At 40.5% G+C, this 101164-nt stretch overlaps 1 protein-coding gene across 2 annotated transcripts; it reads right to left on the bottom strand.

The window, feature by feature from the left end:
- Window positions 1-20078: 20078 nt before the first annotated feature.
- CLMN (calmin) lies at window positions 20079-95207 on the bottom strand. 2 transcript variants are annotated; one of them, XM_031049499.2, is made up of 13 exons: window positions 95038-95207; window positions 44324-44385; window positions 41322-41417; window positions 40002-40085; window positions 37288-37380; window positions 35829-36019; window positions 33821-34014; window positions 32742-32824; window positions 29987-31297; window positions 28774-28952; window positions 27190-27250; window positions 26125-26186; window positions 20079-24563 (listed from the first exon to the last, which is right to left on the bottom strand). In XM_031049499.2, exons 1-13 carry the CDS (start codon window positions 95117-95119, stop codon window positions 24410-24412), a joined length of 2652 nt encoding a protein of 883 aa, XP_030905359.1. In that variant the 5' UTR covers window positions 95120-95207; the 3' UTR covers window positions 20079-24409. The 2 variants fall into 2 exon arrangements, with proteins under 2 accessions (XP_030905359.1, XP_030905360.1); XM_031049500.2 differs by lacking the exon at window positions 95038-95207 and adding an exon at window positions 45314-45352.
- Window positions 95208-101164: the final 5957 nt, after the last annotated feature.

The following is a 101164-nucleotide window of genomic DNA, read 5'->3' as shown; positions in this document are numbered from 1 at the left end:
ATAAACAGATGTACTGAGATGCCTAAAGAGGCAGTAATTGATCAGTATGATGTTCAGACTGATTTGAGCAGAGTCCATGCCTACCAAACTTTCAGTAGAGATCTGAATTATTTCCTATTTCTTCCTTAGCACTTCTTTCTCAGCTCTGTAAAGGAATTTCTCATTTCTCTTTAGTTAACAGATGAACAACAATACCTTTCTTGCACAATAAAAATCAAAAGTAGTATTTCTAAGAAAACTGCATAGCTAGCTTTCACCTTTTTAAAGGCTGAATAGACATACTTACTGAAGAACAGATGTAATTCCAGCACTCAAAAAAACCTTTCCTTTTCTCCATAACTAGATGCAATTCTTTCAAAATTGACCATTTTCATAACTGACAACTCAAGGTACTTTAGCATCTTTCAAACACATACTAAAACTAAATGGTGGGAAGAAAAAAAACCCAACAAATTAAACCAAAAGAAATCCCAGGCTATTAAGCCTAGGCTTTTAAAACTTGCAATATAAAAATAGTTTTGAAATAAAATTTTAAAGGAATATTGAAGTAATTAAAGTTTGACTTGGCTGCACAGAGAAACTGAGACTAATCAACTAAGGCAATGAAGTTCATTCAAAAAGTAAAAGTGCATTAAACCCTTATGGGCAAGCTGTCACTGAAAAATTGACCTTACATCCTCTCCAATAGAAGCAGATTAAACAGAGAGCATATGCAGAGTTTTACCATGCCATAATTTCACCAAATTGGCATTTTAGCACTCTCAAGTATGCTCATCAAACTGAGTGTCTGGTTGTACAAACTTTTCCAAAATAATCACAGAAGAATATGATCTCTGGTATAGACAAAATACAGAAAAGTCACTTTGTATTTTACCACTTTCACTTTCACTCAGCAGTGAGACAAAATGCTGCATGATAAAGACTCCCAGATCACAGCTTAACATGCATGTAATATGGCATTGCTATACACACAAGAGCATCACTCTTATTCACCCTTCAACCTGCATGCTGCCTCAAGCCCTGTCTTATGCTGACACAACTGTTTCCAGGCAATTTGTGACATCTAGAGACAGACCATAACAGAGTAAGGAAATCACACAGAATAAAACTGTTTCTTAGATTATTTAGTCTCCTTAATCCATTTTACCACATATTTTCAGAAATGCTTGCACCAATAAAGCTTAACAACAAATACCACTACCTGGGGATACACAGGTCTTCTCTTTCTAGGCAGAAATGCCATCTAAAATGCATGTCAAACTACCAGCAAGATACAACTTGTGCACCTCAAACGCCTAAAAGGAAGAAGGACTTACTATTTGGAGTAGTATCTCCATGATTGTATCTGTCCTAAATCAAATACAAATATTTTACATTAAACTTTTCTGCATTTCTAATTAATCCTCAAGACAATATCTTAGTACCAAGTGCAAATACTCCTGAATTAAATACTGGCTATTATTTCATATGAAAATTACACATTTGGCAACTAATATTCCTAGAAATGTTCCTGTAAATTGACACTCGTAAATAGTGTTTATCCCATAAATCCAATGGAATACAAAAGCTTAGCCTGCACTTTTAAGTGCTGAACTCATTACACTGAAAGACACATTGTTTACCTTTTGGATATTCTTGATCAAAGATTTCGTGTATCTTAACTGTACTACCACCTTTCAATTACATGCTTTACAAAAAATCAAAGTCAATTATCACCATAAAACCAAGTTTCACCTACTGGAAAAAAACACAGTACGGAAAATTCGCATAACCTTAACCTCATCCTCAGTTCTGTTCTGAATGCACATTTATTGTGTGGGAAGAAACAGTATCTGAATAAATACTGAAGTTGGGGAAAAAAAAAATCATGAAGTTTTCATAGTCTTGCCTCTCAACTAGTCCAACTTCTTACTTCTGAACTTCCCACATAATTATCTAAAGACATCTGTTGTGGAAGTGTGGGGTCTTTAAGCTTTGAACCTTTGATTTGAAATCAAGGATTACAGATCTCTACCATACTGGTGGTAAATAAACTACAGAGCTGTTTTTATTTTAGATTTTGTTTGGGGCATGTGGTGTGTTGGTTTGGGGTTTTTTGGTTGCTTGTTTTGGTTTTATGGTTTCTTTTTTGTTTGTTTGTTTTTTTCAATCAGGACAGTGATTTGCCCTTCCCCACCTGAAGCTTAAGCACTGCTTTCAGTAGCTTTTAAAGCTAATAAAGGTATGCCTGAGACCTTGAACACGATTACAAAATAAAAACCAAAAAACAAACCAACAAAACTTCCATCACTTTCAAAAGAATAGGAAGCTGGATACAGGAAAACTTTTATTTTAGGCAGTTTCTTGCACAGCTCCCTAATTATGGAGTCAAAACTACGAATTACTGCTAGATAAAAATTAGGTTTTAAACTAGGCATAACTCCAGAACTGGATTTCCCAAGCTAAGAGATAGAGTCTAAGTGTTCTATCTCAATTATTGCACTCTGATGGTTGTTACCTTTGTTAAAAGCTCAGAATAGTAAAGAAACATAGTTATATCCAATTGCATTTTTATTCCATTTTCATAACAAACCATAAGCTTCTCCTCCTCCCCCTCCCTTGCTTTGGTTCATATCCTGGATTTACCACAGCTGATTTTCATATACAAAACCAAAGGATTACTGTAACAGTACACCTTTTTATAACAGCAGGTATTAACCATAAGTAAAAAAGTAGAAGGTTAAGAAAAATATGAAACAACTGCTTAAATTTATAGGTGAGAAGAGAAACCAACATTCATAAAGGAAGACAATCAAGTGGAAAGTAGGATTTTGGGATCAGATTTTATGAGACTGCAGATCCAATCCCATGGCACCCTAGTGCTAGATGAAGTAACCCCACTCTCACTGCTCCTCCCCTTCTCTAAACAGCTTTTGACAGTTGTCTGAGTCTTTGGGAGAAAAATAGCTCAACACACTAGCAAGTGTTTTGGATTTTTTTTCTTGATCTAGACAAGTTTTCTGCAAGCTGAACTGAACAGTTGATGGCGATCAGATGAGCATTAGAGCTGGCATAAAAAGATATCAGTCATCCATTTTGACAGCCACTAGACTGCCTACATTACAGAAAACAAGCAAACTGGATTCAAAGGGGTTTTGACTGTCACTCAAAACCAGAGACCAGTTTTTCTTCTCTATTGTCAACTGTTGAACTCTGTTACACTAACAACAATAAACCTGAAATTACCAAATCTTCTTGTTGTCTAGTCCAAAACTATTCGGAACCTGCAAAAGTAAACACCTAGTGGCAGCAGACAGCAGTAACACAATGGATGGATAAAAGATTTTAACAACTGTTAATAGTTGGCAGTCAGCGTATACATTAGTAGCATTATTGGCATGCTACTCAAAATGCTTGCCAGAAATCAGCACCTGCTTCATCATTATGCCAGTCACTACATGCCTTAAAATCATCCAGTAGTTCCTTGTAGATCCTCATCCACCGAGGTAATAACCAGACAGTAGACAGCTTTAAGAAGTCACAAATTTTGTCACTGAAAACTCACCTTCTACTCAGTTCAAGCAACATAACCTTTACTTCACTTTCCAGACACTTTAGTATTAATCAAGGCAGATTTCACCCCTCAACTTCTACACAGCAGAGCATTAGGTATGCGAGGATTACCATAGCGAAAAATACTCCTCTCCTAGATGTTGATCATGTGTTTCTAAAACTGAAGGAGCTAATAAAAGTATTTGGCATTTGTCCAGTCTTTTTCAATGAACTACTTCAAGATAAAAATGCAGGCCTACATTGCCCATTACCTTCATCAAACCTACACCTTCTCCAGAGCTTTGTCACCTGTCACACCTCAAGCTCTTCCCTCTCAAATCCTTCAGTAGACTGTATAGCCACAATTCTTCAGAGGAAGATTTCATTAAGTCATGGTCTTTCTGATTACACAGTAAAGAAATCAACCAACCTATTCAGCATATAAACCCACAGACTTGAATACCTAGGTATATTTTTTTTATTTATAACCTTTAAAGTATACAAACAGGCAGCTGCTTCTTGTCCTATCAGTTACAGCTTGCTATGCTGCTTTAGTGTCAAAAAAAGTCAAATTAGGAAGCTACTGCTGACAGAGTTCAATATCCTTTGGAAACAATGAAGAATGGAACACTCCCCTACCCCTTTTACAAGTAGTAAAAAAACCGCAAGGCAGTCCATAGGAATTTGTTTAATTTTCATAAGCTAACAGAAAACGCAGACCTTGCCTACAGGAACTATAAAAATAATGTGAAAGAGAAGGATAATCCCATGGCTCTTCATAATATACTTCTGTCAATTTCCTCTTGCAGTCTCTGCCATTCATGCTGACTATTCATTGAACTGGTAGAAAACACTAATTTCCTAGGGCCATTTTTTCCTCTTATTTTACCTCATAGAAACAGGAAAGTGTAAGTAGCAAGAAGAATAACTGAAGATTACACACACATCTTCCTGAGGACTCATAGAGCATACAGGAGAGGTTCAAACCTATGTCAGACAATAATGGAAAATGATCTTCAGTAACTGGAAAGGGGGAAGATCATGTCTTCCCTCCCCCCCCCAAGTGTTTCTACAGACCTCATATCACTTCTTAATAACTTTACATAGAAAAAAATACAATATATGCATTTAGCTTTAGCAGAAACATAGCAAAAGCTTGTGGGTCACTGAAAAAATTAGAGGCCAAAGCTTTTAGTCGTATTTCTAAGCACTTTTTCATTTTATGTCCTCTTTCAAAAACAAAAGCTTACTAGCCATTAACATGAAGTTAGCTAGGCAGACAGGACTGTCTGCTCAGAAATACAAAGCTTAAGTGAGAAACTAGAAGTCTTTACTTGAAATGGATCACAGGCACTAATATCCTGATCAAATACAATCAATGAACATTATGGATTCATAAAGCCATAATTGATAAGCCAGTATAAATACAACTCAATGTCTTAATGTACAGAGACAGAACACAAACATCTAAAAAGAGTCTTTGATTTAAGCATTTGAGAATTAAAGGAGGTGGTGAAAATAGACATCCCTGAATTAACTTGCCAAAAATCAGTGAGAGAAGTCAGGTCCTCTGACTCCTAGACAATGTCCTAACCACTAGATCGCCTCTTTTCAACTTCCTCTTTAGATATGTAAGCTTTGTTCATTTCTTCTTGATCAAGAAAATACAGAGCCAAAGTCATCATAAAAAGCCAGTAACAGTTGCAAGAAAGCTGTAAGAAACTTGACCTACATCAGAAACAAAGCAGACTTTGCAAACAAAAGAACAAAACATGAATTGCAAAGTTAGCAAGCCCAGACATGTTTGCATAGCCAAATCATCTCAATGGAGTCAAACAAATTAACTTTAAAAAGCAAGCTGCATTTCCCTCACTTCCTAAGGGGAGGAAATTTATGCTACCCGTAGTGGGCAGGTCTAAAATTCCAAACCATAAACAGAATATTAAGAAAATTAATTAAAAGAAACCCTAGACCCTTAAGTTTAAGGGGACCGATTTTTTTTTTAACCATTACCTACTTATTAGCATCTCTGCTGTGAGAAAGGCCGCTACATGGCTTGACAACTTACAAGGAATCAGATTCCAAAACAGGAGACTGGCACTGGAAACTGGGTTTTAATAACAGTAAGCGGTTTTGTTTCCTTTACAAATGAAAAACCAAGATGATACTGATGAGCAATTTAAAATAAAATAAAAAGAAAAAAAAATCCCAATGACTGTTAAAATAGTCCCAACCTGATCATCACTTTTTTCAGCAACCAATCCTAAAGCCAGCAGCCACTCTGCTGCACCTCAGATAAAAATGCACACTTAGTGAACCTAAAGGAACTGATCCTTTATGAAGAGTAACATAACATGCAAAACATGAGTAGAAACTGATCATGCCAACTTAAATGCCATAAGCACTGAGCAAAAGAGCAGAGGAAACCAAGATTTTCTACAATACTACGATGCACTAGCAAGGATCAAGAGAGACACTTTTGGTTCTTTCTCCAGGACTGAAAAGTAACATCTGTGCCAACAGAAACAAAATTCATTAATGGGCTGCATTTCAGTAAAAGCAGTGTCTAACAGTACAGAAGCCTCTTAGATTCAGATGTATTTATGCAAGAAGTTGGAGAATATTGCTCTTCCTTCTTTTCACACCTGAGGACATTTCAACACCTCCAGCTGTTCAACAATGCAAGTGAATTCCTAGACAGTAGTTCCAGTTCTCTGCTTCACGACTCCAAAAGTTGCAGGAATTTGAAGGTGATAAATGTCAGGGAAAATCTACTTAATTAATGCAATCTGCAATATAGAGCAAAAATAACACAGGAATTTGAGATTCACATGCAAGAACTACTAAACCCAAGAGTTCACCCAATACAATATGGCATACATTACAGTGGGCACTGCCTTGTCCTGCGCATTAGGCCTTTTAGTGTGATTATTTTCATTATACCTCTATATTCACTGCATCCCCACAAATCACCAACACAATCTGAACATCAAGACTTGAAATCCCTACCAAAGATTGCAGCAACTTCAGTTAAAAAATAAACTTTTAGTTTTTACTATGTATTTAGTTTTACTATGTATTTTACTCTTCTGGTTTATTGCAATACATATGGAAGGCATGAAAGGCTAGAAGACACCTGGGTGGTGTAAAGAAAAATCATGCCTTCTCTAATCATTCATAGCCTTCAGGGCAGAGTGTTCTAAAAGCATACTGCACACAATTATAGAGAAGCTCCTATTCCATACAATACTATAATTGCTTTAAAGGGAGCCACTTCCTGGGGGGGGGAAAATACCGAAATTTCTGTGCTATCAGTCAGAAGAAATTGCTGTTGAACATATGATGGTGATGGGATACAGATGATCAGTGGTTACACTGGCAGGCATTAGGATATAAGAACTACCTCACTGTTCTGCCAACAACCTATCAAGCTCAGTATACTCCCTAGTTTGTACCACTTACATCAGAGGGGAAAAAAACCCATACCAAACCAACCAAAACAAAACACACACACACAAAATAACCCAAACAAACAAAAAAGCACCTTAGGTTTTCTCATCACAGACTGTTTGACCTTCTATCTGCTGCCTGACAAACCAGATTATACCCTGAAGTAAAATTCCTGTCTGTAGTCTTCGCACTTCCTATAATGCTTGTCATCCCTAAAGCATACAATTGTTTTCAAAAAATCTTCCTGAAATCTTGCTCTCACTTATATTCTACAGCTTATGCGAAGAGAAATCGAGTGTTTCAACTGAAAGTTCTCCACATTAATTTTATTAAATAGGTCCTTGATCTTTGAAGAGGGATACACATTTTTGTATTTGGTTTTGCTAGTAATTTGCACTCAGTTACAGATCAGTGTACATTTAACCTGTTCATATTGAAAGTGAACATGAAGTGGAGATACTGAGACTACCATCTGTGCTAAAGCAACTTTGTGCAATCCATTAACCTTTCTGAAAAACAGGAAAAAGTACTTTACAAATTCCTGAAGTGTGAAATTAGAAACATCTATTTGGCTTCCCTCTGACAGTAACCAATGGATGGCATATATGAAAGAGTATTAATAGCCAAGCAAGCAGGAATACCTTCCACTGACCAGTCACTCACCATGGTGTTTGTGGAGTCTGAGAAGATCCTCCTGTGACTGATGATTTTTCCTACAAATTAATTGTTTCAACTTCCTTGTAAACTTCCAGCATTCCCAACATGCTGCAACACCAGGTGTTTTAGTTACACATGATGTAAAGAAGCATCTCCTTTGTTTTGAATATCTGTTATCCCTCCACTGGTACCTCTTTCCCTGGGTAAAAAGCACTAGTCAATTTTTGATCTCTTTTTCTTTTAGGCTAGTACAACTTTTTTTTGAGGTAGAAAAGCGGTAGAGGGAAAATATCCAAACTGTACCTAGTATTAATCATATGACCCCAGAAAGGATTTATACAGTGACATATTGATGCCACTTTCTTCTCATGTAATTATTAACTGTAGCATTAATTTTTCACTGCTGAGTACTGAGCTGCTGCTTTCACAGAACTGTATCACCAAGGTGCTTTCATGAACTGCAGTAGCTAATTCCAAATTCAGCACTTCTGAATAAACATGTACTTTGTTAATCCCGGGGATTAATTAACAAAATAACAACCCAATGATTATACATGTAGAAGTACTTTCCAGACTAGTAACATCTTCAAAGCTTATCTTGTAAAGACAGACAATGGGAAAGACCCTCGTAAGGAAAGAATTTAGGAAAGTAATTATGGCATAATAGAAGTCAGTTTCCATTTGTATCAACCTGTTAAAACAGGTACTACCTAACCTACTGAACATACACATGCAATTTGCACTTCAACAGAGCATCCAAAATGCCTTATTAAAAGTGCACAACAGTGTAAACTGAGTGTCTGCAAAACTGACATTTTGTTTTGCATTCTGTTTTGTTTCTCTAAATGTGGTTATCTTCACCCAGCCTACGCACTTTCACCCCTTGAGCCCACCATGTAAACTCGAAGCTCTTCACCAAAAATACTAAAAACTGCTCACGTGAAGTGACAATCATCTTCCAGACTTTTGACAAAGTTAACTGAAATACTAAAAGTTTAACTTTTTTAAAACAATATCTGGTTAATGACAATACACAAAAAGTAACTTTCTTTTTCCCAGATGTATCACAATCGATTTTGTATTAATTTATGGTTTTTTTTAGATTACCTAATACAGCAACAAACTCCAGTGCAAAATACTTCATCTTTGTAACCTTTTGTTTTTCAAGGTAAAGCCACACAGCGAAAGATCTGCCTTAATCACGCCGCCACTATGTTTTTTTTCACTACAAGTACTGCCTTCATTTAAACTAGAAGAGGATGTAAAGGAAGCAAAGAGCTACGAGTTTCCTACACCGCCTTTAACGTGAGCACAGCAGAGTGGAAACTCTTTTACTACCCTACACGGCTTTCCCGAGCCTACCACGACACGGCAGAAGGGCTCCAGAGCCCCCCGGAAGGCGAGGTGCCAGCCCCCTGAGCGCCGGCCTCAGCGTGGCTGTGGCGCGGTTGCCCGAGGGCGCAGAGCCGGAGGAGACAAAGCCGAGAGGGGCCAGAGCGTAGCCCCCGCCACCACCCCACACGCGAGGCCCGGGCCCTGCCTGCGCCGGGGCCCACGGGAAGTTGCAAGGCCGAGCCCAGAGGCCGGTGCTGGCAGCACCGGGACCAGCTGGGACAGGGACGGAGGCAGGGCAGACCTAACCAGGCTCTGACGGAGGGAGGGCGAGGAAGGAGCTACTGCTGCCATCCCAGCCCGCTCGGCAGCGGCGCCGGGGCTACGGGGGCGCCGACACCCGCGCTTGGCAGCCATGCAGCTCCCAGGGCGAAGGGCAGGCGAGGCCGGGCCGCCATCTCCTACCTGATCGGACGGGACCCAGCCCGGCGCTTCCCCGCACTACAGGCCGCGTCTCATTGTTCTGCTGCTCCAGCCGCCGCCGCCATTTCCCCTCCGCCGCCGCCTCACTTCCCCCAAATGTCAGGTTCCTCCATTCACCTGGGCCCGGGACAGCCTCCTCCCCCTCCCTTCCCCCTGCGCTGCCGGCTCTACGCAAACGGAGCACCTCCCCCACCTTTCCCTCTCATACCAACAGAGGCCGCCCAGCGCCCGCAACGCAAGCCCGTTCCGAGAATTCCACCCTGCGCCGCTCACACGCTCCACATCCCCACTCTATGAAAGGAACCAGACAATTGGTGGCGAAAGCCGGGTAAAAGGTGAAAGGTTCACAAAGCAGCCAATGGGATAGCGGGATACAGCACGACAGGGGAGCAGCCGGGTGGTCCAGAGGCTCACGTGTGTGCGCACTCCCTTCCCCCCACCGGAGGACTGCCAGCCTCTCGGTCCCAGCCTCTCGGTCCCCGCCGCTATCCCCGCGCACGCGCTGGGGCTGGTCTCGCGAGCGTGGGAGCGGCTGGCGGCAGCTCTGAGGCGGTGGCGGCTGTACCCGCCATCTTGGGGGGAGGGGTGTGGAGTTGCCGGGGCCGCCTCCCAAGGCAAAGCTCTTCCCACGGAGGCAAAAGTGAGTAGAGTTGGCCTACCGTGGGGCTTTAGGCAAGCCTTAGGAGAAAGGCGATCCTTTCGGCAGCGTCTGGGCAGAACCGGGCTGGGTCATGGCTGTGTAACAAGATCCAACCTTTTCATACTTGTAGGCGGTCATTTCCATCAGGAATGGTCTTTCTGCCAAAGGCAAAGTGCTGCTTTTCCACCAGGGAGCTTTTGCACTGAGCTCTTGCTGGTGCTAAGCCCAGAAGGTGGAAGAGAAGGCTACATGGAGACCTCATAGCACCCTTCCAGTAGCTGAAGGGGGCCTATAAGGATGCTGGGGAGGGACTATTAGGGACTGTAGTGATAGGACAAGGGGTAATGGGTTAAAACTTAAGCAGGGAAGTTTAGATTTGATATAAGGAAGGAGTTCTTTACTGTTAGGGTGGTGAGGCACTGGAATAGGTTGCCCAAGGAAGTTGTGAATGCTCCATCCCTGGCAGTGTTCAAGGCCAGGTTGGACAGAGCCTTGGGTGACATGGTTTAGTGTGAGGTGTCCCTGCCCATGGCAGGGGGGTTGGAACTAGATGATCTTAAGGTCCTTTCCAGCCCTAACTATTCTATGATTCTATGAAGAAAGGACCACTGGAGGTGGTTGAGTTTGTGTCCTCCCCAAGCAGCATCTGCTTTTGTCATTGTTCAGGGCAGGTTTTTGACTAGCTGGACCTCACTCCAGTGAGGAGTCTTACTCCAGTTTCTTGTCAACACTCACTTGAGTGACAATTCTGGCTGCTACTGTTTTTTTAAAAAATGCCCTTTAAACAGCTAAACACTTAAAACACTTTTTTTATGTGCCCAGGTTAAACAGCTAATGTAGGATAACTCTTTTCTGCCGTCAAACCCGTCAGCCACAGATGGAAGACATGGTGCCAAAACAGGGCAACATAATTCTCTTATGCCTCTAATGCTGCCATTTTCCAGCTTTTATTTTCATTACAGCTGACGTAAAAGTCAGGAAGCTGCGTCTTTAGGAAACTGGAGAAATGTAAGACAATGAGAAAAGGCTCTTAAAAGACTGCTGTGCAACACCTGATGTTCAGGTGTAAGTGTGAATAACTGGTCACCAAGGTAGGACATAAGGCTGGAGTGAATCAGTTTACAAGAACTAGCACATGTGGAGGTACCTTATAGGATTTTTAAATTCCAATCTCAGTTAATTCTAATTCCATCATTCCCACCTCCCATGGCATCACCTACCAACATCATTCTCTTTGTGACTGGTGAGAAGACCGAACCCTCCTCACAGAGATGTAGCAAATAACCAAACCTGCAGACTTGCTTACTGCATGACTTGGATCCATAACCACAGGCTGGACTAGATAGATGCTGTGGGCAAGCAATGAAATGGGTAATTCTCGAAAATGTGGAGTTTGAAATCACATAAAAAAGGTAAGACATTACCTGGACATGTGCAAGACAATGTCCCACACAACATCCTTGTCTCTAAACTGGAGAGGCATGGAATTAATGAATAGACCACTCGATGGATAAGGAAGTGCCTTGATAGTCACATCTAGAGAATTGTGGACAATGACTCGATGCCCAGGTGATGCCAGTGACAAGCAGCGTCAAGGTCTGTACTGGCCCTTTGTTGGCAAGATGGGCAGTGTGATTGATTGTGTCTTAGCAAGTTTGCTAATGACACCAAACTGTGTGGTGTGGTCAACATGCTGGAGAAAAGGAATGCCATTCAGAGGGAACTTGACAGGCCTGAGAGTTGGGCCAGTGCCAGCCTCATGGAGTTCAACAAGGCCAAGTGCAAGGTCCTAAACCTGGGTTGGGACAATTGCAGGCACAGCTACAGGTTGGGCAGGGAAGAGATTCAGAGCAGCCCTGTGGAAAAGGACTTGGGGGTGTTGGTCAATGAGAAAATGAACATGAGCCAGCTTCAGTGTGCGCTGGCAGCCCAGAACGCCAACCATATCCTGAGCTGCATCAAAAGGAGCATGACCAGCAGGTTGAAGGAGGTGATCCTGCCCCTCTACTCTGCTCTTGTGAGACCCCACCTTCAATGCTGCAACCAACTCTGGGCCCCCCAACATAAGAAGGATGTGGATGTGTTGGTGCAAGTCCAGCGGAGTCCACAAATCAGAGAGCTGGACCACCTCTCTTATGAAGACAGTCTGAGAGATGAGCTTGTTCAGTCTGGAGAAGAGAAGGCTCTGGGGAGACCTTAGAACAGGCTTCCAGTACCTAAAGGGGGCCTATAAAAATCTGGGGAGGGACTTTTTACAAGGGCATGTAGTGGTAGGACAAGGGGAATGACTTTAAGCTGACAGAGGGAAGATTTAGATATTAGGAAGAAAATCTTTACTGTGAGGGTGGTGAGGCACTGAACAGGTTGCCTGGAGAAGTGGATGTTCCCTCTTTGGAGGTGATCAAGACCAGGTTGGACAGGGCTTTTAGCAGCCTGACCTGGTGGGAGGTGTCTCTGCCCATGGCAGGAGTGTTGGAACTACATAGTCTTTAACATCCCTTCCAGCTCAAACCATTCTATGATTCTATTACTCTATGAAAGTTCCTTGGCCTAGTGTAAGTCTTGAGCAATCATCAGAGAGATGAAGGCAGTAATCACATCCCCAAATAAATGGCAGTTTATGGAACTAGAAGGGAGTCATTCACCTGAATATCTACCTGTCGGTTACAATAGTAATGGAGCACAAAATTGCTGCTTCATCCTGAAGAGCTGTATTTGGAAGTGACCATGAAAAAACTGCATCTGATTGAAATTGCAGTGTTCTTCAATGTATTGCACTCATCTTTTGCAATGTCAGTGAATGTTTATCAGTGTCAGTGTTTGGATCTTCAGATTATCTTCTATGTATGGAGAGGTCACATAAACTTGCACAGGGACTGGAGATCATCCTTGTTGCCCACTAAAGAGAAGACTACAATAGTAAATGCAATACAAGGCCATTTCTGGCCAGCCACTCTCCATTCAAACTGTGCGGAAGGCAGTGCATATGCAACAGAAGATCTGCCACTGTAGGTCTTGCCTCCCTCATTCTTCTACAGTCTGTCAGGGGCTTAGTGTCTTCCTTCATATAACTGTGCCTACAAAATTAGTATGAGATAAAGCTAAGTGGAGCACTCTGAGGTTCATTTAAACCAACCTTAGTAAAATTATTCAAAGTGATATAGAGGTCCATGTTATTATCAAATTAAGTGTTTCCTTGGCTCAAACTTCTATTGCTATTTAGAGCATGTCTTCTGTAATGCCCATGTTGTTAAATATTACAGCATTAGGTATTTTTATAGCTTTGAAGGGGCATCCTTCTGTTTTTTATGGGTGGAAGAATAATTATATACTGTGACAAAAGCTTAGGAAGAGGAGCAGCTGTTCAGTCTTATCCAGTGGGAGCTGTCAGAACATATGAGTCTATTTTTCCAATTTTTGCTGAAGTACTGAAGGAAATTGGCATTCTTGATTTTTCTAACATGAAATAGAGCAGAGAGAAACCTTCCCTAATCCTCTGCAGGCCATGATTAAATAACGTATTTTATCCAGTTCAAGTAGGTTCAAAGAGAAGGCAAGCAGAATACTTAAAACACAGAAAACAAAACACATGAATGCCAGGAGAATTTTGGAAGTTATTTTGATATATAAAAAAGGGTATCTTTCTCCACAGTTACTTCCTCCCTGAGCCTGCTTGCTGACAGGAGTTTTGATTTAAAAGCACACTAGGATGAAATTTGTGCTCTTCCTTATTCTATCACCACTATCCTCTCTCCATTATATGAAAGAGATATGTCCTATGCTTGTCTAGTGACAGCTGACTTTCAGAGTTTAAGCCCAAAGAAAAAAAAATTGCATTTATGTTGATTTCACAAATTTCTGACAAAGATTTTTAAAGTAAGATGAAGTCATCAATATGTTATACCAAAAAATGCACATATTTCATACTGCTTGGCATTCAGTGTTTGGTAAAAACCACAAACAGGCCATTGGATGAAAAGAATAGAATAGCCCAACTAATTAAAATCCAGACAGAATACGTAATAATGTAACAAATTACAGCTTTCCCCATATCTTTAGTACTGGAAATACTGATTTTTACTCTAAGGGATAACTGTGGTAAAGAAACAAGAAAACGGACATTTATCTCCCCTTAAAAAAAAAAAAAAAGATGTGTGTGTGTATTCTGTTTTTTGTTTTTTTGTTGTTTGGTTTTTGTCTTTTTTTGGGGGGGAAGAGTGAAAAAAAATCCCTTTGGGTTAGAAAAGAGGAAAATTACAACTCAAAATAAATCACTGTGTTACGAATAGTTGTCTTTGTTCATGTATAAAACTGTGTAATCATGCCAGGAGAGACCAGGCTGTGAGCTTTTTGGCTCTACACATCTCACCAGATTCTAAAATGGACTCTGCAGAGATTTCTTCCCATGAAATGATGGTGACCTTTGTTTTTCCATCCTGTTGGTACCAGCCACGATGCTACTTTGTTACTGCATCACACACTATTTCAATAATATGCTTGGAAATGAGCTGGCAATTACCAAAAAGATACCAGCCGGAGTGTTGCATTCAAGTTTCTGGCCAAGACAGGATGTGTCTGTCCTGCACTCCACTTGACAAAGTTTAACTTGAGACTTCTCTCAGACAGCCCCTCGTCTGGTTACCAGATTTCCAGTTCATAGCTGTGAACCACTAGAGAAAAGAGCAGTTGCAAATATTTGAAACCACAGTGCTACTAATAACACCTGCAATGTATTATGAGAAAAAGCTGCCACTATGATTTTAGAGGAGGAAGTTGGAAGAAGGAGAGAAAAAGCCTATTTTGTAAAGATTCCATTCCTAAAACTGGAGCTTAGATTTTAAACAGGTGTTAGGTTGCACAAACATGTTTTTATCCCCACCTATTTTAAAGGGGTTTTGGGTGTGCTTTCACAGTTCAGTGGTCCAGGCTTTATAACTGAGCAAGGGTGTTTTCCCTAGTGCAAGAGAAACTTCAGTATTTTTAACTGCTTTAGTGTTGGGGGGAAGGGTGGAGGATGGGGTAGATGGAGGGTGGTGTTGTCCTGTTTGAACTGCGGGTTTACCTTTTAAAATCAGTATAAAAAATGGGATATCAACTCATTCACTCTTCCTATGCAGAGACATGGCATTGCTGACAAATCCCTAAAAAAAGTGTTGCTGTGCCTGAAGATAGAAAGCCATTGCTCTGCAGAAGCATAACTGTGAGTGTCTTTCCATCCACCACTGACTTAAGCAAGTTATGTAACTTCTGCATTTTACAAGCAGCTGCAATGACACAGTGCAAAAGATCTATCATACAATAACAAAAGTTCCTAATATCCTTGAAATATTTTTACGCTCCTTTTTGCCTGAGAACTAAGAAATACCACTTTGCTATGTCTAGATATACTTAGCTGTTGTATTTATCCGTATTCTTGCTAACATGCAGAAAATACTATAAGCAAAGTGATATATCAGTTCCCCAGAGTACAGATCATCCATAAAAAAGTAACACAAAAATAATCAATTCAAAGTATTTACAGCAGATGGAGCTATACATTTTGCTTTGATCATACGTTACATGATACTCCAAGGTAAGGCATATGGTTTGGCAAGGGCAGAGAGCTGCCTGGGGTGCCATCTAACCAAGAAGTGGAGTTAGGCACTAGAAGGCATTTCATAAATGTATTGCAATTAACTTCTGGAAATAATCATTGTAACATCAATAGAAACAGCAGCTTAAGAAAAGATTATTGCTGTGTATTGGTACCTTAATAGAAGTCACTGCTCAAGTCTAAGGCTTCATTATATCTGCCCAGTGATTTGAAGGAACTCCTGTTCCTGCTGGCTTTTGTTTATCGATAATGTGAAATAAGCCCTGAAGAGAGAACAAAGGTTTCAGTACATGCTACCAACCAGAATATATGTGCAATGTTCATGGGTCATACTTAGAAGGTCTGGAGTCCTACAGAACCAAAGAGTGCATACTGGGTACACACACTGGCATATAGTTCTTTATCCAAAATAAACACCATGCTTATTTTTACTGCTGCCATGATCCAGATAGGTATGTTTCCTATGCTGCATCTGCATCTTGTCTAAGCTACAAAACTTGTGTTTGCCCAGCAAGAGTAAGGGAGATTATTTTTGGAGTTTCTATCAGAATTACTTTTATCCCAGTGCTGTTTAATCATGTCCAACAATTCCTACCTTACTGTGTTTGAATTTGAAGTTTGGATCTCATATGCTTGTAAAAGCTTACTCTACTCCCATGTTTTGAACTGAACCATTTTACATATTTGAACATCACTCCCTGCAGTCCACGTGAAAATTCCTAACTACGGTGTCAGCTGCAAAAAATTAACTGCAATTAAAAAAACCCCAACCAATCAAACAACCAAAACCCCCAAAAAAACCCCATAATCACAACCTTTTTATTCTCCACTTCAGTATGGGCTTAAGTATCACCAGGAAAAGTAACTGGTCTGAAATGGTATCTAGGAACTTCAAATATACAGTAATGAAGAAATGGTAGATGTCCCGACCTTGGAAACATTCAAGGTCAGTTTGGACAGGGCTCTGTGCAAACTGATCTAAGAAGGTATCCCTGGCTTACTTCTGGGAGGGGTTGGGGGGGGGGGGGAGGGGAGGGAGCGGGGAGTGGATGGATGGACAAAATGGTCTTCGATGGTCCCTTTCAACCCAAACTGTTCCACGATTCTATGACTCAGTAAGTCAGCACTGCTAACAGGACTGGACCCATATATCCCAAATTCTCAACAGCATTATGAATATTCTCTTACCACCTCCAAGGATTAGGTGTGGGAGAGGAGGCACCAGCTACTCCAGCTGTTGTGAGAAATACATTCAAACATGTAAGGTGGTTGATTTTGTAGAAGGAACAGAAGAATATTTTAAATTCCTAAAGCGTGATGACCACCGATCTTTTAAAGAAGCAGCACTCCTTCCCCATATACTATATATACACTCTATCCAGTTTAGATATATTTTTCATCATCATGGGGCTCATTCTGAACTGTATTGCATCTCTGTTGTACTTTATTTTCATTTTCTTACACACTGCAAAGCGAATTAAGGTGTAGGGGGAAGGACATAGTAAATATGAATCAGTACTGCACCTAGTAATCTGCTAATCTGTATATCTAAGCATCTATATAGAAACACACCAGATAAACTGCATTGTAAGAATAGTCAGTAATTAAGCATAATTGGTTTTGTAAGCTTTCCCATGGCTTGCCTTTATAATGCCAATTTCTAGGCATTGGTAAATGAATAAATCTTCACCTTTATAAAAATTTAAAATTAATTCTGTTTGTTGTCTGAAATAAAAGTTTAGATTCTTCCCAAAATGAAAACTCTCTTTTTGGGTAAGTGGGAAAACAATGCACATTATGAATTTGCTGTATTTACTTACTAAGTTCTTCTCAGCTAAAAAGTGAGAAATATTTCTGGGTATGAAAATGAATAAAACCCAATATAATATATAAAGTATGTACTATACATAATACAAAACCAATTTATTATTATTGTATTATTAATAGTAATGTTTATTTTTTAAATAAGAACTAAATGGCGATCTCTCCTGAGCTGTTTGAAGATACTTTCTCATGAGGAAAAGAATGAAAACACAGATAACAGATTGTATATAGGACGCCTGTCCATTTATTTCAAAATTGGAGATTTTATAAAATAAATTGGAACTATTCACTAGTAAATACTATTCTTATTATGGCATAACAGTTTCTAAAAACATTTTCTTTTCTAGTGTACCACTCACGAAAATTTTCTCACGAAAATTAGCTTTAAGCAACGAAGTGCAAACACTCAATACATACCACTGACTGAAAGCATTCAGAAGAAATGTATTTGAAAGTGCATTAAAATGCATCTCCTTCAGTATATCTTTTGGTACCACTCAAATCCTCCCAGCATTTGTTCTCATTTAAATAACTATCATTCTTCACCACTTGCCAAAGAGAAACATTTATTTAAATACTACATTCCTTTCTTATAAATTATTTCTCCAGGATAAGAAGTCCCTCATTAACTCTTTAGCAAACTAGCACTCCAGAGTACACTTTAAAGTGGAGAACTTTAACAAGAAAGGTTAAAGAGTTTATTCAGCTTTTTATACAGCAGAATACAATAGCACAGTGATATGCCTACTAAAATATGTTTTGTTTAAAACAAAAGAAGTCAAATTCTTATTACAATAAAAATATAGTTATTTGACCTGTGTAAGTTATTTGACATAAAAAAGTGAACACATTATTTCTCTCAAAAAAAAAAAAGCAGCATAGAATTTGAAAGTGACTTGATTTAAATCAAACCAGTAATTTCTAAGCAAACAGTAGTGATTTTCTCTTACAGTCTTAATAATGGCCATGAATCAGGATCTCCCTGTACAAATTGGTCCTCAGACACAGAGCAAATCTATTCCATGAATCAAGGAGATTCCAGGAAGGCCCAGTGAAAGTAATGAAACTACTTGGGGAAAAAATATTACCTGAACTAACACAGCAGTGAGGGCAGGATCGATCCTTTTTTGGAATGGTAAGTTTTAGTATTTCTCACTGAGGTAAAATTATTTGTATTGTTCCTTCTAACCTTTTCATTACAAAAGAAGTATATTGATCACTTGAGGGCCCATTTTATGTTCAGAGACATTCCCCTCATGGTTAGAAAATACTACAGGTCTCATTTTCCAGTATCAGCTGCCTGGAAAGGAGTCATCAAAAGTGCCACTGAGGTGGAAGGAAGTTTCCCATGTATAACATTTAGAGGAGAGAAGAAATATTTTGATGTTCCACAATTTTAGTTAACCCTGAAATGGACATGGCACTTGAAAATAAAAGGGTTAATTTTTCACCCTTTGTTAGCTCTGGAGTCATGTCAAGCAATGGACAGAATAAGCTAGCCATCCCATTCAGACTATCACTTTTCCAAATAATTTCCAAATCATACATCTACCTCTCATTCTCTTGCATAAATAGCTTCATGATCTTGGGGTGGCATGGATGACAACAAGCCATACTGCAACTCCTGTTTAGATACAAACCTGGAACATGAACAATCCTAAATTGGGCAGCTGTAAATTAGTGTTATCACTGATATGTCAAGGGGAAGAATTTGATGTTATTTATCTGACAAAAAACTGCATATAACAAAACTTAAGGGTTTTTTACTTCTATTGAAGTCCACTACCTACAAGTTCAATACAAAACAGCAAGTAGTTATCAAGGTAAGAGCTTTCAGCTGTACAGGTTTGGGAACTTTAATGGCCACATCCAGCCTATAACCTCACCGTCATCTTCCAGCCATTTGTTCCCTGCTGCTGTTCTCTTAATAGAAAATGCAAGTAGCTGTTAACTTCCTAAAAGAAAGAGAAGGTTCATCCTGCAGAATTTAGGCAAACAAATGCTATTCGTATACTGGGGTTAACTGAAGTCAATGGCACTGTGTGTTGTGTACATTGGATTCGAGGGGATCCTGCGCTAAGGGCAATGCAGAGGCTACAGCTACTTCCTGGCCTGTGTTGTCAATCCCAGTTTAAGTTCCCTCAAGGACAGATCCTGTAGTGTGTGCTTAGCACACAGATATGTTGCACTGACTTCCACGAAAATAGAGGAGCTGAACACATCACTAAATGCATTCAAGTTTGCGCTTGGCAAGAAGGGACTCTTAAGTACTTAAAGCTAGCATAAGTGATAATGCACTATTATAACTATTACCTTGTTAGACAGCTGAGTATGATCCCAAATACATTGGTCAAATTAATCTTCTAGAACTCTGATTCTGTGGGGATTGATGCAGAAAACCCCAAAAACCAAAATCACTGGGTGTTGCATGGTACCCCTGTAAATTCAGTGGGACACTACTTGCATAAAGAAGTTACAGTCAGTCTAGTGGGCTGGAGTAAACTGAGAATCTCCAGAAGATGCAGGAGATTTAAGTGTATTTAGACACCAAATACCAACATGTAGAAATTTCAGCCTCAGGAAGTTTTAATAGAAGAAAGTAGCTTAATCACTCAGTATACTTTGCAACTGTAGCTGAAAGTTTAATATCACAAAATAACATATTGCTATGCAGCTTTAAGAATCACACAATCATATTAAATCATTTCCCATATTTTTCAAGTTACTGTTCATTACAAACTCTTCTACTACTTGTAGTTCCAGTTTTCAAATGGATGACGCAATCGATGCATAGCTTAATGTTCATTCTCACAAGTTGTAATTAATAAATAATCATATCACATACATAGAATCTATAAGCACTCTTAAAATGGTTTTACATTACTATTAAATATATAGATAAAATAATCACTGCTATATAAAAAAATCATTTTTAAACAGCTGAACTCCCAAGCTTTGCATAAAATTCTGTAGACACATTCATTACAATCTAGAAACTCAATAAAAATACATTTTAGAGCTCAACGATCAAAAATATTCATGGCATTGTAATGTGATTGTCATTTTTTACTGTAATCTGTGCTTGCCCTATATTTGCACTGATCATTTCCTACAATTTGGCAAAGGCTGTGTTCAATTTTTTTGTAGATTATGTGACTGTTTAAATATTTTCTTGAACTCTAAGATGTCTTTCCCATAAATTTTTAGCAGGGTTCTGTCTTCAATAGCATATTTTCCTTGCACTTCCAATAAAATCACAATGAAACATTTTGCAGTTAAGTTACATGACTACAATAACATTGAACCATTCAGCATAGCTGTCTCTCAGTGTTTAATGGCACTTATGTGAACACAATCCTTTATCCAGTGATCCTCAAGCACTTCCTGACACTTACACTTCACAATACTCTGCTTACCCACACATTTCTTCAACAACAATGGATTTTAGAAACAGTCTTAACAGATCAGTACCCTTGTGTATCTGAATTTGTTGTTAAATCAAAATACCAAATGTGGTCAGTTCAAGTTTAGCATTTTTCAAAAACCCAGACAAAAATTCAGGAAAAACTTCCTTATTCAGACATGTTATGGAAAATGGACTGATGAGGGATCATCCACCAATGTTTTAAACCTGCACTACTTCAAGCCAGTCCTCTAGCCAGCAGGTTAAAATAGGCTTTGCCATAGTGAATGCTTCACAATCAGGGTTTTAGACTGTTAGCTCAGAATAGGACACAAAGCTCAACAAGAAATGTTTTCAGAATAGGGCACTTACACAGGGCTTGGATCTTGCACTGTGGAACAGATGCAGGCTTACAAGTCAATGTAAGTGGGGGAAGCTGCTGTTTATGCAGATGCCATTTTTGCAGTGCGAAGTAATGGCAAAACTCCTGAAGAGTACAGTCTCTTCTTATGCACAGTTGACCATACCAGTATAATCAATCTTAACTCTATCCTGGATATTCTTACCTATGAGACAGCTGAGTGAGATCTACTGCCTCTGTTATAGCAAAACCACAAACAACCCCAAATATGGAAAGCAACTTCCAGTCCAAATTGTGGACCAATTTAGTACTTTTTTGATTTATTTTGTATGGAAGAAACAATATTCATTTCTTAATGGGATAGGCTGGAAAGCGTACATGAGTTTAAATATTGGGAGATGATGATCAAGACAATTGCTGAATGCTGTTTGACATTTAAACTGCTCATTTTGCTGTTTCAGTCACTGTTCATCAGTGGGAGGTAAGAAAGAAAACCTCGGTGTTTCTCCCTTTTGGAAGAAAATACTGTGTAATAAAATTGCCAGCATCAGTGCATTCCCATTTGCTTTTTCATTTTTTATGAATGACAGTTGTTCAGATGAGACAGCCAAGGACCTCTTCATTCTGATTCATTTTCATAGCAGGAAGCAGACAGAAGGGAGCTTACTTGATTGAACTTTGATAGCTGTAAAGCTCCACGAAGAGTCTGTAATCTAACCCCAGATAATCTGTGCTGAAGACTAAGAAACATGGAAGAACCAGAGAGGCTCAGAAAGAAGAAAAAGGCCCACAAAATGTTGTCATAAATGAAACGAGCCTTTGAAGAGTTGCAAATAATGAAGAGCTGTCAATGCTTTTGCTCTGAACTAATGTACATTGCTAGTTGCTGCTATTAAATAGCTGCTGTACCTCAGCCTGGTGTTCACTGGTTTTCAGATTAAGGATATAAAGTTCCTTGTATTAAATTTAATTCTTTCAGAGAAGTAGCACTGGCCCTTCCATGTTATATTTTAGCCTACTTCAAGAAAGCATCTTGAAAAATTCTAATAAGGTTTTCTTTTGGAAGAAAGTACCACTGTCTTCTTCAACAAGCACAAACAGGTTCATGCATCACAAAATCAGATGACTCAAAATAGTGAAAATTTTCATCAGCAAAATGAAAAACTTTTTTTTTTTTTACTTATGTTGACTTACACTGAATTAAGTTGGGAAGTTTGGATCTCTTCCTCAACAAGCACAAAAGATCTTATTTTTAATCTCTAGTCAAGAGTGACAGGGCAAAATAGGAAAGATCTCAGTTTTATATTGACTGAAAGAGGATCAGAATTTTATCTTCAGTGTTCAAGATCTCCTGCCATGCATTGCTGCTACTGAAATCTAACTTGGAAGAAAAATCCCAGAGAACCAAAAATCTTATAAAGAACAATGAAGTGTGATGGACACTTAGGATTACCCCAGCAGGTAACATAACTACAAACAGGTTTTAAATACCTGCAAATAAATTGCTATATATCTGATGTGTCGCAATCCCAGGTACTTTAGCTGAAAACTAAGCCAGGGCAGAGATACACCTTATGCTAAAACAAAATATATAAAATTTCTACTCACGTGTTCTAACTATCTCACAGTGTAAATTATGAAGCCCCTCTTTTTATGAAGCACACTGCAACTAACCTAGCAAATTTTAAGGTGGAAGCAGTAACATGATGTAGTCTCATAAAGCATACTATGAAACTAAAAATGTGCTGATGCAAAACAGTGACTTCACTCTAAGTCACACGGAGAAAAGTTACTGCTGTTAAACTGAATTTGAAAACTTCCCTTTTATCCTGTAATGCATGGGTACACCTTCTCTGGCAAAAATCCTAAATCAAATATCCTAAAGTGATCATTATGTGGGCAAAAATTACAAGGTGCAGAAGTGGCTCAACAGTTTCCATGAACAAGCCACAGGAGTCTATTCAATTGCACTAGAAAGTCAATACCAGCTGTCAACATTTCTCTGTATTTAATTTTACATATGTCTTTTTTTTTTTTCCTCTATTGACTTGAGCACTTAAAGGATATTTCTAATCCTTCTACCATGCACTTGCGCCTTAACAGTAGCCTCAGCAAATTAGGTTACCTATTATTTTTTGTATCTTCAAGAAAGAGAAATCTTCACATATCTGGTAAATAAAAGCAGCAGATAAAAGGAAGCAGAAGCAGCCTCAGAAGCAGTGAGGTGCTTAAATAAAAAAGAACCCAAACCAAACAAAACCAAAAAACCAAACCCAAAAACAACAACAAAAAAAACCCAACCCTAAAACCCATGGTATCTGTTCCTGATAAATTATTAAACTTCTTGAACATCTTTCCAAAGATGGCCACCATCAGTAACATATAAAACATGTATTTTTTCAGGTATTCTCTACAGAAGTTTCTGGGCTAAGATTTCCTATATGATTCCTCCTAAGAAACTGCTAGCATGTATGTTCTTCACACTTCTCTACACCCAACGTATTCCTGCAAATTAAACATAACAGAAGGTGCAGAATAAAAATTAATTACGTCCTAAAAACCCAAACTCCCCTATCCAAATAAAACCCTTAACCTGATTTTGTTGCTCCACTAGATTGCCATTTGAATTGTAATCAATTCTTGGGGTGTGTTCCATCACCTGCAGCTCCACTCTAGCTCTCTCAAAGAATTCCATGGAAAACATGACAAAACATTTCTATTTATGTGGGCTGATACATGAGCAAGTCAACACCAACCCTCTTCCACAGCTGTCAGGCCCTACATAAGCAAATGAAGCCAGAAGAATAATTTTTGAAGACTAGAGCTCTGAACTGTTTATATTTCTACTGATAATTATCTGGTTTTATTCAGCATCTTATAAAGCAAGGCACAAATGTACAAAATTGCATCTACTAAATCAGGTAATTTTTATATATATTTACACAATTATCATAATATAAAATGTGCCAAGACACTGTCATAGCACAACAGTAGAGGAGTTGAGGACAACCTGATAATAAACACAAATACCAGGTCCTACATTTCTGTTTGTGCTTCACCTGAAGGAACATATTCATATGCAGATACACAAAGCAATCCAGCCACCATCCATTACTTTTCCACAAATTACAGAAATCAAACTTTGTTGCTAAGAAGCTGTGGAAGGAGTAAAAGGCAGTAGGCCAGCACCCAAAAGAAAATGATGAAGTAGAATAGCTCTGGCTGCTCAACAATTGTAATTTCATGAGTTGGTGCTGTAGTCTCACTTGCTTCCAAGTCCTTTTTCTTCCTGAAAACAGGAGAGAATTTGGTAAAAGGCAGGAAAAAGAAGAAAACTCCCCTCACTGTTAATATTTAGTGTAAAGATCAAAGGCTGACTAAAAGACAACACTTTAATGAACCATTTCAGTATAGTCAGTTGGAGTCCAAGCTAGACTAGGAAGTGCATAATGGGCTTCAGCAGTGCGCTCCCTTAGGAGCCAATGTACATAGCCATTAATCCTCTGAAAACTCCAGACAAATTCTCAGGTACTTTAAATACTTGCTGTTACAGTACAGTTGTTTGATCTAAGGTGATTTCCATCAGTTAAAAAGATGTCTTTCATATCCAGAACAGTAAACATAGCTATGGGCAACACATACCACACTTTCACAATTTTACTCATACACTGTGTCTGACTTGATACCTTTTCCTGAAGCCATCTACTTTCAGAGCATCTCATGTCAAACACCAGAACATTAAAAAAAAATAAAATAAAATTAAGGCTTTGAGAAACCAACTAGCAGTTGGGGTTTTGCAAAACAACTCCAGAATTCCAGCTTTCCAAAATTCCAGCTGTGGTTCATAAGGGCAAAGCCTGATGGACTCTGTCAGCCCACTGAGCTCTCATAAAGCCAAGAAAAGGACTTATTTTAAAAGGCACAAGATGGTACACTCATTTTATGATTTTGTAATACTATATAGATCGCCCTCTGGTAGACTTTTTGTAAATCTACTTTTGAAGAAAACTGGTTCTTGGCCTGTTTTAATGAGTCATTTTTTCTGGCTTGGGGCATCCTGCTTGCTCAGATATTATAATGGATATATACCTGAGTATTGCACAAAACCTGCTCAATATCAGCAGTCTGCAAACAGGCATAACTGTGACACATATTCACGCTTGGGCTTTTTAACAGAAGCCTAAGTGAGACCAGGATGCTGGATCCCAATAATATTTTCTGTGTTTTCTGCATTTAATGCAACCATTATTTTAACTAGAAGTTCTGGGAGGTACTAACCAGTATCAGCTGAGCGGGGAAATCTAAAGCAATCCTTGTTTCTCATAGATACGTAAGTCCTAATACCAAAGGGATACATGTTCTGCATGCAGGATCCATCACCCTAAGTCTAAACTAAACACACATACAAATTACAAAAACTCATGTGTGCTCTAACAGAGGCCAGAACTCCACTGAAATTTTGTATTTCTTTAGCACTAACCACACTAAACATTGTCTAGACAGTCTTCCAAACCAGGAAAGAGTCATCACTGTCTGAAGACCTCACATTTGAAGTCATCCCACTCTTTTCTTTGTCTGAAATATCCATCATGTGGGGAAAGTGCTCACAGTCTTGCTTAGACAGCTGAAGCTTTCCTCTTAAATCAAGAGAAAGCATTTTACTCAAGGGGTAGATCAAGCAGTAAAGAAGTTTTGTACCTTATACCTATGGGAAATATGGGCTCCAAACCATTACACAAGACATGAAGTCAATCTCTACCATTACAGGCAATTTCCTTTTGTAGCATTGTTAGAAGTACCTAGGAGTTGCAGATTCCATGCAAAAGTCTTCTCTGAATAAGAACACTCACCTGATGATCAATGGATCTTCACCCATATCTGTCATCTTCTGCTCGTTTACACCATAGGTTTCCTTAAAAAAAACAGGAATAGATTATATAAAAAATAAATAAATCATTGTCTCACAAAGATGGCAATTGTGTGTGTGTTTTATGCACAGAAAGTCTAACTTTTGCTCAAATAAAATAAAAGTGTGCTTATAAATTTATTCCCTGCCAGGACATCTACCACTGCAGTCTGGTACACACACAGAATGGGAAAAAAATGTGAAATAATTTTTTTTTTCTTTCAAGTCCTTTCATTCATCTGAAAAAGCTTCCTCATTCATATATATGTCAGTAGCTCTGACAGCACTGCAAAACTAAAGCATCTATGTGAAATCTCCATTTGGGATGCTCAGAGTTTTATTTTGTGTCAAAAAGAGCCATATTCCTATCCATGCTGAGCATACCTGGATTACTGATGCTGTCCCTCCCTTCTGACTTAGAAAATAAAAATCTAGAGCTCAGTTGTATAGTGTGTTCTCAAGAAACCTGTATGAATTACATGTGCCATTGAGGATGCAGTTTCACATTACAACCATAATTCTTCTAGGGTTAGCAGCTCCTATTGAGATAATACAGCACTACTATGAAGGAAAGGGAAAGAGCCCAATCTTTCATTAAAAAGTACACTTCAAAAGACACTCAGCATTTTTGCAGGGCTGTGACAAGCACACTGTCGAACATGCGAAGAATGTACAAACAGAACAAAACTCAAGCAGCAAATCAAGGCAGCTTCAACGAAGGAAAGTGGTTAGGACAAATTAAGCCTCAAAGTTACAATACACTTAATTGTAGTATTAGCTATTTCTCTGTGGGTTTGTTCAAGGTTCAATAAGATTCAGTTCCATATATTTAGAAAAGTTCAATAAAGCTTTCCAGCTATGCCTGGTTTTAGCACTAAAATTATTAGAAGACACATGGCTTTGTATTATTACAGGGCTTTTTATAGAGTAGACTCTTCCAGTATGTAACTTTTTTTTTTTAATTTAAGAGAAATAAAGAAACAGCAATAGGCAAATTTCACACACTTACCTCCTCAGAAGCATTAGGAGACCTTTTTCGGAGATAAATGTTGGAATCACCATCACTGGTTCTGAAATATACATAAAAGCAAAGTTTTTAAATTCATAAAGCTAAGTTTTGTTTGTACTTCAAAGACAGACACTGCAATTGTGCTTGCTAGTTTCAAACTATGCAAAACCACAAATATGCACTGTAGCATCTATTAGAATATGGACTTGAATTTACCAGTAATATAAAAAATGGCTTTAGGAAATCTGACCCACACTAAAAAAATCCATATGCTCATATTACAATCTTTTCTGAAAAATTGTATCTGATATGGTTCTTGCATCTTTGACATCATTGACATCTAAGTGAGAGTATATCCTGGGTTTTATGGATGTCTATAAATAAAGAATTGACAGACATTGTAGGGAACAGAGAGCTTGAAGGAGACAGTGGGCTTTTTTTTTTTTCTAATTCTCTCAAATTCACTACAGTGCCCCAGTGATAAGCATCAACAAATTACAGTTCATGTCCCACTCAAATACATTACCTAAGAACTAAATTAGCATATAAGAGGGAACAGAAGAATGGAGTATAATTAGCTTTACTGGGTCTGGCTGGGGTGTATTTAACTTTCAATATAGCAGCCCCTGTAGCACTAAGCCTTATATTTATAGCTAGAACTGTGCTGATAACACACCAATGTTTCCACTATTGCTGAGCACTGCTTGAACAGCACCTTGGCTGTCTCTCTAACCCCCTGCCTCAATGGCCAGCAGGCTTGGTCTGGGCAAGAGGCTGGGAGGGGACATGACTGGGACAGCTTAACACGACTGACCAAAGGGATATTCCATGCCATATGATGCTGTGCTTAGCAATTGAAATGAAGAGAAAGCAGTAAGCTGGCAGAGGGACACACACACATTATTTGTCTTCTGAAGCAACCACTATGCCTGTCAAGGCTCTACTTCCCAGGAAGTAGCTGGACACTGCCTGCTGACTGGAAGTAGATAATTTTTTTTTCTTGTCTCCTTCCACTCTGCTTCCACATGTGGCCTTTGCTTTTTTCATCAGGTAATGAGGCAAACTGCTTTTACCTCAACCCATCAGTTTTTCACCTTGTTTTCCCCTCCTATCCTGCTGAGGGTGGGGAGAGAGAGAGTGGTCTGATGCACACCTGGTGGCCAGCTAAGGTCAGTCTACCACAAGGCTGTTCGCTTGTTCACAGACAGAAAAAAAGTTTAACAAATATCTGTTGGAGTGAAGTGTGTCACGCTTCTACATAGTGTCATAATGCACATAGATTATTTCATCTATGTTACAAAAAACTCTTTCTGTTGGAAAAACATTTGTAACACTGCCATGCTCAAAATGCATGGGGTTCCACTTGGGTTTTGTGTAGCAAAGTTGTATAGCAAAGTCAAATCAAGTCCCATTGGCTATAATTCATTCAACATGTTTAAGAGAAACAGAGGAAGAAGCCAACGAGTCCCAGTACACTGCTCCTAAGAGAAGTCTACAAGAAACATCCAGTGGACAGGGAACACTTCAAAAGACCAGGCATTCATACCAGTTAGGTGCATTTAAGACAAAATTAATGTGAAATACCTGGTCAATTCCTGACAACCAGCAATTTCTTCCAGTTTATCTTGTGACAGAGTAGTTGTGGCAGCTTCTGAGATTTGCAAGTCTTCTTCTACCATGTTTTCCTCTTCTTCCTCCCCATTACTACTTTCTTCTGATCTCTTTACGTCTATTGGTAAATCCTCTACATGTTCTACTATGTCCTGTTGGAATTAAGAAACATTTTGCATTAGACAACAACACTGATTCCTCACTTTTCCAATTATTTTAGTGGTGCAGCCTACTCAGATGCTAAATTGCATGTAGTACGAGACTGAAAGTCTCACTAAAGAAAACAAAAAGCAATTAATTTCTTGAATGTCATTTTGGATGTATGCAGCTATAAAGCATCGTCAGTTCAACACACATAAAATTAGTTGTCAGTTCTCTTTATGTAAGGAATCATGACATGACATGGCTCTTTGAAGTAATCTGCTAAAACTTTTAAATCTATCCCGAATTAGTCTTTGAAGCTAACAGCAAACTGACTGACTTCATTACTCTAGTGTCAGGACCAAAACATGCCCAGCATGTCTAAGTAACATGTAGAGTAACATCAAATAGACACTCATTCCTGAATAACACTATCTAAAATTACTGCACTCGAAAACACATAAGACAATTCACAGTAGATGTCTGCAAGAAGAGCTGCAGTAGCAAATTGCCTAAATCCAATATATTGAATAATTACCAAAAATCTCCCCTCCTCCTCCTTCAGTGTAGAAAAGCCTTCATTTTACCCATGTAACTTATCCTGTTCAAATTGGTTTAAGTTTTTGTAGTCAAATTTATTTGAATTCAGCCAAAAATTACCTTTGCCTGTATTCTACATCAGCAATGCTACTTTCTGTTCATCTCATTACAAGTTATTAAAATACCCTCTGTGATACTCTTTATGCGTAAGGATTATACAGGAGCCTCAAACTACTTTAAATACAATTAAAATTCACATTTTTTGCAGTACTCTTAATATTAGGAATTACTCTCTCTTTCAATGTCAGAACTTCTCAGGGATCTGCAATTCCATTAATTCCAGTAGAGGGCTGTGGCAAACAGTGTTACAGGACAGGAAACCAAGTATATGTTATGTATTTCTAAGAAACATGGCAAAATTAAAACAAATGAAAACCACTAAAGTCAGATGTGAATCCCCCATAAACACACAAAGAAATGCTGGTAGTAATAGAAAATAAAATACCTCAGGATGCTGTAGAATAGTGGAATCACGATGGTTGGTGACCTTTTTGCCATCTTCTTCAGTTTCTAACTCTTCTTCTACAAGTAATAGCACTTCCTTTTCACTGAAAGAATTCATGGGACCATTAATATCTGTTGTTTTCTTCTTGCCATTCTCACTTTCTGTTTCAGGTGAAGGGACATCTAGCTTATTCCCTAAGTCTGGCTCTGGAGCATCTTCCTTGTGGTCCTGTTCTGGTAAGCCCTCCTCGTGTAAAACATCTGTTACTGTTTCAAAAGAAGCTTTATCATTTCCAGCATCATAATCTTCAATACAGGGTTCAAGGTAAGCGTTCAAAACTGCTGATATGGGAACATTATAATGTGGATAATAAAAGAGATCGTGGGGTATTACAGATACTTTTGAAGAACTTGGCAGCACTTCAGCTGAAGACTCAACTTCATCACAGCTGTCCAGGTCCTCTAGACTTTTAGGTACATCTGAGAGAGAGTCATCAGATGTTTCATGCTGTGTAGGTAATTCTTGGCTTTTGAGATCAATATCATTCAGTGAAAAATGGTTAGTTTCTATCGTCTCAAAGGTAGGTGATTGCTCTGTATGCTCATTTAGTGGAATATTCAGTATTTCCTCGTTTAGAAGATGAAGAACATACTTACGCGTATCTTCTTGTTTTGAGGTATCTTTTGGTAAAAGAACTGAAGTCTGGGGTTTGCTTTCTTCTACCTTACTTATAGAGTCATCTGTAAGTATACCTGAAGTCGAAGATAATGGACTTGAAGTATTTGCTGAAAGGCTCTTAGTTTCATTGTCATATTCAGTAGAGGTTTCTTTAGTTAATTCTTCAGAGTAGTCTTCGAAAGAGTCAACAGAATTTTTCTGATCTGTCAGAACAGCTGGAGAAAGGTCATTGCTCTGTTTCAGGGGATCATCAGACATGGCCTCTTCACGTGGTGTGAATTTGTCACTTAGAACCTCCCAAGAGGAACTGGATTCTAAACTGACAGATCCTGCAATTTTCAGTGAGGTAGGCCTCTGAGGCTCTTCTTCAAACGTTTCCTGTGAATCACCTGACATGTGATTCAATTTCCCATTGCATTTTTCAGAAACGATTTCTGATAGGATTCTGTCAGGGGTGTCATGAATATGAACCTTTGGAGGAGCAGGATGACTCCTTTCATGATTAACAGTATACAGGTTTTCTTCACTTTCACTTAAAATCAAGATTTTGCTTTCTTTTTCTGATGGTGTGTCTTTGATGTGAACATATGTGGACTCAATTGGAAGCTCCTTGTCAGGATCTGTGAAGTCCTCCTACAAGTGATGATACACCATTAAAAGACAAATCATACCTCAGATACCATTTTATTTTTCCGAAACACTACAGGAAGAATAACTGCTTAGCCCATTACCCCATTAACTTGTGAATGGCCAATTCATGACTCACTTATTTTGAAAGTAGAGAAACCAATTTGGCAAGTCAAGAGGCTTGAACAAAGCTGAGTGTCAAGAAGCCACTTGTACAGGAAGATTAGAATGCAGACAAGGCTACTCCTCAGTTGTTAATGTATTCATCTCTCCCTGCTGCACCTGTAGTGACAACTGACATGGCTTTTTGAAACAATCCCAAACCCTGGGAATAAAATAAATCTAACAAGCCCACTAAATTCACTGTGAAATATATTAATGTAGTAGTTCATTTCATTCCAATAGACTGTATTTTAAAAAAAGTAGTCTTTTGCTTTGTCCATTAAAATGCCCACAAGACTTAATGCCAACAAATCTTACTGCTCATCTAATCTAAAAATAGTAATTAGATTATTATAATAATTTTAACTCCAGTGACTTTAGTAATGCCCACCAATTTTATAAACTACAAAATTCATACCAACTGGAACCTTCAGTCAAGAAAGGAGAGGAAATGCCTTTCGTGCAGGAGCAATCATTTATGTGCATATACTCTAGCAAGAGACTTACCCAGATACTAGAAGGACACTTCTAGTTCCCTTAGGGATCCTTTCAAACCAAAAAAGACTATGTTGAACTTGGTTTGTATGGAACTATAAATAGCCTCCAGAAGTTTTTCAACTTATGCAGATCTTTTCCATTCCTGGGACTTCCTATTTTAACTTGCATTTTCTGTCTCCTATCCCTTAATTCGTTTGTAAATTTACCCTCTGTTTCTCCAAAAGACCTTTGTCAATCCCTGACACTGTCAGCCCCTACTTACTACTCAGTTCTTTGTTTCTGATAAAGTCTGCATTGAAGTCCTGGCCCTTTAAGCTGCAATGTATTTCATGCTTACAGTGAGGGCTTTGACTGCTGCACAGACAAGATCCACCCTCTGGTATCTTGTGTCTGATACTGGATAAATTCAGATTGATTGTGGTCCTCAAACTTGAGAAGATAGAAGTCTAAATGAAATTCAAAGTCCAATGAATCATCATAGATGATGGGATAAAATTCAGCCTTATTTAAGACTAATACAGCAAAGTAGCAGAACCCTATGTAACCAGGTCTAACTTCTGAAAGTTATAATTGCATGTAAATGTTTAAAAGCACAATTCTACATAAAGCATTTTAGCAATCACCAATGAAAGTCCATTTGACTGGATTTAACAATATTGTGAAAAATTAAACCTGAGTTCTTGGTTTATTTTAAATAGAAACCTAGAAGATAAATATAGCAATATCTGACTTTATTAAGTACACCAAAGCAAATTAAAAAAAATGACGGGATGTAGGAATAAACACATACTGCTTCCAGCTCCGGGAAGTGTTCCAGAAACTGTGCCACATACGTCACAACTGACTGTTCATCAGGTGATTCCACCATGATATCTATGGAGACAGACACAAGGTGCTTGAGCATACATGGCTCTAAAACGTTTTTTCAGAGGAAGAGATCATCAGACATTTATCCTGCCTTCATGATGAAAGAAACAGCAGCTACAAACACTTTTCTGACAGATAAAAGAAGTACTTTTCACTGTTGGTGGTACTTGAAAAAGTCCTCAATGTCTTACTCTTACCATTTTTTTCCTGCTTCCAAACACATATTGAGCCCTGATCAGGGTCCCTTTTCATCCACCTTCATACTGTCATTTATGTTATTGTCACTAGACAGTGATCTTGTTGAGTGACAGCACAGAGGTTTATTTTTATCAGGATGGCCCAGTTACCTTACAGGTGACCCATGAAAGCACACATAACCAGTCTGTGCTTTCAGTCATAAAAGCAAGGCCTAATATCTGTCTAGTACAGTTCAGTAAAAAACACTGCAAGAAGCTTCATTTATATACATATATTGATATGCACACATATATACTTATGTTTACATATATAAATATATATGTGCATATATGCACTATAAAGGAAAAACCGGGAGATGAAAACACATCTGAATAGGTATATACCCATTTTCCTGGTATGGCAGACTGATATAGTTCATCCTGGAGTGAATGTTTAGTGGCTGCAGACTGTAGGTCTTACAAAACGGTGCTCATGTATTGAGACACCTCTCAGCACAACAGGGTGGTGATTAATGCCCACTAGTAATGCAGTTTTCACATAGCATCTAAACATTAACCAAGACCACCATGCACAACTAAAACTGTAGTAAGATCTCTGCCCCCAAGTAGTTTACAAACATGACTGGAAGCATACAACTACAAGCCAGTGACCAATTCTTTTTTATTTTTCTTATCAATCAGTCTAACACACTGATCATGTCAACAGCCTAATCACTGGGAGGTTTTTGGTAGGTATCATAACGCAATATTCATTAATTCATTATAGTTTGAATGTTACCCAACAAGGTTGATGTAGGCGTTTTACCTTCTGGTTCTAGGAGCCGAGGAACACCCAGCTTGTTTTGTGCTATACTGAAAGCATCCTCCAGGTTTTCTCGAGCTGATTTCTCCAGTGCTTGCTTCATGTCTACCAAAGTACAGTCTATTGCTTTTATGACAGCTAAGAAAGCAAGACCACTCCTCCAACTGCTTGTAAAGTCCTGAACTGCAACACCATACCTAAAGAGAATTACACACAGTTCACATGGATAGTTGTGTTACAAAATTCAAAGAAAAGGCATCATCATTTTCAAAGCCTTCTGAAGGTTAGAAGTAAGGTTGCTGAAGTTGCACTAGTCACATCTGAGATCTTTTTGTATTTTGAAACACACAAAATACATCCATAAAACACACAGATTCACAAACTGGATCAACGTGGCCGACAGCTGACATCTACCTGCCTCTAGGAAGCAATTAGTAAAAACAAAGCCCTCAAGAACGCAGCAATCACATTTAACATTCATAAAACCAAATGTCTGTGCGATTCCTGTTTCTGTTGCTCTCCAGCATTTTAATGCCATAGCTTGGGAAGACTGCCAACACTTAAATACTTAAAAACATAAGCATGAATGATTCACGTTCTTGTGTACTTGGCCTTCTACAGCAGCAAGAACTGCTTTGCCAAATGCAAATAGTGTCAGTATATGTAGAAACCACAAGTGTGTTAGATGCTCAAAGTTTTGGAGGAAAAAACAACTGTCAAACTTGCAATGAAGTACAGCCCCAGAACAGAAACTTCTGCACAGATCACTGCATAACACAATCATAATAATGCTATTATGCTTTTAATAGTGAAGTTGCAAGAACAATTTTCTCCTATGTTTTTAATTTGTACTTTTTTTCTGAACTGAAAAGCCTACGGCCTTTACTTATCTCATCCTCACTCTCCTTGAACCACCTCCTTGTTAATGACAGTATCAGCATTATTTTGGGACTAAATCTGTGGTTTCTTTATGGTCTGCACTGGCAGCAGTGAACTACGGATCTTGATGGGACAGGTTTATTTGCATAACAAGCACCCTTAGCTTCACTGAAGATAACCAAGGAATGATGTGACCTGCAGGACCAAGTATTTAAGATGCAGATCTGTATTTTCAATACTATACACAGAACATTTGTATTCATAGACAGATTTGGATGTAAAAATCCATCAACAGACAAAAATGTCAAATGTTCAGCTATCCAACTTGCAAGTTAAGTTTGACCCATGCCTTCTTTAATACTCTCTGGCAGTCATTGCCTCAGATAACAATACATATAAAATACATTCTAGGCATTTACACATGCACTAGACATCTTACATTAAAGTTTTTTAACCTAATGCTGCCAGGTTAAAGTATTACTATACAAAATGCTTTGGCGAAAGAGCTTCCTTTTTATTACAGAGAGATGTGTTGAGCGATGGAAATGGATCCAAACATTACATGTTCATGAGAAGTGACTAAAGATTCACCCCCTTCCTCTCTTTAATTCTGAGGAAAGAGTGACTTTAATAGGGGCTCTGTCCTTCAAGGCACTCTGCAGCACACGAGAAGCTGCCTCAGGGCTGCTGCTTAATTTAAAAGGCTGTTGCTGAAGTCTTTCAATATACTTGTTTTTTCAGTTCACCCCTTGTTTATGCCTACCCTTTACTTAGTGAAAGACATCAAACAGACTGCAGGAAAGCCAGGGGGCAGGAGGAGGAGGGAACGATCCTGTTTTAAACAATGCCAAGCAGAGTAGTGCAAGCTAACATTTAACACTCAAATCATTAAGCCAGCAACGCACACAGCTTCAGGGTCAGATGGCTGCTGTAGACACATGGTAATAGCAGTAATATCCCCCTGCAGAGACCCTGTGCCTCCAAACTTAGAAAGCAGAAGAAGCCACCGTGCACAGCAGCACACACATGGGGCAAAAAGAAAGAGAAGGAAGAGAAAGGAAAGAGAAGGAAGACTCAGCTTCAAGATGGCAGGTGGCAAAACATGATTTTGTACATGAGTTTGTTAGCTTACTTTCTGGTTTTCCTCTGTACCCAGATTAAAAGGGCTCTGATGGCTTTCCGCTGATCCTTCACTGTAATGGACATGTTTCTCTCCACACTAGGAGTGCTGGGGTAGGAGGTGTCTGACTCCGGACCACTGGGCCCAGAGGACAGGCTGGAGGAAGAGGAGTTCCTGTTGAGGTTGCCTGTCAGCTCCTTAATCTGCAACAAAATGCAAAACACACAGTGGTCTTGTTTAACACTGGCTGCATAGAGAATTTGGTGCTTGTTCTCATGAAAACTTTAAAGATCACAGTGGCGTAACTGAATTTTAAGAGGTAATTACAGACCTGCCCATTATAACTCTCAACTTGCATTGCACAGGCATGACAGCCAGCAGTAGCCCAGCTGCCAACCCCAGGAAAAAGAAAGGGCAAGGTATCAGTGCAGGCTGAACTGAGCAAACTTGTATTAAACAAAAAGCACAGAAACATGTCCTTGACAAAAATGTTTAACTGAAATTATTCGCTTCACAGGTCTTGCTTGAGTGAAATATTTTTAGTTGGGAAACGGTGACCTGCAGCAGCACTCCTGTCCTTGGTCAGCATTGACATTTGATTCCAAATTACCAACTCTGCTGCTCTTAGGTCCCCTGTGCCCTCTGCTGCTGACACAACACATTCTGGTCGCAGCATCCCTGCCTGTGACTCCATCTGGCCAAACTGGTGCTGTGCAGCACTGTTCCGCCTGAGGACCTCAGCCAGGGAGAGAAACCCCAGTGCAACTCTGAGATGAGTTTTTAAACCTATCGCCATTTTTTAAATGAAAGAGAATGAAAAGCTTCACTGTCTTACAAGAGTAGCAGAACCCTTCCACCATCTCTCTCTGTTCATTACAATTTGGTATTGTCTAGAAGGTAATTTTTAAAATACATGTAGATTATAGACCAGTTTTAATCTAAGCCTTGGGCTAAATAAATTTTCAAGTTCAAATCAGTTTTATTAATTCCAGGTCCTTCAAGATCTTTCATTTGGTCTTCTACATCAGTTGCAAATTTTTGCCATGTTGAGTAAGCCTCCAGAGATCAGTGATCCTGCATGGAATTTCCCACCACATTGTACCAAATCCAGAAAAGGTTATTGGAAATAAACTGTGACCTGGAACCAAACCCAAGACATTGGTTCAGATCCAGGGAATCTGGAACAGAACCCTGACAAAGCACAGGAGAAAAGGGAAAGTGGTAATCTGAAGCTCCAATTCTGGTCCAAGTCAAACGAAGGCTTAAATTGTTTCCTATTTACACCAAAATAGTTCAAATGAAGTAAAATGAAACAGCTGCAGGTATAAAATTAGGAGGCAAAAGCTCAGGTTTGACATGTTTAATTATGTTCTTTAGGATGAAAAGTAAATTTGAAAAGCAGTGTTCAGCTGGAATAGATTGATACCAGGAAGATTGTTCACTTATGATTAAAGTATTCAAGTTGTATTACCTGAAAAAACAAGATTATATTCCATATTAGTCCAAGAACCAGAGAGGAATTTCCATCTGCTATTTCTGCTGCATCAATGCTAACAAGCTTTACCTGTAGAAGAGATCACAAATTCAGAGCCAAATTCAAAGAAGCAAGGCAAATGCAAAAAATGCACCCAGACTTCTGAGCATGTCCAGAACACTTCTGCCACTGACTGACCAGCCAAAAAGCAATTCTGAAATCTTATGTTATTGGTAATTTGCCCTGATCACAAATGACCTGCTCATGGAACTCCTATCTCAAGCCCCCAGCATAGTCTGCAGAACAGAAATGAGCCCAATTCTGCATCCTGAGGATCACAAACACATTTCCTCCTTATAAAAATTGAACAAGATGGTGCCGCCTCCAGAGAATCCTATTCTTAAAAAGTAGAGTCACTTCTCATAAAAAATAAAGTCCTAATAAGATCTGCTTACTTCTGTCTTGCTATGCATCTCCCTTCTCCTTGCTTATCTCACCTCACATAGCTTGTCACAGAATTCTGATTAAATCAGCTAGCAAAGGATAGGGTTGCCGAACCCAAGCAAACTCTAGACTTTCCCACACTGTGGTTTATTCCACCTGATAACACCAGGATGTTATTCTCTTCAACAACACAGACTTGGTTTTGGCAAACTTCATGGAGGATGGAGGAAGCAAGGAAGCTGTCCGTCCTACACATGGCACCCAGACAGAGTTAAAGCCCAGCATACAGCTCATTTATCACTGAGAAATCCTGTGCATGAAGAATCACTTAGCAGCGCTTTACCCTGCTGCCCCGGTTCTACAGAAGCGTCCGCTGATGAGTTCCACCCACTGTGGTTTAATATCTAATCCTGAAGCTCTTGGCAACCAAGGCATTTTGCCAACACTTTCATTACCACCCTTCACTAACCAGTTTGGTTAAACTGAAAAAAGGAAAGCAAAATAACTTTTATCTCGTGGTTGGCACAACAGTTTTCAATCTTAGCAAGAAGACACCTCTAGCTGTCATATTTCAAGGCTCAGATTTCTTGCTAGCTCCAAGGTATTTGGCATGGGAAAACCTTTAAGGCCTAGTATGTCTGAATAGCAGTTTCTTCAAAATGGTGAGTGGCATTTACCATTATACTGCTCTCAGTGTCAGCTCTGTCCTCTCACTGCTGATTATGTTTGTCACCCAGCTCAGCAGAGATACATGGCTACAAGATACTGGATGCTTACCCTTAAGGAAACAAGAAATCCACAGAAAAGTAGGTGTTTTAGCACTACTAATTAAAAGGCTGCCTGTGTCTAAGGCTCCTCCTGGAGCAAGGCCTGGCCTTGCTCATTTTGGTTCTAGGTTGTCCTGTAGTGTTCCTGACAACTAGACATGCTCCAGCTGCAGCTCTGTAATGTGCTGATATCAACCAAGAGAAAAATATGCCATCTGCCAGTGGGACTGAGCTGCATTTGGGTAGAAAGCATCAATTGGGAAACTGTTAAGAAATATGTGAACATGTGAAATATTTCTCAGCAGTTCTATAGCAGGACACATAGACATACACATTGAGAGCCAGATCAGCCCCTACTGATGGAATTTCAAAAAGGAGACTGGAATACCTGGAAATTACTGGACAACTTCTTAACCTTTCACATCATCTCCTGGGAAAAAGGCAAAGGAGGTTAAACCTCCCACATCTATGAGGTTGTAAGAGATCCACTAAGAACCTCACATCATGCTCATTCCCACAGAGGGTTCTCAGTGACTCTCCTGCATGACTAGCATGGCACCACAATCTCTGGAGCAAGAGCTAAGCTCACTGTGGGGAAGCAGCAAAGTGACAACAGTTGCTGTTGTGGCATTCCATGCAAGGCAGGGTTTTGCCCATAAGCACACACTGGATCTTTCCTCACCCATAAAGTTTAAACCCTACTGCAGTCCTTTATAGGACATAGTCTAATAATTACTTTCTCCTTCTGAAAGATCTAGGTATACCATATATATGAGTTGTTACATGGCTGAGATTTCTCTTGACCCCATTGCTTCTCACATTTTTCAAGAGCAGCAATTTTTCAAAACACGAGCCACATCCAAAGGGCTTTGGAATAAAGCCCTAATGGGAGAAATAATGAATAAATAAATGAATAAAGAATAATTTCAAGCTACAGGCTCTCATCTTGCTTGGTCACTTACAATAGAAAGTGATGTTGCAGTAATACCACACTTGACTACAAAGGAAGTTATATCCTTATAGGGTTTTGATTCCTGGAATTATACTTTTATGTCATGTTCTCAGATTTATTTATTTTTCTGCCTTTGACTCATGATCAGCTGCTGCAGGAGTTTGCCAGATAAATACATGATTTATAATACTGTAAGTATTACTGACAAAGTCATCTACCTTCAGCAGAACTGAAGCAATGCCACTAAGACCCAGTTCATAAGAATTACTTGCATTTCTTTTTACTTCCTTTTAATATCAGATTCCTGATCCTTTAATCCTGTTGAACATTTACATTAAAAAATGAAGAAATAATCCTTCTTTTAGACTCTGTAGGTGTTCTTGCTGCGCATTTTTATGTGCTTTTCAGCCTTGCTGCTAAGGTAAGTCATAGTTCCTTTAAATTGTACATTCCTCTTACAGGCATGCAGCACATCAGACTAATTACAATTTCAATATAAACTGCAACATACATGGAGAGAAAACATTAAGACCTTTGGAAATACTCACATTACTGTCCTCCAAGAACTTCAGTGCTTTGGCTATGTTGTTCAAACGAAAAATGCGATGGCTTGAAGATTTGTATTCATGCATCTAGAAAAAAAAAAGCCACACTGTTTGTAAAAACAGTAGAATTATTCACCATGTCATATGAAGCTTAAAAACTGTTGACACAGAGGCAAAATACGGCTAAGGTAACCTACCTACGTAAAACTATTGTCATCTTTGCTGATCAGTAAAGTGCTTCAACTACATTATCTGCCCTTTCTCTAGCAAAACAGGGTTAGCAACCAGCTTTCCAGATGTTACCACTCTCTTCAACCTGCCACATTGATTATTTATGTAATCACACCCCAACCATGTTCAGTCACAGGATCAAATTTACCTGAAAATTCATAATAATGGATTTACCTTTTTTCTTAAATTGAACTGAATGGTATGATCCTAATTAGGAAGTGTGAGCAGCTTTCACTGCAGGCACAGGCAGGTGGGAGGCAGATACCTTCCCTTTGGCAGAAATGAAACAGATTTGTTGCATGCCTGTCTCCCTGCAGTTCCACTTTAGCACACAGTTTCCATCACACGTGTTCAGGAGCACCTAACTGCCAGTGCAACAAGTCCAGCCAGCTGACCTTACTTCCTTCCTTGCCCCCCTCCCTGACCTTCTGGGCACAGCCTCAGGTTTACCATGAGGTGTCACATCCTTCAATTCCTTTCCAGCCTGGCTTTCAATCCAATCTCTGTGAATGAACACAAAGACTGCTCCCCAAAACTGCAAGTGTATTACAAAACAAGCAGTTGTGAATGTGTGACCACAGAGACCATTCATGCTGCAGTATGCAGATAGCTTAGCCACTGTGGAGCATCATCGGCTGAGTGCATCTGCAGTGGTGAAACAGCTGCAGAACAGGTTTCCTCTCATCCAAGTGTGATACCCACACAGAAGATAGTACTTGCTGAAAGGACTGATGGAGAAAGAAAACATTATGTTAACTCTAGCTGGTCATTTATATTTGTACTGGGTGTTTCCATTTCTGGTATGTACAACTTTCTACAGCTCTTACAAAGAAAGGAGGAGGGAAAAAGATTCTGGTAAGTGAAGCTTTGCTCTTCTGATTTATACCATATCAGTAAGACTAATGAAGTCTTAGCCAGGATACCAGAACTAAACACACAACTACATCGAGCATCAGCAGACCTATTAAGTGTATATCAGACAACATAGGAACAGAATTCATTAAAAAAAACAATACAGCAAATATATCCTTTCTTGGTAACATGACTTGGGTGATCTCCAAATGGAATATGTGAGCATTAACATATACATACCAGCTTTTGTCCTGACAGGATTTCCAGTAGTGCCATCAAGATTTTGCCATCTTGTATATCAACAAACAGGTCTTTCACCTTCAGAGGAGGCTTGCACTGTGTAGAAAATAAAAAAAAGAGGTAGCTTTCAAAGTAGTACTGTTTGATAAGTCACTTGATTTCAGAGAGTAAGTAGGAGAATTTTACAAGACTGAGATACTACAAGTAAAACTTAGCCTGGAGGAAGAAAGGGCTGACTACAGAACCACAGAATGTTTAAGGTTGGAAAGGACTGTAAGATCATCTACTTCCAACCCCTAGGCCATGGGCAGGGACACCTCACACTACACCATGCTGCCCAAGGCTCTGTACAGCCTGGCCTTGAACACTGCCAGGGATGGAGCATTTACCACACAAACTGTTCCAGTGCCTCACCACCCTTACAGTAAAGAACTTCTTCCTCATATCTAATCTAAACTTCCCCTGTTTAAATTTAAACCCATTACCCCTTGTCCTATCACTACAGTCCCTAATGAAGAAGTCCCCCTCTGGTACCCTTGTAGGCCCCCTTCAGATACTGGAAGGCTGCTATGAGATCTCCACGCAGCCTTCTCCAGTCTGAACAACCCCAACTTTCTCAGCCTGTCTTCATATGGGAGGTGCTCTGTTCTTCATATCAGTGGCAATTCTGGCCCAAGAATGTCAGAGCTAGAACTGAGGTACAGTATTCATGTAATTGAGATCAAACAAGGACTTATTCCAGATTTCCCATAACAGAGTCTCACCCTAAATAGTCTGCCTAGGAAGTGACCACCCAAGGGTTGGGTGCTGATCCCTCAAACTACGACAAGTCCAGAAGAAGCAAATCCCACTTTATGTAGAAATAAGCCTGCAATCCACAACGTCTCCTCTGTAAGGTTTCTGGTGGTGTCATTCTGTTTCCTAGTATTTTCATTTCCATTGCTGCCCATCTCTTTTCCTACTTTAAATAGTAGCTTCTTGTATTGTATCTCTCTCTTCTCAGCAGACTCCTCCGAAGGGAACCATCTCCTCACTTCACCAAGGTGTCTGATGATGTGTGCTATGAGGCACACAGCCAAGTCAGCTCAGCCCTTAGTAGTCCCAGCTGCAGCAATTATGCTCTTTTCAGGTGTCACTCACTTACATATCCCTAAAGAGCACAATCTTTTCATCTCTGGTTCAGCAATGCACTACTGTTCAATTAAGCACTGCTTCTGGGAAACTGGGACAATCCGCTTTCATTACTAGCCTTTAATCTAGCCAAGAATACTAAACAATGCTCCATACTGAAATAAAGCAAAGTGTCCTTTATTTAAAAATCAAATAACCTATCTGAAAGCCTCAAACCCAAACCTTTTTTATCCTTTCAGTACTTAAGAGCAACCAGAACTCGGAAGATGCAGTCTACTCCTAATTATCCCATGACCAGCAGAGCCAGCTCCTCTCAAAAGTTGACCCAAACAGGATCATCTGCTCCAAAAGAAGACACAGCACATCATAAGTTTCCTGAAAGAGTACAAGAAGAAGACTTCACTGCTGTTTTTAAAATAAGCCACTCTGCAGGAAGTGTTCCTTTGAGGATAAAGGCCACCTTCCTCAGTGAGTGTCCTCAGAGAATCACCTGTAATTAGAGAGAGCTTTAGCAAAGCTTTGGTTATTTACATGGGTACGTTTACTATGCCATTTCCAGGAAAAACATTTAATATAAGGGCAGACTTCTGCCCTTTCTTCAGAGAAGCACTTTTCTTGGTTGAATCCACCTGCCCACTCAGATTCTAAGACTTTGCATGTTTGGCAAGGCAGAATTAACAGCACCCTATAGCCTTTTAATGATCTAATTCCTTCTGTAAATCAAAGACCTTCTCCAGAGTCACATATTTGACAATCTTTTCTGACAACTTCCAAAATTACCGTTAGTATAAAGCCCTAGATCCCGATTCACAAAGGCATCATGTAATGCTGCCTTTGTTCTGAGAGACCTTTGGGAGTACCTGCTAGTCAAAACATTTCCTACTAGTCTTTTTCTGACTTTCCAGTGAGGATCCCTTTACTTCTTCAGCAAAATAGTGCAGAATAGAGGACTTAAGCAGCTATGTATGTGATTGCTTTCTTCTAGAACTCCTTTACTTTACTATGTCTGAAATGCAATCACTTCCCAAGAACTACAGGAGCTAAACTGAGTCAGCTTGTAGCCGAAACTTGTTCCCAGTCTGCACTTTATGAAATTCAGACACAGACACTAAAAGCACTGTGAATTCCAAACTCAGTCCAAGTTAGGACTTTTTCTAGATTAGGAAGCTGGTCTGATTCCTTGATCCTGCACTAAGCATTGCTTCTGTCTCAGGAGTATTACAAATGTTTTCTCTTTCCATCCTCAACAGCAGGAAAATCATTCTCCAAGTGGCAGACTACTCAGGAGAATTATCACTACTATCAATAAGAAATGTAAATTAGGTTTAACAGCCATATTAAGGTGTGATTAAGAAACAATCACATCTTAAAAATATGATGTCCAAAAATTAGTTCTCTAGTGGAAGTGGATACATAAAGATCCTATCATACAGCCCTCCTCCCCTCATGATTGACAAGTAATGAATGGCTCCCATCTGCAACTCTGGGATGAAGCCAGGTTCTGAAGAACACAGTCCATGTTTGAACCTCCAATGTTTGAACTTCCAGTCCATGGAAGAACACAATCAAAGCAGTCTCAGCCATATTTGACTTTATGTGAGTATGTTCTGTGGGAAAATTCTAGCCTCATGACAGCATTAAACACGGGGTTAAATGCACCTGAGGTGAACTAAAGCCAGCCAAGCATTTGTTGTGCCTGAAAAGCATTTTTTTTTAAACCAGAAATAAGCTTTCAGCTTCCTGTCATTCTCCTCCAAACATCCCCATATGCACAGAAGTCAACTTTGTTTCCAAATTTAAACTACATTGGCTGTGATACATCTATGGTTTGGTCCTTGTATCCCAATATCAATGCTGTTTGTCACTCTTACCTTTCCCAAATGTAGATTTATCCATCTGGTAAAGGTCCTCTTCTGTACATTTTCCCGTTCCACTAGAAATACCAGAAACAAAAAAAAACAGCACTTAATTTTCCAGAAGAGGAAAACCTTGTAGGAAATTTCAAAAACTGATGCACAAAGAACTCAGAATTCATGAGAGCCCCGTGAATAAAACAAATATATTCCAAATCAGGAAATATAAGGTTGAGCTATGGTGTTTTATACAATTTCTTTGCCCAGAAATGAGCTATGCACTTGCAGATGCATTCTAAAGGATGTAGGAAGAGATCTCTCTTCAGTTTCGCAATCTTCACTGCAGCTTTTGGGAGGTGAATATTTAGTTGTCGTGCACAGCTCCCCAGTGATGTTAGCCTCTGAGCAGGCAGCTTGATCCTTCTATGTCCATTTATAGGATTATTGCTTTGATGCCTCATGTAAATTGGGCTGCCATGAATTCCAATGTACTTACTTGCATGCACAAGGAACAGGACCACATTAGCCACACAACAATTTTGTCTTCATTCTTATGAATGGAAAAACCTCATCAAATCTCATCTTCTCAGTCTAAATAGTGCATTTAAAATCAAAATTCCAATTCTCTACACTGAAGAATCATTTTACTTATATTGCAGTAAGAAGAGGAGTGCTTGCTCCTTGCCAGAAGTGCTACAGGCTAGGTGCTGTACAAACAGCTCTTGAAGAGTTTTTAATCACATCTGCCATTTCCTGAATCCATTTCCATAGTGAACTACAGCAAAAGTGTAAGAGGAATCATATTACTGACCAATATTAATTTACCTTCTAATATAAAAAAGTAAACCATATATCTAATATAAATGAAGTAGACTGAGAAAGTAATATTTCATTGTGGAGACAATTATTCTCAAGTGGTTCTCAAATATCACTTGAATTAAGGAAATCTGGCAATTTATGAACAAAAACCATTAAAACTAGTTATATGCTGTATTTCAATTTACTCACAGAGCATATCAAATACATTTCAGAACCATTTTGTGTTTCTTCAGCCCTACAAAAATAGCTAACCTATCTACTGGGAAATCACTTTCTGTAAAAGTCTGCTTTGTTTTTATTGGTCAGACTAATTATAGACTAAGTAGTAGCTTATGTAAATCAGATTTTAATATTGTTCCTTTTGATCATTTTAACTTAAGGGTCAGCAGTCTCTAATCATATGTATAATTGTTTTCCTTATTTTGATGCCTTGGAAGAGAGTTTTCAGCATGAATCACATCTGTCACTGATGGCTGTTCAGGCCTTTTAAGTCCTCTTATTCCTGTAAAACCTGATTTTATGTGAGATTGGTTAAAAAAAAGTCATTACCCTTTAAATCCTTTAGAAAACATGGAAAATGCCAAACTAATTATTGCTGCTGGCTTTTCTTTTAAGATATCTTAGCAAAATGTGCACAGACTTGAAACAGCTCCCTACAAATGAAACTGTAAGTTATATCAGAGTTCCAGAATATCTATAAAAAACCCACAACATTTGCCACCTACAAATCTCAAAGTACAATAAACTAAGAGATGTGTCATATCTTTCCTGGGCTTTCCTTCCTTCAACACCTTGACCCCAGAATTGGCTTTCCAAGCACTGAGCACTTTCCAAACCGAGCACACACATCCACAGCTATGTGTCACCTAGGGTGTAACTTCCACAACTGATCTGTTAAAATTAACTTTTGAGGGTGGGTGGAGGTTAATGTTAAGCCAAATCTGTTCCCAGATACACTTCTTTTTGTTCAAATGAATGTGTTGGTGAAAAGGGGAAGAGAGAACAGGCACAGCAGTGGCAGGCAACAGGGCCACCTCTTAAATGTCTGGAAATGCTCAGGAATTCTCAGGTGGGCAGCACCATGTTTCAGGGAGGACAGGGGACCTTATCAAATGGGCTGGATATACAGAATTCCAGTGTTGATCAGAATCAAAGAGGAAACACAGAAGGTACACAGAAGCAAAATCAATGTTTTCTGATTTCATCAGAGCCTTGGCTTTTTGGTTTTCAGTCCAATTTTTCACCAGTCGCTTTGGCAACCTTAATTTTCATGGTAAATAAGGATGGAAAGGAGAGCTGTGTTTATTTACAGATCAACCATGAAGCTGAGCACACACTGGCTCCTAATTCTGCTGCAGAAATTCTACCATGGATGCAAATTAGAGCTGCACATATGCCTCAAAGGATGGGTGAGCCAAACTGGTATTACTGCTTCAGGAAGTTCACACACCAAAAAAAAAAAAAAATCCCTAAAAGCCTCATTCAGGAAAGCACTTGCACATATACACAGGTTTCTGACACCAATCAGTGATCCTTCCTACAGCAAGCAGCCTCTTTCAAGTACGAATGATGACTCCAGAACAGACACTATTTGATTCTGTAATAGTCTAAAGCAATCGTAACTGGATGGGCAAAAGGAAAGAGGAGGAAATGTGTTTATAAAATCCCTAAAGCAGGCAAACCCCTAATGCAGGCCATATGCTCAATGGTAGAGTTAATGGGAAAAGTTCAGCACAGGTATTTACTGATATGCCTGTCCTGGGTTCAGCCTTTAACTGTTATTCTTCTCCAGCTTTGTGGACCTCCTAGTTTCAGTACAGCCCCTCTTCTCCACAACCTTTTCATTGAGACGATTGTAGAGACTATATAAACTTTATGCAGTTTCTGTAAATTAAATGTAATCTTTTTTTCTCCTTCACACCTACTATTGTATAAAAATGAAGAAAGTCATTCAAGTCTAAAGTTCCTCTACCTATGTATATAGTTTACTGAAACTGCACTGTGTTTACTGGGCAGCTAGAGAGCAATAACACCATTATAAAATAATAATTACTCACACTATATGGGTGGCCTGCACACAAATCCTATGCTGGAAAAGAAGGATGTCTGCTGTGAGGGTTGGATTCAAAGATGTAATGCTGGAAGGTAATAAACAGTTAGGAATTGCCATTTCGGTTGAGCTCAACTCAGACCTTGACAAAAGAGAAAAATTACAAAGAGAAATTTTGACTACCACACAGAAGCTGGGTCTTCCATACTCTTCCAATAAGCTCAGCTGCAACATACTTTTACAGTAGAGTCTTAGATGTTGTAAAGGAAAACTTTATATCAAAGTACACAGGTAAGGCACTGACAGACATTTGTTGCATTAATTTAAAAGGGAAGAAACCCCCAGAGAAGCAAAAGGTGTAGTGGTAGGATGATGAGCTTATTGTATAACTCACACAGTTCTCTGCCCACAACTATGACCTAAAAGACAGCAGAATTTGGCAGAATTTGCCTCAGCCACAGTATCTACAGCCTAGTCAGTTTGGAAAGAAATATTTACAAAGATATATATTCTGGTTTGTCAATCTTATGGCAAAGGCGACTCATTTGTTATAGAGTAAAACTAAGTTAGTTCAAAAACCACTTGAGTAAATTCAAGGTGAAGTTATTAATGGACAACAGAGTTCGGCTGCTTTCCTCGGTGGCACTATCTCCTTCCCCACCAGCCTAGAAATTCCTCAGGCATTTACTGATAATACCATTTCCTCCTTCTCCAAATCTCCTGAAAGGTCACTACTGTTGCAATACCTAAAAGAAGCCAACCCCCTAACAGCATCTACATTCAACAGCAAATGAGAGATAACAAATATTGATTTACTTTTAAATACTATTTATTCTGTTGTTGCAGAACTGGTTATGAATACTCCTCTGAGACACATCACCATGGGGCTGGGCACATCAAGTAACTACTAAATGTGGAAGCTGATGTGAGTGGAATACTTGTCAGCGTGTAATTACGTAGCTTCAGAAAACTGCTTGATTTCCATGTATGTGTATTACAGAAGTCCACTTGAATTAGTTTCCAAAGCTCTTAGCATTTCATCCAGGATATCATAATCAGATGACATTAAAACCTTCACAACAGGCCAAGCTGGCTTTTAGACTTTGCAACTTACCTTGAAGACATCTTACTAACTAATGTTTTTTTTACCACACACACACACACACACACAAAAGCCAGCTTCCTTGTTTCTCCTGCAAGGTATAACCTCTATAAGACACAAGATATACCTGTCATTAACATTGAACAAGTTTTCAAGACAGGAATGGTGGTGTTGGTCACCCAGCTGTGAAACAGGATGTTTTGACTGCCCTTGGCTTCAGAGGCAGTAACTTGCCAGGAGAATCATCATATATCCACTTCATCAGTAACCAACGGCTACCATAGAGCCAGCTTATAATGTGTTTGACTCCAGAGGTATCCAAGCATCTGCCGAAGTCTTAGATCAGAAGAAAATGGCACTTCTTATTACACAAAAAAATATATGGGAAACTGCACAATATTTAAATACTAGAACCTAACTCCAAAATGAAACATGGTTCAGACACTTGTCTTGGGAAATGCAAATCCTTCTCCTTTCATCTTCCTCACCCCAAAATTGTGGTTCACACAGCAAGCAATGGGTCAGGCTCTAAAGAATACACATTGAACAGTCTGCTTTTGAACAACTCAAACTCAGGCCACTAAATAAAATGAGAACTGGATTTTAAACTGGGCTTCATGCTGTTCCTACACTGTGACTCAGCCCAAGTATTTCTGATTACTACTCATCATACTATCAAGTCTGAATAGTGTTTTCTCTGCAAACTATGTTCATGAATGAAGCTGGAGTAACATCTTTGAAAATGGTTTTACCTAAAATTGCTCATTTGCTCCAAGCTTGTGCTACTGTGTCTCAAACACTGAAGAGTATGTTTCCAGACATGTTGTTTTTACAGATCATGACAAGGCTCTCCCAGCAATACCATTAGATAAAGAGAATGGATTTTTTTTGTTTTCTTTTTTTTTTATTAATGCATTTTTACATAGACTCAAACCTATGGCATTGAGTAGCCAGGCTGAATTTTGGTGTTAAAAAAGAGGCTGGTATTGGACTACAATCTGCCTCACTGAGCTTCTCTATACAGTACAGCTGAGACACATGAATCCTAGCACCTTCTACCTTTTTTTTTGTGTATATAGATGCAAGTAATTGTATATGCAACAAACCATGCCGTTACTTACAACAGTCAGGCATTAGGTACAGGAGGGTGATAATAGACACAGGATACTGACAGCTGTAAGGAAGCACAGATCATTATCTACGAGACCTTTCACTGTTCAAACACAATACATGGGACAAAGTTCAGATGCAAAGACAAAAGACAGGGCACATGTAAGCAATGCATCTGACATGGGAAGGGTGATTAGAGATGAGCAAAAGAAATAGGGGTGATAAGAAAGGGAGACTGGGGTTGGGGTAGCAACTGACAGCAAAATAAATGGAGAGTTTAAGATGAAATGTGCAAAGTAGGACAGTGCTTCATCTCAACACAGACTTACATTAAATAAATTGAACTATGAACCCTCAGAAACTTAATCTCTATTACGTAGTTTTACAAGAGGCTGAAAGATAGCTCACAACATAAGGTAACATGTAGGAAAATACTTTCTCTCAAGTGTATATGGTGCAGTCCAACTACACTGCTCAGTAAATACTCAGTACTTACAAGAAAACCTCCATATTTGTAGGAGTGTGAATTTTAAAGGCATAATCAAAGTATAGGGAATAATTTTCTCCAGATTGCCCACAAAATTCATTTTATAAGCCTCTGAATTCCTGGGAATTGTGTATTTTCCTTGTGCTTAAGAAACCCTCAAACAGCTTAGAAGATTAATACAAATTTTCTTTTTCATCTATACGGGGGTTGAAGGCTTTGTTGTGTACCATATGCCAATTTTATGTAATTTGGAGCACATGAAATATTAAATCTTAAAAACTCTGGTTTTCTAAAGGAAACATTAACTACGCTATATAAAATGAGACTGCTATCAAGTTACCTCCCATGAAATGGGGCCTCTAAGCCTTCCAGATGAAGTTGTTAATTGTTTGCTGAAACTGACCCATTTATTAGGGTCCTTATTAAATTTCTATGGCAGGTGTTGAAAGTTTGAAGCTTTTTCATTCCATCAAAGTTGCAGAGGCTGTATCTTACTGGCTCAAAGTTCTTTAAAACTCAGGTTGGTGCTGCAGAACACAAATATTGCAGGATCACGAGCATTACATTTTCATTAGCTGCAGATAAACAGGTTTCCTTTGGAATTCAGGATCTGATTATAGCAAAATATTTACTGCTGCAATTGTTACATTAGGATTATAAACACCAAACAAATATTGCAGGATGAACATGAGGTTTCTGAAAAACTCTTCATGCTTTAATCCTCACAATGTCTGAGACAGATGTTTCTCTTACCAAAGTATCAGAAAGATGAATTTACTTGTAAATTCTACAGAGCTCTGGAGGAGAAATCCTACATAAAGTATTACTATTAGAGATTATCAAAATAGCTTCCAAATGAGCGGGATTTATTTTTCCCCCTTGAAAACTAATTTGGTAGTGGCAGATGGTAGATTTTCCCCCTGTACCCTTCAATCACAAAGCAAACATATTTGTTCTCATTACTTTTTATACACATGGAAAATGTTATTGAACAGATTAACAAAATTTCTCATTTACATACCTGGAATGTTCTTATGAAACTAGATTTGATATGTTAAAAAAAAAGAAATACAATTTTGTTCTGAATACTTTAAATGAAACAAACATCCAGTGTCTACTGGAAAGGTTACTGGATCCAAAAAAGCAGTAATTAGGGTAAATTAAATGGGTTTGGAATTCATCTAACAAGTGATTTCAGTGTTGACCCAGAAAGGGGTTTTCAGGCTGTGCACACTACCTCTTGTGGTATATTCCATGCTGTACAAGGAAAATAATACCTCCTTCCATACATGAAAATAAACAGGATTTACTATTACCAGCAATAGCCATGAGGAGCAATGCACATTTACAATGTCTCAGTTTGTTGTTGCTCCTAGCCCAGGTTTCACCATGTTCCAGTGCTGTTTGCTGCTCCTACAGATGGTTCACCTCCTGGGACTGCTTACCTTTCTTGGAGGCGTTTAGGTCCCCAGTTCTGCACTGGGCAAAACATGCAACCCTTGTCATTGCTGGACTCTGCTTCAAATGCTGAAGTTTAATTTCAGTCTTTCCTTGCACCTTTTCTATCAACTTGACTTTATTCTTTTCACTTGCTTAAAAATAAAATCAGGAGTGCCCTTCTACACCTAACAAATTTATAGCCACTGCATTTCACCAGGTACCAATTGGCCCCATCTTCTTGTTAGTTAGAGGAATGGCTCTTGAATCAAGTTCACATCAGCATGGTTATACTAGCATTAGCACAGCCCTTTCCCTCCCAGATGGATAATGCATCATATCAATACCAATATCTGCACCAGTGTCTATGTATCACCCTTAACTGAAGATCTCAGTGCTCAAATAAGAAGAAAAGACCAACATCTTCCAGAAGCCATCCTACCTCAACCAAGTAAAGGCAAATGACAAAGTCCAGTCTGTTTCATCTACACTGCTCAGCATTTACCCTTATTTGTTGTGGCAAACCTAGAAGGCCTAGACTGTGAAACATTCCTTATTGTTTGTGTCTTTTTCCTGCCAAAGAGCAAAAAAAAAAGTCCTTTTGGCTGGTTAATTTTGCTAAGATATCAAAAGCTGAAATTCAGTAGGATATTCTGCTTTACCTCAGTTCTGACAACAGTGCTAAAGCTTGAATAATCTGAGATGAGCAAAGAAGCCCAACAAACCCCACACTATGTATCAGGGTTATTTCTGGACATGCAGAGTCAGATGAGAACTAGCATGTGCACAGAGTCCCACTGCTTGCTATATTCGGCAGTTAATATTAATAGGTTGGTGGTTAATTGCACTTTTATGCATGTGAAACCATTGCAACTGAATCTCTGAGTAGAAGGAAGAAAACACAAGTGCAGGAGAGCAGCAACATATCCACTTCCAACAGAAGTCATGGGCAGCTTCATGAGCATCTTTACAGGAGTCAGTCTTCAACACAAAATTTGAACTCTTGCAATTAGTAGCCAGGACCTTCAAAGAACTACAGGGTGGTACAGAAGGGCTGAGGAGGCAACTGCCAGAGACATGTAGTTTTCTTTGCCTGTGGGAAACTTGTACTTATAAGGCAGTAGTTTTATTTTCTACAACCAAGGAAGGAAAGGCAACCACAAATGCGTAACACAGAATTACCTTGCAGAAGCCATGAAATCACAAAGAATTGCCTGTTGGGGTGTCTGTGGCTTCTGCATTTCTCTTTTCTACATCCCCTATTATCCCCAAACAGCTTGGGGACACTACCCAGTCAGTACATTATCCAAACAAAAAAATGCTTCTGAACAGTACAAGCCAGCATTAGAAGATGTTAAGAAGTAAAACTTAATTATATATGTGCAGTACTTCAAAAACAGAATTAAAACCCAAAAAGAGTAACCCACTGCATGGACCACCAAAACCCTCTGGTTTGTCCAAGAAAGGGAGCTACCTCAGATGGGTCTCCCTAGTGAAAAATCACAGTGTTCTGCCTCTGTCCCACTTATCCATCCCTTTGGTATCTCTTATAAAAGCCATTAAGCAGCACAGAAGAAATGGAGTGAGGAGCATGGTTGTCAGATGAATATTAGAAACATGCAGAAATATATGCATATCTAAGAGCAAAAGATTGAAGAGATTTTTTTTGAGATTAATATTAACTAGCACAAATCCTGTGGCTTTGGAGGAATAAGCTTTGTCTATTGTGGGCCAGACACATGATCTGAAGTAGAGAGTATGAGACCATTCTTGGAGGGATGGAGAGGAAAAGAAAACCAAACCCACAACCTAAGAGACTGGAGCTACACTGTAAGCTGCTGTGCCACAGAACAAGGCAACTGCCATATAAAAACAGATGAAGGCAGAGTGTAAGCTGCCTAAATTAGATTAAAATGGCTAAAAAGCAGAAACTACAGTAGGAGTCCATTTTAAGATGCAAGAACCTAGCAGTGACCAGTAGATACCTCTGAGGAGTAGCCTATTGTCTTAAATGACCTTCTAGTAGGTATGCTTCAAGAGAGTCACACCTACGATTCTAAGAAAAGGGTACCTGCCACACAATAGTACAAGCAGATAGTACAGGCAGATCAAGGACAGCAAGCTTCTGACTGCTCAGCTAAGTCAGACAGGTAGCCTCCCCCATGAGAATCTGACCCTAACTCTGCTCCCCGGTAACCCTAACACAGTCTTCATGGGCAGCACAGCAGAAAGCCTGGTCCCCTCTGCATGTTGGTGAGCACTGCTTTAGGTAGCACAGGGAACCATAAGTCTTGGAACAGGCTTCGATTGAGGCCTGCTGTAAGATTCAGGATCCCAGTTCCTTTTAAGAAGCTCCCAGAATATGGCAATGCAGCCCTCAAAGTGACTGACTGAAGGCCTTGATGCAGCTCCACATTTTTATCTGTATGCCTGAAGGCATATTTCAGCTAATCTGCCAGGATGAAAACCCAAGGAAACATGTAGACGGGTTCTCTTGTTCAGAGACATTTCAGAACATTTTATGGCATTAAACCAATGACATGAAAAGACCAGAGCACAATAAGCTGTAGACACTGTATGCATCTTCAACACTGACACTCTCATGCATCTTCACTCTGTCCTTAAATAGTTCACCTGTAACCTCCAGCACAACAACCACCTTTCTGCTTCTCTATTTTTTGCAATTGTCTTCCAAAATTCAAACAAGAACATGACAGGAACCATGAAAACTCACCCTTTATTCTTCATGGCCCACACTGAATATCCACCCAGAAGAAAAAGCAAACATGAAAGAATTTGGACTAAAGTGCAAAGCAAGCATTTGTGTTATTTATGGACATTTCCAAAACCAAAATTTAGCAGAGGCATTCCTCATGTACATTACTCATAATACAACAAACTTCTTTCATGCAAAAGCCCATTACTACATAGCAATATTCTGTGTTTGCACTGTACCTTCCACCCGATGAGCTCTGTGATCCTTATTATCAGATTTTTACATCCTTGGGAACAAGACATAGCACTGTCTCCTGTTACAAAGGAAAAAACTGGACCACCAAGAACTTCAACAACTAATCATAATGCAAACAACAAGCCCTTTTTTAATACACTCAATTGTGTTCATATGGCATCGCATCTTTCCAAAAGACAAGGGTTTCCTTAAAAAAAAAAAAAACTTTTGGAAAGAACAGGTATTTTGCTGCTTTGAACTGTGCTCAACATGCATAAAGATCCATCCTGAGATGGATTTAAGTTATATACTTCATACTGGGACGTAAGCCATTTTATTTGCAATGTTAGCTTGCATTCAGAAGAACAGTAATCAGACATGGCAGAGAAAGGCGAACCTTCAAATGTCATAGTCCATAGCACAAAAGGAATAAAGGCACTTTGGAAAGAGAAGGAGCTTTTGTCAGAGGTTCTGCTTTCCACAGCCCTTTGAAACAGTTCTACTTTTATTTTTCTTTTAATGCCAATTAAAATGATTTTTTTCCAAGCTTCCTGGTGCTTTTGGCCACTCCTCAAGACTATTAGGGAGATGAAGACAAGGAACTGTTCAGTCACTGCAGCCTGCTTGGTGGTACTTCAAAGCTACACCACGCAGAAGCATGCTTTCACATACCCTTTAACCCAGTACAGCTTCACACTGCCACTAAGAACCTTAACAAACACTTTGCCAGCACAAGAGAAGGCATCAAACAGCGCTTTGGCAGCAGAGCTGGCTGACGGTCTACATCAGCCCTTGGCCTGAGAGCACTTACAAGTGTAAACATCTTCATATTAGCTCACTCTCCCCCTTGTATTGCTCTTGCATTGCCTTACATCTCTCTCCTCAAGCCTGAATGACAGGATTCTGATTAGTGTGTGTTCCTTGCATTCTTTTTTCCATTTCCCACATCAAATCATGAATGTTATGCAATGGGAATAACGCAGAGTATGAGGACTGACAGCATTCCTCTTGCCATAGGAGTCAGAAGAGTCTAATCAGTCAGCTCCTGTTCTGCCTCTTTCTCCCTCTGACAGGCACACCTGCCAGTTTCAGCACAGAGGACTGCTGCTATGTGCTGGATATGGTTAATAGGTGATATAACCACCTTCTTTAGGCCTGCAAGTACTTATGGAGCTGGAATGTGCATGCTCTCTAACAAACCAAAATCACTATTTGACCTCCATTTCTCTTCATCTGTATGATGCAAGATAGATGAGCAATGGAACAGGACAGTGAGGACACCACTGCTTTGGAACTACACACTCCAATTCCCTACAGCAACTCAGCTAACAATCCAGTAAAATAGGAAAAGACACTGAAAGCATTAGGAAAATTGCATGCACCAAACACATCCTCTGATGTCAGCAACACGTTAACAACAACACTGAGATCAGCTGAGCCAGTACAAGCATGGATATTGAATTTTGGGAGACAGAGGATAATGAGATGTTCTCTTTACTAACACCATGTCTATGCTTAGACCTACACAAAGCTGGTTTAGTACTATTTGGATAAAATGTGTATAAGATTCTTATAAAAACCCCATGTATCTCACAGAGCTGTATCAGACCCATGTCAGAGCCATTCCGTCTTCTCATAGTGCTTTAAGCTGAGAAGCTTTTGCAGATGGTCAAGGTCCTGTGCAGCAATCAGTGCCTTGCTCACACCATTCAGCAACTGCTTAGAGAGCCTGGTTTAACCCTTGTGAACAGTTTCTACTCTTTACAGGTGTATGAAATTACCTAAGGCAAACCAAACACTTCAGGAATACTAGACCTGACTCATATTTTGAGAGCCTCAGTCCATGTATACCCAATGTCTGTCATTTTGGGGTCATGGAAAGACATTATTAAGTATCCCAAGCATTCTGGCAGTGTCTGAAGTGTACATGGCAATGAACCTCATCACAGCACTCACAGAACACTGGGTACAAGCAAAGTCAGACCAAAGAATTGAGTAATCATGACTAAAACATGATCACATGGTCAGTTCCCCTCAGGATTAGAAACACAATGAATTCTTCATAGAGAGAGAGAAGAGAAAGGAATGCAATTATCTGATTGCAGCCTTTTGCATGGTAGCAGGGAAACAATAAGCAAAAGATGCTACTTTGAAACTGAGGTATCAATAAAAAAACATAAAAGGACTCTCAAAGCCAAACAGCATTTAGACCTGGCTACAGTATATTGCTAGGAAGGTCATGGATACCAGTGTATGACCTCTATTAAGAAGTACTATGTAGAAGATGGTGAGGAGAAGGTTCCAAGTCTTAGGTGCCTAAAGGAATCCCTTTCATACCTTAGGCAAATTTCCATGATCTCTGTGCTTCTCTTTAAGAGTGGAATCATTCATGCTTTGAAAGGATCTTGAAATTAAACCTACAAATACTGACTGCAAAGGCAGATACTTTGCTGACAAGTACACAGTCAGGCCCTAATGTTTAGAAAATAAGCAATTCATGACGTGATTTTTGTGATGCATCTAACAATATCATAATTCCTGATGAACAACATAGAATCGTAGAATCACAGAATGGTTAGGGCTGGAAAGGACCTTAAGACGATCTAGTTCCAACCACCCTGCCATGGGCAGGGATGCTTTACCCTGGGCCATGTCACCAAGGCTCTGTACAGCCTGGCCTTGAACACTGCCAGGGATGGAGCATTTACCACGTCTTTGTGCAATCCATTCCAGTGCCTCACCACACTCACAGTGAAGAATTTCTTCCTTATATTGAACCTAAACGTCTCCTGTGTAAGTTTAAACCCATTGTCTCTTGTCCTATTACTACAAGACCTGATGAAGAGTCCCTCTCCAGCACCCTTGTAGGCCCTCTTATGCTAGTTTTGTTTGCACTTGTATTAAGCTCAACCCCAGGGCAGTAAAGCTGTAAAGACAGAAGCGCCTTTTACCTACTAAGGCTACCATACTGAAAGTGATCAAGGAGAGGAAGTTACAAGTGAACTTCTCAAGGAGAGGAAGTTACAAGTGAACTTCATCAGCAAACCATTCTTCTCTTGCTCACCATTACATTCATAAGCAGATCATCAGGAAAGTCAGGGTGAGAATTTTGTTTGGTGTAACTTCACTTGGAAGAAGAAATTTCTCATTATTATTATCTTTTAGTTTATTTCTCCATTAATAATAATGACTGCAATTTAGCTGTAAGAATGGCTTTGAAAATATACCTTCTCCATTTCAATTTATTTCTACAGCTGCAGAATTACATTGTTTAACTTTTCTTTCTTAAGTGGATTTCCTTTGGCTTTGGCTCCCATTTAATAAAGTGACGAGTTTACTGAAAACAGCCTTTGCAGTTTCAGTGGATTAGTATGGTAAAGCCGAACTTGATTGAAAAATAACTTTACTCCATGCTGCTTTATTGCCAGTCAGCTCGCACGATTGACTACAGCTGCGTCTGGCTGCCAGACCAGTTATTTCACTTTTTGTTTGTTTTCAAATGGTCAGCAATAGCAATACTGATAACATGCACACACTTCATTTTCACATTCTGTGCTGTGTGCAGAGTAGCTGGGGACCATCTGAGTGGAGACACATCATTAGAAGAGGTCTTTTCCTGCTTTGCTGGAGATCAGCAGGTGATAAATGCAAAGAAAGCAAGTATGGACCAAAGTCAGCAATGTAATTACTTACAATTCTAGCCCAGATAAAATATGTGGGTGGCAATTAAGTAGAAAAAGCTTGTCAGAAATCCCTAAGCACATAACTTGGTCAGGATTTGATGCTATGACACAACAACAAGCTGCATACCTCTTCAAGGTCTGGAGAGCCTCCATCCCTCACTCATCTCACATCCTGCAGCACTCTGGGCGCAGCTGTGTCCCACAGAGGCTCTTCCTTGACAGCACCCACAGCTAAAGATAGGCATCATGATTTAGCTTTTATTTGTCTGCTGAAACAAACAGATTAAATCTGTAGTTCATTTTATTATGACATAAGTAATAGCTACTCTGTTCTTACAACACAGAAAACGTTTAATTTTATAGCTGTTTCACAGACAGTCACATTAAACCTCACACGTGTAAGCAAACAAAGGCTCTTTGACAGTAACAGATGGGAAGCAAGGACCATGGGCTTTTCAAACTCCCAAGACAAACTTTATCTGCCCTCTCCTACCTTGGCCTAAAAATTGAGATAAATGCTAACTTTTACAAATGCCAGTAGTGGCTCATATGTCTCTGCTGGCAATGTATTACCCCATTGATTTACTTCTGTGCCCATTGAACATAGGATTTTAAAGCTTAATTATGTAATTCCTTCTACTTGCATACTTCCAGACCACTGTCTCCATTAAAAAACTTATCTATACATATATATTACAAAAGATACAATCAGGTATTATAGTAAAGGGCATATTTTTGTCATCAACAACATCCTGGCAAGAAAAAGCTTTGAGTTTTGCAATTTCAACAGAAGTCTCCTTGATATAAAGAACATAAACTTTGCACACTGAGTGAAAGCCAGAAGTCTTCTAGAGAACTTGACTGGCAAGGAAGTTGCCAAGGGGTTAAGAAATGAAACTCTGTCTGGTTCCAGGAGGACAAGCTAGTCAAAGGGAAAACTCTGGGCCAGTATAAACTGGCTCTTTTTCTCTGGATTTCTAGAAGCTCAATAAATTCATCTTTGTAATTTTAGGGATAAATAAATTATCACTATACCAATTCTACAAACAAGTTACAGTTACTTGACTTGTCTATTGTTATGCAAGAAGCCAAATTAAATCTTGAGCCTTGCTCTTTAACTCACACACTGCATGATGTACAAGGATATGCTTAGAAAGTGCTGATTTCAGCTGCTATGCAAGCAGTGGATCTTTAAACTGCAGTTTGTGTAGGCCCTTTTCTTAATGAAAGTCACCATGATACTGGACTCTGCAGTTAAAATAGATTTTAACATACAGATCTGAAGCAAATAAATCTGGAGCAGAATGTACTCACTATAAAAAGCAGGGAGGGGAAGAAAAAAAAAGAAAAAATAGTCTTCAAACTTACATTTGTCCCAAGAGTCACATAAAATTTCATGTCTCAGGGTTGTCTTCCAGAGAAACTAATGTTTCCTTGGAAACATGTTTCTAAATACAGTTGCTCCACTCATATCTTGTACTAACAGTTTGTTCTTCAAGTACAGAGATGGGCTAATCAGTGCTGAGTCAGTATCCCTGAAACTTGCCTGCTCTAGTTGAATCTTGTAATTTCTCAGGATCCATCTATTTTTAACAACTGAGAGTGCAACAACAGTAACCTGTGGTCCAAGTTACTTACAAAAGTCAATGGATGCAAGTCCTCACACATTTTTGACCTCTGGCTTAAAAACAGAGATGCACTACTGTTAAATGCTCTTCAAATCTGAGACAGCTGACAGTTGAGCAGGCACCACAGGCATTTCAGAACAGGGACTGTACCCTGACTTTGTACCATGCCTGGCACACTGGAGCAACAATCACTTGTAAAAGAAGGATCTGGAGCTACCCCAGCTAAGCTATGATGAAATACACATTTCTGAGTTGCTGCTGGGAGCCAGTGGAGGAAATCTGTGAAGTCACCATGGTGCTTGATTTCAGGAGATGAGTTTTCTCCCTGCCCAGGCACTAATGTATGCATTAGTCTTATTTTCTTCAAGCGTAAAGTATAAGTGGTGATGAATACTTCACTGTTAAAGAGTGCAAGATGAAGAAGGAGCTGCATATTTCCAGCATCTCTTCTGGTTACCCTACACTTAACTTCTTGCCAATAACCACCTACAACTAGGAGGCAGTGCTGGTCCTGGCATGTTTCCTAACAAGATCTCCAAGTTGTAGTGGGCTTGGCAGAGTGCTTGCTGTTTTGCATTTCTGCCTACAAAGAGCTGGCTCTGAATAAAAGTGGGTGGGTAATACCAGCCTTTGCCCTGCTTCTTTATGCTTTACCAGAACAGAAGTGCTGGAAGACATCACACTAATCTCTTGTGACTACCTACTTGGCAGATGGGTTTTTCAGTGACAAACAAGGCTCTCACCTTGTGATACAAGGAAGGTGTCATGAGTAAGATTATTTGATCTGGAGAAAGGAAGACTTGACAGGATTTTTTTTCTCTCTGTGTGAGGTCTCTCATGAGTGGCACTGAGGGAGACTAATTTGTTGTGTCTTTCCCAGCAAAAGAACTAGGGAATGTCAAATGAAAACACCAGGCCACAGGTTTAAAAACAAAATTAAGGGAATTGTTTCTTCACACACAACATAGGTGCATTCTGGAAGGGCTCACTGCCAAATGCTGTGGATTCAACACATTCAGTGAAGGCACATTCACAGGAGGGAAATCGACCCATGTTTACTAACTACAATGAACTCCCTTCTGGCTCTGGAAGTGGCTGGTTTGCAGGTGGTGGCAGAGTAGATGCGGAAATTGTAAAAACTACTTATACTAGGCACCTGCTTTTGGCTACTGTCAGACAGAAACACTTGGTTAGACAGATCTTTGGTGTGACTACATGGCCTCCAGTATGTTCTTCTATCAGGCATTACAGTGGACAAGTCTCAGCTGTGGGACAGAACAGAGAGAACCTGGGGTGAAGGCACACTGTCATAGCCATAGGCTGAAGCAAAGGATCATTTTGGATAAAAGGTCCTGTGAGTTAGGGACAAAGTGAGAAACCTTTGTAGTTTTATGCTTGTATAGCAATCTGTGTGCTCATGGGAAGACGAGAGGTCTGTGTTTGGTTTTCTTTTTTACAACTGTCCACTCTGTCCACTCTACAGTAGGGCTTCCACCACTGCAGGTAAGAATATGACTTAAATATGAAATTTAACATAAATTACAGACAGAAATCAATTTAGAATCTTTTTTGAGTGATCTTGGATGGTCACAGCCTTAGGCAGACAGAAACATTAAAACAAAAAAGCAGTGATGCGGAACAACCTACGTAAGACAACACTTTTGGTTTCCTACTCCAAGAGGTTTTCACTCACTTTTACTTGGTATAATTAACTGCTTTAACAAATTACTTTATTAATTCAAAATTTATTCCCTATTTATAAAACAGCTGGCCTTGTTAAACCAGCTGTCTGTTAATAAAATAGCCATAAAAAAATTCTGCAGTGTATATCTTACAGGGTGTAGCTATCACTAAGCCCTTGGTTGGGAAAGAAGTACTGGCATCCAAAGTTGAACACATAGAGAAAAACCCCTACAGTAAGCATAAGAACCAAAGTAAATAAATAGGTCTCCTATCACACTCTGAAGGTTGCCACCACCCAGAGCTTGCCAAGGAAAGCACATTCCAGATATGGGGCCCTTCCTGGCCAAGACAGGATTGCCACAGTTACTCCCAGAAACAGGTCTAATCCATCAGACTCCAGATCTCTACGGGAAATCAAATACCAGAAAAAAAGCCAGGAAAGTGCTACAAAATGGTTCTCAGACAGGTCACCACAGATCATATTTTTAGAACAGAAACTGCCTGCTTGATGTGGACTAGAATGCAAAGAGCAGTTACTTTCTCTTACCCTCATTGTGAGCACTATTGCACTGATGCCAGCATCCCCTGGAGATTTATTTCTCTGTTCCTTTGCAGGTCTGTTTAGCTCAGCCTGCCCCCTAATTGCATCTCAGAGATCAGAAAATGCTACTTTGCCTTGGGCCAACTAGGTTGTATGAACACCCTTCTTCCCCTTCCTTCATCAGGAGGGATCCTTGTCCTTAAAGTGCAGGTTTGCTGAACAGCTAGGGATATGGAAAATGCTTCTATTAAAGGTTTTCCTAATAATGTAGTTGCTTCACAGACAAAGTCACCACGGTATCTGCTTGCTTCAAAAAGGAAACATTACAATATCAACTGAGTGTTTTTTAAAGAAAACTGCAGCTACCAGGAGTGCCAGCACCTTCTGACCAATGTACTTGCCTTCAACCTGTAGCATCCTGGAATTTTGGAATAAGCTCTGGTCAGAGAAGTTATCAGTCAATTAACCAAGCTAAGAATTTCACCTTGATAAATTCTGCCAGCATGGTGCTACATGAGAATGCTCTTTCAATTCAAAGCAACTCATTGCTGCCTCTATTCTCTGAGGCAGGGGCAGGGAGAAGGGAAAGTACTTCTTAACTGGTATTTTTTTCAGGAATTGCATCTGGAGCAAAAGAGAAGAACCCCACAGTTGTCAAAATTGACTCTGTGCTCTTATTAGGGAAGCAATTCAGTCCCCAAGCACTGCAACTACCTGTCTCATGACATACACATATGGTGCACATCCAAGTGCTTTTTCCACAAAAGCCACCTGTGCTGTACTTCCAAGGACATGTCCCCTTCAGAGTATCGGCCACCACGTGCAGTTTCTGAGCAGGAATTTCCACTTTCAGTCTGGAAGCACCAACACGTTTTTCCGTCAGATGCCCTTCTACTTCTTGCTTCAAATTGCACCTGAACATTCATCAACAAAGTTAACATCTGCAGTTGTCTGTACTTACAAGTCTGTGATAGCAGGTGTTTCAGCTAGCTTTGCAAACCAGTATACTCATTCCTAGTTTAAAACAGTGAAACCCTTTGCCCTGCCTGGAGCTGGTAGTATGGCCAGTACCAGGCATATCAGTCCTTGGAAACGAATAATTTCTGCCGCCTACTCTGTTGTTTTAGACAGAAACAGAAGTTTTTTTCCTTGTTATGAAGCTACAGACCAAATGAGGCCTAATTCAACAATCCATATGTCCTCTGGGTGCCAGTTTGTAGACGCATGCCCTTGTGCTCCACATCAGTATTGTCAGTGTCCCAGATCATTGTCCCAGATTTGTCCTGCTAATTCTTCTCAAAACTGCAGAGAAACTCACTGCTAACCCAGTTCTGTCAAAATGATCCCCACTTGCTAAACCACCTGAGCCATGGCTCAGAGGAGATCCCAGCACACAGAAGGGCAGACCCCAGGAACAGCAATGCTATGGCTGGAGCACTGTGCCTTCAGCACTGTGCCTTCAGCACTGTGGCTGCCCAGGTCCAGGTTTCCCCAGACCCTGCAGACTCCCATTACTGCCATGCAGAAATTTCTGCCATCCTGGGACACGCATGGTGCTGTCCTTCCTCCCTCCCTTGCCCCAGCCTGCAACGAGGAGTTTTACTTCATACTTTGCGTGCTACTGTCTAAAGTACACGTAGTGGATGAGATGCTACTTTCTCTATCTGTTAATCTCTTTGAGCTCCTTTAACTGCAGCCTGGAAGCTTTTTTCCACTCTAGTGGCTAGTATTATTTTATCCCTTCCCTGAAGAGTTCAGCTGCCTTTGCTATTTACAGGCATTTCTCTAGGGTTGAATCTCAGTGTTTTCTGGGATATACAGTCACATGTTCCACAAGCTATCCCACCATCCATCCCTCTTCTGCTTCTTGAATCAAGACAGAAAAGAAAAAACAACATGCATACTTCTCTCTCTCCCCCACCCCCCCAAAAAAAACCCCAAAACTACCCCATTAAAAACTGATGCAACATACACTTTGAACAGCCAAAATTCACCATCTTGTAATCTGCTGCACCGTTCTACTCTAAGAATACCAGATTAAGGTGTTTTGTTGGTTTTTTATTCCCTGTGGTCCTCTTTTGACTCAGGCTCTGCTCTTGCTTCCACATGTACACAAGCATTTTCTGTCAAGAAGCCCCTTTTTTTCCAGGTAGTTTCTGCTGGATGTATAGTCTTTCTAGTTACTTTGCTTTCTCTTTCTATTCTTTATTCGTTAAATTGACAAGTTCAACTCTACTATATATACCAAGTACCAGAAAACATAAGGTTTCAAAAGGGATCAGAAAAGGCTGGTTTCAGAAAGACTTGGGACACTGCCAAGACCAGCTGGCGGAAACACTGCAAGGATAGACTGTATCTCTCACTAGGTGCACACAGACTTTGTGGTGCTCTCCAAATTCCTACATTCTGTAATCCGTGTTCCTTTCTTGAGGTTGAAAGCAAATTGCTCCATCTTGCTTTTTATCAGTTCTTGTGGCTCCTTGTTCACTACTTCTCTGGCTCTTTCCCCATGTTTGATAATCTGAGGTCCAGTAGGAATGTCCCTCTACACTACTGATACAAAATTGTCTTCTTTTATTCAGGGGCAAGGGGAAAATGCAGATGCAAATCACAAGCATTTTATATTTCATTCTTTTCTGCATACATACAAAAAGTAGATAGAAAAGCAAAAACAGCAAACCAGCACTGTAAATAATTCAGGAACATGAAAGGTTCTCCAAAGCAGCATCCACAGAAGCATCACTGTTTTCAGTTTAAATGTTTCCAACAATTGTGAAACAGCTATGCCTGACACTTCCTTTTAAAAGCATCACTCTCATCAGTAAGTACATGATTCCTCAGATGATTAAATGCTATTTGTTCAGATTTCCAAAAGAACCACTGACTCCTGTTGTATAGTTTGGGAACAACTCCTTAGTAAGATAAATCAGCAGCTCAGAGCTTGTGGAAAGTGTGCAAGTGTGATGCATCAAAAAGAGCTATGTAATTGCAAAATGATGAAAAATAACACTTTGCATGCAAAAAGGATCCTGGATGAAAGGAAGAAAGAGAGAAAAGGAAGTATTCATGTACATTATTAAGTATATATTAGCCTCTAGATTTTGTCTTCACATTAGTGTTAGCATCTCAGATGTTTTTGTAGCTCCAAAGAAGGATTATCCAATACAACTGCAATTTACTGAAGCATTAATTTTGTAAATTTTGGTTAGTGCTATCTTGTGTTGACGATAGTTTGGGGTTTTTTTTTAAATGCAAAGTGCACTGAGTTATATTCAATCACAAGGAATAACAAGTTCCTCTCAGAAGGAAGTTTTTAATTATAAAACCCCAAATGTAATCCTGCTAGTTGAAAAGTATCTTCAAACTGTGAGTAGGCCATAAGCCCTGCAGCCACGTTTCCAGAGGGATTTCTTAGACTACTCTGTTGGCACAAAAGCAGGAAAAGAATGAGCTAAGAAGGTGCCACAGGAAGACTGGTGGTGTTCATGGGAAAGGACAGGTATCCTGGTACAGCTCCAGAGCTCAAAGTATTATTTGGCGATTTCAGGTCACTTACATGTTAGTAGCCCAAACAATGTACCTGTTGTTTAACAAACTGTTGAAATGACTCACTGGGTATTTCCTTAGCAAGTTGCCAGTGTTTTCGGACACATTTGGTGGGGTGTTTTTTTAACTGGATTACTTCCATTATCTTTTATTCCCTTGCCAGCTTAGTTTTTATGCTGCATTCTGAAACAGCTGAAGTATTTTCAGAAAAATGAACACTCATCCTTACAAAAATGTCCTTTTTTTTAACATTTATTGATATTCCAATACACATGACAAGAAAAACAATTAAGAGACATATTTCCCCATATACATTCAATTTCTCCATTTCGTATGGTAATTTGGGTCCCAAATGTAGGTTGTAGTAATTTTTCCAGAATCATTCAAAAATATTCTTTTAATGCTGGGTCGAAGCTGGTTTCCCTAGCCAAGAATTTGTCTCCTAAAAGTTTTGTGAGGTAAAGTCAATTTTGAATTAATTTCATTATCTTCAGAGATACACACAGTAACTTACTAGCATAAGCAGCCAAGGAAACTTGCTGCTTGTTCAACAGTACAGTAAATCCATCCTAAAGCTTGTAGAATCAGATTAAAACCCACATCATACAAAATGCTGGACTAACATAAACTTAATCTAGCAGCTTCTTTATTTAAAAGAAGCTGCAAGTTAACTTTGCCTTAACAAGTTTTAGACCACATCAGTTAGTATCTGGTCTCCTGCAGCTGGCATGTAAGTGTAAAGCTGCCAAACTGATGCACCTTCTGGTGACTTCAGCAGAGATGTAACTGTGAGCCCATGTGTGATCTCCATCACCTCTGTGTTGTTTTATCACACAATAACAATATACATTTGATATTAACAGCTAATGGGCTAGGCAGTGTTAAAATAACCCCTGGTTTTAATGAGCTGGGGCATTAGGAAATATTTCCTTCATGAGTTAGGCTGTCACCCATTAGCCTGTGCACTACGTCCCAGTGTAAAACAGAAGGAAGGGAAAATTTAACATCAAGTCTGTTCTTGGCTCATCTCGGATTTTAGCCCAGCCAGTTGCAATCCAACCAAGGACCAGCCTCAGACTTCCTTGTATACCAACAACTGATGGTATCTGAATACAGAGCAAGAAGAGCAGATTTTGTCTGTCCCACTTCAGATCCTCACCAGTGAAGGTCTAGAAGCAACCTAAGGCCCTTATATCTGTAAATATACTGGCTGGCAAAAGCCTGGATCAGAGCTTATTCACAAGCGAAGGGCTACTCTCACAGAAGGTAGTGAGAGACATCTTTGAAAGCAAACAAGTGTTATCTACTACTTTAATATGAATATCATATTTGAATAGGTTTATAACTCAATCACATCATTCATTATTACCTGGTCTTGGAAACAGTGGTTGTAACTAAAACATTAAACTACCTCTCTAACTGCTACATGACTAAACCCAGCACTTAATGATGTATGTTTCTCCCTACCTTTATCACAGATTCACAGCTTACATACCCAACAAGGGCACTCTTGTGCAAAATTTGCTTACTGTTCTGCAGCAATTCCCAGACCCAAACGGTCTGTGCAAAGTGGGAGATAGCAAAGAGCAGTCTAGATCATTATGTGATTCTATGGCAAACCAGATGCCAGCTAAAGTTAACCCTGTGGACAAAAGGGTTTATTTTAACTTGGTCACTCAATCCAATTCACCACCCAGTCACACAAACACTTGTGCCTGTATGAGCCAAGGGGGAAAGGGTGTGTTATAGCTCTGCCTGTCTTGGCAGCAGCACTGGCTTATTTCTATTTAAACTGTATGTAAAAATATGCCTTAATAGCCCTTAAGCCATTTTGTTTAGTCTCTTGAGTCACACACACATCACACAGATTTTTTGCTGCTGTCCAGACTGGAGACACTTCATAAACAAAGTGTGAGTCCTCACAGGGGATGGAAAATGACGATATGTCTAATCAAACATTCAGTGATCCCACGGCTGTATATAATGGCTGTACTTTCAGAAATATTCGTAATCCGGTATTTAGAACAGAGGATGGCTGAGATATGCCACCAACAAATGAAATCTGTTTTGCAAACAAATGAATCTGTCTGTGCACCAGTGTCACCACTTTTCACAAGCACTTTGTAAGGTCTCAGGATGAGAACTCATCTTTTGATTGTGTGTCTATGAAAAAAAACAAACAAACATGACAACAACTTCAGATTTTTAAAAGCATTTAAAAACATAACATAGAGCTGTGATACAAACCGAATAAGCTTAATGTATGTTAACAGGGTGGCTATCTGTTCTTTCCTGTGTATCTGCAGGGCTGCTCCAAGAGAGCATGCCTGTACTACAGGAGAAGTCCTCATCTTAAGAGTTCATTCATTTTCTCTCTCCCTTCTGTCCTTACCTCTACTTACCCTTTGATAAGCCACAGAATAAAGTATGCATATTGTTGATCTAGAACAGTTAATTTACACATTTTATTAGCTGCTCATCCGAATCATACTCCCAAAGATGTACAGAGGAACTTGTTTTGCACAAGTGGCTGAAGACGTAAGTACTGAGAACTACCTTCCTCCTTTCCTTCTTTGCATTTATCATTCCTACCCCCGGTTTTCCTGGTGATGATTTCCCCATTCAGTCTTTGATCTCGTCTGTAATCTTGGTACAGTTATCTGTTCCTCTTCCCTTCTGTTTGTTCTTTCAGTCTCATAGCAGATAAAGTGGCACAGATCTACAGAGGTAGTTCCCCTCCTTACCAGACAACCAGAACAATGCATAACCCATTTCTGATCCTACTCCGAGATAGCTGTGGTTAGAAGAGGTTAGTCACTCCAACTATAACATTTCAGGTCAGGACAAAATGAACAAAATGCCCCTTGGGCATCTATGCATTAGGCTGCCCAAAGGCAGCAGCTGATGCATCATCTAAGCAGGCCCAGTAGGAGAATTCAGTCCCTGCTCATGCATTAAATATCAAAATCACAAGGGGCTGATACCTTTTAAATAGAGCTAACCATGAAAGGATCCTCTATATTGGTTCTTTCATGTCTGAAGGAATGAATAATTAAAAGGCAGTAGGTATCCTGTAGAAACTCTTTAGTTAGGAGCAGAACAACATCTAGCAGATCAAGACTTTTGTAAGAAAAAGCTTAGAAGACTCAAAGATCAATCACTCCAACACATACACAGTGGGCTGACACGTGAAGTGCACACCCACTGGTCCTGAATCACTGTGGCTGTCACTGGGTGATGTGTTCACAGCACAGGCACATCCCTGCCTTGCACAGGACTCACACAACTGTCCTGTTTTCCCCATGCTGGTGACACATTACAAGCAGTTGAAGATTCCCTCTTTTTTAGTTCAACTTTAGGATGAAACTTTAGTTCTACTTCAGGATGAAACGTGCCACATGGTCAAACAAGAGCTGTGCTCAGAGCGTGGGATTTAACTTGCATTAGCTGCAAGATTCCACACTGGTGAAAATGAAACAATAAACTTATCTTGTTCCAATGACTTCATGCTGCACAAACAGAAGTCAGCTAAATATAGACCATGCCTGCAAAATCACTTTCCATAGGTGAAGACTACTGAAATCCCTGCTCTCACTGAAGCTGCAAAGCCTGCTGCTGTCCTTGGCAGCCCCTCCAAGGGGGCTCAGTGGTGCAGCTCCAGTGGGACTCTCACTGAGATTGGCTGAGCACACACAGCATGGTGCACACCCACCCAGGCAGGGTGAGAGGTAGAACAAATGCTTCTCTATTCCTGAAATCTGTGTTACAGCACGGCAGAGGAGGCTGGCTGTCCTGCCCACAGACACGTGCAAAGTCTGCAGTAGAGCAGGCAGCTGCACTTTCTTCCACATCAGCCTGGCAGCTTTTAAGTGCTATTGGCATAGCCAGAAGTGCTCTTATCCTCATTAGTGGGAGAAAAAAATACTATGGATATACCTCAGGCTAAAAGGTGGATCTATCATTTGAGGCAAGGATGTGAAAACTAGGAAAATAATCTTAGAAGAGCTTTTGAAGACAAAGTTCCTCCAAATATGCAATTTACTAAACTGGGGGAAAACACTGGAAAACAGATCATGGAAGACCCTGCTGCTCAACTCCGCTTGTGAGGGAGTCCTCACTACTACAGGATGAAATGTTGTAGCATCAGTCATAACCAACATACTCTGAGGAGCAATCCACTGCAGTTGGCATTTGCTGGTTGTGGGAACAGAAGCCTGAAGGCAGAGCGCAAAGTGGGCACTGGGCTCAGGCACAGGTCTTGTTCTCTGGATCTCTGGAAAGACATTCCTAGACACTTTTAACACTGCATTTGGTTCTGGACAGGTGGTTCTGTAACACTGCTAAAATTAGGTGGCATTAAAAAACACTTGGGTTTCCTTCTTCAAGTGTTTGGTTTGGTTTTTTTTTTTATTTTGTTTGTTTGTTTTTTTAAGTTGGGCTATTTCAGACAGAGAAAAGCAATTGTTTTAATGATTGGTAATTACCCATTGGCTTTTTGGCTGCCTTAGCATATTAGTATTTTTTCAGGTCTCCTTTAGAATTGACAACAGGCAAAGTTCAAGAACAGCACAAAAATACAGACTATGCAAATGCACATCGGGTCACTTTTCATGCAGTTACAGGCATGCTGAATGGAAGAGACCTCTGGAAGCCTGTATCATAGAATCACAGAATGGTTTTGATTGGAATGGACCTTAAAGATCATCTAGTTCCAACCCCTGCAATGGGCAGGGACACCTTGTACTAAACTAGGTTGCCCAAAACCCCATCCAGCCTTGTCTTGAACACTGCCAGGGATGGGAAAGCCATAAATTCGCCAGGCAACCTTTGCCAGTGTCTCACCGCCATCATAGTTAAGAATTTCCTCCTAATATATAATCTAAATCTTCTTTCAGTTTAAAGTCATTATCCCTTGTCCTATCACTACAGGCTCTTGTAAAAAGTCCCTCTCCAGATTTCTTGTAGGTACTGGAAGGCTCCATGCAGCCTTCTTTTCTCCAGGCTGAAGAAGCCCAGCTGTCTCAGCCTGTCTTCATAGGAGAGGTGCTCCAGCTCCCTGATCATCTTCATGTCCCTCCTCTGGACTCACTCCCCAACAAGTCCACATCCCTCTTTGTGCTGGGGGTCCCAGAGCTGAATACAGTACTGCAGGTGGGATCTCACCACAGTATAATGGAGGGGGAGAATCCCCTCCCTTGACCTGATGGTCATGCTCCTTTTGATGTAGCCCAGGATACAGCTGGTTTTGGGGCTGTGCACGTACACTGCTGGCCCAGGTTTCTCATCAACCAACACCCCCAAATCCTTCTCAGGACTGCTCTCAATCCATTCTCTGACCAGCCTGCAATATATTTTCCCAGGACATGCTCTAGTCATCTTATCATCTTTGTAGTCCCTCACTGGACTCTCTCCACAGCCCCCTTGACCTGGGGTGGGGGATAAAGCTAGAAATAGCACTCAAACTGTGGCCTCCCCAGTAACCAAGTAGAAGCTCATGATAACTTCCCAGTCTTGTGCAATAACCTTCTCAATGTAGTCTAGTAGAAGGTTAGCCTTACTCACAGTCAGGGTGGACTGTTGGATAGTTCACAGCTTTCATACCCAGTGGCATCTCTGGGCATCCATGGCAATACCAACATCCATATCAGATGGGCTGCAAGCCATAGTCACCTCCCAGCCTTTACCAGTGCAAGCAATTGTTCTGGCCAAGGTACAGACTTCTTCACTTTTTCTTACTGAACTCCATGAGCTTCATGTTGGCTTAGTCCCCAGGTTTATCTCTCTGGATTTAGGTTCTCCCACCATTTGCCATGTCAGTTTCTCCCCCTAATTTAGTGCCACATTGATGTGCTGACATTTAGGGAAGGCACACTCTGTCTTCACCAGTCTGCTGACGAAAATGTCAAGCAATGTGGACTCCAGCACTGAGCCCTGGGTACTCTGTTCACTACTTGGTGCCAGTTGGATGAAAGCCCTTTGATCCCCTGGAGTCCAGCCAAAGGTGGTCCCGTCAGTTTTCAACCCACCTAACAATCTGTTCCACAAGATTGTGCCTGCAGAATCAGAAAGGCCATTTCCCACTGGCAGAATTCGTCAGCTTTGAGTCTTTCCTACACTGTCAAAGATAAAAATATGCAGATGGAAGAAGAAGCCATGGTATCTCCGAATTAAACTTTTAAACTTCAAAACAATTTGAGACTTCAGATTGCAGAGGTCAGTGCTGAACTCTACCATGAATTTATCTGCACAAGAACAGCAGCCTGCGTGGCCCTTAGTGTGCTGAAAAAGGATGATGATATTCACAGATGAAATTGAGATCACATAGAAATTCAGGTCGATTTCAGTCACAAATTGCAGGAATTGAGTAATTCCCAATGTCAATGACTGCAATTTAAGCTTTATTTGCAAACCCAAAGAACATCTCTTTACTGAGGCCTATCAGTTGATGAGATCACACTTTCAAGAAGATCACAGCACTTGTAAGAAGATATTTTGTAGCTTTCAGAGAAACCACTAAAAAGACTAAGTATCATGCAATCCAAAACTGAAGTAAAAAAACAGTAGCAACAACACATTGGCTGACTCCAGCAAGAACTGGGGGTTGAGATGAAGAGATTCCAATTTTGGGTGTACGTACACAAATTAGCAATTAGGGGTAATTGCTTTCAGCTGCATTTTGCTGTTTAAAAAATAAATAATAACTTCTAATTATCACTAATTTAAGGACAGATGAAAGCCCATGCTGGTTCTGAGAGCCAACACACCTGACAGAAAACAGCTACCTCGAATGCAGCTCCAGTGGTGTCAACTGGAATGCTTCTGCCATGTTCCCAAACCAAAATTACAACAGCTTTAATCTCTGTTTTCTTCTCAGGCACTTCCTGCCCATTAATCTTTTCCTTTGCCCATGGTGAGCAAAGCTACAAAGACGAAGAAACTCATTGTGCTTCCTACTGCTCTGCACATGGTACAAGATTATCAGCCAGAAGTACTTCTTGATTATCAGCCCACAGCCTCATGTAATAGCACAGGACCTGCCATGCTGATCTTAGCTGCACAACTGAAACTGGAGCGGAAGCCCGTGAACCACACAGCCCTGTGATACGTGTTCTTCTATGGCTACCTGAAAAGAGATAAAACATATCCAGACCCGAGATTAAAATGAGTTCACTGGAAGATTTCCTGTCCGTTTCATGTAATCTGCCCTGACAGCATTTCCTGCCTTGAAATAAAAACTGTCCCCCTCTGGGCAGCCCTGGTTATGTTCCTCCATGCATCGCCATGTGAGGCAAGCCTGTGTGCAGGCTGCATGATGGGCATGACAGCCACTCCTGTCTAATTGTATCTATCTGTGTTACAAGTTGGCAAACCAGTTAAATGCCAGGCCAATGCTGGGGAAGAAGCTATATGGCCATTACAGAAGTGTGACTAATGGTCCTCCTGGGGTCAGTGAAGAGGTACATAGCCAAGGCAAGTTCATCTCATGAGTACCCTTCCCATTACTACTCGGAATCCAATAACCTTTGAGGCAATACTGTCAAAAGTTTATGTACTCCAGTACTCCACCCTGTAAAAGTGCATGCCTGTTACAGACTTAAATGCATCAAGCTTGTAAACTTATTCTAAATAAATGTGCTCCCAGCATCTGTTTAACCAAGCTGTAAAGCCCTCATGCAGAGTGGTTTAGCATGCATTTTCTGGACAGCAATAAGGCTGGATCAGACCTAAATACCAATCTGACCTAGAATTTCATCTGCAGCAGTGGCCAACAGAATATATTTGTCAACATACAGGACACAAGACAACAGGGACTGGTTGAGTTTCAGATTACCAAACACCAGGCAAGTCAAAAAGCCCATACCCCAAGCCAATGATGCATCTGTCCAACATAGCCAAGGCACACCTATTTCTCTTAACTATATTCCCTCCTGTTGACTACTATAGTATTCCTTGGTTTTCCCACCCAGTCTAACCAATATTTATATTTGGTCAAATGGGCAGCCTTCAGGAGGCAGCCTACATCCTTGGATCCACAGGAGCATTTCTGAAGTTCCCCAGCCCTGCATCACTGAACAGGCACTGAGGTTCCCCACTGGAGCTGGGACTCAGGTTAATTGCCCAGTTTTCTTCACCATTCCTGCACACCTCTGGGCTCACTACATGTCACCTTCACTAGCAGAGCTGAGCAGACAGAGGTCCCTGCAGCATAACTGCTTTGTATGGTTCATGTGGCTTCCTTAAAAAAAGGTCTAATAATTACTATTCTGAAGCCTCAACCAGGCATCCATATTCTTCAGACAGCGGGCAAGCCCAGAGATCTCATTTGATCTGTATTTCCTCTAACTCCTATTTCTACAGTATCAAGTTCAGAAATCTTTTATTTATAAAAGGCTAATCCCTTACAAGTCATTCCAAGGGGCTCAGAACAGAATTCAGTCAGTTTCATCACCAAAACTCCACAGCAAACAGAGGTTTCACTGTAAACAGGATTTGCAATACACTATTCAGACATTGTGATGCTTTTGGGGGCAGAGGAAGCCCCCACTTGTGACTATAACTTTCAGTTCAGCTCTGGGTAAAACATTTAAACTTTTTTCACTCCCTCTAGTCTACTGATTTTGCAATGAACACACCCTTACCTGTTACGGACCATTAACAAAGCTCCCTTTTGTGCTTCCTTGCCCTCCCCCACGACATTTGGAGAAATCCTGAGAAGCTGTAACTATCCTCAGACACCACTGCCCCAGGTCCCTGTGTCCCAGGAACTGGAGAAAGCAGAGAGGAAGGTGTCCTCCACCACAGCTGAGCAGGGGTGCAGGAAAACAGGAATTTACCTCTAGGGATCAGCTGCAGAGAATTACCTGGTTGCTTAGAAACATGAGATTAACTATAGCTCAGTTTTCTCCTTACTTCACACATGCACTGAAGGAGAGGCCATAAATTGACTACTTGGGGGACTCAGGATGCAGAGTGCAGACTCTCTACACCCTTCTGGGCTGTGTGAGTTCTCTCTGGTTTGCAATGAAAAGTTTGTCCTTGCTGAGTTTCAGCCACCAGAACGTGGGTCAATGTCAATCACGAATCAACTGTGCCAGGATTTCAGCTCTGATGACAATCAGTTGAGAGAACGCAGCTAGGGCAAAGGAAATAAAACAACCGACCAGCAGCTGATATTTAAAGCAGATGATATTTTAAGCAAAAATTACATTAATTTCTGTGCCTCTTAGTAATGTTTTCTACATGAGCTGCCAAAGCATCAGTGACTGGCAGCAGTAAACACACTTAACTGCCTGTTTGCATCTCCCATACCTCAAGGAGTTGGAGAAAAAGTGTGACTAGAAACAGAAAAACCCAGCTATTGTTTGCTTAACCACCCTCACGTAACATGGAAGAAGGGAAAAATTATCTAGATAAAGCAGATATGGACTTAACCTCACACAGTTTACAGTCAAACCAGTTTGACATGAAAAAGCACCATCACTAATGCAAATACAGGAGCACAGCCCACAGTGTGTGCTCAAGAGCTTTCAGGAAGTCTGCAAGAAGAATGAACTCCAAGCCTGACATAACAGGTCAAAGGATAGGTGAACTGGCATCTGCCTGTAAAGTAACAGAATTCGGGAAAAGATATTAGGAAGTGTCCTTAATTTAGACTTACATTCATTCACATTCAGAGACGTTAGCTCTCAGACACAGAGTGGGAGGGATATGCTATGTAGCACTTACCTAATAACCTTCTGGACAAGAGCCAGCAGTGTGGTTATTGTTATGGTGGATAGTTACTACAAGCTAAGGGTTAATTATTAGCAGAGCTTAAAATCAAAGAGAGTTTGATCCAGACTGCACAGCTATACACACACACCGAGCCACTACCCTGAAGCACTTCCAGTCTCTTTCCAGACAAGCTTAACATAGTCTAGCCATGTACAAGGTGACACACTATGCTAAGGTAGAAGTGACAGGGAGACCATAACTAGGTAGCTCTTGAAAACAGCACCTATGTGAGTGGGTATTGTGGGTGCTTTCCACTGTTTTTTTGGAGATACTACTTCAGTGGTTGTTTAAAACCAGCATCATTAGAACAAAGTTACATGCTAAGTATTATTCAAGTTCTACACACAAAAATTCTCTTTGACGTGGGAGGAAGGACTAGAATTACCTTCTGCTCTACACTTGCATGCTTTGCTGTGAAAAGCAATGAAGTCTGCAAGGACAGGTTTGCAACTACCAGGACTCTGACTTTGTTAGAAGTTATTTAATGACATTTAGTGATACTTTATGATTACAGGCTGGTGGGATGGGGAAGAAGTGAACAAAGTATCAACATGGAAAAAAGGCCAAAAACTGAAATCACCTGGCAAGGGTTTTTTTCAATTAACAGAAAGTCAGAATTGCTAGAGTTGCTTATTCTTTTCCACAGAAAAATGCTCTTTGGGCCTACTGGAAACATGATGGATCTTTGCCAAGTAAGTCAGTAACTCTGCCTTGCTCCAGAGATGAACATCCCAAGCATACGCGGGTTTTTTTTCACTTGATTGCCCCATTAATTCAGTATTAACCCGATTAACTCAATTCTAACAAACACAGTTTTACATGTCCATAAGCAGTTGATATTTACACTGCATCAGGAAAGAAAACAAGGAATATGGGTAAGCAGATAAGACTGAATTTGGAATACACAGTGGCAAGGGGAAATCAACTCACTCATAACATTACGGATGGTGCACATGTGCAAACCTAGAGGCTCCTAAGGCAGACACAGTGAGCAAGGACCACATACATAGATGGATCACACTCTTGTATAAACAGAAACAGGAAAGGAGCTTATGCCAGCAAAATATAATCAAAATGATCAGCCAAGCTGCCTAAACAAGGCAGAGCTTATGAACGACTGGGGGGGGGAGGGCGGGGGGAAGTGTCAGCTGGGAACACTCTGCTCTTTTATTTGTTGTACCGTGTGTGGTGCCTAAACACAAGCTGACATGACCAGGAGATCCCTGCGAGCAAGTATGGTAACTTCCCTTTGGCAGAGAAGGATTAGTGTTTGCTGATTCTGTCAAAAGGGAATCGGGGACTTCTGCCTCCCCCCTGCCGCTCCTGCCATCCCAGTAGCAGCAGGGTTTACACTGCAATTTGCCACGTTTACATTGCTGGCCCCAGATCTTTTTCTGTGTCTGTAGTGTTACAGCACAGGCAAGAAACAGAGCCTAATTCTCTCTTAGCAAATGGAAGTCCTTTCCCAGCCCAACATTTACCATTTCACATTCTCACATACTGCAAACAACCATCAAAACCAGGGAAAAATAACAGCTCCAGAGGAAGTCTACACGACCACATGAGGAAGTTCAACTTCCAGACAACTAGGGCTTAAGAGAGAGAAATGCCACTCATTAAGCCAAAATCGTAAAGAGAGTGTCAGGGGTCTTAGGAGACAGGGCAGCTCAGTTCAGAAATCACATCCAGCCACCGTAAAGTGCCATGACTCAAGGTGTTTGCCATTAAATCACAGCTACGAGAAACACACAGCTTTAATGAAGGCTAAGTCAACACAGAGGACATTTCAGGTATGTAATACCTGCAGTTACAGTGAATGCAGATAGGAGTAGACTGTATTTTCATCAAGGAAACATTTGCCAAACTAGTTTTGAAGTGAGCAGTCCAAACAACCTCCCTACCGTTTAGACTGAAGCTCTCCCAAATGTGTTTTTTTCATTAGTAAATTCAATCTTGCTCCAGTAAATTAAAGTACATTTCCACTTTGTTCTGCTAGCCATCACAAGAACAGAAAAGGTGAATTCAGTGCTAACACTGCTCCTGAGAGCGTCTGATCCTGGAACAACATCAACAGCCTGGTAAGGGCTTGGGAAACACCCAGGCATCTCCCAGCCTTCCCTCATGCCCTCTCGCGGGAGTACTCAAGTACTTTCCATGCATAAATCAACAAAGATAGGATAGACCTCACCCTACACAGTCAAATAAGCTAGGGAAAATGTATGTATGATTTGCAATATTTACATTTCAAGCAAGGAAACTTCTTGTTTTGATACATTATACATGCTGGAATTACTAACAAGACTGCAAACTGCATAGGTTCACTTTATGCACTGCTTTTTACCACGGAACATTGCTGGGTGACTTTGTTCAGGGACTAGGCAGACTTCAGAGAACTCATGTTATGGCAGCATGGCTAATTGATGTTCTAGTTACAGTTTTAGTTTAATCCATCCATTTGCTACTTATCAAGGCCAAAATTTCATATTTTGCAACTGCAGTCAGTCTAAACCCTGGCTGTGCTTTGTGGTTACTTGTCATTCTCAGTCAGTCAGTGCTGTAATCTTACTTACTTGTAGTCATGTTATTGAAGCAATGACGTATTTTCAAGGGATTACTCTATATAAACGAAAGAACAATTTTTTTCTCTAAGGTCACAAATTAGACAACAAGAGGCAATAAGTAAGCTGCATTTATATAAATTAACATTGAAATTGTTTGTTTCATAGTTTGCAGTCTGGAAACATGACCACTTGCACTAGGCTGACTTCAGTGATTTCTATTACTTAAATAAGCATGTCACCAAAAAAAAGTCTGAGGTGAGGCAGGAGCTTTTATTAGGCCGAACAGGAGTTGGAAAAACAACAAAGCAACTTATCAGACAGCCTAATAAAAGACATTACCTCTCCCTACAAACCTTGCCTTGCTTATGTCATGGCAGCAACTTCACTGCCCAAATACTTCTCAACCTAACCATTAAAATTTACATTTAGTAGAAGTCGAAGAGCTGCCTCAGTTTATAATTTATTTTTGTAGCTAAACAAGATTTTCAGCACAGAAAGGCAACGAAAGGATGAGAACACTGGTACTGGAAAGAAAGCTTGTGCAATTTTACCAGCACAAGCATTGGATCTGTGAGTTGCTCCACCCCCACCTGCTGCAATCCCAGCATCCACAGAGTACCCACAGCAGCAAACGATGGGCCTTGGGACCAAATTACCTCCCAGCTGACACTGCCTGGAATTACCATCACTGATGTGGGTGGGACTGTATCCCAAATAACTGATGCGAGAAACGAGCTGGCTCCCCCGCAGCCATTCAGGATTCCTCAGGGACTCCTGAGAAGCAACAGCAAGCTCCTGAAGTGGCTGAAAGCCATTTTTCATTCCATATTCACTGTCATAGCACTGAATTAAGAGAGCGTTTTCTGTGAGGCTGGAGGAATAATTGTATGCCCTGGACCAGCAGATGAACAGCTAATGTATAGCTATGGGGTAGTGTAGGGCTACCCAGGAGAGTTTAGGGAAGTAGAATTTTCCCTGGAGCATCCTAAAGAAGGGAGAGGATTAATGAGGTGTTCCCAGGAACCAAGCACGTTAAGTTATATAGCCCTGCCTTGTCAGCTGTACAGTAAGCATAGACACACACAGACATGTGTCCCTTTTTCAGCATCCTTGTTATTAAGAAGAGCCCAGGCATCCTCGGTGAGCTTCTTGGTGAGACACAAACTTCTTTCCTAGCCTATTTTCGTTTAGAGTAGCCACACGGCTCCTCCTCACTGCCTCAAGGCAACAACAAATGCAAAAGCCAGAATCACACACAAATTAGCCTTAGCCTTGCTGCTCTGGCAGGGCAGGGCTCTGTCTTCAGCCTTTCCAGCTAAACTGCTTCTCTGCCTGCCTCTCCCAGCACAGCTTCCAGTGCCAGCAGCTGTGCCTGAGCGTAGCTCCACATGTATTGATCCTGGTACAAAGCACATGCTTGGCCTGACAGTCTGAACTCGGAGGTCAGGGTCCTCTCTTCTGCAACCCTCCTGACTGTTCTGCATCCACCTCCACTGCCAGAAGTTCAATCAACTTCAAACAGACAGCAATAGACCTGTGCTGCCTAACAGATTGTCTCCAGTAAACTTCTAGCAGAGGAAAAAAGCATCCCTAGTTCAGTTTACATTTAACTATAAGCACCTGAGGTAGTCACCTATGTTCTGCAGAGAAACCATCATTACCAGCATCCAAAGTGGCTTAATCAATCAGCTTTTGGGGAAGTTAATTTGGATTAACTTTTGAGTGTATTCATGTCAACACACTACATTATTTCTTAGCTGCTCCATATCAGAGTAGCAGTGGCCAGGTTCATTGCTCTCTGGTACTGTAAATAAACACTAAATCCGTGTTTCAGTGGTATCAGGCAGGCAGCAGCTGTTGCTGCTGAATGCCCAGCAGATTGCTCTTGCTCTCAGGACCCATATGGGAAGGTACTGAATAGCCTGAAGATATTATTGTCTGGCAACAAGCATTTTCTTTCACAAATACCACCTGAAAAAAAAAAAAAAGTAAAAAAAAAAAAAGTAAAAAAAAAAAAGTAAAAAAAAAAAGTAAAAAAAAAAAAAGAGAAAGAAGGCTTTCCTGTGCCCCTGATCTGGGCACTAAGCTGTCACATTTTTATGTGAGGGGAAAATAAGACATTACACAATCTTCCGAAAGATCCTGTTAGAGAAATGGAAGGCAGGATATAGAATTTAATGCATAATTCATGGCTTGTGAGAGCCTTGAGGCAAGACCTTTCGGACTCGCTAATTGCTTTGCTGAGAAGTAAGCCAGAAGCCATAATAATGACTCCTCCACCCAGGGAAATACACGCATAAAACTGTTGTAACATCCACCTAGGGGCTTACACATCGCCCCTCTTGCACAGATGTGCTGCTGGCCCATCTGACAACATGCCAACCAAGGACAGTGCATGGGATATCAGGTTGATCCAAGGATCTGTATCTAATTCTGGTATGTATTTCTACATATTCAGGTTTTTAGGCTACAGGCAGATATATTTATATAAATATACATGCTGTAGCCCTTGGAGGACCCTTACTGTGTACTCAGAGCCTTAGCATGCAGAATTGTGCACATGAGACAGGCAGAGATGAGCATCTCCTCCGCTGCAGTAGCCAGATTTAGCCCCACTGAGCTCAAGAGCAAAAAATTCAGTGGGTGCAAAATCAGATCCTAGTTGCAGTCAAAGATATTGATATGGTAAGTAGGCAAATGTAACAGCTTACAGGTACAGAGGTTTGCACATGTGCACAATTTGGTGGATCTAAGTAATGAACAAAGCATAAAAATACCTTTTGCTTCCTATGCCATAACCACCTCCTCCTTCATGGCCCCAGTGAACATTCTTGGATCTTCTCATCCCAGTAGGCAAAATCATAGGCTTTCATCTACCTACATGTTCAAATCTCCTATGCACGTTCTCCCATTTCAGAAAATGCTATTCCAGCCAATTCTCTGATCATCTCCTGCTGACTGCTGCCAGCCACTGTTGCTTCTACTCTTTATTAGACAGGACCAGAAGTTAGCCTCAAGGATCTAAGAAAGGCCTCATTATTGCTGTTCCCAACTTGTTACTGAATCCAGTTACAAGTCATTCACTGCATCTGAAGAGAGATGGGACTTGTCTCTAAAGCATGGGGATCAACTGTCTTTCTGTTCTGCCAGCTTGTCCAACCCCAGCCCCTCCAGAGCAGTCTTTTTCTGGTTATCTTGTAACTGTCCTCCACTGCAGCATTCTTAGAGAAATATAACCTTACATCCCTTTCACAACACATCAGAAAGAATCTCCTTTTAAGCCCTTTCCTCCCACTTTGGTATTATTTACTAATGTATGAAAATTATCTTGGAAACTCTTTAATAAAATGCAAATCAGTATCTTCCATAAAGCAGAAGATAGTAGAAGTAAAACCACTGAAAGTGCAAGAAAACAGAATCTGTCCTTTAATTGTACTGTGCAAAGTCATACTACATTGATGAATTTACGGAAACAGATTACATTTTTATTGCTAATATGCTTATTTACTGACTTAAAGATGTCCAGTCTATTTCTCAGCATCAAGAATACGAAAAAGCAAAAGAATTTACAAGAGATGAAGACAAAATAAAATGATTAAAGATCACTGGGTTTGATGGAAAACCATCAGTACTTGTGAGTATGAATGAAGCTACCAATTATATGATAATGGAATAAAGTTTCTGAGCAAGTAAAACATCTTTTTGGTGATATTCCAAATCGCATGACGGTGAAGAGACAAGATTGTTCTGCAACACCTTCTATGTAAGAATTGTAACTATAAATCTTTAAATCTAAAAGGCTATAGAATGAAGGCAGAAGAATTAAAAGAGCAGTTCAAATGTCAGTGGAGAAGTACAATAAAGTTAAGGATCCCCAGACTTAGACCACACTCAAAACACCAGTGCCCAACTCTGAAGGTAAATAACCTCTATGCCACTTTATAATTGAGGTAAAACACAACTCAAACAAAGCTGCAAACCATTCAATGGGCAACTCTCACCTATACTATTTTAAATCTACCTATACCATTAAAACTCTAGAAATGTTATTATCCTTTATACAGTCTCCAATTTAGGTTTTGATATCTACAAGGAATACACAAGGAATTCGCAGTTTCCCCAAGACCAGGGGTTTACAACTCAAATAAACAAATTAAAGCCAAAGCATGGGAAAGGCAAAGTGAGAACAACAACAAAATGTCACTTAATCTTGTGAGGTCCACCTTTAATAAATTTTGATAGCTCTCACATTGGAAGTAAGATAAATAAACATTAGCAGGAGGTACTGCTTGGTGTAGTTTCATTTTTTCTGTGACTGGCAGAGAAGTTAGTAAAAGCAGAATGGATCTATTGCAATTGCAACACAAAGGGCAGTCCTTCATTCCATGCAAAGAATACTAGCACAGATGGTGAATCAACATTTTGCAGGAAAATCCGTATGTTTCCACATTAATGAGACATGGGTTAGAAGAACACAGTATTATACTCTGTCATCATTATGGCAGAGGAGATTTGTTGTCCAAGCTTAGATATCCAGATGGTACCAAAAATATTCCAAACTTTCTATAAGGGCAAAGCTTTCACTATAATTAAAAAATGGTTTCAGAAAAAAATACTTGTTTCTCTGAGTATTCCTACTTCATGTTAAACTGCTGAGCATGCCCTATATCATGTTCGCAGTGCTTTAACAAGGAGGATGTATACATGCACTAGCAAACCTCAAAAGGCAGAGCTGGGGAGCAATAGCACAGGAGAGGGGAACTGTGCAGAGCCACATTCCCAAAGTGCAGAGAAGGAACTGGTAAGCCACAAGCTATACAGTGCTTCCCTGGTGGATACACTAGCAAGTTCTTCAAAAAAGAAAATGATCTCTGGTCACCCAGGATGGCACTGAAGCAACACCAAAGAACTATGTGATCTGTGTTCATATATGTGAAAAAAAGCTCCAAGTTGGAACAGTGGCTTCTTCTGATTCTGAGCAGGTTTAACCCCCTTTCCCTGTAATGGGGAGAGGAGCCATAGCAATTGGCCTTTATAACTAAGTTCTATTATTAACACACTTTAATTTCTGATAGGGGCCTAAAAACTGTTCATAAAAGCTCACAGTGAAAAATTGCTTTCTATTCTGTATTTTCACTGCATCCGAGCAGACTCCCACAGGTTTGACTGTGTTTTTTCTCTTAGAAGGAAATTGTGCAGGCTCTCTTAAAAGGCTTACTTTTAAAAAAGCAGCCTAGAAAATACCAGGCTAAATTTGACATGTTTTTCCCTATGTTTCAAAGCCAGTGAAGGGTTTTTCTGGAAGAAGATGACACCTTTTCTACTCCAATAGACAAAATCTGCTTCAGAAAAATATGGCAGGGTAAGAAAGAAGAAAGGAAGGAATACACTTCTGTGAGAGTATGTGGGTGTCAGGATTTGGTCTTTAATCTGACAGGTATATATCAGTACTTTTTCACAAACATACCTATAAGTGATCTGTTTTTCTCTTTGCATTGCTATAGGTTTGTACTGTTTTCTAATGATAGCCTGTATTTTTAGGTTAACTTCCTCCCAGTCTCTTTGCCTGATGTCCAAAAACCTATCAGGTTAACAAAGCATGAAAAATACCTTTCTTCATCAATGCATTTGCCCTTCTAAGTTTCTCAAGCAAATTTGTCTTAAAATTAAAAACCCTATTGTCAACCATGCAACTGACAACATGGTCCAGATTGGCAATTAGGGAGCAGGCAGAGGAGGCAGCTGCTCAGCTGATGGATATAAATAGCAAAATCCCAGTCAATAGGATATTATTGTTCTTTGGGGTTCCCAAAGAAGCCTTAAGCAATGGATCAGCTCCTACGCACATGCTGATCGCAAGATAGCGCCCATGTGCAGTGGGAAGGCCCTGCTAAGGCAAGACTCAAGGCTATTTGAGGAGTTACCAGGTCTCAGCACTTCCCAAGCTCCAGTGGGAGTAAAGATTGAGAAAGTGGAGGGAAAGTGCTCAGCAAAGCACCTGTCATCTATTCATTCTTTTACATATTAGTAACTCATCTCCAAGAATTACGAGACTAAATAACATACTTCCCTCTGCTCATGCCATGAAGCCAAGCCCAGATGGAGATCAGCAGGCAAATACTAAAGAGCTTGAGAAACTGGGAAAAGAAAACAAAGAAGGAAAGGAGATTCCCAGGAGCAGGTCAAAATGGCTTTTTTATCAAGCTGTAACTCCACAAAACACCAGCTTCAACTGGCTTCAAGTCAAGGCAGCTTACACACTCAGGTATCACAGTGCTTCCATTTATAAACCACATTTCAAGGTGAGGCAATTAACTGCCTCATTCCTCTATGACCTTTGCAGAAAAGAAAAACAGAATCCAATTGCTCTCCTATTTCTAATTTGTTTCTGTTAACTTTCTGACTTCCTCCTCTTGCAGAACATATAATCACCCAGGCAGCCATCTCTAGGTAGATGCAAAATAAGTATGTCTCATCCACACCCTAAGCAAGATCTCCCTTGATCTTCCTCTCTACCCCACCAAGCTCTTTCAGACCACCGCACAAGGGAGACAGGGTCTCAAGACAGTGGCTATAGCACTGCTCTCTGTTAAAATAACATTCGGATGATTCTGAGAACTGAAGAGCATGATTTGACAGCAAGTTCAGGCTGGGATAAAATTTAATCCGATTCAGTTATGCATGCAAATGAAAAGCTTTTATTAGTATACATTGCTCAAAGAAAACAAATTATAGTTCCTGGAGATGTTAATCATGAATTAACCTCTTCCAGCTTACAGCAGCAAGTTTTCTTCCTTCCCCAGCTGCACTTTACCTCCTTTATAGCAACACATACTAAAACCAAAGCAAACAAAACTCCTGGAACAAACTCAGTGAAGTGAAAACATAGTAAAAAGAGGCAGAGCATGCACAGCTGATTTAGATCTTGATTGAGGTAATGCAAAAGCACTTGGGAAGAAAAAAAGGTTTTACCTGAAGATGATAAATGGTAACTCATAAAGACAATCAACATGAGATTTCAAAAAAATACATCTTCAAAATAAAAAGAGAAGCAAGCAGGTTGATTCCATCCCACTAACATTTTGTTCTTGCATTTAAAAAAAAAAAAAAAAAAAAACAACTAAGCCAAGCCAAAATGAAATCTGATTGCACTCAGTCAGCCTTCACACCAACTGGTGTGCAGTACGGAGAACACCAACAAGCATGAGCAAACCCATAAGGAAACACCTGCCACCAAACATGAGAACACCACATGCTGAGACAAAAGATGGGTTTGTAGCTTTATGTGAATCATCAGATTGTAAAAGTTTACGATAGAGAGGGCAGCATACACGTACTACAGTTCATGTGAATTGTTGGATGACATTAGCTTTTACTGATCATGCTAGATGGTGAAGGAGAGAACAATAAGTTGTGAAGAATTTGGTCAGGTAGTACAATGGTCAGCTTGAAAAGAGAATACCAAGGTTCAAGTCCTGCTCCACCAAAACTTTCCATGTTCACACACAGAAAAATATGTACTTAGGTTGTCTGGATAACTTTGAAAAAAATCCTCTGGCTTTCATGTGCCTTTGATCCCCAACCCTAACACAATGGTGTCATCTAAAGAAATACATCAAAACCATGAGACACTAAAAAAGAGAAATTAAACCCTGCTAGAATGCAGTAAGAACACATTTCAATTTATGTGAGTCAAACGCAAAACAGTTGCAAGAAAGTCCATATTATCAGTGGGCATCATATTATATGAGCACCAATACTATCCAAGTACCAGAACTCAAGCTTGGACCCTCCATGTAAAACCACAGCTATTAAATGCTACTTCCACAACCTTAACAGCCCCATCCTTCTGTGAGGATGCAACATGTGAGAACACACACGTGTAGCAGGACCAGCAAGCCAAAACAAAGTGGGTAGCCCATGTCAATCTTTTTTGTCACGTGGACATCACGTTAGCACATTAAGCTGTGTTTTCCATGCACCTCCTGTGTTTAGCCTCCAAATCTGATCATTAGTGTGACAAATCAAACAAGCAGAAACTTTGGCTCAAAGAGCCCAAACTGCAGGATTTCTGTGGTCAGTCACTCTTCCTAAGTTTTGGCTCATTAGTGAAATGGGAATATAAGAGTTCAAGTGAACATTCAGTTCATAATTAAGTGCCTGAATGACAAAGCTGTCTACTGGCTTGAATGATGCAATATAGGGGTCTCATCTGAGCTTGTTGTAGGCATCCAGACCATCTCTACAACTGGTTTTGTAATCAGTCTCAAATTAAAAGTGAAGGACTGAATAGACGTGAAAAAATTGTGAATTTGCATTAAAAAAAAAGAAGCTGCACAGCCATGTGTGGAATAGGCAATAAAACCATGTTTAGACCTTCCCCAAAATTAAAGGAAGTCAAGGACTTGAAAGGTACCCAAGATCTGACTGATTGAAACAAAATCTGAATATAACTTGCTTAATCGATTTAGTTTCCAAACAGCCTTGGGAGGCGGATGGGTATCAGCTTTCCAGGCGCCCCCAGCTACATCTGGATCTCTCAGCACCTGAGAATGGCTCTTCTCAGTGGTATCTAGGACTGTAGAGGAAGCATCTGCTGTCCTTCTCCTGCAGACACGGGCTACCATCAACAGGGTCACAGCCACTTCCCAACTTCAGAATGGTCACACTGGTACCACTCCAGGTTCTTATATTAAAATAAACTCACGATACTGTCAGCTGCAGCATTACAGATGAAGGACTTTACTCTGTCCCTTAACTGTACGAACAATGAAAACATGGTGCTTCCTCTCTATACACAGTTTTTTGAGACCATTAAATATAGTATCTTCTTTGATCCTTCCGATAAACACACAATGTTTTAAAGTTTTCAAAGGCCAATACTCAATACATCAAAAAGACCCTCTACCTTCAAAAGAAGTAATGCAGCTTAGCCAGCAAAAATCCATATTCTGTCTTCTTTTGGTCAAGGTCAGTAATTATATTAACTTCCGTAAGAAGCTTGAGTGTAAGTCCTTTTTGACCAACATTGGGTCCCCTAACAACTTTTTTGTTTATAATGGGCAGTAATGGAAAAACTCACACAAGAGTCCCTGTAACTTCAAACCACTCCTTGCCCTGCACCCAGGGAGATCATTGAAAGAAAACAAAAAGAAAAAAAAACCCAAACTCCTGAGAATAACAGGAACTAAATATTCAGGTGCATTAATCACCAAGACCAGGAAGTCCCCTACCTGGCATGGAACTCAGAACTAAGGACAGTGACCAAATGCTTCCCAGCTACTCTGAACAGTAACTGCTGGAATTGCTCAGGATTTGTACCAGAAATAGGACTACTGAGTCCCTTGTCAAAAAGGGAAAATCAGTTTGAGTTTTGTTTGAAAGCTTGTCTTCTAATCTGGAGGGGATTTTTTATGATTAACCAATTTTAAGTATCACATGAAGGTCTGGCTGCGGTTTCTCCTGCACCATCATTAGGTTTCTGATGATTTTCTCTCTTCCCTATTTGACTACTTCTGTTTGCTTTGTTACTCTCCCTGAGTAAACAGCCCAGAAAAATTCATGTTTCTTTCCTTACACACATCACAGACAGTAAGTCTGAAGTGGACATTTCATACTATGTTATTTATAAATACTATATCTTTATTAAGTTATAACTGCAGTTCATGTTTACCATGCACATCAGTAAGAACCAGACAGTTTTAATCAAGTACCTGTCCAGATGCAGTCATATAAAGGATCAGTTTTTAACAAAGTTATCTTCATTGGCATTGCTTTCATTTGTCATAATGCCAGGATTCTCTTGTCCTTCCCATTTTTCACTGAGCCACGAGAAGCATAACCAGCTCTTAGATGTGAACTACACTGACTGCATGTGCAAAACACCTACTGGTATACATTAGGGTTTTTTTGCAGACTAAACCAAAATGGCAAAGCACTGTCTGACCATCAGCACACAACAGAAAGACAGTCCATGCACATAACCAGTCCCAGGTGCTTTGGTTGCAATTCAGAGCTTCAGCTGGAGTCCCATGAAACTAACAGCTCAGGCTGTGTTATGACTCCAAAAGCATATGTATAGCACATGGCTGCCTGACCACTGAGGTGGTTATTGTACTGTTATTTGGGTTTCTTGAAGAAAACACAGGAAAAACAGCTGGAAGAATAAAAATGTAGCTTACCATAAGCACTGGAGAGGTAGGAGACAATTGCATGATTAGTGCACATCCGAGGCCTTTCACAAATTTCAGAAGTGCTAACAAGTGAATTAGCCTAAGGAACAGATCCAAAACAGTAAGACCTACCATGTTATCATTGACAGCAACTGTAAACTGGGTGGTGGTGGTGGGAGATGCATGTAGGCAATTTGAGGTTTATTTGAAGTTAATTTTCTCCCCTATCATCTTACTGGTGCAGCATCCAAATATTTTCTTCGAAGGGCTCTTTGTTAACCTGGAGACTGCAACTGCTGAGCCAGTGAACAACAGCCACCTGGGAGAGCTGTTCCTCAGGTGCAGCACCTAAATGTGAGCTTCCATGTAAATCTGGCTAAAACATGGAGCACCCACCCTGGGGTCCCAGTATAAGAAAAGGAGCACCATGGCAACCAGTGTGATGGTGGTTAATTAGACACTTGAAACTCATTTCACAACCAACTACAAGTTTCTAACCCAAAAGTGAAAAGAAAAACTGAGAAGTCCAGTTGTCCAAAAAGCCCCAAGCCCACCAGTAATTTTTAAGATGCCACAGCATAAAATACATTTTAGTACATATCTGGAATAGTGGAAAATAAATAGAATCCCTCAAAGGATTACACTATTTCAACAAATATTTCTTGAAGGATGCCATCAAATTAAGTAATAGACATAGATATTTGAGTTGTCTTTTAAGGTTTTTGATAACATCTTTTCAGACCAAGTTGGATTTCTCATTTTGTGAAGGAAAAAAAAAAAATCTTCTCTTTTTGGAGCTTACATGTCCCCAGGCATTCTCTCTCTAGATATCCAGGCTGTTGCTACTACAAGCCTTCTTAGAAGATACTGACTTAAGCTTGTGTTCACGGCTATAAAGCCTCAAACTACAGCTAAAACATAGCTCAGCTGTTTGCACAGAAATATGCAGTGATTATAATGAAGTAAAATTCATCCTGCAATCCTCCACCTACAGTCCTCACATTTAACTAGTGTGCAGACATAAAAATAGAATAGCAAGTAAAGAGATATGTAGAAAAATACACTTATTTCTTAAAAGGTGCTGTGAAGCCCTTCACCACCCCAGCAGTGACACAAACATGACTGCTTATCTGGCAATTCCTTCTCCTGAGTACATAATTTTAGGAATCTTTCTTACTTCTAGATGGCAACACAGGTAATATTTCACTCTTTCCCCTTAGACATATGCCTTAAACAATTATCCTATAATAACAGTGAGTTTAAACAGTACAGGACATAAACAAATAATGTTTAAATGAACACTGACAAGCTAAAATATCCAAGGTTGCTTCTTCTAGTCCAATAAAAATGTCTTTAAAGTGGAGAAAGGGAATCAAGTCATCCCTTTGCAGTATTTTCAAAGTAAATGCTACGCATACTTCAGGATTTAAGTGACATAACCTTGAAATTGTCTTTTGGAGAAATAAAATGGTTTAAATTTCTGTCCAAGCTGAGTGGAAAAAAAAACCAAAAAGCAAGCAGAAGAAACTATGATAAGTATATCATATTTTTAAATCAGTGCTAGTTTCAGCACAGTGTTTTGAAACTCATTTTTAAACTAATGCCATCCAACCTCAGGCAAGTAGTACGGTCTGAGATGTCACCAGCTATCCAAACACTGAGGCTGGCCAGTGCTTGAACAACAGTTCACCAAGGAAAGACAGAAAAGGTGACGTTGGCAACTGACAGCAGACCAACCCCATGCCTCAATCCAGGTCCATGCTTGGATGCCAAACACAGTCTCTCATACGATGAAGCTTTAATACGTGGGTGTAAAAGTTCACTTGACTGCAGAGCTACCAGGCATGATTTAAATTTGATGTAATATCACCCATGCAGTGGGACAGAGAGCCCAGACTTCTAATTTGTCAGAGAAATTAGCCATTGACCTTATTACAGTTGCATGCTGAAATGTGCAATCTGTACTTTGCCTTACCTCTCACTGTTTCTTTATTTCACTGCCAGGTTTTCCTATTTCAGAAGCAAGTGAGTCTTCCTTCCATTCCTGACAAACACTGTCAGGTATGAGAGTGCACTCACAAAGACCATCCCCACCACAAGATTTATGGTTCCAGCATGATGTTCAGCTCTTTATATCCAGATTTGAATCTTTATTTGGGGGGTTGCACTTGTAACTTTCAGGCCTATTTATCTCCACTTTTATATTGAATAGGATAACTCAATGGTTCTACGGGGGTTTGTCTAAGGTTCTTCAGGCAATTTAATCTTTCCAAATATCACCCTAATCTACAAAGAGCTCCACTGAAATGAACACTACAGGCAGAACGAAATCCTGCTGAATATGGCAACAAGTTATGGAGAACTTAAAGTAATCAACAGTTACAGCACCTTATTTTTGTCAGAAGGAAGGGATACATTAACAAAGGTGTCCTTCTATTTGTAAAATTTCCATGTGTTTCAAAATCATGTCAGACTATAGCAAACAGCTGAATGCTGCCGTATCTTGTAATTTAAGAAAAATCCTACTCTCTGTAGTTAAGTACAAAAGTCTTAAGAATTATGGTTCATACATAAATGGATTAACAAAACTACAGAAAGAAACAAGACTGACTATAGCACCTGCCTTTGGTTGCCCATCAGAGATGCCTAAGCCCCCAAAAGTAAAGGTATCTAGATACTTTCACAGCCAGAGTTAACTTTTATGAGTTAAGCATATGCATTACATCTTAAGACGAAGGCTTTGGGACCTGACACAAACCTCAGCTTCCTTTGAGGCATCGGCAACAAGTATAGTTACTACTGTCCAAAGCTTGTAAAATCTAGATCTTAATGATCCAAACAGGAAGACAGGCAAAATCAGAGTGCTGGGAGATTGTGACTGATTCACCCAAAGGTACAAACTTAGGCAAGGACAGGGAACCAGTGGGGCTGGTACTGGTCAATTTATTTTTTCCAGCCTGTCACTTTTTTTGGGAGGTGTTATTTCCAACAACACAATGCAGCCCTCCAAACATGCTTGAAGGCCATGCTACCCTCATCAGAGGAAGCCTGAGACTCAGGAATGTATTTAAACCTACTGAAATCAAGCAATAAACATCGATGTATTTCTGTGGTTTCCGGATCAAACTCTGAATAGCAAAATGACAAGCAGCAGGACTTTGGGCTTTTTGTCTAGTTCTCTGATAGAAGAATAGTAGAGTTCTACACACCCAGCCCATGTATTCTATTGTAATATACAAAATGAACATTCAAACCATAATTACTTTTAAATGGCGGTAACAGCACTTGTTTGCCAGAGATGGACAAAACATCTGATTGCACAAGTATTCATCTCCACATATTTCTTTCCCAGGAAAGCACGTAAAGATATGTACTATAAACATACATTCAGACTATTGAAAAGCACAGGATCAAAATATCTGAAAGAGAATGATTCCTGCTGAGGATGTTGCCTCTTCCTAGTAAGCACAATCCATCACATAAGGGAATGTATTTTTGATGATCCTAAATCAAGCTTCCAGTAGGGAAGGTTTTAAAATATTCTTGCGTTGTAACAAAATGTTCCCGCTGGTGTTGTAATGAAAGAAAGAGAAAAAAACCCATCTCCTGACAGGAAATTAATTATTGAGCATTCCAATGCTTGATGATGTGCTCCTACATTGTGCAGAGGCTTTCCATTTTTCTCTTTCAGTATGTGGAGAAATTCACTATGGAGAATATATGAGCAGAAAAAAAAAAGAGCACAAGAATATCAGTTTATTAAATGCACTTAGAAACCAAACAGACCTGGAGTGAGCAACTTGGTCTGTGTATGACCATAGTTGATGTTTATTCCCTCTTTACACTCCCCTCTCCTCCATCAGATTGTCACTTTTTGTTCTGCTGTCTGAAATTACCTCTGTCAAGAACTGAAGCAGTGTTCCTGGCTTTTAGCATCACTTACCTGCAACAGCTTTGAACTATCACTTCCTCCACTGGAGATATAAAGTGGAAAATCTTAGACCCTGATGGAAAGGGAAAATAAAAGCCCCATCATCATATGCCTATGCCTAAATATCAAAACGTAATTCCATTTTTTTAAACCATTCCTTTTTCCCCCTTAAGTCTAGTCCATTTGACAAATTTCACCCCTGGCTGTCAGTTCTAGTCTCTCTGTGAAAAAGCTGAAAACCTCACACATGCCATAATTTCTCTCATTGTTTACACAACAGGATACTGAGGCTAGTTCTACACTGAGCACATGTACCTAGAACATCTCAATTTGGCGGAATCATACCACTGTAAAAATTTTCCCATGAGAGCAGATACTTCCCAGTAACTGCAATCCTGGATCCTTCCTGGATGTGGAAATACCAAAAGAGAGAGAGAGAATATGCAACAGACTGAAACAGCATATGCCATCTTCAAATAGTATTTTACATCAGCAGTGCTTTACAGCTTAGCTAAGGCATAATGAAGAATTTTTTAAGAGAAATGAGTAATTTTAGCTTTTAAAGAAGAAGGCGGAAAGGGTATGGAAAACTGCTGCAGCAGATGGCTGCATGATGCCTGCAGAAACTTTTATACCAGCTTGGCTGCTCAGGTGCTACTGGTACAGTTTCTTATGGTCATTACCAGTTGGACTCATCTCCTTGAGCTCTTCCATCAGCTGCTGGGCAGGAGGGCTCAGATGCAGCATGAATGTAATGACTCTGCTTCCCAGACCTGAAAGACCTTACATTTGACTCGTTCCAAGTATCAGCAGAAGTCTCCATCTCTCACAAAGACATGCCAGTGTTTACATGCATTACTCATATTCACAAATATTTAGCTGCTGCCTCCAGTCCTCTCCTTACAACATGCTCCCTCCTATGTCTATATTTGCATCACGGGGGTTCCCAGAGACCAGGAACCACATTCACATATGAAAAATGTCCCATTGCAAGGGAGTGTTCTGGAATAAGATAAACCATACCCTAAACACAGCTGGCCTTTACAGAGAGCACTGAAGGAGCAGGAGACACTGCAGCTGACAGGAACCCCCCCTACCCTGAGCAGCAGGGCCATGCAGCAGCTCTGATGGTGCTGCTGGAACCTCTGCATAATCCTCAGCTAGTTTTTCATCCTAGAATCGTGACTTTCTAGCACATCAAACCTGTTATTCACTCTACAGCTGATAGACAATGATACTAGCGGTGATTCAGATCTCATTGTTTTGAGAGAATGAATTTTGAATTATAAAGCAGAAGTTTAAGCACTACATATGCACGAAGAGCATATGCTGCCATTTTGCAAGAAAGTATCCTGACAAGAAGCACTGCGTTTTGCCACTGAGCTCCTGAGTAACAAAAATCACACTCTTCGAGTATCAGACTCACCATCTGAAGAATGTTTTTAATCTCTAGAAGATAACGTGTTACAAATCATGTACACTGTAAATGACAGATATTATCATTTGCTCTGGGGCAGCATCCCAGAACACCTTTTCTCCCTTTTAAGAGCACACATGGGGCATAAAACCTCTTTAAACCCTATTTAATAGTGCAAGCAAGGTGACAACTGAATTCTCTCTCATATAGTAAGAGAGGAACACGAGCATTTTTTCATGAACATGTTATTCAAAGGAATTTGCCCTGTAGGATGACATTCTCCTACAGAATTACAGGAATTTTAGATAAGGCTGTGTGCATCTGTACAAATGCATTTTAAGTTCCAGAAAGGAAACTGAGTTTAACTCCTTCTTACACAAATGGCTGAGTCAAAGCCAAAACCATACTACTTTTTTTAAGAATGGATTTCTTCTCTTCTTTCTTCTCAAAAAGTGCCCATGAATTAAGGATTAAACCAGGTTCAACTGATACAGCTTGGAGTACCAAGAAAACAGAGACAGACCATCCGTGCTGCCACAGAGAACCAAAAAAGACAGAGCCAGCTGTCAGAAATGTAGAATTACATTGTAATGAGAGACTGACAAAACCCAAGGGGAGCTCAACCTGAAATCAGCAGCCCTGGCAGTTCTCAAAACCTGAATTTCAGTGGTTATGGTGATACAGGTCAAAATACGGTGGAGTGCACCCATCAGCAGTTACAACATTGATACAGCATCAGAGATGACAGAATGACTAATTGGAGTCTCTTTTCTGATAAATTATACATCTGCTATAATCAAGCAAAACCAAAACTAATTTCCAGCAACTGCACTGCCTCTGCCAGTAGACAGTGCCTTAATATCATTATGCATAAACAGGAAGAGATAATGACCTGTAATTCAAGTCTATTATTTTATGGAACATGAAGATACATTGCAGTATAGTGTGAGCTGTTGATTGAGATTGGTATGTTACATTAAACCAATCATTCTCCCATAAGACACTGCTGCTGTTTCCCTTTTCATCGATTCTCGCTGTCCTTGCCAATCACGAAGAGTCAGCTCCTGAGGAGCAAACATAACTTTGGAGGAACTACCACACTGACATTTAACTACATTCAAACCTAGGTATTTGCAGCCTGTGGCACAATAGGGGAGAATCTCATAGATGATTTATCCATAAACTCTGCCCATGTTTATTAAACAGTAGTTTACGGGAGATACATTAAATTAAGTACGCAGATAGCTGTAGGCATCCCTTCAGATTGCGCCGATACGGACCAAGCCCCGCATCCTGACTTTGGCCGAGTGCCTCCGCATCTCCTGGGCGAAGTGGGCTCTGCCCCCGCCTCCCGGGCGCCTTTGCCAAGCTCCAGGAGGAAGAACAGGCAGAGGGAGGGCGACCCCCGGTACCGCTCGATTCTCTCTCCACCCCTCAGCCGGCGCGGTCCCGCCGAGAGGGAGCGAGGTGAGAGGAGCTTACACCCCCCGACGGCCCGCAGCAAGCGGCGGTGGGTGGCCCCGGGGCGGGGACACGTGCTGTGCAGCACCGCATCGCCAGCGCCGGCGGAGCCCCCGCGCCCCATCCCTCCGGCGGGTCCCGGTGCCGCTCGCACCAGCGCCGGGGTTCTCCGAGAACTGTGCGGGCCCTGCGTGGAGCACGGGGGAAACTTTGGCCCCGCCGTTCTCCTCCTCCAGCCCCGCACCGCCCACGTCGGGGGGCCGGGAGCCCGCGGCAGCCCCGAGGCAGGGTACGGGGGGAGACGGGGGAGGGAGGCCGGCGAGATGGAGGGGAAGGGGCGCGGGGTGGAGGGCGGGGTTTCTCCGTGCGTGTCGGTTTACCTTGGAGGTTCTGCACTCGGATGTCGCTGATATGCCCGATGAGCTCCTCGCGCTGGAACCAGTCCCACTCCTGCCCGGCCATGGGGAAGCGAGGCCGGGCTGAAGCGGGGCGGCGGGAGCCAGTGGCACCGACACCGCCGTCTTCACCGGCACCGACGGCGGGCACGGAGCGGCCGGGGGGACGGCCCCTCTCCGCTCCGCACGGCCCCGCCCCGAGGCCCTCCCCTCCTGCCCATGTTCCTCCCGCTTTCCCTCCCTCCGACTGCTCGGCCGGGGGCGGAGGAACGCTGGGGCGGTGCGGGGCGGTGCGGCGCGGGGCGCGGGTTTGGCTGTGCCTCCCACCATGGGTAGCTGCGCACCGATGGCCCCTTTGCCCTCTCAGCCAGCGCTGGCGAGGCTCCCGCACCGCCTCCCCCAGCAGCTCCCTCTGTACCGACGCCCCCCCCACCTCCGGGCGCAGGCGTGTCCGGGCCCGGCCTTGCTGTAGCCCCCCGCGACCGCCGGCCTCTTACCCCGTCCAGCCTGGACGCGGCTTGTTGGCACTCTAGAGAAATATGTTTGTCTTCCTGAAGCAGCAGGGGGGCTGTGAACAGTACCCAGGTCCTGCGCGCTTTTGCTTGCTGTGCCTGTACCGGGAGAAGTGTCATCCTCGTAATAAATGTCATGCATCCACGGCAGAAATGAAAAAAGAAAGTATGAATGGCAAAGGGGTTTTCTTCGTGGAGATTAAATAAGCACTACTATTCATCAAAAGGGCTAATGTGCTGTTTGCATACTCATTTAGCCTGCTCTTGCTAGTTGGTTTAGGCTGCCACATTTCCTTTTGGGTGAATTTTCACATCTAATACCTTAATTTACACAGTTTGTCATCAAAATTGGACAGTAGTTGTTATCAAGGCTCTTCAGTATCACTAATATCTATGCTCTACAAACTTGGTGAACAGCATGAGCATTTTCATTACATGTAAGGCATTTCATTGCAGTGTACCACTGTACTTTTGTGCCTGTTTTCTTTTCAAACCATGAAGACTGTATAATGTAAATAGCAAATTTTGACACAATCCAGTCAGACTAGTATAGCATAATTAGTTAGACTAGCAAAACACACAAGCCAAGATCTACAAAGTTACATATAAACAAAGTGGGATCTAGAAATTGGGGCTCTTTCAAGTTGGAAGTGTTTATGTGATCCCAAGTAAACACACAACTAGTTGTTTCACCCAGCTCAGGAACTCTTCCCACAGTCCACACTGATGAATCTCTATCACATCTCATAATCAAATGGAGTCATCCATAAAGCATCTCATAGGTGAAGTTTGTCAGCACTGTAACAGGCACCAGTCAACTATACTAAAATCTGATCACCAGGAGCTGTGGTGGCAGGTGTGTCTTCAAGCTGTTTACATGTCAAAGCTCAAAAGTTTTGCACAAAGATAAGGACACCATGTAAATCTAAGAATACCATGCTGGAGAGTTTATAAACCTGAATGCAAAGAGCAGAAGCAGAAACTTGTGAAAAGGAAATAAACTCAGGCAGCGTTGGCACAAATCACGGTGCTGCACTTTGACTTTATTTTGCACTGGGAGGACCTGTTATCCAAGTGAGATGAATGCATCAGTACTGTGTTTAGAGGTGAAAGTAGAAACTGAGCTGGTGTGGGAAAATCACATGAAAGACTTCTCAGCATCAGTGAAATACTGTCCGCAAGGGGTGGCTGGAGGTCCCTAGTCCACGATGCTGCTGCCAGTGCTGGATGGGGACAGCTGAGGCTTTATTCTAACATATGTGAGCATCCTCAAGCACCTGGGGTTGCATGAGGTCTCTAGATACCCTGTTCCAGTCTGCAGTGCCCTGCTCCTGGTCCTGAGGCCTCCCAGTGGTGGCTTACTATGGTCAGTATGTCAACTGGAGAAAGTGAGCTGGTATGAGACGAAAGTGAATGAAGAAGGATAAGTGGAACAGACTGCAACCTTCAGCAGCAGAATCACAGAATTGTTTAGGTTGGAAAAGACCTTTAAGATCATCAAGTCCAACTGTAAACCCAACAGTGCCAAGTCCCCCACTAAATTATGTCCCTAAGTGCTACATCTATACATCCTTTAAATACCTCCAGGGATGGTGACTCAACCACTTCCCTGAGCAGCCTGTTCCAATGCTCAATAACCCTTTCAGTGAAGAAACTTTTGCTAATATGCAAACTAAACCTCCCCTGGTGTTGCTTGAAACTGTTTCCTCTCTTCTTGTCACTTGTTGCTTAGGAGACCAACACTCACCTCACTACAACCTTCTTTCAGGTAGTTACAGAGAGCAATAAGGTCTCCTCTGAGCCTCCTTTTCTCCAGGCTAAATAACCCCAGTTACCTCAGCCATTCCTCATGACAACTGGGCTCCAGATCCTTCACCAGCTTAATTGCCTTTCTCTGAACACTCCAGCACCTCTATGTCTCTCTTGTAGTGAGGGGCCCAAAACTAAATAGAGTGTTCAAGGTGCGGCCTGAGTACAGGGGGATGATCACTTCTTTAGTCGTTCTGGCCACACTATTGCTGATAGAGAAGGTGGACACTGAGGTGCAGCAGAAAGAACAAAGGTCAGAGGAAGCAATCCAGTAGCTCCCCACTGCCAGCCCCAGCTGATGTGTGATGTTACAGCTGTAATTCACTGCTCTCTCATATTTTCCTGGGGCTACTAACTGCCTTCACCCTGTCCCTGCCCCTGTGTGAGAGCTGCCCAGCTCCACTGTCATGTGGCAGAGTGTGCCTCTGACATCTCCAGGCCTGCCGGGTATAGCTGCATTTGACCTGCGCAGTCTGGGTCTCAGAGTCAGGTTGAGTTTAATATGATGTAAATTATTAACAGTGTGGGCACAGGGGAGTTAAAACTTCTGCTTAGGGAGAGGAGAAAGGAATTAAAACTTTCTTACCTGGAAGAGCTCTGCAGTCTCATCCTCTGATGGCAGAATGGCCCTGGCTAGTGTGGCCAAGCAGGCAGCACAGGCTGGGACTGCCCACTCTTCCTGCACAGATGGGGGGCCAGAGTAACAGGGCATTTTGCCTTCTCCTGCCAGTGAATCAGGACCTCAGCCTTGGCCAGAGGTCCAGGCCTACCTGGCAAGTTTGGCCACTCCAGTTTCTTGCCCAACACATCAATAAAAGCTGCACTGATCTCATCTTACATTAATACACTGATCCATGAGCTACTGTGAATGAAAACTCTGGTCCAGTTTCACTCAGTAGATGTGCAGCTCTGTCCAGGGAGGCAGCAACTGTGTTACCTGCATTTGTCCATCCAAGACTTCCAGACAGGTCTTCAGCACCTTCGCCAAAACAACTTTACAGTTAGCAGATCTCTGAGCTGATCATAAAAAAATTGCAATATATGCAGAACTAAGTGCTCCCAAATGAAAAGCTAAGACTCTAACACTGTAAGGACACTAAAAAAAAATGTAGGATCAAAAGGGGCATCCTTTATAAAACATTTTTCTTCAAGTTTTTACATTCTTCCCTACAACCATGTGGGCTATGAATCAGATCAAGAAGAAAGTATGAAATCTGAGATTCTCACATAAAGCCAGAACTCCAAACATTATGTTACTTGGCATAAAATCTGTAAATGGCTGTGGGAAACTACCTGTGAAAATACTGTATGCCTTCTAAGAAGTAACTGATTGATACAGAACTTCCCTTAAACAAAAAGTGATTTCAGATTTTATTATTAAAGTCCACTTGCCTTTTCATGTTTAAGGACAATCCTGTAACTGAAAAAGCAGGTTGCATTTAATTAAGTCCCTTGGCTCAGTCAGACTTGTTACTTAGGGCAACACTGTAAACACTTGGCAGAGACTCTGAACTATAATAACAGGTTTATTAAAAAAAGACTTTGGTCACATAGGAGAAGGAGGGAGTCTAATAGAAAGTTCGTGGGGAACTCACCACTGTTCTACATCTCCTTCATCTCTTTCCTTTATAGTGTATGTAGGATAAAGATATTAAAAAGCTTTCAGTTTACCGTCCATTTCATATCTTACCTGTGAGTGATTTAATGAGTTGAATTCTCATTTTGAGTAGAAAACGTATACTTAAAGATATACTTAAAGATTGCCTGATAGTAGCAAAAAACCCCTCAACTCATGTACCTAGACTTTGTGCCTGTCCAGATGGACAATACCATGTGGCTCCTGCTTAAAATGGCAAGGGAAGATGTCTGACACAAAGGAAGCTATTAATGGAATTAAGGAATATATTTATACCATTGTGGCTAAATTGCTTTGGCTTTATAAGCAGTTTCCCATATGAACAGTCATTCCAGGAATGGATTATTTTCTGGCTTTGTTTAAATCAGTTCCAGACTAATGGTAACCAGAAAAAGATGTTGTCTGTCTTGCAATAGGTATGCCTATATGAGCACATTGTGTATATTCAACCCAAACCAGTGTTTCTGTAAACACTATTTAGGTGGTGGGCATTTGGGTCCTGCCCCTACACTACTGGCATAGCCCTGGAGTCTTTGCATGTTCTTGTGGCTCATGGAAGGGGCTACAGAGAAGGGGAATCTCACTCAATTTTTAATCTGTTTAGATTTTCTCAAGTCTTCCCGGGAGACAACTGAAAACAAAGGCTTTCTTACCCTATAGCTGAATGAGGAAAGGGAGGAAAGTTGAAGTCTGTAACACAGGAAAGTAATCCAAGTTCATATTTAACTCATATTTTACAGATACAGGTACAGCCTGACCTGAATGGTGACTCCATTTCTAGGCAATAATCATGCCACTGTAAGTCTCATCAACTCTTCATTTCCCTTGTTTAGACGATATCTGAACCACGAAGGAGTGCCAACCGTGAGAAAAGACTCATTAGCTGCGCCAGATGAATAGCTACATGAAGGTTTTGTTTCTGTTACCCTGTCTGACAGCAGCCACCCCTTAGACTGGCACGTCTGCCCACACACATGTAAACAATGGGAGGGGTACTGTGTAAGACAGACTTTCAAAGCAAAGCACCAGAAAAGTCAGGAGGAAAAAGACAGTCTCATTCAACCAAGTAAACAGGAGACACTCAGGAAAAGGTGCAAAAGTAGTGAGAGAGATTGTAATAATAGGATTAAGTGGAAGAAGTGAGGTCATGTGCAAAAAAACCCTCAAATAAGCTATGACTTCTTTAAAGGCAACAGAAGGTACACTAAGATGTGTGCTCTGCTTCTCCAACCAAAGTTTGATATTAACCAATGACTTAATTTATAAGAGTGAAATAGACAATAAAACAGAAACCAATTTAGGAACAAGAGAAACCTCACTAAACCAGTCCTCCCCTTGGCCCTTTTCATATGCTAGCAGGGGAAGAGGTGTGGTGATAGTTGCCCCTACCTCAATGTACTGCTGAGCACACATACAAACTCAGGATGCTGACCAGCTTTTCTTCTTTTACTCTGTGGTGTCTTTCTCCTCTTCCTTGACGCCCAGAAGTCACCACATAGGACACACTGATGAACCGCACTGATTCATGAAACTGTTGCCACATAATGGCAATAATTAGTCTATGGGACTTGCTAAAAGGTCTCTATGTGCTGTAAATACGTTTCATCACACACATCTCTGAATAATGCTGGGAGTTACAGTGACTTCTCACTTGGGCAAGTTCAGCTGGATTTGTTTTATTTGCTTGCTACCAAGGTGAATTTTATGTGTACCAACTTAGTAGCAAAATGCCAGGGGCTTGAACAGTCAAGGATTTTTTTGTTACATTTAATGTTTTTATACAAGTCAATGGCTTATCCTATTTGATTTTAGCAAACTTTTATGGGAACTATTCGAGATTGTGGGATGAGGTGAAAGTGTGACCACATGTAATCATGTTAGAGGGTTCTGTCTTTCATATTTAGCAATTTTTACCCGCTTTTACACATCACGTTGCATCTTATCGCAGAACTGATTAAAAAAGTAAATAAAAATAATAAAGTATCTGTCCAGGAGCTGTTCCTTATAACTGGTGAAATACCACTGAAGCATTTCATGTAGAAACAAAATATTCAGGGCTCTTCACAGACAGTTAGTTTTCTTCTTACAAAGAAAACAGGCATCAATGGTTTTTCAAATGCACTGGGGACAAGGAAGACAAAAACCAGTGGCCAGA

This window comes from Melopsittacus undulatus, chromosome 4 (genome assembly GCF_012275295.1).
Source record: "Melopsittacus undulatus isolate bMelUnd1 chromosome 4, bMelUnd1.mat.Z, whole genome shotgun sequence".
Taxonomy (NCBI): Eukaryota; Metazoa; Chordata; class Aves; order Psittaciformes; family Psittaculidae; genus Melopsittacus; species Melopsittacus undulatus.
Note: the sequence above shows the minus strand (reverse complement) of the source record. Positions and strands in the feature narration are given on the sequence as shown.

Excerpts from the sequence above, each read along its gene's own strand:
- CLMN (XM_031049499.2), bottom strand. The coding sequence starts at position 95,119 with ATGGCCGGGCAGGAGTGGGACTGGTTCCAGCGCGAGGAGCTCATCGGG. Across the intron at positions 27,251-28,773 it reads GGTTGTCAGGAATTGACCAG|AACCAGTGATGGTGATTCCA; the intron begins GTATTTCACATT and ends TGTATATTTCAG. Across the intron at positions 26,187-27,189 it reads CTCCTAATGCTTCTGAGGAG|GAAACCTATGGTGTAAACGA; the intron begins GTAAGTGTGTGA and ends GTTTTTTTTAAG.